The sequence below is a fragment of the Cyanistes caeruleus genome, chromosome 8, assembly GCF_971803275.1.
Source record: "Cyanistes caeruleus chromosome 8, bCyaCae1.hap1.1, whole genome shotgun sequence".
Taxonomy (NCBI): Eukaryota; Metazoa; Chordata; class Aves; order Passeriformes; family Paridae; genus Cyanistes; species Cyanistes caeruleus.
Window position 1 is genome coordinate 9,424,531 of NC_141708.1, and position 144,179 is coordinate 9,568,709.

Here is a 144,179-nt window from a genome sequence, read left to right on the forward strand (position 1 = left end):
AGATAATCAGTTCACCTAGATTAAAAATGCATATATGCACTTTTTTCCTATTTTGTGCCATTTCTCTAAATTCTTCCAGATCAGCACAAACAAAATTCCTCCCCACACTCTGCAGTTTGTTCTTTACAAGAGCTCTACTGATTTAGCCCAATGTTCATGCTTAAAGATATATCTGACCTTTTTCCCAACTGTTAGTATTGTGTAATCTTCATACCTTCAGGCATCTTGCACCTTTGATTTTTCAAAGAATAAAGAGATATCTGTTGTTAGACTATGAAGTCAAAACCAGTGTATCTAGACCTCTCTGAAAGCTGACTATATTCTGTCCTGGACTATTGTGTTCTATTGAAAACTGTAAAATTTGTTTTGATATTTTCAAGTAAGAGATTGCAAAGTAAAAGAAAGAGGACAGGAATAAAAACCTTAATGTGCATAAAAATCTGACAGGGGAGGAATAAAAGGGAAATTCATACCCAGGTGGCTCCTCCTCCTCTGTAGCCCAGGCTGAAACCACCCCTACGACTCCTTTGGCAGCTGTTCAGTGGATCACAGCTGAAGATACTCTTGTGAACCTGTGGGAATCAAACCTGCCAAGTTTCTTTTAGCTGTGCTTGATCCACTCTCATCTTTATTTAATGCTCTTTTCCCCCATCTGTGGCTTGGTGCAGCACTCCTCTGTAATTGTCATTAAGATCTGCAGGCGAGAAGCATCGTGTAGTCAGGAGAAGAGCAAAACCTCTCCACCTCCCTGTCACCCTGGTGAGATGTGAGATTTGGGCTGGCAAGGAGGCACAAACAGTCAGGAGCAGCCTGAGATACTGCTGAGAAGGGAAGGACTGCAGCAGAGGAAGCAGTTACTTCTCTATTCTAGTTTTTGCCCCAAGAGAAGGCACAATTCAATCATGGCATTGGTAAGACAGTGAGAACTATTGAGTTTCCAAATCCCAGAGAAATCCTGAGGTACCAGACAGCAACATTTCTGTCAGGGAATTGTTGAGATCAAAGGGGCCCAAAGCCATCGTCTCTTCAGACCCTGGGTCCAAGCTTTCCCCTCACCAGCCTTTCTCTCTTTGGAAAGCTTGTGCAATCTCTCATTGTAACACCAGCTTTCCACTGGAACTGGTATTCAGGCAGAATCAATATTGCATCGAGTTCTCATTAACTTTTGGGTGAAATGTGCATGCTTCTGGCTCTAGTAAGAAAATGGCTGTTACTTCCCCATTCTACAGATGTCCCTATTTTTCACTACGTTCTCAAGTGTGACCCTGGAAGTTGGACTTCATTAGAGCAACAATCCCCAGTCCAGAGGGAAATGAACTAAAAAATTTATTTCCTTTTTCAACAGCAAACAACAACAAAACACATCTTGGCAACATAATTGAAAGAAACTCATCACTTTTAATGAAAGTTAAAATGATTGTATTCTAAGCAAGTTAATTATATCGTTGTATTATTGTTGCCTGACAGATTAATTTCATTTGTAGTCAGTGGGGAGGTAACCCACACTAGAAGCCCATTGCAAAGCTTCTTATTGATTTTTAATGGGCTTTGACTTGGATCTTTGGCCAATTTTGACTTTATGCCTCTATAGTGCTGAGCTATCAAAGAAACACAGGGGTTATTCTAATGCTTGGTGCGCTCTTTTCAGGAGAAAAATGATTTGCAGTGGAGGGTATTGATACTGCAAAGTGAACTAATTCCCCTCCTGACAAGTCCAAAGTGCAATTTTAATAATAAGAGGTGTAATAATGACTTGATGAAATAAGTTTTTATAGGAAAAGGTAGTTTTTCTTCTTTCTTAGAGTACTATTGTAATACTCTCATTTGCATAAGGTAATTTTTGCACTATTTTTTTTCCACTTAAAAATCATTATGAAATCTTTGACAGAATAGTTGAGTAGGACCTGCTAAGGTAAGTGCTGTTTTTCACTTTAAAAGTAACATTTCCTCCACTGGTGTTACGTAAAAATGATGATGTTATTTTCAAAAGAAAGCATTTTATCCCTCAATTTCTCATGATTTTTCAGCTTTTTACCTGTTAGGGAATTGTTCTGCAATTAAAAAATGTAGAAAAATTTTCATTTATTCATTTTTTCCTGACAGAAAACAAACAAACAAACCCTTCTTTCTACAGAAAAGGTTAGAATGCAGATCTTTTTTTCACAAATCTTTTTTGGGAAATATTTTCTTCCATGCTGGGTACTAGATGCAAACCTTTTCATCTTCCTCATAAGGTGTTGAATCAAGTATCTTCCCAGTTGAGTGATGTGGGCAATGTGTTTGCTGGCTGTCATTTTTCATGGTCTGCTTGATGGCTGTAATCTGGGGTGTAGTCTTGAGTCAGCCAGATCCATCTGCACTTTCCTGGACATATTTTCAGTTCTTCAGTTGCTCAGCAAGACCTGAGATGTTTTCAGAGTAAATCAGTGCTGTTTAATCTACAGGGTTTTACACAATATTTGCTTTGAGTCATAGCTGGAAGCTGCACATCCAGAGACCACCTCCTATGAAAGTATGTAAAGTAGGAATGAACACCAGAGAGAGAATTATCCATCTACTGAGATGGGATTTGTAGAAGAGCTGCCCTCAGATATTCAAAACTGTAAAAGAGCATTTTAAAATCCATTGTGGGTTTCTTTCAGGCATGGGAATTTTTCTGACCATCATTCCTTTTCATAGCAAGTGTAAAAAGCAGAAAGTTTCCTGTTTGTGTTCATGTAGTTGCTGAAAGTGTAAAAAAGTAAAATTCTGCAGTTACTGTAACAATGGGCAATGGCTCATAGAACTGAACCTCTGGTGTAAATCCCTCAGAATTTTAGTCTCCAGCCTCAAAAGCATCTGACTCTTTGTGTGTTTAGAAAAAGTAATGTCAGCACACAGCTAAAATATTCACTTACTTAAGATGCACAGGCTCAATAAGGTTTAAAGTTCTCTGTGCTGATGTAAAAAGATTTGTCTTATTGTTTCTATTCTGACTTTCTATTCCACCTCTAGCCTGCTCTAGCAGGTTGCTCAGTGGGGATCACTCCCTGTCCCAGAAGTGGCTGCAACTCAGTGACAGGTATTTAAGTCCAAAATACACAGCTGCAAGGGATATCTTCTTACTGGAATTTCAATTCCATTTCAATTCCATCAATTCCACACCTTGATTTGATATTTTTATCTTATGCTGAAGAGAGTCAGAGTTGTATCCCCTTATTGTTCCAAGGTGTTAGCTCAGAGACAGGAGTATCTGCTTTCTTGTGCTGGATCTGCTGGAAGTGAATAGCTACTTCAGGAGGCTGAGAAACTCAAAGGCAGACTAGTCTGTAGAATGACACGTAACAAAACACCCTGGAGGTGTTAAGAGACATCTGAATCTGGTGCTTTGTGATGTGGTTTAGGGGTTACAGTGACAGTGTTGTTGACAATTGGACTAGATGATCTTAAAAGATCTTTTCCAAGCCTGATGATTCTCTGATTCTGTGGAGAGGTGAAAGTGATGGATTGGAAGGAATGGATTTCTTTCCATTTAAAGAAATTTTTTCCAGCTTCTGATGGGGCCAGGAAGGCTTCTGCAGGCTCTGTGGGAGGACCTGGGAGGACCTCAGTCCAAGTCAGCTCCCATAGCTGACTTGCTAAGGTCTCTGGAGAAGCAGACAAGTCACTGATGTTGACTGAGAGCCACCAGGTTGTGTCTTGCACAAGCTGTGAGCAGAGTCCTCCCCGTGGCTAAAATCATCTCCCCCCAGTTCGCATCATGATCATGATGCTGCCCATGGTTTATTCCCCCAGGCAGGCAGCCACAGGAGCTCTGAGGCAATCAGATAGCAGAAGACAGTCAGAGTGAACCATGCAGTAGTTCCTGTAGAACATATTCATATTTTTATTCATCTTGCTCATAAGACATGGCTAATTGTTCACATGGGAACAAAGAAAATGTGTTAGCTTACAACATTTATCAGGTTTTCTGGATGTGCTTCGTATTCAACACTTTTTATGTCTGTACTCCCCCTCACCTGGGTAATTTCACAGGATTTCAGTGTTTTTATGGTAGTGTAGAGTAGTTTGGTATAAAAAAGAATTATATCAGTTTGGTGCTTAGTCTGGAAATGAGATGGATGTTGGGAAGGACGTGCTGCAGGATAGAGGTCTGTTAAATCTTGTGTGGCATATGAAAGGTTTGCCTTCAGCAAAACACAGACTACGAAGTGTTTATAGCTTTTTTACAGGAAGTTGGTTTAAAACAAAGCAAAATATACTTCACACAATGCAGAGTTATGGATGCTTTGCTGCAGGATAAGCTTTAGTGGGTGTTGAAAGTTTATGACTTCAAACTGGAGAAAAGCATTGAAGAAACATCCCCCTGAGGCTATGATCTCTCCCTCCCACCCCACAAATATGCATTTAAAACTTCTGAAATTTGGAAAAGCAGTCCCCCCAAAGTTGTGGAAATACACATTTGCCCTTCTATTATACTCTTTCACTAAACCAGGTTTTGGTGGAGGAAAGTTGCCCTTAACTTGTAGGACTTTATGTTCTATATTTATCCAGCATTTCAAGCTTGAAACTTTTAGAGAAATTTACTTCTATAAATCAAGTTGTAAAACTAGGGTCTCAGCAAACACGTGGTGTTCATTGTTAGTTGTGAGGTTAATTTGCCAAAATCCAATAGCTCTCTCTCTAATGCCAACCATTATTTTCAGACAACAAATGTCATATCAGCAATTTTGATGGCCTTTTAATGTGTTTTCTTTTAAGATAATGTTAAGTGGAGAATAGCTTAATGATCCAAATTACAACAAGTTTAACTACCAAAAATGATCTTCTAGTACTTCTTAATGTATTTGATGCATTATCACTTGTCAGAACCATGGCACACAGGCAGAGAAAGCAAGATGCCATATTTCTTTACCCTTTCAACCCATGGCAAAAGAAAGCAGTATTTGAAAATCTATGATCTTACTTGTTCCTTCCAGTAACTGCTTCATTATGGACACACTTCTGTTTATTGGATCTTCTTGGAAAGTCTCTTTCCCCATTATTTTAAAATGCCCAGAAAGGAAGACTACCTTGACTTTCCATACATTTCAGTCATTCCCCTTCCTTAGCCTTGAATCAAATGGAGGAACTAGAGTTTACCCTATGCTGCAGTATTCTGAAAGAAAAAGAGTAGTTGACCAAAACCATGACAAAAAAAATGCCTCAGGTAATCTGCAGTCAAAATGGGGCATGTATTTCACTTAGACACCTAGAAGTAAGGTGATTCTCTAGCCAGCTGTCTGCAGGTTGGATATCTAGCCTAGTTTTGTCCTTGACTACCTCTATTGTCCACAGAAAGAGAAACCTCTGAAAAGCCAAGAATTGTCCTCTGGAAGTTTTTTCCATTTGATTATGACATATGTGTACAGTAACTTGCCCACCATTCCATGTTGGATTAGATGCCCAGGTTGTAGACAACCAGCAAGAAGCAAGTACCCAAAGGGAGCATTTGGAGATAAAGCACTCTAAGAATAACCAGTGAAAATTTACTGTTTGTCATTCAGGGACTTCACCTTTGTCAGCCACCATCACTTAATGCCTCGCTGTGGTGGTGGTGTTTGACAGCTAGGGCAGCACAGGGCTGATCAGGAAGGGGTTTCTGTCCCCAGTAAATATTATCAAGATCTCTGCTGTGCTGAGCAGCACTGGACCAGTGGCACACACACAGAGCCCTGGTTCAAACCAGAGCAAAGTGGAACACACTGATATCAGCACAGCTGCTACATGCTGTATTACCCAAGGTAGAACCAGTGATGGATGAAGCACCAATTGTTGAACTCAGCAATTCCTAAGAATACTTAATCCACATACTTATTTAAAAGGCTTAAACCCTTAAATTCAGCCTTTTACTATGTATTGAAAACTCTTCCTTTTTAGATTGTAAAGTCACTGCTGCATAAACTTTGCTTGATATTTATTATCCACAACTGTTTGAATATTTAGATGCCTGATGTCCAGCCCGGGGAGGCTGAGTTCCCAGGTGACCTGCTTCTAATAGTGATGCAATCAAATGAATATTTTAGCCCTGTTTGTGATCTCAAAACTTGACAGGGTGGCCTCAGCCCAAAAGAGAAATGAGCTGCTTGTTTTCAAGGCACTTTTCCTTTTGCTGCGTACACTTGGAAAATCCTGCATCACTCAAAATTGTCAGTCCCTATGGACAAGCTCTCCACAGGTATTCACACTCACTAACCTTTCCCTGCACGTGGGAATGATTCCAGCTCTGCTTTATGAGCAGTAGTTTTTCATCCTTGATCTGAGTTGTCTAAGGGGATTTCTGTCTTCATAATCTCCCTCCTTCTCTGTGTTTTTGTGGTAGAAGGGGAGGCAAGGAGGGAACAATGACTGTAGAGCAACAGGCAGAGAGGCAACTAAACCTTCAGGAGCCATTGCACAAAAGGAGAAGATACCACTCTTTATGTTCAGGAAAAGATAACAAATTTTGTTACATACTTTCTCTAGTAGTGTTTGCATTTTGAGACAGACATTTCTCTATTGCAACCCAGTACTTGACCAGTTTAAAACACAGACAGTTGTGGTCTGAAAAGAGTGGGATGTGCTTGTCTCTTTTACCACTTTCCTAAAGGCAAATTGTTCCCCTTTTCAGAATCCAACCCTAAGAAAGAGCCTGGGAAAATGAACCTGGGGTAGAAAAACAGAGCAGCTGGCTAGAAAGATATAAAACTCTTGTAAAAAGTCATTTCTAGTTAGGAAAAAGTGACTTACAAGAGCAATTTGAGAATATATCTGTCATAAGCCAGATAAGATGAGCCAAGAGTCTTAAATCAGTCCATCCCTCCTTCCTTTGGCTGTTAGTAAAGGAAAAGAAACTCTGTGCACAGCAGGGAGAATATGATGCAGTGTGCGTGCAGAGGGAGCAGCAGATGACAAGGAAGGGTTGGCAGGATCTCACCAGATTGTTTGATTAGCAATGGGATGGTTCAAAAGCTCCCCATCCTACCAGGGACTTGGCACAGGAGCTGGCACATGACTCAGTCCCCAAGTTGTTCTTCACAGAAATACTGTTTGGGAAATGGTTCTGCTTCTCTGAAAACAGGAAGGGAATTGACAAAAACAAAAACAAGGATGAGAAGGAAAGGCTACAAGGCTTTGTCTATAAAGTTAGACTCTGGCCCTTTCTTCTTGTAATACCATACAAACTTCAAATGAAATGAGATATTTGAGATGGGATAAAAATTGGATAGTTTGAAATTAAATCTAGCAAGAGTAATATGAGGGAGCACTGATGAGTGGGTTCTTTCTTTCCCCTACCATCAATATCCAGCTTATTGCTTTTCTCCATGTGTTAGTTTAGACCAAACAGCCACAGAAATGAAAAAAAAGAAAAAAAAGATAATGTGGTGTTTTTTTAAGGTTTTGGGTTGGGGTTTATTTCTGTGGAAGAAATGTTAATGACAGCAACAGCACTATTTCCTGACGAACCAAATTTGCATCTCTGCTCTGGTGCAGCCGAGAAAAAAAAAACAAAACTGATTTTAGCCATGGGATAAATGATACAGGGATGAGGATAAATTTATACCGGGATGAGGAGAAAGTCCCAAACACAAACCTACCTAGAGAACAAGCTTGAACTACAAAATAACCACCTAGATACCTCAAAAACAAAATATATATTGATCTTAACTTTATACATCTAGTACAACATGAATTTAGACATGACATGAATTTCGATATCTCTGTTAAAGTCAACAGACTAGAATAAATTTTTACCTTGTGACATCTAATCTAGGATGTACAGAAGACATATATAATAATCCTATTGGTATATGGAGAAATATTGTGATACAGCCAGAAATCTATAATGGGACTTCCTACACCAGGATACTTCCTTCCAAACTCTGCATGTAACTAAGATCAGTTTTCCAGCATGTTCAGATGCACAGAGTATTTCTCTCTAACATGTCAGTTTTCTGACTAACCTGCTGTAACAACCCATGATACCATTCTCTGACAGCTTATCACTGCTTCACATAAAATATGAGGGCTTTCCTGCAAGCACAAGCTGGATTCATACTCTGCAATAAGAGTGTGTGGGAGGTGCATGCAAGTATAGATAGAAGTGTACATATGTGTACATAGACAGACACAAATCCAAAAGTATCTGCCAGCAAATAGCTAAAATTACAAATAGAAAAAAAGTAAGCATTGCCAAGTTGGATATTTCTCCTCAGTTGTGCATCCATTGTTTTCTAACTTTGTGGAGAACTTCTTTGTAGTCCATGACCATGTAAGTCTGTGCACCACCAGTGGAGTAACAACTTATTGCTGAGAAATTAACTCCTTGCCTGAAGAAACTTTGCACTTGTCTTGGAAAGAACTGTCTCCAGTTTCAGTCACAGTCATTAATTTACTTTGTGATTTTCAGATGACTCATATTCCTTTCAGTAAAATAGGCTAAAGAACATAATATCAAATCCCCAAATAGTTTCTTTCTCCAAGTCCCTCTGGAAAGTCTGGAAACACAAGAACTGTTCAAAATATTGTCATCTTTTCACAGAAATGAGGGATCTCTGTTCTGCACCACACACTCAGACCTGTCAAATGATTGCTGAATTTTACTGATGGTAGAACTCATTTCTATCATATTTGCATAGTCTAAATTCACAAGACCATGACCTTAGCCTGCAGATACCTACTGGCAGTGATGCCTGTTCTCAGGTGTTTCCACTAGAAACATTTTCTATCTAGTTATTTCCACGAGAGGAGTGTGACTGATTTGTCAGAATGGGGAAACTCATGGTGGGGGGGGGGGGGAAGACAAATTAAAATCCAAAAGATGATTTTGAAAGTTAACTTAAAAGGAAAAGTTATCTGTTTCTTACAAAACATAGCTGTTAACTCTCCTGCTCTTGGTTTTCTCAAAGGGCTGGCAAGAAATTCAGCATAATCTAAACTACACTCTCTGGAGCTCAGCCACCTTCTCGAGCTAAGGACAGTCACAGTGATGTGGTGACTTAGTCTATTAAATGATTAATTAAACTCTCCAATATATCAATTAGCAGCAGCACAGTTACACAACACCCTCAGCTGTGAACAGAGACAGAGCCACAGAGACCGAGCCCCCAGCCCATTCCCTGGAACATGAGAAACACTTTTGCTGTCTCCCTGCAGTGTTCCACACACCCACAAGATCAAACCTTATATTTTCCATGGCTTAAACATACCAAATGCTCCCCAGAAGCCTACAGAGAGTGCAATATCTTCATTTTAGGTGCTCCTGGAATCAAAGTTACATCTTCCTGCCTGCAGAAGAAACAGACAGCACCATGCTTGCAAACAGCAGAGAAAATTTTAATGACTTGGGAGAGAGGACCACATCCCACATACAAAGAAAAACAAACATTCTGCATTTCCCATGGCCCTGTTCCTTTTGCCTTCTTACATTTCCAAATGAAAGCAGTCCCTCCTGCTCTCTGTGGGAGAAACTTTTCCTGACAGACAGATAAACCTTGAGTTGAAAGTGAAAGCAAACAGGTCCCTGAAAAGCTTTTCTGTACAACTGAGAGCATCAATGTCCCCTACTCGTGTCTTACTAGCTGAAGCTAATCTTGGGTGTTCCAGATGGAGAAAAATAGCTGAGAAACTAAGCTGTGTGTAAGATTCATGTAAAATATATTTCTGACTTTTCCATTTATTTAAGGTACCATCTCAAAATCTTTCCTGTGTTTCTGGGCATCCCCTTCAATCCTTGTAATCCCAGCGAATGCCTCTTAGGCAACCTTTCCCCTGCCCTGATCTATTTCTAATAGTGATTGCACTAAAGACTTCACTGTATGTGTGGCTGTTTAATCACTCATCACCCAGCAGCCTGGAAAATGCCACTGCTCTCTAACTCTTGCCACTACTGACTAAAGTCTGCCTGAAATAAAGAATGGGTCACTGTGAACTGGCTGAGATCCTGCATTTACATCCAATACAGAAACCTCTTTTACTTTGGGACCCATTGACATCAGTTGAGAGATCTGATCTCAGTGGGTTTTAAATCACACTCTGTAGTTGGGACTTCCAAAGCAGCCTGTGGGATTCAGACACATATCTTTCATTACAGTGTTAAAGCAAATGGAAGATACATGTCTGAAATCTCCCAGAGTGGTTTGAAAACCAAGCTACTGTGCAAGATGTACAGCTTCCTCCATAAAAATAGCTTCCAGCTCTTGCTTTGCTAAAAGTAATGGAATTGTGTGAAAAGATCCACACTGAGGCCTGGACCTCTCATCCTTCAGTAAAATAGAGAGAAATATGGCTGCAGTGCTTTGTTTACCCTGTAAAACCCTCCTCAGTTCAAAGCCATTTGGAAGAGCAATTGGTTTGATCTGGATCTGTAGGACTGTCCTGACAGATGAGGCTTCAGCCCTGCACAGATAAGGCTTCCATTCCAAGTTTATGCTTGTCCCAGGATCTTTGGGAGGTTAAATCACAGCAGTTATGTCAGGGGGAGGATGATATGGAGCAAGGAGAAGACATGACCAGATGCCATTTTCTGTCATTTAAGACTCAGCAACAAGGAGCTGTGGTTTTCTTTAAAAATAAAATAAATAAATAAAAAGACAGCTAAGACACAGGCCTTGGCAAGGATGTGGTTTTGTACTGCTCAGAAAAACTGCCTTCGTTTTCTGAGAGATGGTAAGAAACACCTTCCTACAGCCCACAACAGTGTGCTTATTAGTCAGCCAGCCTTTCCCAATTGCATTATTACCCTGTAGCTGGCTAGGACAAGGCACCATCATTAAGTGAAGTTTCTCCATTTTAGCAGCCCACTGCCTTCACACCTGATTTAGAAGGCACTGGGAGAAGAGCACGTTCATTTGCACACTACCCATGCAGCTTAGATCACCATCCACTCACACACCACAGACATTTTTTGCATTTTAGGAGTTCTGAGAACAGGTGAAGTTCTGCTCCAATGCCAAAGAGTAATTGCATTTTAATTGCTATTTAATGATGGCAGAGATAGTTCAAACCTCAGGTTGATTTCAGGTGTCAAGTATCAGAAAGCTGGAGATGGTCAGCTCAGGGTTCCCAAACTTACTGCAAGACTCCAGCTGGGAAAATGTTAAGCCAAGTCCAGGGATCTGCCATAATTACTTTTTTTAGTGCATGATAGAGCGACTCAAATGGAAAACTACTGTAAATGAAAATTTGATCAAGATGATGCCAGAGTAACCCTTGCTCTGCTGAGATGTTACAAGCTGTGCAAGGCAATTCCTGAAACAGATAGTGAGTGTTTGAAGAACAGTGATTAATCACACTTAAGATAACAACCTCAATGAGCCAGCTGTCAGCAAAGTGATGGAATCAGCTTCTATCCTATGTTTACCTGTAGAAATCTCTGCTGAGAACAAGTAGGATACTCACAGCTCTCTCCAGACAGAACACTCATGATAACAGAGGATTTGAATAGACAGAAATTGATTTTCATGGAAAGTGAACTAGTCATACTTTTTATCACATAGCTGAACAGTTTAACTCATGAGGAATGTAAATAAATTAACGTAAAATGTTAAATAAACATTTTCTGTCTTTTTATCAATTTCTTTTTCTTTTCTCTTTTTAATAAGTTTTGTTTGGGCTGAGAATATGTTCATAAAGTCCAGAAGTCACAGAGAAAACAGATACTGTAACCTTTGAACAGAAGTGCTGAAAAGGAATGCAAAGAGAGTTTGAAAACCAAAATTACCACATGAGGGATTTAAGGGACATAAGCACCTCACATGAGACTCATGTCTCCCTCCATATTTATGGTAGAGCTGGCACAGAGAAATGCATACAGACACAATGGAATTAATATTAAATCACTGGCAAAAAAATGCTCCAAGGTGACGTCTGAGTGGTCACATGCAGCAATGTAAGGCAAAATGCAAAATGAAAGCTGCATGCTCAGTGCCTGCAATGGCATGGGGAATACAACTGGGCCTGATCTACCAATCCAAAAGAAAAAGAAATTATTGCTATATTTATTATTAGTATAATTATTATTCACTATACTGCTTATATCCTTTGAATTGATAAAAGCAGCACAAATCTGCTATACAGAGATCCATTGAAGAAAAAAGAAAACTACACCCACATTTTTCCTATCTTGTACCAAGATCAAACTTAGGCCTTCACCTTTCACTAACAAGCCTAGAAACAGAATATTTTGAGATTTGGCATCAATCTCTGTTTTGAAACACCAAGATGCAGAATCCTACACAGCTGATATGGACCTGCTCAGTGGTGTCAGCTATCAGCTGCTCTCTTAAACACCCTTCCTGTATTGTCCTTCTCATGCCTTCAAAGCCTGTTCAGTGCCTCACAAGTGGATCATAGAATCATCAAATGGCCTGGGTTGGAGGGGACCTTAAAAATCATTTTATTCTGCCCCTCTGCTGTGGGCAGGAACACCTTCCACTGGACCAGGTTGCTCAGAGCCCCATCCAACTCATGGATGATGACACCTCTATCCTTCTGCTTGCACTTAAGGTTGATTATAGCACTGCTCTGCCAAATATAATCCACATTTCTTTTTCCTCTCCTCACCCAGCAGAGTCACAGTTGCAAAGACTCCCAGTGACAGCGAGAAGAAGCCAGCCCACTCCCGTCACCAGGCCATTATGCGTCACTGCCGTGCATCATCGAGTGCCACTGTCACCCACACACACGGAACAACAACGGCCCAACAGATGTGAGAGTCATTGCGTTCCTCTGTCGTGCTGTTGGAAGACGCCCTAACAACACACAGGAGCAGATCTGTAAGGAAATAATTCTGGTAAAGTTTCTTCAGAGAGTTAGATGGGTACCAAAAAGGATTGTGTGGCTTTTGTTAGTTTGATTTCATTTTGTTCGGCTTTTTAAATACCTGTTTTTATGGTTTTTAAGAGTGTTTGTGACAACATTTTTAATTTGCATTTCAGCTACTGTCAATAAATCTGTGCTGGGGTCATAAGTAATTCTAAAGACATCACAGATTTCTCATTTAACTCTTCCCCTTCTATGGAAGGCAGTGCATTTACCTCTTCCAGACAGTCCCTCTGCTTTGTTGTTATGATAGCTTTGTGCAGTGCAACTTTCTTCAGCTAAAAGAAAAACATTCCCTTCATCTTTTTCACTCACAAGAACATGTCCACAGTCAGGAGAAAATCCATGGATGCTAAAAGACAGCAGACAGACCTTGCCACTAGCTGTGACTAATAATAAGAGACATTCACCGTTGGCTTAAGGCTGTGCTTTATTCAATGCTCTCTAAAACACTTTAAGACTGCCCTGGTAACTTCTAATTAGGAGAGTAAGCCTCATAAAAAATGTTCTTTACAGCAACCTGTTCAGAAATTTTTATTTCTCAGAATATTGACATTTTGGGATGACATTTGTCTTTATAGGAGACGTTGGACATTAGAAGAGAGATTTTAATCATGAAACATGAAACTGTTTAAGCTCACAGTGACAGGGTGCCAATCCAGCCCATGATCAGCTCCAGAACTGTACCTTGAACCTATGTGATCCCAAGAAATTCACTTACTGTCTGTGCCTCAAAAATATGGAGGGAGTAGTGCTTGCCCACACAATTTGTTGTCAGGTCATAAGAAAAAGCATTTATTTTTAAGGGATGCATTCCAATCTATATTCACGTATGTTGTTACCTAAAGCTTTTGCACTTTTCTGAGCTCTGCTTTGCTTTGCCTTGACTGACTCGTGCTGCTCACTCCCACACCACACTTTTGTCTGTACCTCACATCAGGCAGCACCTAAGAGTTAACATTTGACTTAGTGATGGGGTAATAAGCCACAGGCTGGTATTTGTATGTATGTATTTATGTATGCAAGTCAGGGTATGGGTCTCCTGAACCTGTTGCAGCTCTAGGCCAGACTGCTCAAAGCTGCAGTGCAAAGCAGTGGCAGATTGAAATAAAATCCCCAACACTCCCAACACTCCTGTCTTCCAGACTACTGCTTATTCTCCTGGGCTGTATTTTAGCCAGTTAAAATTAATTCTGCAGAACACAAACAAAAATTTATTGTGAAACAAGGCGAAGGAGTATAAAGACACTCTCGGAGTTACAGCAGACTCTGTGGACCCTCTCTATTTTGGTAGTCTTTGCTGTCATAGTGACAAGAAGTTACTTGTAGCCCTTGCACAAGGTATTGGAAACACCAAACCCTTCTGTCTCCTGCATTAACAGAGACAAATTAACACTATCTCAGCTCTGCTCATGGTTCCTCTGGGTGAAACCAGTGTGCCAGCAGTAATTCATTCACCATTGCTGAAACAATCACTCACCCTGCCCATCCCAGCAGTGCTCTAAAGACTGACATGGGTGTGCAATCAAAGTGAGACACAGCTGCTGCTCCTCACCCCCATGCAACCATTACATTCCCTGGGCTCTGTGCAATGTTCTTTCTAATGAGGTGGGCTACATCAACCTTTGCTTGGGGGGGGTCTGCCTTAAAAAAAAATAGTACTTCAGGGTTAATAGGCAGAAGCCCAGCCCCTTGAGTTCAACTGATAGCACCTGTGACATCTTTGCCTGCCCTGAGAGGCAGAGCACAGATATTGCCTTCTGCAGAATTATGTGGATCCTTGTGGCCATGGCAATACGTGGGGAAAAAGTCATAAAAAGGACTGCAGGAGCAGTAAAACCAAGTTAGGGCCTTAGCAAATGGTGAGTGTTGCTAGTGTGGTTCTGCCAAGCATCTCTAGCACCTTGAGACAATCAGGAGCTGTCCACTGAAGCACAGTCCTGGTGCCTCATGAAAAATCCCAGGAGATGCTCTAGGATATTAGCAAGCCTTTATTACAAAAGGCTTGCAAGGTAGGTCATTGTGTATCACATAAAATAGTATCTCTAATAAACCCATGGCAACTTTAATTCTGTCTCCATCTTACAGAATAAGTACCAGCATCTATCAACACCTTCAGAGGAGTTTACAGGCACTCTATGAGCTGGAAACCAGCCAGCAGGGCTATTCTGAGATTGGTGATGCCAGAAGGGAAATAAGTCAGATGGGCCTTTCTGAGGAGAGTTTCAGTGTATATTGTGGCCTGGCTCAGATCCAGGGACCACAGCGCTGCACCAAGGCTGAGCAGTGAGATATTTCATCCATTTGACACTCCAGAGATGTGTGTGAGGGTGGAGAACTTCATTTATATTGTAGAGTGAACATGTTTCTCTTTCCTATCACTCAACTATGCAGCAGCAGATACTCTTTAAACTCTGTGTTAGAGAGATTACTCTAAAGTTATGCACTGATTTTGTCTGTAATAGCTTCCAACTTAAGTTCCTTGAGGGATGAAATCACTTAGACATCATGTCTTTCTCTGAGCTAATTTGATCATACAGACTTCCATGTTGCTATGACCAGACCACCACAGCCTATGTGGTACCACAGAGGTGACAGCAAGTGAATTCCTTGAAATTCAGACAGTGTGTTAGGCTCTGAAGCTGGGGATCACATTCTGTGCTGCCAGCTGCCAAGCAGATCTCTGTCTGTAGCATGTCCCATCACTGTCATGTATGGAATTTCTGCCTAGGCATGTCTGGTGTCACCTGCTCCACTGAGCCCTGAAGGTCAACTAAAAACACTGAAGAAATTCAGAATCAAGACTCTAGAGCATCCTTACCATATAATATATGTGTAAGCCCCCAAGGGATGGCATCTTCTGAGAGGAAACCACAGCCTTTTTTCATCCCTGGGGAAGAGCATTAAAGACAAAATATTGATCACATATCTCCACTTCTGTAGCACCAAAGGATTCATAAACCCTGAAGTTGCCTCTTTATCTACCAAATTCACACACATGCAGTTCTCATAAGTAGCTCTCTGCAAGATCCCATCTTGCTCCATTAGCTGCATGAAAGCTTATTACTGCTAAAATCTTCATTTAGGTTCCTCATTTCCAGGCTGATATTAGATGGTATGAATTGACTCCCTTACCATTCCTTATCACAGCAAGTGTCAGTGTCCTTTTTCAGGTTAATCAAAATACAGCCAATAGAACAATTTTCCAGTGGAAATCTTCTTTGAAAGCTCCCAGTACATAAAAAATTTAATGGAAAAAAAATATTTCCAAGAGATAATTTTATGAAAAGTGAAACAACTCTTCATAATTTAGTAAAGACAGGAAAGGTAAATTTTAAAGCTCAGGAAGGGCCCAGACTGCTTAAAGCAAGCCTGGAGAGGAATTTCTATGTGTTTTCTTCTTAGAAAAATCTAGATACAAGAACTGGTATCCTTCAAGACTGGAAGGGTTTCCACTCTGTCTGTCTGCACTTGGAGCCAAATAGAATGCTGAAAGCAGGGCAGAAAAAGAAAAAATTTATGCAATCTTTAGCAGAAAACATTACTTTCAAGAGACATATTTTTCTTTCACTACATATTTTCTTAACCCACAGTACATAGAAATCCCTTTTCACTTTGCCCAAAATTCACCAGAAATCTTCCAGTGACCTTCAGCCCACACATTTTGGACCTCACTTCCAGCCTTAACTTTCCCTGCATTTGTTCCTTGGCTTCTGAATTTTGGCTGTTAACACGTTAAAGAATGGGAATCCCTAAGTACCCAGAAAAAACCTTTTCTCTAACCTGGCTCTTCTGATCCCTTTTATAGGTCATATTATTGACAAGAGCAGGAGTCTGCCCTTCCTGGGGATGTTCCATGATCAAACTGCTTTGTTTTAACAGGAAAAATTATCCAGGGAAACTCTTTGCTGACCTGGTACCTGCTGTAGTGTCTGGGAGAGAGCAGGACAATTTTCCAAGCTCATGCCTGCTGGTCCTCTTTCGACCAGCATTGCCTCAGCGGTGTCAGTTATTACTGTTGAAATTAAAAATCTATTCCCACTCCTAATAAACTGGTATTTCTCTGGAAAACCAAGTGCTTTGGAAAGTGTACAATCATGTTACTTCTTTGCAATATTTCAGACAAGGATGAGGTTTCTTTTAGGCAGTTTTGACATCAAAATTAAATGTGTCACTGGATAAACACACACTTAAAAGTAAACATTCTGCTGTAAATATATACATTAAAAAATAGACCTATATGTATGTACATGCAAAAACCAGAGAGAGACAGATAAAAAATATGAGATTAAAACTTGCAGTTCTGTACTCTGCTCTTGTGGTTTAAGTCATATAAATTTTATGAAATTGGTTAGACCTAGAGAACACTACTTTCTAAGAGTGATTTGTTTTCAATGCTAATGCAATTATTCCTTTTCCTCTAAGCTAAGTCTCCTGCAGTATTGGAAAAAAAGTAAGATGGAACCTGCAAAATCAGTCCCAGCTGCCTAATCTAACTCATTATTGCAGTGTGTAGATTCCTGTGACAGAGGAGAAAAAAGGAGAACTCCATCAAAAGGAAGCATCTATAGGAAGGAGGGTCAACCTCCACTGACTCATTTCCAGAGTCCTTCTCTTAACAGAGGTGCTGTTTATAGATTAATAAAGTCCCCATCATTCAGCTAAATGCTGCCCCACGCAGAACCCTGCCTGTTTGTCAGCTTGGATGTTAATCAGCATTTCTTGCACTTGGAACTTGTTTTTAAACTTCACCTGTTTAAAAGATGTGCTGTGGAGTCAGCAGAAGGTGGATTCAGGTTCTTCCTCAGCTGTCAATTTACATTTTCTGTGACTCAGTTTGTCACATTTTCTCAATGGCATTTCAGATACTCATTTCAGAGTCAGAACCCACGGTTGCACGGTCCTTTTGGCTACCTCTTCACCAACAGATGGTAAAAAAAGCAACCCCCAAGCCCTCAGGGAAGTCATGAATTACTTCTTGTGAGCAGTGCCATTTGGAAAATGTCACTTTAACAGAGGATAAAGTTCTGCTCTTACATAGCTTATGCCTCTGCATGTGCTTCAGAGCCAACAGCAACATCAAATGTCTACTTCTGAAAGAGCAATTTATTTCCCTAAACACATTTTTCCATAGGCCTAGGCTTTTCATCCATTTTAGGACTAAAAAGCAATATTCAATAGATGCAAAGTCACTTTTTGTTATGCAAATGACAGTATTGTCATTGTCAGTATTAAAACCTCAGCCAAAAAAAAGGCCACGGGTCAATGCTTAAACCACAGGAAATGATCGATTTTTTTAATTACGACAGCAATGCAATTATGCACTTATCTAAGACTCTTATTACTAGATACATTCTTGTAAAGGAGACAATTGCCTGCAGGCTGAAATTCACAGCTAAACTCCAGCTACATTCCTTTCCATCAGATTTGCAAAAGTCTGATCTTCACTGAACAGAGAGTGCAGAGACCTCTTCTGAAAATTTTGCTACTAACAGATTTCTTTCGTTAAAGAAGGAATAGTGTGAGATTTTAGAAGAACTTTCTAAGAATGTTCCCTTAAACAACGTTTGGAAGCAGTAACAGGAAATACATTAAACTTGCAGCCAAAGGGCTTTAATGGAGAGCGTTGACAGATGCAGAGGGAAGATGAAAAAGGACACCTGTGAATCTTTACAGCTGATGCTGCTGAATGAAAAGCTGATTTATGTAAAGGGCAAGGCAAGAGTTGTGCTAGAACGGTAGTTGGGAATAGGAATGTGGAGGAGGATATTGTTTTTCCTCTGTTTTTTTTCCAGTGAATTAGTCACACTATGAGGATAAATTTTGAGGCAAGAACTCATTTCTGCAATTATAATAGCTATCTTCTAAAAGGGATAATTTTTTTTCTATTTTGAGCTTTTTCTCTTACTGGGAGTAAGAAGCTCAAGGGCAGGAAAGGGAAAGGGGGATTCCAAAGCAGAAGTGATGCAACTGATGCTGTCTCAGGATTTGCTGCTGCAAGAGGGAAGGGAATCCTGAAGATCCAGCAAAGGTAATGTCTATATCTGATTTGTCAGTGTTTTGGTTTTTTATTAGAAGTGAATGAATTAAGATTCTTTTTTGCATCTAAAAGAGGGGACATACTTTGGTTTGACTCTTCATTAGTAACTTTGTACCGTGACTTTCTTGAACCTCCTGCTGGCTTTTGCTAAAGCAACTCAAAAAGGAGTTGTCAGATGGTTTTTCTGAGGGTAGCTGCAAACCCTGCTGGTTCCCCCAGCTCCAAATCTCATGATTGCAACTATTTCTGAGGTGCTCAGATTCCAAACTGCAAAATTCTGTGTAGATTATGTGTAGTGTTATGCTTTCACATATGGATACCTTCCTGAGGGTTTGGCTAAAGTCCTTGATTTGGCTCTCTTGGATTGACTTTTAGGAAAGCACTGGTGCTGCTCAGGCACAGGTGGGTGCAGCAAGCACTGGGGTCAGGGTCTGGTTAGGTTGTTGGAGTGTTTGCTGTGTCTTCTGCCAGTGCACCTCCTGCAGCATCCCCTTGGTTTCTGCTGTGCTTGGTGTGATCTGTGTGGATGGCTCTGGGTGTGTCCCGCTGATGGGAGTCACAAGCAGGTCCTGGAGAGGTTTGATGCTATTATGGCTCTAAAACAGCAGGGAACCCTCCAAAACCTTGGGAAAGTTGTGAGAAAATACAGGCAGCACCCAGTTGCTAAAGGTCCCCAAACTTTACCTGCTCAGGCCAGGAAAAAGACTGTTCCAGGCTGGCCATTTTAGCCTCCAAACACAGATTTACTTCCTTATTACTTAAATTCCTTCACAAGAGTGCCACCATGGTGTTGGTTTTATCCTGATTTACACTGACCTTCTGTCCAGAGCCCCAGGAACATAGCCAAAGTGCCATGCACTTTCTAGTTGACCTCAAATCCACTGCATTGACCTGGAGATTCTTAATCTGTGGTACAAAACCTCTCCATAGTCAGGTTCACCTCCTCAAACAAGTAGTTTTCTCTTCCCCTGTCTTTGTGCCTTCCCTTGATGTATCCAATGTGTGCTACTTGAGATCTATTCGAGGCATCACATGATGTTCTCTTTTATAAAAGGCTGTTTTTCACCCAGAAGTAGACTGAGTATTTTACTGTAAGCATGAAAGGTGGCATAGCTACGAGGACACCTTTTTTTCCCAAAGTCTTTAGGACAGTGATCTCAGTTTCATGAGTCCCAGGAAAAAAAAGTGTAAAATAATCCGTCTATTTCCAGGCATGTTGCACAGTGTACAGGAGGCATTTATTATAAAGATAAGGGTGTTGATTTATTTCTTGTAGCTTTTAGAAGACATAGTGTGAACAGGACACTGGTTTGCCTATTTAAGTGGTTGCACATGTATAATTTAACACGGCACACTTGACTCCAAGATGTTCTTGGAGTTAGCATTCATTCTCTAGGATATCCTGAGCAATGCCTGGGAGTTAACTTGAGGCTACTGAAAAATTAGCATGTTTGGACAGAGACTGTTTGCTACAAGATGCTCCAAACTGCATACAGCTGGGATTTACTTTTTTTTCTTTTCTCCCCACTGCTCACCTGTCACAGTTTCTAGTAGCCTAAAAGTAAAAATGTAGAGGGTGTTATCTACATGCCACCGTTCTCATGAATTGCTAAGCTTAGCTGTAGGCCACATCTAACTCTTTGACTGGTGCCTCACTAGCTCTGGGGTTTTATTTTCATCTCAGTGTGTTTTATTTCACCTATTTATCCAAGTTGTCTTGCATGTGGTATATAAAAGTAACATTGCTAACAAGGTTACCATCCTTACTCCTCTCAATCAGGGTAGCCCCTCAAGAAGAGAGTCTTGAAACTTCTGTAGTTCACGCTCTTCCACAACAAAGTAAATGTTTCTCTTCAGTTTCTTTTTGTCTCTTTGCCTTGTGCTTATTTCTACGAAACTTTTGTACCTGTCCTTGTCTGCTGTGCTTGGCATGGGTGCTATGTTGCAAGGTTCCCAGTGTTTGAAGATTTTTAGCTAATGGTTTTCAAGGTTGAATGCCTAAGGCTTAGTTCTTGAATTCAGCAGAGGCAGGTAAATAATTGAGTTGCCTGAGGTTTTCTTGCTGTTAGTCATTGTCCTCCCTAATGGAGGTGAGAAAACCTGATTCCTCTGAACAAACCAGATTTGCCAAAGTCTTTGACTTCTTCAACATCACTTTAAATCCCAGAGAGATTTGGTGCCTGGAAACATGTCACAGCCTTCAGTGCATTCTATGCTGGGCTTCAATAGTTACATTTAGAGAGAAGAACATGCTTGTTAGAGTGTTTTCAAGTGATACAAAAGCACTCTCAAAATCAGCTGCAATCAGTCGGGGCTGCAGGTTATGCAGCACATGTGGATTTTCAGTCTGCTTGAATATTTCAGAGTGGTGGGGATCTCAAATCTTAGCTTGAGTCACTAAAAAATACAGTCTCTGGGCATCTTAAACTACTTACATGAATGAGTTTGTCAACTTCATGGGTCCCTTGTCCCTGTGATCTGGTGGGACACTGAGGGACAGGCATGATATATGTGTGTGATTTACTTGGATCTGGCTTGGATGTGCATCATGAGGTGTAAAGATAAAGTCTTGTGAGCTTGGGTAGTGCATTTGTTCTGACTACTGGAAACTGAAGCAGGAAATAGAATGTTAAAAGGGAGAAAAGAGGAGGCATAAATTTGGGCATAATGACATCACAGAAGAATTGCAAATGAGACATTATCTATGAAAATTGTTTGAGCTGACAAAGCAGAAAGCCTCTTGCCAGGCTAGTGAGGAAACATCCAAGCTAATAAAATAGGATTGTGAGAGTGTGAACATGCTACAGAAAGGCTGCTTAATATGGCTAAGAAAGGAGAACCAGCCTGGTTTTACACTCAATGAACAGAACCTCAGATGTCTCACTGGTAAACAAAGAGAGTGCAAGTGAGGTTTCAGGTCACCAGAGTCTCTTCAAAATAAATAGAACTCACCAGTTTAAGAACTCACTCTCCTAAAGCCAAATGAGAAGAGGACACTTTCACCTGAAACCACCTTCCTTGGCAGCAATCCAAACTCAAGGTCATTTTGTACCCATTTTATTGCTAGAGACTGATTTTCCTCTTTCAAAGGGAAGCATGGGTTTTTTTATTATTTATTATTTCAGCAAACACATTAGAAGGCTAGCCAAGTAAAGCACGTTCACTCTGCCTCGGAGGTAGCTCTTGTTGGCTTCTCATGTCCTGTATAACTCCTCCATAAATTCTGCAGTTTCCATAGCAATTGAGGTTCTGCAGGTGAATGACGTGTGGTGTTATTCCTGGGCTCACAGAAACACCCGGTAGCAGCCACCGGGCCTCTAACCTTGACTCCCCCAGTGGAGCTCTACAGTCACTGAAACCTTGTGTCAAAGTGTATCATAAATCCCATGCTCATTTTTTTCTCTTTGCTAATCTCATCCACCTCTCCCCTTGCTGTGTGCACAGAGCAGAGTGGTCTTTTTCCTAACCCAGATACAATACCAATCTTGGCACGGTTTATTTGCATTTAAGACTTGCAAAAAGTTGTTGAACAGCTATTAATTCACTCACTTTCGTGGTCAACCCACCTCTTTCCTCTTTTTCTGCCAAACCCAGGGTTGAACTCAGGTTGCCTTTATCCAGTGTTTTGGCATCCAGTATTACTGTATTTCATCCAGCATGGCCTTTCTTGGAAGCTCCATGTGCATGAAGGAGCCAGACCTGACCTTGCTCTGCCTGAGATATCTGATGGGATCACAGCTGGAGGTGACATAGCTATGGACATTGTAGTTACGGGAAAGTCTGGGGAGATATTTTTACCAAATAAAAATGGGAAGCTTGCAAAAGCACGACATGAGCAATGTTTTCAGTACTTTGAGTTCCCTTCTCATAAACATGTGGAAACTCTTTAGGTGTCTGGCATCAAGATCTTAGTTAACTTATTTTTCCAGACTCTTCATTCAAAGATTTGTTCTATATGAGAAGCTAAATGCTGCAGTCCAAGGTCACAGAAAGCAAAGGCAAAAAAGATTTGTGGATACACTTAAATGTTTAATTTTTAGACTTTGTTTTCTTCTTCTGTAGCCAGAATTCAGTATCAAAGAACTGGAAAGCTGATACAAGAATTGTGTTGAGTAACAAGCTTTCAGGCTTTTCTCTGTAAAACTTCTGAAATAACCATAAACATATGTTAGTATGTGGTGATCAGAAGAGGGGAGAGAAAAGCTATGGGACCATATCCAGTTGTCAGTATATTTGTCCCTTTGAAAGAATGAAGGCATCCTGCAATTTCCAGAAAAGCAGGAGACTTAGCTTGTGCTTCAGAAACCAGAACGAGTTCAGGGGTCAGTGGGCAAAATTAGAGTGTAACTATGAAGATGGCACATGGAACTTAATATCTGCTAGGAGGGAAAGCATTAAAAAAAAAAGGGACTTCAGGAACCTCCCTGCCACAGGAAATCCATGGCCAGGTGTCCCTCACACTGCAGAAAGGAACTCAGTATGCTCTAAACCACATGGAGGTTTAGGGCTTTCCACAGCAATTAAAAATGTTACATTTGCTAGTCAGAACAAGGTAGTTCTTGCAAAGCCCTCCAAGAAACCAACTTGTGCTTTGAATTAGAAGTTTACAATGCACAGACTGCCTCTAAGTGGAGTGGGGCTGAGGGGCTGTAGACTCACCCTCTCCTCAGCACTTGGCAGAGCTGCCACGTAACCCAGAGCCCAGAACTGGAACTGTACAAGACAAATTAATTCTCAAAAAAAGGAAAAAAAACTATCCAGCTTTTGAAGAAACATCAGCTGAAGTTTCCAGAACAACTTCTCAGACTGGGAAACTACAAAAAGTAATTGAGGACACAAGAACAGGGTGAACTGAAAATTGTCTTCACACACAGCTTTGGCCCTTACCATCAGCTTGCAAGGGAGAGCTCAGTCCTGGGTGTTATGTTCTGTCAAGATTTTTCTTTAATGAGAACATGATGATGAATAAAACTCTTGGGAAACAAAATTTCATTTACTAGAATTTACATATTGAAAATTGTTAAAATCAAAGATGCAGAAACATGAGGTAATTATCCCACTGGCAGTCAGTGAACGTCAATACCTTCTGTACATGCCAAAAGCATCAGAACTTCTGAGATATTTTTTCACAAAAATTTGGAGACTCACACAGTTTTGTGCAACAGTGCACACTAATTTTATTGTTCTTCTGATCGAAAGTATTTGTATTCTTTTTAGATTTTTTTCATTTTATCAGCATGTAACTGCAAATACTTTTCAGATAAAAAACATCCTCAGTCACAACCTAAGTCACAACCAGAGACCCACAAAGCATTGTCCTTTTTTTTATGTTATTCATGAGAAGGAAATAAAAATCCCAGTTTAATGTTACAAAGAAGCACAAAAAAGTGGGGTCTCTCCTGATTCTTGAAATCTTGCTATTCTGAACCACTGAATGACACTGGTAAACTTAGTAAAAACCAGTGTAGGTCAGACAGAGGCAGCCTGTGATTCAGAAAGGAGCTAGAGTTGTTTGAAATATCCTGCTTGCATGTTGTTCCTGGGTGAAGTTTAAATAGCCACCACAAATTTCCTTTATTTAGGGGTAGATTTCGGCTTCTCTTCTTAAATAAGGTAATTAGCCCATATGTCAGCTTTCAGTCTGTCATATGTTTATGGGAGCTGGCTCAGCATTCCTAGTAGAGCTGCAGTTAGTACATAATGCCTACAGATTAACAGAATGCATATTTAAATGTCCAGCTGCCTAACTAAAATCATTATCTCTGAAGGATCTGGGGAAAGCTCAACATTCACATTGAAATTATGGAGCTACATCTTGTTATTACCCATCACTTGTAAAGCCAGCTGTCTCACGGGTCCTTATTGCAAGCACGTTATCCTGTCTCAGTTTGGAGGCATCTTGTTTCCAACTGGGAAAGGAGGAAGGAAATTTGTGATTCTTCACATCTGTTGTCAGATCTTGTCTGCAACTTCATCTTTAGGTGCTCCATCCGAGAGGCCAGACTGGGAGCTGCTGATGAGGAGCATTTGGGATCAAATTCGATTCTTTTAACTCACCATTAGAATAAAGCACTAGGCAGTAAGGATTTTAGCAAAACCTAGCAATGTTTCATTTTAGTTCTGACTGTGCTTTACAAGTGAAATTAGAGCAGCTTTCCTCATAAGCTACAAAAATAAAACCAGATTTTGTGTTTTTAGGAAGCCTAGTCCTGCTGTTTCAGGAATCTTTGTGGTGTGTGGGGAGCCAGAGTGGGAGAGAAACTGTTTTTATTTGTTTATTTGTATGAACCCAGTTACCATATGGCTCATAGCATGGAAGGAGAATCTTCCTTCACTCTCAGGAGGGTTTGTTTTTGTTGGCCACAGCTCTACAGGAATGCATCTCTGGCTGCCCCAGCACTGAGCAGATAATTCCCTTCAGCACATAAATCCCTTGTAACTCTGCTCCTAACAGTGTGCTGAAAACACCCTGTCCATGTACAGCCCAGAATATTTCTAAAAACCAAGAGAACCAGTGGGTTTATCATCTATGGTGCACAAAGTCAATAGCGTTACTAAGCCTGCTTCCTCTTTTCACATTATTTGAGAATAATTTGTTTTAAGAGATTAGATGTGTTTCTTTTCTCATAAATTGTGTTTATCATTGGGAAATATCTATGGACTTGAAAGTTTCCATGTGCAACCAACCCACAGCTCAGAATTTGGTTGCTGATTACTTTATCAGCAGATGCTGATACTTTAGTGCTGCTGATCAGAAGATGCTGATTACTTTAGTGACACTGAAATTAAATATTATTCTTGCAATGGGCTGCATATTATAAGAGACAGCTCTGGATCTGTCTATTGATGCCAAGCTTGTACTTCCAGTTTTCCCTCTTGGGTACCATGGAGACATAGCATGAGAAAGAAATGGGAACAGTTGGATGCTTCTGGTAATGTTTCTTTAGCAAAATTTTGTCAGGTTATTCTTCTCTTTGGAATATCAAATCACATGTTATCAATTAACTTGGTATTCCCTGAGGCCACACAAGATTCATAGCACCTGGCTGTTGCAGACTTGTATAAAAGAGTTGTTATTTTTCTGAATGTCAGGCAGATTTTTTGACTTTTACATTCAAGAGTTGGGGCACTGGTTATTACTTTCCTGCTGAATCTCAGAAATCACTATTTCTGTGAGACCTCAAAGCAGTTGTTTTATCACTGTCACAGTCACATATTTTCACAGTTAGAGAGACCTTACCAACTTTCTCTTGTAAGAATGAACTTCAGTAGTTCTGTGTGAGACTGTTGTTGTCAGACAGACATGAAAAATAGGAGAGCTGGTCCCCAGTTTGTGATTCAAACCACCTGGGTTAGGGATTTTCAGTTTTGCCACTGATTCAAGACCTTGCCTCAGGGCAAAAATCAAAGGTTATTTTCTAGGGCTCCGTTTTATTAAGGTCCTGTCTCATGCTTAGAGAGCTCTTTTGTCTTTGCTCACATTGAGTTTGAGGCTGAAAAACCATCCCCTATGCAGGAAGGAGCTTTACTTGTGCAATAGAGATACCACAGGTTTGTTTAAACAAAGAAATGTTCCTTTGTTTGTGGTTGGGTTTGCTGGGTTTTTTTCAGCCTCATCTGTTTCCTCGGGTGGTGGCTGGTGTCTTCCCCTGTGTCTGAACACCAGCAAAGGTGTTTGGTGCTTCCAAAAGCCTGTCCCACGTGCTCATATAATTTTCCACTACCCAGAGTCATAGCCTGACCAATACAAGTACAGACAGGTATTTAACTCAAATGAAAATGCCAGTTGACAGTGACCTCTTGTCTGAATGAGACAAGACAAGGAGCCAAGAGCACCTCCAGACAGACAAGAATAAAGGGAGAGAACTTGGGTAGTTTTATCTGTGCCCTCAAATCCTAATGATTCTGTGCTTGCTGTTACATTTTGTTACCCAAAGCCATCTTGGAAAGTGTTACAATGAAGAGCTGTAATGCCATAGAGTTCATATTTTTATATCACAGGACTATGATGTGGTTCTGCCAGCAGTTCTCTTGGGAACTCTTTGGCTGCTTTCCCAATTTAGCTGTTACATGGATGATTCATTTAAAGAGACACGAGCACCATGTTCTCAGGAGTGCCTGCTGAGACATTCCCTTGAAGATGTGTCTAATGGCTTCACCACCCTGTGGGTGCATCAGATTTATTTCAGAAAATGAAAAGAATAGAGAAGCAGTGGTGTTTGATCCGCTGTGAGAACACAGAGTGCACCAGAGCTGCAGAGAAAAGGAAAATGTAAAGGATGTTTAAAGTGTTGTCAGATGTGTTTGTGGCTGAAATATCACGGCAGAAAAAGGTTGGGATAGCTTGGATTTAACCAAAGGAATAATTCTAAATAGCAAAATTTCTAAATAATCTTATCTTTCAAGGATCTTTGTGGGGGTTTTGTGGGGTTTTGTTTGGGGTCTTTTTCCCCATATGAAACCACTTGTCAGTTACAGCCACTCCCTCTCTTTAGACACACTGATATCTAACATTACTGATCTGAAATCTTTGAGAGTCTTTATTGGGCTTTTTCTTCTGTGGACCACTGTGCTCAGAAAGCATGCAGGAATTCAGGATCTTCAAACCCTCTGCATGCCTGTAAGTCAGATTTCCTTTATCAGCTAATGAGGGAACCAGAAACCTAAATCAGTTCTGCATTTAGGCTAAGCCCTCAAATAGTAACATCTGTGATTTATTATTTGCACAGTGGTCAGTCTGAACGGGGGTGATAAGCATTCTTCACTACAGACCACAGGCAAAAATCCAGGTAATGACAGAGCTGTCCTCAGGTTACATGATTAAATGCTCTTCACTCCCTTGGGAAAAGGAAAAGATAGTTATGTACGAACGGATTGTTACAGTGAGGCTTCACGCACACAAAAAGAGATGATTACCCCACTACTGACATCTGCAATTGATGAAAAACACTTTCTAAATATCTGTATGATCATTTTGTTCCCCTCAAAAGATGTTGCAAAGCCATTTTGTCAGATTATGCTCTTAAGACAGTCCAGACAGGGCAGGACTCTCTCCTGACCAAATGACCACTGCTCAGCAAGATTGTCCCAGGGAGTGTCTGCACAAAGACCTTGGCTCTCAGTGAGGGCTTCACTTGTACCCTCCAGTCTCTCATCTCAGAGGCAATCATAGCACAAGAGGAGCACGCAGCTGGTTCTGCACTGTCATCCAAGCAACATGGCTGGAAGTAGTGCTGTGCCAGTCTTGCTCAAAATCCCAAAACAGAATGCTAATGTATGTGGAGCAGCAGACTATGGAGACAGCTAGAAAATCAGCATGATGTGGGAAAAGGTGCTTTTGGTGAGAAAAAGCATGCTATGCACCTTTCTATTTTTGTTTTTACTTTCTGAGAACTCTAAAAGCCTCCCAAAATACAAGTATTTTCTTTTCTTGGCTTTTATGTGTGCATAAGCGTACCAACATTCAAGTTGCTGCACTCCTCAGTGGTGTATTCCCAGATTCCTGCTCCACAGGATCCCTGAATATTTCATGTGGACCCTCATCTATTGTTCAGAGCTAGAGTTTGGTTTTATGTTGTCATATTATGAGTGTCCAGAGGGTCCAACAGGAGACCAGAGTCACAATATCCTGGGTGTGGTGTAGATTCTGGTTTCAGAATTGAAGAAATTGTTCAGCAGGGGTTGCCTTCAACAGGAGCCATAGGCTAAAAACCAACAGTAAACACATCTCCTGTACCTATTGAAGTGATAAAAAAACAAGCAAAGAGTGTTTATGTTTAACCTTTTTTTAAATGGAGTTTGGATAGGGAGAGACAAGTTTGTAAAGTGCTAAGTGAAACCACTTCAACGGGGGACTTAACTGAGACAATGTAAGAAGCAGTCATTGAATCAGGACAAGGAGACTTTCATGCAGTAATTGTTGCCAAGATTTTTCACACTGTAGTTTTTTTAGTGTCAAGAAGCTGTTTGAAATCTACTGGCTCTCGTAGGTGTTTGTTGTCAGACATAAGTATAAAAGTGTAAACCCATTACTATTAAGTCCTGGAAGCACTTGCACTCATCTCTTTTGTAAGGAGACATTGCAAGATGCAATCTATTATGTTAGGAAAGCATTAAGGGGTTTTGATTTGTCTCAGTGCCCCCATTCTATATGAAGTGCTTATAGAGTACAGAACATTTGGAACCGAATGAGGAAAGTGTAAAACACAGAATTGTAGATAACTTATGATTCTGAAAAGGAAATTAAATTATAGAAATGACTTATTAATATCAAGTCTTTTTAATGACAGTTTAATGAAAATGGGCACGTCTTCAATGTTGCAAAGAGAGGAAAGCCCTTCAGGCTGTATCTTAATGATTTTCTTAGACTGCAAGTGTTTAAAACTTAAGGTTTCAAATCATTCTATGCCATGAACAGGATTTACTCTGATTTTGACAGCTTCCTAAATGTTCATGAAGTTGAGGCAAGATCTAAAAATACTTCAAGCTTAAACAGCATCATCAGATATTCTCTGCTGCTTATGTGTTGTGCCATGTCTGTTTCTTCTGTTGCATCCCAAGTTTTACACAACTTTACATTGCAATTTTTCATATTGAGCCAAAAAAATAAAATTTGACAATGCCAGAACTGAGGATCCTTTCTGTAGTTCATTGCCTTTGTGCAAAGAGCTCCTCTTATAGTTCTCCCTATTGAATAGGAGTTGACCTGAGTGAATGTAAACCATTTAAATTGAGAGAAATTTTCTTTTAATCCTTTTCCAGCTCTCAGCTTGACTACTTAAAATGTCCTTGTGGTTCTGCTGCAAAATTCTTTATTCTGCCCTAAAGAATTGTTTATTCTCTAACAGACAAATACTTTTAATAAAATAAAGACATTTAAGACATATTGTTCTATAGCACTAAGTCATATCAGAAAATCTTAACAATAAATGATATGTCATATTTTTTTCCCAGATACACAGATGTTTTTTCAAGCTCTGTAGCAGGAATATAAAGAAAAAAATGTTTTCCCTTTACAGTTAAAGCAGTAGTTCAATTTGGATCAGGAGAAGAAATTAGTCTAGAATCAAATATCCCTGCAGCCATCTGTCTTGTCAAAGAAAGCACAAATTTCTGCTTTCATGATCACAACAGAACAAACAGAGGCTTTTTCCTCCAAACCAAACCCATTTTCAAGTAACACTTAAGCTCTAAATTTTTGTGACATGGTTTTCACAGGTTAAAATACCAAAGTTTTTTGTACTGCAACCTTAACAATTTTCACTTTTTTCCCCAGTCTTGTGTAGCTTCAGCTGCTTCATATGCCCATGGTTGAGCACAGCCTCTCACTAATGCCAGTGGAAGAGCCCTGCAGCTCAAGGCTCAGCCATGGGAAGGGCTCCGTGTGTTAGCTGGAGACACCCCTGGTATTTTGGTTGGGAGCTTCCTTTGTTTTACCATCAAATTTCTCAATGATCTGTTTGATTCCTGTGCCCCAAAGGAAAAAAATTATATGGCTGATATGCCCTTTGTTTCAGAGGGGTTCATCCACTTCTGAACATCTCCCATCGAGCAATCTATAGCCTGTGACTGGTGCTGCCAATCTGCCTCATGCTCCATCTTATCTGTTAATCCGCTCTGAGGTTCCTCAGTTTCACTTTGCACATCTTTTCTTTAAGAAAAAGGAAAAAGATTAATATTTTTCAGGTGTACATGTACCCTATGTCCTGTTTGATACTGAGGTCATAAACAGTGAACTGAGACCTAAAAATATTCCTTCTCAACTGTGAGAGCATCAGCTGGCACTGATTTTGTCACGTTCCTTTGTCAGCATCTTTCAGTTTTACCCCCAATCTCTCAGTCCATCTGACACACAGATCACAAGGAACCAGCTTCACTGTGGCAAATGGGATCTTCTTTTGACAGATTATTTCAATAGACCAACAGGGCCCATCATCCATTAACAAGATAAAAATGTCATTTTCAGAGTTACTGTGTAAAAACCATCGGGACACGCCAACATCCATCAAATACAATTCACAAAATATTCTCCTAGAAGATTAATAAATTGCTTTGTAGCCTGTCAACAATGCCAGCTAACAAAATAACATCAAGTGAGCATTCTGTACAATAAATAAAGCTACTTACAGGCATCAGTAGCACTGCAAAAATAATAAGCCTGACTTTCTTCTTTTGCATGTCTTGGAGAGCAAGGTCTCCTGTTGGTCCCTGAATCAGTGAACATCTGGGCTATTCCCTGTACATGAAGTTCAACAACATCAACTTGCAAACTGGCAAGTCCTTTCACTACACTGCATCTACTGGTATATTTCCCTTCTGGTTTTTTTTCAGGTTTGTTTTTTTTTATATCGAACCTTTGATCACATTATCCAAGGCTATTTTATACTACATCTTATATTGTTATTTATGATAATTTAAATCAAATATAAAATGCTGTCACCCTTGATTGATTTGTTTGCTATTTGGCAAAAAAATTGATGCAGCCTTTAACATTACTGGAAATGTTTGTTCTGGGTTTCCAATGGGAAAGTTTTATATCATTTAGAATGATATCTTTTCTTGTAATATTGATCTGTCAAAACTATCAAAGAGCTTTCAAGCTGTAAACAGATCTGACCTTGAGCGTCTGTAAAAGTCTGTATATGCAACTCTAGCAGTCTCTTGAGACATGGTGAAATCTCTATTCTTAAAAATTTCAGAATTCAACATTAAAAAGCCTGAACCACCTGGTCTAACTTTGAAAACTCAAAAGCTTTCAAAGCTTTTTTTAAGCTTTGAGCAGGAGGTTGGACTAGTGATCTTCCAAGGTTTCTTCCAACCTCTATTTTTCTCTGTCATTTTAAAATACCTTGTCTTCTTCAGCCTCTCAGATCAGTTCATGTTTGTTTCTATCCCATTTGAACAGGGAGTGTCCTTTAGCAACCTAAGTCATAACTTTTTTTCCATACTCTTTCTATTTACCCCGTATGGCTATTTTCATGTCCTACTTTAATCAGTGTATTTCCCTCTGGTTTGCCAGTGTGGTGGCAATAAGAATCTTCAATTAGTTTATCTTAACTCATTCCATTTCTCTATCGGTTTCTCTTTAGTGTTGTTCAGAGCTGTTTTCCTCCATGTTAGCATCTGTTAATATCTTGTTTTCTGTATGCTGATATTCTTCTAACTGTCATTACATTTTTCACTTTTTTTCTCTAAGTTTTGAAGAAAATTCTGAAAGTTTTCTCCTCCAGAGGAAGTGAGGGGGAGCAATCTGCCAGCCTCTCCTGGACTCCAGTGGAGTCCACCTACCAGCAGTCCTTCCCCCTTGAATGTCTTCCACTGATCAGAAGTCTTAAAACTTGAGAACACAAAATATACAACTGCATACTAATTTTCGTGACCTTGCCATGCCTTTCCTAGGGACCAGAAAAACATCCAGGACCATCCTGTTAGGACTATAAGTTTGTAGTGAATCAGTATTCCTTTCTATTTGCAGGTTATACTTCCTTTTCCACCATGACTGTTCAATAGACTCTTCTGACTTCTATTCGTCTGCTGGCCCAGCATTATTTTTCATCTCTCACACTTTGTTGTTTGGGGCATTTTTTTGCCCTGATCCCTCTGTTTCTCTGTACCAATTTCTTGCCCTTTTCTGTTGTCTCTTTCACAAACTGAAAATTCTGTTCATGGCAGCAGCATTTGTTTAAATGCAGAAAAGATATTACCAGAAAAAGGAGTGGAAAAAACCAACAAAAGCCCAAAATATTAATTATTTCTGTTTTTTTAAATGAAAATCTACACAGTGGTGGTGTAGTACACCAAATACAACACAAAACTTAATCCAATTTGAAAACATCGATCTGTACTCCTGACATAACTGGAGCAGAATCTCCTCAGGGATAGCTGTATATATTGATGTTTTTACTGTCTGTGCCCTGCAAAACTCTGGATACTTTTAGTATTTGTAGTTTTCATAGTATGCCCTGACTCCTTCTGTTAGCAAATAAATCAAACTTCACTTAGGTCCTGTCAAAGCTCTGTTGCAAGAAGCAGAACCACAATTCCAGCTTTTGGGGTAGCTACAATCTTGGATAGGATTTCACATTGAAATTTGTACTCTAATTCTAGGGGGGTTGTTCTTTCCCAAACAGTTACAGGATTTATTCTCAGCAGTGAAGCCAAAGCAATCCTTTGTCAGAAAACAGTTGTTTATAAACAGTAAGGCAGGACCAGACAAGCTAGGATGGCCACAGAATGTAGCCTGGTGTGATTTCCTGAGAAGGTAAGTGACATCACAGTTTTAATTTTGATATCATGGGAAAATTCCAGATTGGGTGATGAGTGTTGTGTCTACCAAACCCCATAGCACAAAGCTTTTACTCCTCTTCCTCCACAGTGCTGCTCTCATAGCATGTCCATCACCAGCTGAATAGTCTCCATCTCCCTCCTGCACCAGAGAACACAGCTGTACTTTGATCTTCAATAAAGCAACTCATGAATTTTTAAATACATGGATTTAACATAAATAGCATTTATAACCATACACTGTGGATATGCATGTTATATATGTTATATATAACAGCCTTCCAGTACTTAAAGGGGCTGTCACTGACAGCTGGAGAGAGATATTGCACAAGGACCTGTGCAAAAGAAGAGGGGGAATGCCTTTTAGCTGATAGAAGGTAAATTGAGATTAGATATTAGGAGAAAATTCTGGTGGGGCACCAGAACATATTTTCCAGAGAAGCTGTGGATGCCCTAACCCTGGAATTGTACAAGGACAGGTTGAATGAGGCTTTGAGCAACCTGGTCTAGTGGAAGGCATCCCTGCCCCATTAAGAGGGGTAGGAACTAGATATTCTTTCATGTCCTTTCCAACCCAAAAAAGTCTAGCATTCTGGGTCATTGACAGGACATCCTCAACAGATGCTTTTGGTGGTTATAGGCAGCCTGTTGATTTCCTGAATTCTGTAACAAAAACTCTTACACAAACCTTCACCCTTTAGAAACATCTCAAACATCTTGCTGTATAACATGTTCATTTAAAGGACTATGATTTATGTTGATAGATGTACTAGCACTGCAAGAAATTGACAGGAAATCATTGAGAGTTAAACATATTCATACTGGAATTTCCCTCAGGAAATACAATGAAAATCCCCTGGCTGCTGCTTAGGGAAACTAAGACAAATGTGAGAGAGGTGGCCAAGCTGTGGTTATCAAGCCAAATGCAAAAGCTAAATGATTGAATTGCATGAGTTTTAAACTGGCTATGGGGCTGTGCTGCCATAGGAATTGCTGGCTAATTTAAGTGACTGTTTTGAGGGTGAAATAAAGCAGCAGGTAGTACTGAAGCTGACATCTCTGTGCTCCCCAGGGCCAGGCTGCCTATCCAACCTCTGCAGCTCTTGGAACAGTGGGGCAGCAGTGGAGCTGCTACTCTCCAGCTCGCTGTTTCTTGGACCTCAGTGTTTAGTTCTTGGCTCCAAGCAGCCTGCTTGCTTTAGCCTCTATGAGGTGGTCAAGGAGCCATGTCTCCCAACACATCCTGTCCAATGTATTCTGTGCTGTGGCCTCTCTGAGGCATTTCTCCCTTTCCTGAGCTGTGTGTGGCACATAATGAGTGCTGGCAGTTCAGACCAAACAAGCACTTGCAGCCCATCCATCCTCATTTAGGGGCTGACTCTTCTTGTGCAGCTTATCAGAGCAAGCTATCAAACAAAGTTGAGCTTGAGAGAGGCTGGAAGCCCATGTGTGCCTGCCAGCCACCTTCCAGCTGGCAAGAGACCTGAGCAATTCCACAGACGAAATGAGATGGGTTAGAATATATTTCCTGCTGGGGAAGTAGCTGTTCTCTTAGTCCAGTGCTGCGTGCCATTCCAGGGGTGAAGGGTGGCATAAATATCCAGTTGGAATTGTGTGGGGCTCTGCAAAGGCTTGCACATGCTGGTACAGCCATGTGCCCTCACACAAGCAACACAGTTGTGGCAAATTAAAGCCAGATAAACAACTGTATCCTAACAGTAACTTATGGTCCTAGCTGATCTCTCAGGCTTTTACCAACATATGTTGTCAATTTCTGAAGTCCCAAAAGTACGAGATCTATGATATCTGGGCTAATGGGCTCATTCACATTCCTTTCTTTCCCTCAGATTCATGCCGTCCAAAGACAATGCCAAGTGCTGCTAGGCCAGGAGTTGAATTTCAAGTGGAGCCTAGAAACTTGGCATAAATGCCTCCATCAGCATTTGCAATCTCTTTGTACATCTCAGTTTCCCATCATGCTTCCAAAAGCAGCTTAATGAAATGCAGAAGCTTTTCCTCCTGCGTTTGAAATGCTCTATATTTTGAACAGTCAAAGAATTAGAATGCTGTCCCAACTAACACCTTCAATCAGAAGCAAGAAGAACATTGTCAAGTTAATGGCTGTGACAAGCACACCACTGGAGCAGGATGAAGGTCAATTTATTTGCCCTAGGTTTTTATTTTCTCTTTTGCCTCAGGAAAATCGTGTTTTGACCAAGCAGGGAAGGCCTTCCCATATCCCAGCTTTCCCTACACTTAGAAAACTAACTAGCTTTTTTTTCCCATGTTTTGGGTATGTTCACAGTAATTAGAAGAAATGTACTAAGTCTCATCACCACAAATTTCTTTTCTTTTCCCTTCTCTCTAAAAGTCTCAGCACTCAAAATAAAAAGGATTTAATGCTATAAGTCTCAGAAAATAGCTTATTCTGCATAAACTCCACTTTTGAGAACTTGCAAATAAAAATGCGAGTTCCTGGAGTTTCAGGTCACCAACAGAGGCCAAATAGAGAATGATTCATGTCTTTCATTCCTTAATTAATTATAGGATATATTTTTTGGAAAACTCTTTAAACACAAGTTACAGGAGACCCTGGATGTTGTTCCTATGAAAAACAAGCAAGGTGGTGGAAGCATTTCTTCTGACCTTTAAAATCTGCTTATTGGCAAGAATCATTGAACATCTTTATAGCTCGCTGTCAGTGTCCTCTGAAAGGACCTTTCTTCCATAGTTTCTGTGAATTTTTCATGTGCCCTGGCCTTATGATGTAGGGTTACTAAATAAGTTGTTTTCTTGGATAAATCAATACTTTAGAAGTATCTTAAAGAGTAACTTCCCGAACAGATGGTTTTCTGGATGCTCTTTTTGCTCCTTCACCCCAGCTGCAGTCTGTATACAACATTTTGTTGGAATGCTTTTCCTGTACTGAACACAAAAAAATATCCTTCTATATAAGCATAATGGGATTCCTGTGATAATATAAGCAAAAACAATAAGCACCATTGCTGCTTTGAATTGCATGAAATCCAACCCACTCTATTTGGAATGGTGTGAAAATATAAGTGGACTTTGTTTTTTCAACAGAGTACATTGTGCATGAGAGCTGCCATGAATTAGGAAAAATATGTACTTAAACTTCAATAAACATCACGAAGTTCCCACTACAGAAGTTTCCTCTTAGGAGAACTTTCTAATACTAGGGCATCCATCCTACCATGAAGTTCGAACCCCACTCCTGTAATTGTGTGAGTCTATCTTCATTTGTGAAAACATCTTCACTTATGAAAACTGCTGCTGCAGAAAGCCCTGAAATGCTGTCGTAAAATTCACATGCTCAGCCAAAACCACAGAACATTTTTTCCTCTGTGTTGTGGGAAGCCATGCCTTACAATGGTTTTTCATATTGTCATACAGGCAGAACCCTTTCCATTTCAATCTGATGGCAATATTCTTAGAGTGTTTTTTTTTTCATTTGAATGCAACACTGAGTGTTTAAGGAACTATCAGCCATACCCACAGTTTTCAGAAAGAAACAAAAAAGATGGGTTTATTATTTCTTTCAAAATAGGACACAACTGTGATGCTGGGACTCTAATATTATGGATGCTGGACAAATATTGGCAAAGCTTGAAAAAAGAGAATTGTTAATGACTGATACCAGCAGTGTTGGAGGTGATGACAAAACCAGGAAAATGGTTAAAGGGAAGCTAAAGAAAATCTTCAAAAATTGTGTAAGACATATGAAATAGGAAATACAATCAGGGCATTACAGTGGTATGGGGTGCTGAGCTCTCCCTGAAATCTGCATGTTTTTTATACAGGTTGACTGTATTAATGTCATTGGAAGGTCTGTGGCAGGTCAGATGTCTAGTAGGCATGTGACAGAAATATTAAGTAAAAAAATATAGCCTCAGTGAAGAATGAACTTTGATAAAGTACACATTTCAGGAAATTGTTTTACTTTACAATATTGCTTAAGTCGAAAACCAAGTTAAATTTATTGCTATGGGTAATGACTCATCCTCTTCTGAAAGAATGCAAGCAGACTTGTAATGCACTCAAACATGACACTAAAAATATCCCTTTACCATCCATAGTTTGTCTTACTGAAGTATTTCTTGAGAGGTTTTCAAAACCAGGACTTACATATTCCAGTTCATCAAATAAGTAGGCCTTGACAACATTCCAAACAGCTGCATTGAGGTCTTTAGAATTAATTCTTTAAACCTTCAGCAACAAAAATTCCTGCTAATTGGATTTTAATTGTTTTCTGTGCAGCATATTTAACCTGCTGCTTTTGCTTATCTATAGAAAAAACATCATGGGGATGGAGCATATTAATTTAGATGTACAGCTGTAGAAGCAAAACATCAGTGCTTCTTGTAGTGGTAAATACCTGTATTGTAGGATTTGCACCCAAAACTATTTTGATGTAATGACATGCTTTATGTGTTTCCCTACCCCATTCTGTCTCTTCCCAGTAACTCTGGAATGATGTAGTTGTCTATGGGGTTTGAAGACTTAGAGTTTTCTCAAAGTTACAGAATTTCTACTGGATTTGTGGAAAGAACAGAAGATGAGAATAGAAAGGTTTCAACCACATGCTCACCCCTTACTAAAAGCTAAGTCCACCAAGGCAGTCCTTTGGGACACAAATCAATAAAAAGCCAGACACTCAATTCTACTGCTCACGGTGTTCTTTTAAACCATGGAAGACACAGGTTTCTTAAGGTCTTGTCTTATGAAAACCTTTTCCCTTCTGGTTTTTGTCAAAGAAATGCCCAGTTAATGAAAACTAAAACATTTTGCTAAAGCCTTCATAGCCCATCTCTCTAAATGTTAGGTGACCCATGGCATTTTCTCTTACCAAGTTGGCACACTTCTGCTGAGAAAGCCTGGATAGTTAAAATCCAGGTCTGTTCTGTTGTATGGATTGCTTTGTGTCTGAGCAGTCCAGGTCCTCTGACATTTCCTCTCTGAGCTAGGGTCACTGAAGGAGAAGTAGTCTAAAAGCCTGAACCTAAAAGGAATCAGATGGCCTAGACATTTTGGGCCTGGGTTTAAGAAATAACTCTGATCTGGATGCTGGATAACAAGATATTTGGATTGTTCTTATTTAAAAGAATGATCATTAATTGGTATTTCAGAGGATTGAAAATTTTTGTTTTACATTCCAGCATTATTTTTTCCCTTCAAAATATTCACCTTCATTGCTCTACAGGGGTTGTAATAAATCAGATCTTTCAGGGAAGTATAAAACATCATTGTGTGATCACTGCTGGGAAAAGTCTAAATGAGTCCTTAACCCAGATTCTGTTTGCACAAAAACATTAATTTCTGTTCATGGTGTCTTGCAAACAGGAAATACAGGGCCTGTTTATGGTTTTGTTGTGTATTTTAAAGTCATTATCACCATTAAAGAAGAAGCCAAAGACCTGATAAGGACCCCTTTATGCTACCATGTTTGGTCAAATGATGGTTCTATGTATACTACATGTGAATATTACAAACTTATTTTTAGATGACCAGTGAGACCTATGTAGTTTAAAAATAGCCAGGCATCAGGACTATACTGTATTTTTAAAGGAAAAAGCACAGCTGCTGCATGAGCAAACACAAACCAGAAAGACCAAATTTTATAAATATGTCATCAAGATAATAAAAACAAATGTACTTGATAAGAAACATTATTCTGATTTAAGTATGGGTGTCAACAAGTTCACTGCCTGATCTGTATTCAGATTGGTACTGCTAGGAAAAGAAAGGCATTTGGCAGCAATGTTAGCTGGTTGCAGTTTTGTTTGGCAGAGTGAGAGTGGGAAAGCAGGAATAAAGAAAGGAACAGTGGCAAGGACAGGTCCAGAACAGAGCCAAACACTTGTAAGAGAGTTGTGCAGTGCTGGAAGGGCCAGCAGAGGAGATGGGTCTGGTTCTGGGTCTCTGATGAATGCACAGCTGACAACATATTATAGAACCACAGGATCAGTTAGGCTGGAAAAGCCTTCAAGATAGAGTCCAACCTATGAGCAAACATCAATCAGACCATGGTGCTGAGTGCCATACCCAGTCTTCCCTTAAATACTTCCAAGGATAATGACTCCACTATCTTCTTGGGCAGCCCATTCCAATGTCTCATCATCCTTTCTGAAGAATTCCTTCCTAATGTCCAACCTAGACCTTCCCTGGCAAGACTTAAGACCTTTCCTCTTGTCACTGGCTGTCCAGGAGAAGAGCCTGACCCCACCTTGCTACAACCTTCTTCCAGAGAGCAGCAGAGAGCAGCAACATCACCCCTGAGCCTCCTTTTCTCCAGGCTAAACAAGCCCAGCTCCCTCAGTTGCTCCTCACAGGACTTGTGCTCCAGACTTTTCACCAGCTTCTTTGCCCTGTCTGGATCTGCTCCAGCACCATGATGTTCTTCCTAAACTAAGGGCCCCAGAACTGGACCAAAGATTTGAGACATGGCACCTGAGTCACAGAGTCATGAACTAGAGAACAAGAAATTACGTGAGTTTTAATTATCTCTTCTGGGATATGGAAAAGGCAAAAAGAAATAGGCTTTTAAAAGACATTCCACAAGAGGTCATCTTCATTCTTGCTCCTTGTGAAATGTAAAGGTTGTTAGTTGTGAGTAAGAGAATTTTTTTCTTGCTGGAAATTACTTCTTGAATTTCAGCCCTAAGATTGGTGAAGTTATTGGGAGAAGAGGAATGAAACAGGTGATAATCTGAAAAGTAGTAGAGGAAAGATGTCAGAAGTAATGATGAATAGATGATAATAATAAATAATAAAATAATAAATAATGAAAAGGATGATGAATAGAATTGAGAAAGGCAGGACTGTTTTCCTGACATAAAGTTATCACTCTCAAAGGTAATTTCTATGATAAACTTATATCCAACCAAAGGAAATCCATGCCAAAGCAGACCATAAACTGCCAGAATATTGATGCCCAAAAAAATGACTTATTTTCTCAGAAGCACTGAATGCTGAAATATTTCTATCTGCATTTTTTCTTGTATTCAAACCATGAGTGCTGGGTTTTTTGGGTTGTGAGGAGGAATGAAGAGATCTTTAAAAAAATAAGTGAACTGTTTTTCACTTCCAAACTGCAGATTCTCATGTCACTGGCATTGAACAAGTGTCTTCTGACTGATGACCACTCATAGTCAAGTCCATTGTGCTTCTCAACTACAGAAATTCCTTGTGAGATCTACAGTGTTTTAGTGAGAAAATCTAATCCAAACCAAATTGGAGGAAGGAAACCACAGGCAGGCTTGAGTTCTTTGTAAATGGTTCAGATGGAGGAGATAAGCTCATTTGTACAGCATAAGAGAGTGTGTTGCTCTTCAGGTCTAACAGGGTAGTATTTTTCATAGACTCGTTGTGGCTATGAAACAGTTTTCAATGCTAAGGGATTCTTTTGGTGTTGCCTGAGTGTCTTAGTGTCTTTTATCTGTCTCTTGGGAATAATATATTTTTAATAAACAGACTTTCCTGGAAGCAACATCAGTAGTTGCACTTCTAATGCAAAGCAAATACCAATTTTAATTAAAAGCCCAATTCCTCCATGCCTTTATTTGACAGTCCACAGTAGTAGTTGCACTTGCAGTTGTCATGTTCATTACTAATCTGCAAAATGAACACTCACAAGATAAATGAGAGTTAAATACTCATAGGGTACATGTAATTAGCACATGACTATTATAAATTGTGATGATCTCCTTGATAATTAATCTGGCTTGCATTTGATGTTTGGAGGCAGTCTGGATAGAAGATATTTCAATAAGAATAAATTCCTCTGGGGCATGGGAAAACACAATGAGAAATGGGGAAGAACAGATTCATAGGTCTGAAAGAAATGTTATTTCATAGTTGCAAACTAAGGCCCTAGCTAAGGCTAGAATTTTTTTCTAAGGGCTGGAATTTTTTATCTCAGGTTTACACAGAAAGGATAGTAATGAGCATCTTGGCTCGTTAAGGATCCAAAAGATGTGCAAAAGAGCAGTTCCGGTGGATTGATTTGCCTTCAGAGGAAACTGGTTGCACAGGGACAGGGGGCACTTGCCATGGGAAGGAAAGAAAGTGCCATACTAAGGGTTTGGGTCTTGTTTCCAAGGTCCACAGTAGGAACAGGACCTAGACCCAGGTGTGTATGGATTTAATCATGCTATAGAAAGGGGTCTCAGGGAGCCAGAGCCATGGGAGGCCTGGTATCACCTGTCTGTACACAGGCAAAAGAAAGTGTTGAGAGCAAAGCATTATTAACATACCTCCATGACCCTAAGCCTGGACTTTTATAGTAGCCCTGAGTTTCTCACAAGAAGAAAGAAATCCTCCTTTTTGTTTATTTCCCAATGCCTACCGTGTGTCACTAGCAAATATCCAAACCTTATCCAATACTGCAGTAAAGCACTCAGCATCTCTGTTTTGTGATATTCATCAGTTATTCCTATTCCATTTATTCTGTGCAATGTATTTTTAACATGTAGTTCGCAGTGCAATACTGAGATAGGAGAAGCCAGCCTACATTTTTCTTTTCCCTTGGGGAATAGATTAACATTTCTCTCTGTCATGGCTTATTTACTGTAATTGCTGTGTAAACGTGTGGCCAACAATGAGGGGCTTATCTCAGGCTCCCTTGGAGAAAAGTAGACTTCTAATGACCTATTTCTCCCCTTTTACATTCATGGAGACAAAACCTCTCTTCTTCAGTATTCACTGGTAAATTTGCAGCCTGCCTCAGTTTGTTACTTACAGTGTGTGCTAACAACACACCGCAATTTCTATAGAAGCTGCACAGAAAAATGAATGCAAGATGTTGCATATTGTTGCACTAATGAAGCTTTTACACCTGGGGAGAGAAAAATGCTCAAATTTGATTAAAATTCTATTACCTGCTATTGCCACTTCAAACTGCTAAGCACTTCAGACATATCCACAGCACATTAATTTCCCAAATCTTGGCACAGCCACATCACTGAAAAAATGCTAATGGTTTGTCTGCACCACATGTGGTGTAAGCCAGGGTGTTAGAATAACTCTGCTTATTTGAAATTTTTACTTTACCTCTTTGTAAAAAAACAGGAAGGACCTTTTGGCTTGATGTCAGACTTGAGGTCACGTCTCTGTATCTGACTGCTGCAAAAGCACCTGATGGATCTGTTTGTCAGCCAATAGATGAATTCAATAAAGCATAAATGAGCTCACCCAACAAAATATTACTGCCTCTTGTCAGAGTTGTTTGTGTGTTTAATGTACTCATATTGGAGTGAATTCTCTTCAGTACTGCTGGGGAAAAAAAAACTTTTCAGGGCAGCAGAGGTTTGGCGGCCTCTTAAGTATATACTCTTAAGTATAGTACTTAAATTATTATGCTCCAGCCCTGAGAGAATGGCTTTACACACGAATCAGCCACAGGGATCCAGGAGGATCCATTTCCCTGCTCTTCCACACAAAGCCTCTGGTTCCTTGCTTGGGAAAGTCCTTCAGCTCTCCACACTTTGAGTCATTACGTGACTGGAGTCCAGAAGCTCAGAGAGACTTGCAGAAGTATCAAATAGGGACCCCATTAACAAGAACCAGTGTTAAAAGGAATTGCTGAAATGAGCCATGAGACAGGCTTGGGGTTTCTTCTCCTGGGCTTGTACCATCAGGCTGGGAACCTGACACTTAATGGTAGAAGTATAGATTTATTTTTCTTTAAGTTTATATCAACTATTTCACTCCACAAAGAAAAATCCACTAGAACTGTTGGTGTTAGTGATGAACACAGAAAGATGAGAAGTAGATTTCACTTTTTACTAATTAGTTAGCATTTTTTTTCCTTAAAAATTACTATTTATGCTCCACCTTTGGTTGCATTTGGACATTTCAGTGTTTTGCCTTATTGGTTTCCTTGTTACTTTCCCCAGGCAGTGAAAAAGAGAATTGTAAAGAATGCATGGTTGAGAGAGAATTACTGTTCTTCGGAACAAGTTGTAATTTCAAAAATTTAAGCTAACTGAAAATCCAGGTTTCTGGTGCAAGTTAGTAGGTCTGATGTTTGAAAAAGTACAGAGGCTTTGTAAATGTACAGAGCAACAGAATGGTTAAAAACATTAAGGGGGAGAAGTGGAACAACATAAAAATAACAGGAAAATTAATTTATTCAATTTTGTCATCTAAAATAATTTTCTTCATAATATTTTAAATAAAGTGATCATTTCTTCCATCTCTTCCACTCTGACCCACTCTGTAATTTGGAGTGGAGGAAAGTAAAAAAAACACATGGCTGTTATAGAGTCTGACTGCCCCTCAGTAAGAGCCATGCCATGTTACCAGCTTCCACAAATTGGTGCTTTTCCGAGGATCTGGGTTGCACTTTTTCACACCAGTGAAATAGCTGGCATAGTAGTCACTTGTATTCTCTCTTCTGATGAGTCCACTTTTGTTTTTTAGAGTTGGTTATTGATTATGGATTGAGCTCAACATTACTTCTCAGTATTAATAACTTCCTTTTTTACAAGCTGAATATCCACAAAAAATTCCACTGCCAACATCAAGTATTGTATTGAAGAAATTGTCCTCCTTTCCTCTGGGGAGAACTGGTGGAGCTGTGCTCTCACACATTTCTCTTTACAGCTGTAAGGGACATGAAAAGCCAGATTTGATAAAGAGCTTTATTGTATACTCCATGGCAGTTCATCTTGGTAGCTGAAAAATGCCAGGACACTGTATAAATCATTTTATGGTACCAGTTGCTTTATAGTTCAAAAGGTACTCACGTCAAATTCTGTCTTGGCTTGTCTAGCACTGCAGCAAACACTTCTCCCCAGGAGAACAGACCAGGTCAAGGCAACGCTGCACACGCAGCAAAATAACATTAATTCATTATAGCACATGCAGGACATGAGCCTGTGCAGTGAGAGCTGCTGCCTCTTATAAGAACAGAAGGCTCGTGGTTCAGCTGTCAAAGTAGGACAGGAGTGGAAGTTGGGGTTAGACAGCAAGGGGATGGTGTTTCTTCATATGCTCCTCTCCTGCATCTGACCTGCTCTGGACACTGCCACCCTGTCACAGGGGCCATGGCCAACTCATGAGACTTCTCTGGGAGCCCAAATCCTCATACAACAAACTAGAAACCTTCTGCTACAAATTTGCTGTTATTACTACCAATTATCATTACCAGTTACCATAAGGTTTAGAGAATACTATATTAAGTATTAAGATAAGGCAACAAAATGGGGAAAACATTTTGGAAGACTCCTTCCTCTGGCATTTAACCTGCACTCATTCACATTTGCTTCTGTGCAATTGCTCTAAACTCTTTTGTGAAACTTATTCTCTGAATTTTGTTACATTAGGCAGACTCCTTCCTTACTGAAGTGTCCCCTTGTTAGTGATCTCTTGGGAGAAGATTTAAATTCTGAGTCAGAAATTGAATCATAGGAAAATATTTTTCTCATTCATTGCATGTGATCATCACGTTCATCAGCTTCATATTGTCACATAAAAAGTCATCATGTCTCATCTGTCTTTGTTTACTCATTTTCACTAGGCTTATAAATATGATATTTTTAATCCATAATTTCAGGTGCCTACACTCTCTGGCAAAAGTTGTTCAAATTCTCATGATTCCCAAATCATGTTTGGATATCTCAATACAGCAGGTAACTGCAAAGCCAAACACCATTTTGCCCCTTGCAAGAATATTAAAATCCTTTGCCTTCCCTACACTTCAATTCTTAGCATGGAAATTAGCTCCAGGAAAAATTCTGTAAGAAAACCCCTTTTCTTTCTAGTGCTAGGGAAGCTAGTTCACTTCAAAAAATCTCCTGCAGTATATTCTATGACCTGTCAGATTATTTTCATTACAACACTTCTCACTTAAGAAAAAAATTTTGTTTGTTCATTTCAAGTGGCAAAGCTGATCATGTCCAGTGGCTGTGGAAAACAGTCATGATGGACTAGGACAGCGTGTGAGGACTGTGTTCTGTCTTTCAGAACAAATGTTCTCTCTCCATTCCTGTCCTGCTCCTCAGCCAGCCCATTCACCACTCAGCTATCAATGGCTGCTCAAGCCAGAGATTCTCATTTACTGTAGCAAATGAGCCAATAAATCTAACATGTCATAATCCCAAAGCCAAGCAAAAAGCATGCTGCTGAATTTTCCACCAGAGTACATCTGCATAGTCAGGGCAAACCCTCTGTTCAGTTTTAATTAGGATCAACTGAGGACATGACCAGTTTATTCCAGCTTGTAACACCAAATTTGTATTGTGGAATTTCCATGGATTTAATTCATGCAAATTGATGGATTAGAAGAGTTGGTCATAAAACATATTGAAACTGGGCTCTCTTTACAATGACATCCTCTTTTCTTCTATCTGTCAATACCAGATGGGAGCCTGTGTGTCTCCTGTATTGATGCATCCTGCTCTTGGAGACAAATCTAAGGATCATTTCCAGGCCTGGGACAATCCACTCTTCAGCCTGGACCAGATTTAAGTTAACTGAGGGGGAGAGGGGAAAGAGGAGAGTATCTGTCTTGATAATTAACTTTCTTGCTTTGGGTAAGAGGGAAATATATATTTTCTTCAGATAAGGGTATATCTAACCACCATACACTTGGCCAATATATTGTCCCAGTAATTTGGAAATAGTGTCCCAAGACATTCATCACCCTCAGCTTGTATCTCTGCCTGAGGGCAAGCACCAGACATCACAGCTGGTCAAAGGACTCCACAGACTCTTTCTGCCTATTTATAATCAAACTCTAATTGATACAGCCAGGAGATTCTTGGACTGAATATGATAAAAATTGTAATACTCAGGGCAGGGGGAATAATATACTTCAAAGACTTCCTCCTCTGTTTAAGGTTGCAGAATCGTTATGCTGCCCTTCTTCCTGTGATTCAGATACTGAAAGTTTTTTCCATCCTGCAGCTACATTGTCAGCATATAGAAATATGCTGGCAATTTCTTCCCAAGACTTTGCTATAGCTGCTTCTTGCCTTCATGCCAGCTACTATATGCAATCAAGCTGCATTGAGAATGAAAGGTATTTTTAAAGATGGAGAACCTAAAAATCTATTGAAAGTCTCTTCTAATCTCCTCCGTACTTGTGCTACAGCTGTGCAATAATTTTCTGGACTCATGCTTGGGGAAGCATTTTCTGTGATAATTTCCTGGACAATGCTTGTGGAAGCATTTTGTGGCCATATTATGCAGTCCAGTAGTTACAAATCTTGAGTCGCCATTTATTTGTAAATGACAGATCATTTCCATTTCCTCAGGCCTAAGTGATTCTATTAATACCATTGCACTTTTGATGTTTCTGAAGAAAGGCTGCCTGTCACAGCATCTGCATTTTTTTTACTGATGTAATTGTTTTAACCCCATTGATTTTTAATTTTTTTTTCTAATTCCCTGAAGGGAGAATTGTGTAGAGGAGGAATGAGAGGATGAGAACTGTAGAAGGTCCAGCACCTCACTAGAGTCAGTCCAGTCAGCATCCTACAGATGGTAGCAGAAACCTAGGGAAGGAGCAGAAAGGATATCCACAGGGATACCTTTCCTCTCTTAAACTGTTTCAGCTTCTGATGGAGACTTTGAGATGTTGTTTTGGAAGATGTATTTGTCTGGTTGGGTTTGATAGCTGTAGTTAGACTGTTCTTTTTCTGAGCCTGTTCAAAGCCCTTTTGAGCCAGTCTCTCCATCATGGTGCTGATAGCTTGCTTTTTCCATATACTCTCACTCATTAGCGTTGAATTCAGCTTCTTTTTCAGACCATTTCGAAATAGGTTGACAAGCACAGATGTAGCACGACTCCCCTGATGGCCTCTCCATGAGAAGGCAGCCCATTTATTCCTTCATTTGGTTTCTTATCTTTTGACAGTTAATTCAAGAGAGGACATTCACATTCATTCCATGACAGCTTAGTTACTGTAGAAGTCCTTGGAGATGTCTCATCAAAAAGTTCTGTTAACTGAACTACACTATTTTACCTGGGTCACAATTACAGCTGTACTCATTGACTCCTCTGTGAGACTCCTCTGTGACTCTCCTCTGAGAGAAAGCTGTTTTAATCCCTTCTCATGTACCTAATTTACCCATGTCTCTATAATTCTATTATTTTTGTAAAATTTCATGCAATTTTCCTGCTACAAACAGTGAATGCCCATTTATAGCTTTCCTACAACAAAAGCACAGTTCTGGATATTTTTTTTTCTGACTTTAAAAAAATTTATTCTGACTGTATCTTGGGGTGTTTTTTTACAAATTGTCTGAGAAAATAAAAAAAAAAAGTGAAAATTATAAGTTTGAATTTTTTTTTAATATCAAAATATCTAGTTCACTAATAGTAAAGAAGTGGCACACTTGCCACAGTTGGAGAATGGACATAGGGTAGGATTTTGAAAATTAAGTGTATTGATATCTTTAAGTATGACTAACAGTGAGAACCCCACCTCTCCAGCATTCAGTTTCATCAATATTTACTGAGGTGAAAGACAAATAGCTAAGAGAAGGGAAATAAGGAAGAGAATGAAACATCAGCTCTTTGTGTTTTCCTCCTTAGGAGCTTCACTCCTAGCATATCTTCTGTACAGGAATACAGGAAATTCCCACAGCTTTAGAGAATGGGGGTGGCTACTAGAAACAGAAAAAACATATAGGGTTATAGAAAGAGAAACAGGATGTTGTGATGTCCTTGAAATGTCAAATATCCCAGACTGGAAACTTCAGAAACCATCTCTAGTGGGAAAGCAAACAGAAACTTGACTCCTTTCTGTTAATCCTGTGCTCTGAGCAAGTGGACAAGTAGAGCAGGAGGATTCCCAAGCCACACTGAGGCACTGCCCGGTGCTGTGTGCAAGATCCTTCCAGGCTGCAGCGCCGAGTCCCGAGCCTTGCACACACCAATGCTCTGCAGGGTCACTGTTCTCTGGGCCTGGGGTGGCTCCAAGGAAAACACTTCATTTTCATGATTTGTCTTGTAAACTAAAAAAGAGCAAAACAGGTTTAGGTGAGGGTAATTTGAACTTCAGTATTTCTCTGCTTCAGAACTGCTTTGATTCTTTTTTGTTCCTCTCATTCTTCTAACTGCTGCTGTTTTTTCCATCAGCCACAGCCTGAGTATCTCATTTTGACTATTCCCTGAATCTAAAATGCAAGCCATGCTCTCTTGTCCCTGTCCAACTCCCAGCCTTACTGATTTTTTATTTTTTTTTCTCAAACCCCTACAAATAATTGATGCTCCATCCATGTATTCCTTCAAGTCAATCTCAGTGCCCTTCAATCTCTCAACTCATGAATGCCACAAATGGCTCCTCTTCATTTGCTGTCTTTTTGCTGCTTTTAACCCTCAAGCACTCTCTGGTCTCTTCGTCCCTCTTACTCACTGTTGTAAATTTTCTAGTCCATCAATTACACTACTTTCAATGAATTGTTAGTTTACTATACCAGCAAACACCAACTGTTTCTTCCCTGTGTCCTTTATAAATCCTATAAAAGCCACTCAGAACAGAAACACAGTAATCCCTGAAAACTGCATAAATCATAAGGTAGGAAGCTTGGAATAGTCAATAATAGTTGAAGTTTAAAAATACTCATTAAATTATTCATTATAATGATAGAGTCAGGGGGAATGTGGGTGGGGAAAGACAAACAGTTGAGAATAAAGACAGAGACTGATTTAATAGGGTGTGAAGGAGGTAATGAATGTCAGATTTGACCTCCTTTCCCTAGCAGTCATGCTGTCAGATAACAGCTCTCTGTAATCTACCTAACTCTGGTTTGTGCTCTGTTCGTTCCCGTCCCCATATTCGCTGCAGTTCATGCAGGATGCAGACCTTGGTGATCCATGAACACAAATCCAGGGCTGGAGATACCAGGAAAACTTTTCTTGTGTTTAGAAACTATAGTTTGAAAATTCTTTGTGCAAACATATGTTGTTCAGGTTGTGTCATGGTGGCCAAAATCCCCCTAAGCTCTATTCTGTAAGCTTAATTTTTGATCAACTGAAAGTACTGTGGAGAAGAGAGAAACACAAAGCCTTGCAAGAGGTTTTCATCCACAGCTATAACCATGAGAAAGGCAATGTGGATGAAGACTGGTCCAAGAGTAATTATGTCTAATGGGCTCTGAGGCAAGCCTTCAGATGTTCACTGTGGTTCCTTTTCTTAGAGCTTAAATTGTTAAGATATTGAATCATGCTGATCATTGCTTAGGACTCCATTCAGTCATGAGAGACTTGGACCTTCAGAGACTTTAAATACAGGCAGTACAACTCCCAGAAGATTGCCACACAAAAAGAACACTCTATTAAATCTGCAAGGACTTTTTTCCTTAGAGGAGACAACAGTGATAATACAGGCAGCACAACTCCCAAAAGATTGCCACACAAAAAGAACATTCTCTTAAATCTGCAAGGACTTTTTTCCTTAGAGGAGGCAACAGTGATAAAATCAATATTAATTTTGCATTGCTCAACTCCATTCTCAGGAGAAATGTCCCAGTGCATTCCAGCATGAAGCCATTTTCATTTTATCATGTTTTAATATCTGTCAGAAAGTTGTAAAAAAACTCCTGTGTTTCTTTTCTAGTTAGGAAAAGAGAGTTAATAACTCACAGCAAGTTAACGGCAACTATTCCACCTAGCATATTAAATGAAATAAGATGAGGAATTCCAACTATCTCAATATTATCCTGGCTTTACTGCTCTCTGAGAGAAGCTGCTTAAAAAATTCCTAAAAATAGTGTCACAGGAACATTTCTGAATCTGTGTATAGAAATTTCAAACACTTGCACCCTTGATCCCACAATAAGACGAGATCTGCCCTGCCCCTCTTCTCCCTCTGAGCTCTGCAAAAAGACATTTGGTTACATGGGCCAGACAGCAGCTCTGCTCTCAAGCCATTTACCCAGTGCAGAGCAGCTCTGGTTTGAGAGTTCTCCTCTCCTCCCCAGTACTTCTCAGTGCAGAGAAAAGCATCTGCCCTGATTCTCTCTGCTGGCCATTGGCAAACACACCCTGGAGCAGTGCAGCATCTACTCTACACTTCTTCACTGTCTCACTGGGAACCGGGACTGACTCAGCAGCAAACTTTATTATTAGGATTATTATGGCTAGGGGTTACCAAGTCTGGCAAAGCCCCAGTAAAACAACACACATCTGAGCTGCTTCTGCATATCTGGTATTAAATGAAAATGAGTTGGTTTACCCCTTTTAACTGAATGCCAGCCTTCCACAGTGGATACTGCAATCACCTGTATTAACCATTTCCTCTTCTTTAAACTGGCAACAGAACTTTGAGGGATGCTGGACAGGCCAGAGCTGAATATGGTGCAGCCTGGAAATAAAATGGGTTTTTCAAGGTGATTTTTCAGAGATCACCAGATCTATTTCACTCTCACACCCTCCCATACCACATGAAGTTCCTAAAGACACTCTGAGCCAAGAAAGAGACATTATTTTATTCAAGTAAAAAAGTATCTATAGTTCCCTTCCCGCAACATTCTCCCCAGACTGAGGTACATCTGCTAATAATAAATTCTGCAAAGCAAGCATTCAGGTTTGAAAGAGAAATTACAAGAAAGGGAGCGACAGGAATGGAACCTTGGATGGTTACTTGCTCCCCGAGTGATTTGCATTTGTTTTCAGTTCGGAGAACAGTAAGTAGAACCCAGTAAAGTCACCAAATACATTGTAACCCCTGTGTCTAGTTTCCATGGAGAATATTAATGTTTAGCTTTGGGGCTTTTTCAGCTTCCTAGTACTATATGCTTTCATGGCTGTCTTCTCTTTTTGAGGCTGGATTTTTTTGTTTGTTTGTTTGTTTTTTCTAGATGACCTTTAATTTCTATGCAATTCCCACAATAACAATGATAATTATTGCAAAATCCTAGTTCCTCATTTGACAGGTAATACAAAACAAAGCAGGATATGCGCAGATCAGCACATTGACCAGCACACTGAACACTATTGAAACTTTAATCTCAGCAACTCTCAAAAGCTTTAGTTAATATACAGTTGCTATGTGACCACAGTTTTCCGACTCCCTGCAGCAAATCCACAGCCCATAGACAAGGAAACACACATCTGTTAAGCAAAATGCAGCCACCTACTTTCACATCTAAAACATGACCACAAAAAGGGATTTTAGAAGAGATAAAAACATGTATTTTAGGATAAAAATCTAGTTTGGCTGAAAGGGAATAAAGAACAAAATTTCTCTTGGGCAAGGTACTCTGTGATGTGTCAGCATCCTGCAGTTTGCATGGTTATGGTCCAGTTCTGGATGTTTTGAGGAGAAAGATTGATCCTGATGCTCTGGCTGCTCTAACCTCAGGGTAGGGAGGAAGGGAAGGAATTATTGACAGCAATGAGGGAACAGAAACCCTCCAGTTCTTGCTGCTGGGCACCTTGAAGAGAGTGGGATGAGAAGTATTCTCTGTCCCTTGTGTTCTCCAGGAACAGCCTCCTGACATTTTCCAGATCACTGCGGACTTTTCACATGTGAAAGTGGGGCAGCCTTTTTTACCTCTCCATCTGTCAAAGTCTGTTGTGGAAGCTGAAACAGAACGCTTTTCCCTTTCAGCTTCACGGAGGAATCCCCAGGGAGTCTGCCACATCCTCCCTGTCTCAGCCCTGGGCTCTGTGGCACTCAGAAGGGACTTTCACAGTCCAAGGTCACTGCTATGGTGTTTCCTCCCTCACAGCTAAACATGTTTCTACTTAAAGTCATAATATTAATGTTTCTAATCCCCAAAGCTCCTAGCATCCAGAAGAATATTCTCTGTGGGAAAGGCTCTGACTTCAGTAGGGTACAACACTATAGATTCCACCCCAGCTGTGCCATGGACCTCTGTGCCAGGGAACACCGCGGCAAACAGTACCTACACTTCAGAGGTATTTGATCCAGCCAGGCAAAACACACTGGCCAAGGGAGAGGGAGGGGAAACCAGAATATGAACACTGTCATTCTGTCTCCTCTGGCTCTTACACTTTTCTAGCCTGATCACCTTTCAGGATGTTGCATTATAAAAGCAAAATACATGGAAGCTCATAATGAAACACATCTCCTTTCTGGTGTACGTGACCACTAGCACAGCCCCAGAGCTTGCTGCTGAAATAGAAATTTTCTCTCATAGACCTCCTGGTCTGTTTTACACACTTCTTTTTTTTATTGCTAAAGAACCATACCCCCATGTTTTAGGTGTTAATTGTCCCCATAAGAACACCACTGTGTTCTGCTCCAAACTTGGTCTTTCTGCTGTCAGATTTTTAACACTCTTTAGTTTCAAATATGTTCCACTGAGCACTGTGGATGCATAATGGACTAGCAGTCTTGGGCTTCATCTAGAGATAAACAAAAATAGAAAAAAGGAATGTACTAAAGAGCAACCTTGAATTTTCTGAATTCACTACAATACCAAAAAGTCATTTTTAGGAAAGTCTATCATTCAAAGTCCAGCTGAGTTCACACACTGCAGTTCACAGAACTACAGTCATTAAGGGAAAGAATTCCTGCTCTGCTCCTCCTCTAGCATGAGGTGGCTCATTGCCATCCCTGTGAGCTCCTAAGGGACATATTGCAGGCAATCACTGGATAGCTTATTGGACTTCTGATCTGAAATAGAATGGCAGTGATAAATAATTTACAGCTATTTGGTGTTGGATTTTTTTTGTCATTGGAACAATTTCTTTGCTTGTAGCTTATACAGAATGAAATGCTGTATCTTCTTATCAAGTGCTGAGAGCAAATATGAACTATTTGAAATAGAAACTCCATTATGTGACCCCCCAAAAATACTAAATTAATATTTGTCTTCTAACTTTTACAGTTTCTGTTTAACTTAAATTTCAGGGTGTTCATTTTTAATGCATAAATCTCTCTATGTGATTAATTTAACTCCACCAAGAGTAATTGCAATTGAAGAGGACATAGACAGAGAAGGAATTCTAAAAATCTTTTCTTTTATTCTATCAAAAATACATACTTCTAAGCTGTTGGGTGGTTTTTCTTTTTGTCTTTTTTTTCTTCTTAGCATGGGATTGAGTCATGATTTTTTAAAACTCCAAATTCAAGAGGAAATTCAGGTTGGCTCTTCGAAAATGCGTGACAAGATTGAAAACAACTGCTCACTGAAGCTCACTTTGCTGCCAAAATGCTGTCTTATGATAAATGCATCGTCTTCTAAAACCATTAATCTGGCTTATATAAAAATACTCTGCAACACTCCTTTACGGGCTCAAAAATGAACTATACTGTTTTTTGCAGGGAGAACATTTAGGAACCTACAAGGAAGCCATGAAATAAGGCAATCAAGCCCAAATTTCTTGAAGTTAGAAAAATGACTAAATTGTTTTTGAGAGTTGAAAGCTTCTGAGGTAATGGAGGGAATGCAGTAAAAAATGCTCACAGGGCAAAAAGGCAAAGTACCAGAGAATAAAGGCTTCTTTGACAGCCCCTACTTACCTTCCCTCAGCCTCCTTGAAGGCTGTCACATGCGTGGAGCCAAGAGACAGATTTTTATCTGTTCCTGACACAGAGCTGAGCACAGCTGTGTTGTCCCAGAAAACCTAATTTACAATTCATGCTGTTGATGGGCCTGCGAGAGGGTGGCCATAGCTGTGTCCCCACACATCCAAAAACCACTTCAGCCAAACTGGAAACATACCGTGTGAAGAGGGTACACTGAACAGCTTGTCACTCCCTCTAACATCTCCCAGATTTTGTCAGCATTTTGTCAGCACACACTCCAGCACTTCTGTTTGGCTTCCCCCATCCAAGCAGAAAGACTTGCTTCAACTTCCCTCCCTTGCATTTCCACTCCATGTGAAGTCAGCAGCAAGTTCCTGACACACATTCCCTTCCCAAACTAGACAACAGCTTCCCCCAGTGATGTGAGCATGCTGCTTCCATGTGCAGTTACAATGCATGATGGTCTTATTCACCCTGCATCCTTTTCCTAAAAAATCTCTTAAAAATTCTAGCAAAGTTCCCATTTCCCTTCCGTATCCTCAGGAGTGGCACGTCCTTCTTTGTTCTGAGTTTATTTATGGTGAAAGCAAAGACCCCTGCTTTCCTCTGGGTTTCCTCAATAAACTCCTTCCTTTGGGATCCTGGAAGAAATTTTGCAGCCATCATGATTCCCTGGGGTAGAGCAGGATCCTAGAAAATTCTTGCAGGTGCCTCTGTGGGCTCCAGAATTGAGGTTTCTCAATTTAATAAATTACTTTCTAACATTTGAGACACTATAAGCATTCTACCTTTCCAAGGACTTTACAAGTAAGGAGTAAATCACAGTATTGAGGAGAGTTAAACTAATATATTTTACTTCATATTTGCTGTGGAAATTTCCTCCCTCAGAACTGCTAAAGACAGTAGCTCAGTCAAACCACAGGCTCAGTCACGCATTTAAGGCTGAAGTGTGGTGGGATTTGATCCTCTCAGTCCATATGAAGATGTTAAACAACACCCACTGAAAACCCACCATCAGCACCCTGGAACAGGTCCTGCACAGCATCTTGCCTCTCATGTGTGGAAGCAATCCCTCCCATCTAACACATGCTTTGAGGCACATCTGAGGTGGAACTTACTGTTTCACAGAACTACAAAATTATTAAGGTTGGAAAAGACCTCTAAGATCATTGAGTCTAACATAGCACCACCATGTTACCATTAAGCCATGTCTCCAAGGGCCAAATCCACACTTTTTTTGGACGTTTCCAGGAAGAGTGATTCCACCACTTTGCCTGTTCCTATGTCCAACAACTCTTTCACTGAAGAAATTTTTCTTAATACCCAGTCTAAGACTCCTCTGTTGAAACTTGAGGTTATTTTCTCTCGTTCTGTTAGTTGTTTCCTGAAAGACCAGACTAAACACACTCAGGCTGTGCCTCAAGGCACGTGACCATGAACTGCACCTGCCAGGTAAAACATTGGTGTTTGTTCTGCATCAGACACTCTCCTGTACATCTGTGCCAACAGGGGATTTATTCATTTCATCTTCATTTCACCATCACTGATAGCAACAGATCTCAGTAAATTATGTGTGATTTAGACAGCCAGTCCTAGAAACTGTACCTCTTCAACCCTTTCAGCTACTGAGCCTTTTGGAACAGCTCAAGCTGTAATTAAGTGTTCAATGCTTTTGCATTTTTTATGATATGTTGATGCTGGTCTTTCATGTCCTCATTAATTTGCTGATGAAACATGACACATAGAATTCATGTGTTTTGCTGAGGACAAACTGGTTAGAAGATATGTCAGGAAACTACAGATCAAAATGTTTCCCACCCGGAAAGCCTAAGAATTTAATGTAAAGAGACTATAACCTGTTGTTCTCAGAGATACTGCTGTTAAAAGAGGTTTGATTTTATTTGTACTGAAGCTAGTTAAAGGAGAAAAGTTTGATATTGTAGAATCTTATGATTAAGGGAAATTTGCATATTTGAAGAGGAAACTTTACTCTTATAAGTTCAGGTTGTTGGAGTAGGCCTTCAAGCAACAGAATACCAAATTGGTCATTTCTTCAGGTACATAAAAATCTGTCAGTATAGTGTTTTAGTTTTTTTTTAAGAGTTTTTGGTTTTGGTTTGGTTTGGTTTTTTTTTAATTTCAACCTCCATCTGCTGTTCTTTCCTTAGAATGTCACATCTCCAATCTAAGGGCTTCAAGGCACTGAATTATTTGCAAACTGCCTTATTTGCAAAGTCCATGGAGGGGTGTAACAAGCATGGCAAGAGCAGTCAAATCCACCTAGGTCTGCCCTGTATGATTTTTCTACTAGTTCGTTGTTGTTAGTCTTGTCTAAAGGTTCATCTTTTCTTTTTTATCAAATTACAAAGTCTAATACTTGCTTCAAAAACAATTGGTCGATGAAAATTTTTCTTCTTTTCCCAACACAGTAATGTTTTTGTTGAAGTAATCTTACTTTGTGGGGATTTTTCCCCAAAACAGTATTAATAATGTTACCCTGCATTCAGGCAGCTGCCATTGATTCTCCTTAGATATTTCCCAGCAGTCCCACGCCAGACCCCAAAATGGCTCAGGGCTGGAGTTAATATTCTCCCACTTGTTTGACAAAAAGCAGAGGCAAGTCATTGAATGAATATTCCAAAACAGTTGGCCTAACTGAGGAAACAAAACAACCCATTCCTCATCCCCAGAGTCAAGTGTTTTTCCCAGGAGGATTTTAATTTTGGCTTTAAAAATGTAACAAGAGATATTTTTTATTATTTTATTTTAGGGGGTTTGGGGTTTGTTTTTTTTTAGTTTTTTCAGGAAAAGGATATTCACTCCAACAAAAATAGATAAGCAATTAAAATGCTGTCTTACCTCCTTGAGAAGTCAACAATCCCAAGAAAATATGCCTTACTCAGCTCTTGGTTAACGCCAAGTGAAGCTCATAGCTCCATAACTAAGAGCTCTGGGCAGAAGCAGGAACCACCTTGCCAGGGGTGTTGTAAATGCTAGGAAAAATGCCATTTCCCCAGAGGAGGCTGCTGCATGTTTTCTGGTCATGGCAGTGGGAACAGTTCAGATCTGATTATTTATGTTTCGCTGTGACTAATTGCATTGAACACACCTTGTGGGGACCAGCCAGAAGCCCCACAGCCTGTCATCTCTCTAGCAAATCACACTAATCAAAACTGAAATGCCCTTTTCTTTCTGTTTCTTTTCTTAAATGCTCTTTTTTGAAGTAAGAACAAAATACCAAGAGAGAGAACTATAGTAAAGAAGAAATGGTCTTGAGTCACACACCCAGCCAGTTTACAGCAGCACAGGACTGCTGCACAACAAGCAGAAAATGCCAGTTTGCAAAAGAACCTGATTCTCCAAGGTCACACAGTTCAGGTGATGTTCCAGTACTGTCAAAAAGCTAATGGCTTTTGGATCAAAGTTCACATTCAAAAATGAGGTTTGGGATGGCCGTTCCAGAACTCTCCCCATTGCAATGGCTTGACTCATTGAGGTTTTAGTCTCTCTACCTTTACAAAATGCTCTCATTTTGGAAAAGATTCAGAAAGGCAATGAGTAAAAATGCAAAAGAGTAAAAAAAGGTAGCTTCTCTTTTTTTCTCAGGCTATTATTTACTTAGCCATTTTCAGCACTGTCTCAGGGCTATGGGGTTCTGTGTGTGAATGACTTTTTTGGGCTTTGTCCTAGAAGCCTCTTCTTTTCTGAAAACAAGCCAGTGGACCTTTTTCTGTTCAGCACGGGTTAGTACCCCTGGTGCTGTGTTCTTTCACCCTATGGCAGGCAAAGTCTGCCCAGGTGTGAAAGGAGGGCAATGGACAAAGAGAGAAGCACAGCAAGGGACATACAAGCTCCAAGTTCACCATTTCACTCAAGCAGAACTAGAGCAGGACACCTCCCAGAGCCACCAGTAGTAGAAGTACACAATTATTTCCTCTGATTCAGAGCCTAATACCTCTGAACCTATCTTGCAGACAACATGAATGCTCCAAGTAAGACTTGAAAAAATATTCCAGAGTACTGGGAGAGGCTTCTGTGTTATTTCTCATAGTGAAATCCAGCAGCTAGCTTTGGTGTAAAGAAAAATTGGATACTTTCTGCTTGTGAGCTGTCTCCCAGATGTTCTCACCCTTTTTTCCCTGTCTGTGGTCTTTTTCCCCCATGGGTATAAAGGGCATAATTTTTTTCCACTAAACATTAATGATTCATATCTGTAAGGGCTGAACTGGAAAATTCCCTAGATTATTCACCTGCCTCCTCTAGAAGGACTAAATGTACCAGCAGTGGGTGGACTTACTCAGGCTCCTATTAAGCAACATCTGTGGGTGGTTTTTCAGTCCAGCTGTTTACATGTGACTTATTCTGCACTTGGATCAACTATGTCAATGGAAAGAGTAGGCTACAAGCCTGCTACTGAATGGAAGGATTATAATAATTATTGTCACTATTAAATATCCTGGAAATGCCAGGGGATAGGCTTAGAGCCCCACATGTCAGCTGAATAAATAAGAGCTTGCTACTCACAAGATGACAGGTCAAATGCTGCAACGTGTTTTAGGGCAGTCATTCATGGACAGGAAATGCCTACTGAGATATCGGCCACAATCACAACCACCTCCTGGTTCTTTTATGGATTTCCACCTCTGAAAGAGACCAAGAGCTGCAACTTGTCACACCAGGAACTAGGAAAGTCAAGTTGTAGAGCTGGCAGGTGGACTCTCCTCCATAACAGGGTACAAAACATCTTTATATTTTGTCATACTAATAGAATGCACAAATTTAAAGAGTCCAGGGTTAATTTGTCCTCAAAAGAAACAGGCTAAGGGGATATAAGGCTGTACTCAATGTCCTGACAAAAGATAACAGGTTGTCAGCCCAGCCCTCTCAGAGCTGAGCTGCTGATTCAAGCACCCTGGGAGAGAAGGGACAGGTAACCTCTTACACCTTTGCACTTGGGGTGCACAGGGTACAGCTGACAGTGCCATTGTACCCACTCAAAACATACACTCCTCTCTAAAGGGAGATGAAACTGCCTAAATGTGGTCAGTAATTGCTTTAAGCTAAAATTTAGGAAGATTTGTGATTATCAGGCAAAAAAATTTATTAGCAAACTCACTAGAGACTTAAAATTTGACTACATTTTAATAAATAGAGGTTACTTCTAATTTATCAATTAATCTAATTATAGCAGTATAGGTTATATACATGTAACTAATAATCAATCAGTTTATCTTCCATTAACTTGGTTTTAGTTGCTTCCTCTTGAATTAATGGATTTTTTCTTTGTTTGCCTATGTCAGTAGTGTACTCCACAATCCAGGAGATCACTCCTTATCTCCATCCTCTGATCTCATTTTTCCTGCTCTGCTTTTCACAGACATTAAACTTGACTTCTTTCACTCCAGTTCACCAATTCCTCTTCTACTGTACCCAGCAGCCAAGGGTTTCATACCACAAGTGCTGGGAGAGCCACCACAGGAATATGATAGGTGGAACAGCAGCAGGGAGCAAATGCACTGGCTCAAGCAGAAGGGTGAAGGGCTTTCCATGTTATCCAGGAGCACAGAGCAGGGACAAGGGGGCTGCCAGGTGCTGGGATTGTCTGTGGGGTTGGGATCTCTGTCCACTCATCCCTCACCCCTCCCAATTCCAGCTGCATGGGAAGATGATCACCTTCCCTGTTGGAGCACCAAAGAGCTCCCTGGGGGAGGCCCAGAAGAGGACCACAGCAGAAGGGCTCACACCAAGAACCACCAAGAAGAGTGGCTCTGGGCCCTTTTATGGGACTTTATGGGCAAGGAGGGGAGGGAAACAGGGAGGCAGTGCTGTAAGAATCCCATTTGCTCTGCAAGCTGGGGAGACATTGGGTGGTGATGACACACCAGTCTGGATTAGTGTGCAGGTAATCAGGGTGAGATTCAGAGCAGAAGTGGAAATGCTCTTCAGAGGTGTACTCAGAGTTGATAATTCTCCCTCTCACATCTCTTACACATGGAATATATGAAGCCCAGAGACAAACCCACAAAAAGCTCTTCTTACTTCTTTGCACTCTTTTATCTCCCCTAGTGAAGATACTCTGATTCCCCTGTTGTTCAGGGTTGATGCCATATTAACTGATTTCCTTCTGCTCTGCTCACCAGTCAAAGTGCTTAACTGCTGCTTAGGAGGAAGATTCAGGTTTGGGGACATTTCTTTGTTATGCTCACTTATTTTCTAGTTTTTCAAAACAAAGTACTGCATTTGTCCAATAAATCTTTGCTCTGACTAGATATTTCCTTCACTTCCCAGCGCTCTGTGGGCTTACAGAGTGCAACAGAAAGTAGAAATTCGGTAACTCCTCACAGTTTCTGCATTTCTGATGCTGTGTTGAGTCATCTCAGCAGACATAATGATACCAGTACTTTGAACACAGAAGTGCCTTCTAAAGAGCCTTGTACTAATCATTTTTCTTGTCAGGAATACCATTTTAATCCTTTCTAACCTTACAGAGATGCCAGACTAGAAAGTCCCTTAAAAAAATAGATAATACCACAGTTTAAACATCTTATTGAAGTTAAATGAAGGGTGATGTGTATAAACAACTCATTAAGTGAAAAGACCAGCATAAAAAGTTGACAAGCTGCAAAAGGAATTGAAAAGATTAATTTGTCAGGATGCAAGTCTGGTGACAAGTCCTTGAGATGCAGCATCTTGTATTCAAGGATGCCTCAAAAAGTGGTTTGGCTCTAGGAATATTATAAGTTACTCAAACTGTGCAAGAAAGACTGACACTGTTTAAATTAACACCGTAACACTCTAAGAATCTCTATCTACCTGTTATTTCTTCTATCAATACTCATATTTCTGCATTCATTAGAGGACATTGAAATGGAGGGACAACCAGGAGAATCAATTTGAATAAATATTTTAAGCGAAGTTATTGAATTGCAATAAAATCCTGAGTGGATACTCTTGGAAGCAGAATGTCTGATCTTGGAAGCAGAATGTCTGAATTTCACTTTAGCTTTTTTTTTTTTTTAAAGTTAGGTTGTTTTGTGGGTTTGTTTTTTTTTTGAGGAGTTTGGACATTTGGTTAAGAGTTAATCAGAAGACGTCCAAAGGAAACTCCCTAAAGAGAGATCCCTACTTCTCATTGCTAACTTCTTTTTTAACAAACTTTATGATTTGGTCTCAGGTTATCTGTCAGAGTTCTGGGGTTTGTTCAGAACAAGTTCACAGAGTTCGTTATTAGTAATACACTCTTGCATAATTCAAACATCTTTTGAAACTTACCAGTTTCCAGATGGATGGTCAGCACCACCCTGCTCTGAACAAATTGTGCTATTCCATTGCAAGCACTCCTCCGCTGCATTGATTCTTGTTTGATTTGGATTGAGAATTTCCTAATGGAAACTAAACATGTAATAACACAGTCTTGCTATAGTCATTTTTCTGACAAAAATCACTCTTTCCAAAAGCCACAAAGAAAACTAAGTACCGCAACAAATGAACCATGCAAAATTATTTCTCCTCCACAGTGGTGACAGGAAGCATTTTAAACAGCTTTAAATTGTTTATTGTATGGGCATAATGGCACATAGGGCAATTACTTCAGTCTGAGATCTCCATTGAGTCTGTATTATTTATTATTATTATTTAAAGATTTGGGTAACATCTCTTTCCATAGTGGTTAGGTGCTTATTTGCTCATTAAAATTAATAAATTACATTCATTTAGAAATAACTGCCCGCGATGCTTGCAATTATAGACACAGACATTTCATCAGATTGAATAGAAAAACATATCAAGCCAGTAATCAGGCTAAACCTTAAACTCAGCATCCCATCTACAGGCTAAAGTCTTGATAGATTCAAATGTTGTCAGAAAATTTGAGAACACAGAACTCCAGTTCACTGGCTGCTGTACTCATGCTGGCTGGGATAGCAAGCTTAGAGCTGAACTAACAGGGAAATCTTAATATAAATCATACATATCTCATCATGTGTCTTAAATAACAAGTCTAGGCCCAGTCTAAAAGGATTTTTTTCTTACGTTACAACTTGGCAGGGACCCCCATTGGGTCTAATGTGGTTCTGTGCAGGAAACCAGATATTTTCCCATCTGAAGCTCTTTGCAGGTTACAGACTTCGCTTTACATAAATGGATCAAACCACAGAACACCTTTACCTTCTGCTGTCTAAAACCCTAAAGGCCATGGCAGAGATGTTGAGGCCCTTCTGAGAATCTGAACCAATGTTCCCACCCACCAAAAATGTGGATTTAACAGAAAAGGGATTCCAGATCAAGCATGGAAGCCCTGAGGCACTTCTGAAAGGCAGGTAAAGGGTCCTTTGATAACACTGTAAAGAATAAGCTAAAATCAAAGTCTTCCTCCTTGGAAATCCAATTGAGAAAACCCAGAACCAACCCAGAAAGCCATGCAGCAGACAAGTGATGGATTTGGCCTCAGGCCACACAACCACTCTTGCATGACAGGCTATGCCGAAATGTTACCTCCTCCTCTCATTTTGAGAAGGAAAGCTCTTAAAAATTCATTAAGCTATAAAGTGAGCAGAAGAGACAGGCTAGTGATCAGGAAACTCACCTGGGAGTGAAAAATCCTGGGTAGCACACTGTGCTTTAAGGTCCTTGGAAAGAAAAGTGTTTAAGAGAAATCCTTAGACAACTGCATCTAAGGCTATCCAGGGTCTTCGGGTCTATGAAAGATTTATTAATGCAAAGGCTGTCAAAACATCACGATGAAAATGAACACTAACTAAATAATTCAACACATATATTTTCCTGCTAATTAAAGATTATAATCAAAAGTGGTAATGATTTTTGCAATCATGAGTTAAGTGTGTGGAAGGAAAAAAACTCTCAAAGGGTTTTTATTAGAATCAGATCTAGGGTGTTGAAATATGGTTGAAAGAAACAGAACATAAACAAGTGTTAATTAATCAGGCATGCTGATAGCTCAGTATCTTCATTTTCATAAAATTCCAGGCATCTCTGTCACTCCCTGTGCAAAAGCTTCTTCATACACCACGTGCCCCCAGTAAATTTTGTCTTACTTTATGAGTTTCCAAAGCTGGGAAAGAATCTGATCATAAATCAAGACATTCAAAGCTAGTAATTCTTTTTAACAATTTTAACAATCCAATTTAAAATGAAAATAAATAAAATATTTCTTTGATTGTCTGAAGTGGTATTTAGCTACCAAAGAGCTCCTCTTTTGATTTAATTAGACCCTACATCACCCTACAAAACAGCCTCCTAAGAGAAGGGCAAGGTCAGAGGATGCCTGAAAAGAAAAGGTATGTATCTCCTTATCTTTGGCAGAGTCTGTATGGGGTAATTGTGTCCAGGGGCCATGAAGGAAACAATAGTGCTGTTAATAATTGCAGTGATTCAGCCTTGAATTCCTCCTAAGATATAACCTGGCAATAGCACAAAGAAGTATCTGTAGGTACCAGGTATAATCCATTATGAAATCCTGTGTGCTCCACAGAAGGAGGTAGAACATTCTCTCTCCTTTGAATTTATAACCAAAGCTATTGTGAAAGGCCCACTGCAATTCAGCTCACTTAAGAATGTGTCAATTGGATCCTGATGCACTTCTTGTGTTATGTTACTTAATGATTTTAGGCTTTAAAAAATGAGTGAAATGTATTTTATCTGTCTATATGCGTCATGTAAGGTAAAGATTTCTGTGCAGGGCAGAGAGGTAACATCAGTTCACATTTATAGGGGCAAATCAGGGCTCCCCTGAGGGATCCAAACTCATATCCCCTTGCAGTTCCTTAGTCCACCCACGTCCCCATTTGTCCTGGGGTCCTGCCTGGCAATGCACACAACTCCTTGTTTGTGGAGACCCTGTGTCACACATCCAAAGGACATCCACACCCTGCATGTAGCAAAGTTTTCCAAAACTCTTATACCTACAGCTGAGAAGGAATTGTATGTGTCCAGAGCAGTTACCCAAGTTGTCCTTGGAACATAAACCCAAACAGTGGTTTCAGCCACCTGTGCTTGCAAACATCTTCTGGCATCTCCAGACCCAAGAGCACAAGTGCCTATACTGAAGTGTCATACAGAGAAAAACAAAAAAAGAAGCTAGATAACTTGCTTTGTTATACTGCTTTCTACACTATTTTTCCCTACTGTTTACAAATAGAGACATTTAGAAAAGTACTTAAGGTTAGTTTGTATGTGAATAAAAGGTTACGAATAACTTGTACACAACAAGATATTTTTCTTTTCTGTTTATGTAAAATCCTAATGAAAGTAAATTCAAAAATTCATCTTGTCAGAAAGAATATGGGGAAAAATAACAGATATCTTCTCTGGCTTTTTGCTTGATTTGTGTTTGATTAAGAAAAGAAAAACTTTAAATGAAGGAAATGATAATTTACTCTTCGACAAAAGTATTTCCTTCTAAGTCACTCAAGATGAACTGCAATTGAAATGCTAAATAAAGTGAAAGAGGAAAGAATTAAAATGGTCAGAATGAAAAAGATGTTGAGCTACAGGAAGAATATTTTACTGTATGTTTTAAGCTTACTTATCAATTAGCAGTTTAGAACCAGAATATCAAATAGGAAGTTTTTCCTGTTAAAAGTCAGCAAAGTAGCATGCATTCTGTCAAAGTAAGATATTTTTCAGGTGTTTGAATATCTCAATGTCTAAAAGTTAAAAAAGGACCTGATCTGAATGTGTTAGATATTGACTTCCCTATTTCAGGAAGCTGGTGTACTCATCTCTACCCATGTGAAATGAATACAAATCACTGCTGAGAAAACAGATTTTCAAAATGCTTTAGCAGAAAAACTGGTCTGGGAGGGATCTCAAGATGTCACTTGGTTGTTAGGACAAGATCAACTCCACTTGAATTATGCCTTACTGATATTTGTCCTACTTAAAAATGTTCTCTTTAAAGTTTCAGTGATGGAATTAATCAATAATAATGGCAGGAGGATGGGGAAAGTTTACTAATTTTCATTATGGCTTAATTGTTTTGAAACATTAATAATTTTATTGCCTATAATCTTGATGGAAGGATGCACCCAGGGAATTTCTAGAAGATATTAATTGTGTTTTCATTGCACCATTGCACTGATTTGCAGAGGTGAAACAGTCTCTCAGTTACAATGATGAAAACCTGATTTATTTCCTGATTAGTCCTGATTCCTCTCACTGTGATATTAAAAGCACAGTGTGGTGGTTGGCAGGCCATTCCTTCCCAAGGCACAATTTCTCTTGCATCAGCCTCAAGTCAAAGGAGCAGAAAAGGACCCTGCCGACCCACAAAGGTCTGAGTCATGGAACCAGCAACAGGAACATCCCACAAATGCTATAAAGGAGAGTAAAAGCAATTCCTCCCTGCAAAGCCTGAGTTGTCTCTGCATCCCTTGTACACACTGGCAGCCCCATTCATTTGACTGGGGTGCAGAATCAACGCCACAGCAAAAAAAGGCATTTTTAAGGCATTTTGTGAGCAATACCTAACCCTTCACTCATTCCACAGGAAAAGGCAGCAAATCTTTTTCTTCATGTGATTCATTAGCAGTGTTCAAGGTGTGACATTTCCTGAGTCAGATTATTTTCTCATAATTAAGGATCGGTATTTGCAGGTTAAAAGAGGTTTACTGTCACCTAGTTAGAACAGAAGGTAGAAGGAAAAAAATCTCAGCATTGAGGCTGATTGCACTGATGCAGTTGATAGTTAGGGTGTGCTCAAGCCCACTACAGAGATATAGTCACACAATTCCATTTAATAGTCTTTAAAAATACTACTGGGGGGGCAGGGAGGGAAGCACTGATGCCTGCACAGATGTTTTTCTGCTGCTATTCACCTTGATATTGGTAAATTTATTTAAAGGTGGGGTGGTTTTTTTTGTATTTTTAATGATTGGGTGGGTTTTTTTCCCTGGGAAATAGCTTTTAGGAAGTTGAAAATTGCCCAGTTCCTTGACTGAATAGTGAATGTTTTCCCACTTCAATTCAGAGAACCATTTTCTTCCTGCTCTGCTGCTGCCATTGCAGCACTGTCGTTGACATAGTTGGGACTTATTCCCTGACACCAGCAATATTTTTTGCTTTCTCAAAAGGAAGGTGCTGATCAAATCCATTGTCAAAGACTTTCCCCAGATTATCCCTTTTCACCCTCAGTGCATCCTCACAGCTTCCCACAGATCTTTAACTCAAAGAAATCCATCTCCTTCAGGGAAGAGGGATTCTTTTTTTCTACTGTCTTACCAGATGAAAGATGAGGGCAGGTCTTTGAGGATGACATAGGAGGTTAGGTGAGAGAGGCTGGGAAGTTTGCAGCTTGCAATCAAGGAGTAAAGTTGTTGGAGAGGAGCGAGTTAAGGAAAATTCTAACACTTCCTGGATTTTTCTACATGGTCTAATAAAATACTCTCTCCTCCTTTTCAAACAGAAGCAGGCTGTGGTGGGACCTTCAGAAAGGAGGTCTCATTCCCCCATCTGGAACTGGGTCACTGTAGTGGTGCACAGAAAGATATAGAGCTGGCTTTCATGGTCTGGAAACAGTTTATCTGAAATTATCTTACTCTAATGAATAATGTTTTACTTAAAGCAGTTGTCCAGTCTTTTAATTACCTCTTTCATTACTTCCTAGGGAACAAGCTGCAAGCCAAATCACATTCATTGAATTTAAATTGCTTGGATCTGAGATGCTTTTTCTTCTGGGCTTTTCAGAGTTCTGGTACTCACTGTGGAAGTTATCTGGTAAGAACAAATTGGGTGTTTCCCAGGAACCATACCTTCAGATTGGCTCCTTTACACTTGATCATTAAATGAATGCAGCAGAATCAAATGTACAATTCAGCTTGACACTTGTGTGTAAGCAAGGTCTTCAGTACTGAGTCTGCCCATTGTAAACAGAGATTTTTTGTTGTTGTTTTTATGAAATCTCCTGTACCTTCATTCTCTCCTCAACTACAGCCTCCACTCCAAATTGCTGTTGATCTCAAATCTCATCAGTGTGCATGATTCCTCCTCCTGAATGGCAAGCGGTTGAACAGTTTATGGATGCTGAGTTTGAACTCAGTGACTGTAAAAAGTAGCGAGAGATCTCCTGTCTGACAACAGAAGTTTGGAGGGCACTGTAGTCTCTTGTTGCTGAAGTGATGGAATCTGGAGTGTCTAGAAACGCACCAGCTTTTCTACTAATCCAGGTGCCTACATGTCATGCTTGTGTTAAACACAACTGTGCAAGTGGACACCATGTTTCAGAAGGGAGGAACAGCTTCTAATTTCCATCATTCTCCTTGTTTTGCAGATTTCCTTTTTGGCTTCATGCAAGGGAGCAGAAAACAGAGCTTATATTCTGACTGAAGTATGACCAGTGTCTCTTGCTTGACTTACAGGGCAGCTCAGTCTGACCCCAGAGCTGGTCAGTTCAAGCTCTACATTCAGAGCATTATTGATAGAAAAGCATGTTTCCTATGTAGGCAGCTATTACTACCCACTGCTATTACTACAGGCAATGCTTAACCCATCAAAAGTCACAGTGAGAAGATGGTTTAAAAGGGCCAATTCCTTTGCACAGGTATAAATCTCCAGTAATCAGTGGGTATAAATTCATAAACATACACATACAGACAGTTCAAAAATAAAATCTAAAAATAGGCAAAGAGACTTCACCATTTACCTGCACAAATAGTGAAAAAGGTCCCTGGAGGAAAGGACTTGTACTCCTGTGATGTGACTGCAGAGGAGGAGCAGGAGAGTCAGAGGAGGCAGCAGGAGGTATCAACTCCTCCTCCTCACAAAAGCAAGCAAAGCTTAACTTCTCAGGAACAGTGCAAAGATTCTTGATGATCTTATAAGAAAAGTGGAAGAATAAATAAGTAAAAATACTGGTGTCTTGAAAGGTTCTCAGGCAGCAGCCCCTGCTGCTTAGCCTCATGCTATGCCATTAATATAAAAAGCTTGCAACACATCCTGTGGCACTCCACTGGCAGAAGGCAACCTCCCAGAAGCCAGCCTCGTGCAGCCAAGGATCAGCTCTGTGATTCTGGTGAGCTGACAAACATGCCCAGCCCAGCAGGAGTCCCTTTCTGAAGGAAGGGAGAGCAGCAGGGAGTCTGGGCTGCAGCAAGGCTGCCATCGGGAAGCACATGCCATCAGCTGCTGGCATGTGATGTCTGTCAGTGAGCTGGGATGCTGGCAATGGGCGTTTCTGTATCCCACAGCCAGCAAAATAAGTGGGGTTTGGAGTAGAACCGAACCTCTTTGCATGAGGCATACAGTGATTTAGGGAATTTTGTTAAATATTTTGAAGTATCCCACACACAAGTAAAAATTGTGCCCTAAATCCAGTTTGTCTCTCAGCCATATGCAGTTCTTGCAGATTTCAGGACAGCAATTCTGAGTGTTGGTGAAAAAAACTTGGTTTACAGAACAATAACACCATCACCATTCAGTGGTAAATCATTACAAGAGGCTGACATGACCCTTCACTGAGTCATTAATAAATCAGGCATTAAACGTTTCTTACTGTTCACTTGAATTAACAAAAGAAAGGGATAATGTAGAAGCTGAGGTTAACAATAGCTGAAATCATTCTTAGTTATATAGACATAGATCCACAATTATGTAGGCACTTGGTTCTGATGAGATCTCTGTGATATAAGTGTGAAGGACCAATCTGTAGAGTTATGCTGCCATGTCTGACAAATTCTTACGCCTCTCCATGTGCAAACTGAAAGCCAGGCTAGGGAAATAAAAACTTCCCCTGTGGACTATAATGTTAAAAAAGAAAAGAGATTGGCCCTGAGGCACTTGCCCCTCCAAATGATTGCTCATTTGAAGTACTGTATTGAGAGTTCTCTCATTCCCAGTGTAGAATTCTCAGGTCAGACCTTATTTTAGAAGGTGAATTGGAGGTTGTTTTAAAAGGTGAGCTCTGATATGACTTTATTTTTGGAAGCCTGAGAAAACACAGGTTTGCAAACACTGTCATAGTGCTTTCTTAAGCAGAGACAGCTCTTTTGTTTCCCAAAAGCATGATGTGCTTGGTCTCCCTGAATGCAAGTTAAAACAGAAATCTAAACCAGCTCTAAGAGAAGAAATTGCATTAGTGTAATTAGAAGTGTTCAGAGATCTTTTTCTGGTACTCTAGGTACATGAGAGGACAAAGTAGAAAACAGAAAACATAGAAAACAGAAAGCAGAAAAATTCCTGTGTGCATGATGCTGCAGACAGGAGAGTGTTCAGCTTCTGGGTAATATGCTCCATTTGTCCCTGAATAAGACAAAGGTGGAAGATGCTGTTCCTTTGCAAGGCAGCAGAGAAAAGCAGTGTCAAGAATTTCCCTCCCCCAGATATTTAACTGCACAACAGCAAGAACCAATTCAGTCAGATAGTTCTCAAAACAGTGCAACTTCAAGGACTTATCTACAGAGGGCATCTATCTCCTTAATATCACACCCTTGGAGATGGAAATTATTTGATTCTTTTTTCATTTAAATTCCTTTCAAGGGGAATGTTGCCAACTCCCATAGACCTAGTGTTTACTGAGAAATTAAAGTTGTCATTTTTAGCCTCTCAAATGTCAGTGAGAGTTAAGGAAAAGGCTGTTTTGTTTACAGACATTTTTAGCAAGATGTTGGAGAATCGCCAGCATAAAAAAGTTCATTTTTCCTACTCATTCTCACACCCCATGATGAAAATTGAAATGAAATAGATTTATCTCCAGGAAGGTATGTAAGATTTTGTCAAATGAGCACAGTATCTGGATCATTAAGATGCCCTCAATAACTGCTGGTGACAGCAAAATTTCATGAAGAATGCATGTGCTTTGAGCACATCCAGAGAGATGTGAGTCCCTCAGTTTAGTTCCTGTGCTTTACAGCCTGCTGGAGCATGAGATGCCCTTTGCAGTGTCACAGTGACAAATCCACTGCATAACCCCCAGTGGGTTATGCCAAGACATCTGAACATTGGAAATCCCAGCACAGATCATCAGCTTTCCATGACTGGCGTAAGGTAAGGCCTCTCTGGGCCACAAAGACTGGCTAAATGCAGCCCTGCAACCCAAAGAAGCACCTGCCCATCCTTCTTGAAATCTGTGTCATCTGCATTCTGGGCTCCAGCTTAGATAATTTAACTGAATAAATATTTCATCAGCCATTTCTCTTAGAGGAGGGATGACCTGTCCCAGCTCACAAGGAGGGCACTGAAAGATGACACTAATCTAAGCAATTCAATTCTCTAAAAGTTGGGGTGAGAGGGGCACTAGCGGATGGATTAAGAACCTCATTAAGTCTTTATGCAGAATTTTACTCCCTTTAAAAAAAATACCCTCAGAAGCTGCTTTGTAAGTCACTTAAAGGAAGAAACTGCAAGAGAAAAGCAATACTGAAAGTGTTGTATTACTCTGAAGGAATATTGGTTAACTTTGGTTCATGCCTTTTATTTTGAAGGATTGCTATGTCTTTAAGAGTTGAGATACAGCCTGTGCACCAGAATCCTTTCAACGCAATGCAACAGTCTGACTACAAATGAGGCTTTAGGCTTAAAAGTAAGGGACATTATTAGTGATGGAAATTCACATGTCCATGGACACAGACACAATCCCCCACATTGATGGCTCTTATAGCAATCCAAAGACACCCAGGTGTGAGACATTACTGTTCTATGCCCAGAAATTATTAAGAAACTATAGGATCCACCAGAAAAAAAGATGTTTCTTGCTGAACTGTAACAATTCAGGGTGTTTAACTTTCATCCTGAATCCTTCTTGGAGACCTGCCAGAATCTCTTGATCGCAGAGTTACTCAAAATGTTTGTGTAGAGGAAAAGATACTGGAGTATGATACACATAGTCCTTGCTTACAATACAAACAATATATGTTTTGTAAGCATGGTTTCGTCATGATGACTGAATGATTAAACTAAGAGAAGAAGCAGATACAACAGATATAAATGTTATATATTTTAGAGGCTGAGACATTCTGCATTCACCCTGCCTTGTGCAATGATGTCACTGTGATGAGATTGAAGGGTTTTCTTTTGCAAAGATCCTGATCCCAGCAATGAGGAAGCTCAAGGCTGAAGCAGAAATCATATTCAGGGGTAGTAGGTTTATAGTTGCCTGGCAGATTGCAGCATCCTTCCATCAAAGTGCACCCAAAGGGAGAGATTTTCATGCAGTGCTTTCACATTCTACCTGCATTGTCCCTGTCAGGCTTTACCAATAACTCCAGAATTAGCCATTTTTAGGGAACTCAGAGCAATTCCACTTAAAATGGGACTCTGATGCTGCCTTTGTTCCACCCTCCTGCTGTGTTTCTGAATTCTGGGATGATTTGGTCGTCTTGATACCAGTAAACAGTTCTGGATGCAACATGTTTCTCATTTTCATAGATAAGGATTTCCACAGATCTGAAAAGAGTTACCTAATCAAATTCCTTACCAGGCATACTTGCTCGCTTGAACTGTATGTTGGGTATTTAATTATATATTTTGCATAGATAGATAGATAGATAGATAGATAAAGATACCTTTGCAGTCTTGGTCCCATGATGATCCTCCCCACTTCTCCTGGTTGAGCCCATTGTGAAGGAGAGAAAAAACATGGCAGAAGGAACTCTCTGCTCTGCAGTGAGAACAGTACAGAAAAACAGAGGTTACAGCTGCATAAGCAAAACTGACTAGTAAACTTCCAGAACTTTTCACTATGGCAATTTACACAGGACTGACTCCTGGGGGTTTCTGCATGAAGCTATCTTTGCAACACACTTTTGTCATAACATGGGTACAGACAAAAACAAGCTTATCTCCTTGATCACTAGCAGAGTTTACTTTCAGCACAAAGACTAAAAGAATGCAGATCTCTTCACTGGGGACAAGGGATTTTTTTTTGATCAGTGAGTTGGTTGTATTAACAGTAACAGTTTGAAATATTTTTATAATTTATTTTATAAATTTATAATTTCATCTATTTATAACTTATTTTTATAATTTATAAGAAATAGTTATTATTTTATAATATATAATATATAATATATAGATCATATCAATAATATTTAATAATATGTATTTTAATGTATTGTACTATATATTGTTTATGGTAAGTGTTAATATAACATAATGTAACGTAATATGATATTTATCGTATTTATTATATCATGTTTATTATATTAATTATATGCAACATATTTGTTGTTGTTGTTACTATTATTAGTGGTGGTGGTGGTGGTGATTGCTTGGTTTCTTTTCTCCTTTTTAAGCAAATGCATCAAGAAAATGCATCAAGAAAAAGCAAAGGTATTGAAAGACACAAAATAAAGGCTTGGTGGATGTTCTGCTTTCTTCCACCCGCGATAAACAGGCAAGTTTACTGGGCAGGGCTTTGCTGAGGGAGAACCAACTTTGGAATCTTAGGTCATGTGTGCAGTTAAGTGTTTCATCCAGAATGTGGTGATCTCTACAGGCTCATGTTGCCTTGTCAAGTTTGGGATTTGTACTTGACACCCACAGTGTTACATCAAGACTCTTTGGCAACTCTGCCTATACGAGGAATGCAGAGCAACAGTGCCCGTCCCTGGTTCTAGATCCTCTGGGAGGACTTTGGGAACATTGTTGTTGATGTTTGTGGGAGCAGGATCATGTCCTGTGACCTTACCAAGTTTCCTATGCTGCTCATTCTCCCCTCATTTAAAAGCCACTTATGAGACTTTACTCAAACTTTCCAAATAATTTTGCTTTTAAATATAACCAAGCCTGGGAAAATTTCTTTTCATAATGGGAAATTTGGGGAAGTTTTATCTCTGCGGAAAAAATTACCAAAACAAGATGATATAATGCAAGCTGTTATAAACCTTCACTCTGGTGTTTCTGTAAGCAACTGTTGTAATGACAGAAACAAAACCAAGGAACTATTGGAAAGGGATTTTTCCAGATATGAGGGAGGACATCACAAGGAAATAATTTCTATATTTCAAGGGTTGGGATTTGTGAGGCAAGAATATACATTTGTATATTCTGATAGGGAAAGCATTTTGACTGGCTGTGACAAGATGTATGCACAGCACAAGGGTACCTCGGAACAGGAGGAACTGGAGGCAGTGACATGAGAGGTTTTTTCCCACTGCTATGCATCTTGCTTGAATGGGCAGCTGTCAGCATGCAGGGTCATTTCTAGGGCCATTGGTTGGGAACAAGGTAAAATTAAAGCCCCATTTTTGATCTCCAAACATGGAGATGTTCAGGTTCTTAGGGCACAACATTTTGACTAATATAAATAGCCTTGGAGATAACAGTGTTCCATCTCCATCTGGGGAAATTCAATGGTTATTTGAAGAGCTTTTTTTTCATTTTATTTTGTTCTACTTTCAGGAGAAGGACCTAATCCTGCTGTACCATTTATTTAATATAACTCTTTAAAAGTGACTTCTTGCAGATTTCATGTTTGTTTGATATTTTAAAATGTTGAAGAAAACAGTAGAGCCTTTTATTCTCTTTGTCAGCATGAGGAAAAAAAAAAAAATCATTACATTTAGAATTCTAAATGAGAAGATATATCAAGGAGAAAATAGGCCAGCAGTCTAAAGAAAAAAGATGTGATACTTACGCTCTTGGAAGGACTGAGGAAAAACAAAAAGCATTCCTCATACACAAACCCTTTAAGGCACTATGAATAGATCTTTAAAAATTCATCTGAATTGAATTCAGACTTTCAAATTCCAGCCTGAGGTGACTTGGATTTCTTTGTTAAGTACATTTAAACAAAACTCTTTTTGTGCTCTCCTAAACTAACAATAATGAGGAAAAAAAATTAGCAATGTGCAATTGCAAATTCTTTTGACACTAAAGGTCTTTAACTCTGTTTTTAAAGAAAATCCAGCTATTGCTCTTCTCCAAAATTGAAGATTGAGAGAATGACAGGAGTTTCAAGAACAGTGGCTTTGTATAAATGGACGACCTTTTCATCATACTTTTTTCTTGCTAACTTGGACTTTCTTTTCCTCCAGGACCAAATAGAGTGAAAGGAACTGAAGCTGTTATTCTGGCCCTGTGAGTTCTCTTTCCCTGGGTTCCCATGGTGATTGGAGGGAATTGCACACACTGGCTGCAGGCCACTGCAAAGCCCTGGGCCCCCCAGGCAGTCAGGGTACCCCTCCTGCTCCACCCAGCTGTGGTGGGATGGGAAGTGGGGTGACAATCACAAACTCCTGCTCTCTCTTTTCCAAGCTACCAGTGCAGGCACTGAGTACTGCTCCATCTGTCCCATCAAAGCTGCAAGCCTTCCCCTCTCCAAATAACCAGCAGAACACCTTGACACGCTGCAGCAATGTGTGAAAAGCAAGTCCTCCAAAGGACTCAAAGGGCCTGTTCATCATCTCAACGTGATTGCTACAGTCTAATCTCAGCCTGTCCTCTTATGTCCAGGAGGAAAGGTTTATGATGGGATTTTCTGACCAGAGAAGTTATGTCACCTAATTTTGAATGTCAAACATTGTTTTTTGCTGCAGTCCTGTACTTCATTGTAATGCCATAGCCAAAATCAAGAGCTCAGAGATAAAGAAGACACAGTGTCTGAAGAAGGTGATTTTTCTCTAATCTTGCTCTGCCTGCAATCTTTCCATTAGTTACTGGATCATACACATCTGATGGACAAACTCACAACAGACCTGATCTGGTTCAGAATTAGAAGCCAATGGTTCAGGGGTCACTACAAAGCACATTCCCAGAGGGAACTGAAAATCTAGCAGCAATTAGCCTTCAGGTTCAAATCGAGAGGGAATGGTGACTTTGATGGGATTACAGCTGGATTCAACTACATTGTTTTCTCTGTTATCTGAATCTGATGTTGTCCCTCCCTTTGCTACATACCGAAATGTCCATTGAATCCCACTAGCCCTGGGTCCTTTCTGGACAGTTTCCTCAGCTGAAGCCAAAGCCTGGCAATAGAAATGCAAGAGAATTTGTTTAATTACCTTTGCCAGTATATTGCAACACATTAACCCAAGAGACAAAAACATTTTAAAAACCTTCTTAGAATTTAAAGTGATATCTCCCAACATTTTCCCTTTGATTTCAACTAATGTATATCATTAGTTGAATTGATTGTTATTACTGTAGACCTTGCTGTTATTTGCTGAAAGTATTTGACTTGAGATCCCAGAATATTGTTTAGGGGCTTTTTATCAGTCCTTTTGCATCTTAGATCTTAAAAGCTTTCAAATAATTTTGCTTATCAGACGACCTCCAAAAAAATTCGCTTTCTCCTACTAGATGTATGAAAAAAGCTTCTTATGTAGTATTTTTTCTGTGTTTAACTGTATTATTTTTATTTTCTTAATATTAAAATTAAGAGTGTTTTTAAAATATATATTAATATGTGTCTTTAGTTGCATGGAGGTAGACCCTAAAAACCAAATAAGCCTTAGCAACCCAAAACTTATTTTTCCTGTTATTTTGTATGTGACAGTTGTAACTCTTTGATGAAAGAGCATAAGAAACTAGAAATAGAGACATTGAGAGTCCCTCTGGCATCTCATCCCCAGAGTTTGTGTTACAGCTTTCTGTGGGAATATATACCAGAGAGATGAACAAATCTGTGCTTTATTCTGCCACCATCCATTGGGAAACCTCTTCATTAATTTAAGAGCCTCAGAGAGGTTCAGAGGACTGTACGGAAATCTTTGGAGGGATTTTCTCAGATGCACAGCAAAGCTATTTTATCATAATAAGAACTTCATGCTGCCTCATATTTGATGTATTGAATATTAAATATACACACATTACAGGCATTTTGTTCATAGTGTGACAGTATGACCATACAGACACATTTTTTCCTGCTTGAGCAAAAAACTTTTTTTCTATTGAATGTGTTTGGATTACAATCAGAATTTATTTTCTCTTAATCATAAAGCACAAATTGAAGTTGAAAAGTTTCAAAAGTACTAATGAAGAAACTGAGCCAAAAAAATGAAATTAGTAATTCTTTAACTGTATATTGCCCAAAAGTTCTAAGCTAAACTTTAATGAACAAAGAATTAATTCAAAATGAAGAAAAGGCTGCTCTTAAGGTGAAAGTTAATATAATAAGGATTACTGTGATATTACTTCAATATATAATAACCAATCTATATTTATGGATGGACTAATTAAGACACTGAAAGAAGAGGTCTGCTATTAAATGGAAAATAGAAAAATAGATCAAGGAAAGAGTCTGAGGAAAGATTTCTGAATAATTAACTGATTTGAGATTGACCCAAAATCCCTCTCATTTTGTCAGTATTGTTGTCTGTTGTTGCTATATTTTTTATATAGCAACTTTTATTTTTTTTTTTTAGTGCTTTCCACTCAATTTGTGCTAAACCCACACTTCTGAGTATGGGTTATTCCCAGTCTTCTGAGAGGAAATGCTACTTGCCCATTTTAGAATGGGATGAATAAATCCATGGATCTGCCATTTTGGGGATCCTAACAGACTGGCAGTCATTTCTCCCTAAATGCTGATGGCATTTTAGGCCTCCCTCTCCTTTGTGAGCCAGCTCAGGAAGAACAGCATTCCCATCATGTGCACAAACCCTGCACACACAGGTGACTGTGAGCAAAGCAGCATCTGCCAGCTCCAAATGGTTTGCAAGTGTGAGGATGTTATTTGTCTGCTTAAGTGCAATTGAAGGAGTGCAGGTGCACTTTATTTATATTCATAAAGTACATTTACACAACACTGGGGACCCTGTCTCATTACAGTAGTGAAGTTATTACATTTGAAAACAGTTGTTGAACAAAGATGTGACCTAAGATCAGATGTACAGAAAAATGTACCCAGGTCCCCCAAGATGTATCTGAGGTGCTGCCTAACAGAGAGATTTCTCATTCCTGTTCAAAAATCTTCAGAAATGAAGCTCTGAAGCTTCCTTAAATTCTGATTCAGGGCATGTGAGCTGCTGAATACATGAGCAGAACCAGCACATTCCTGCTCAACCTAGGGGACTATCTCAGAGCAGGACTCCCATCTAGAACACCCCACCCAAGCTTTCCCATTTCTCACTGTTCTCATCAAGAATCAGGCTCAAACCCTGGCTACATTCAGAGCAGGCAGGGTGAGATGCTGCATCTGGGCCTGGGTGATTTTGTATTCCTGGACAAGGCTACGGATGAGAAGAGCTGTCCTCTTTTCTCTCATTTCACCTATGAGAAGAGATGCCATTCAGACAATTCACTCCTGTGAGCAACACATGCTAAATAGGATGTGAGCTCCTTCTTAGCCACACATCTGACATATGAACTGCTGGCCAAAAAAATTAAGTCCACACTTACCTACTCAGTGTTTCTACCAGTTGCCTAATGGGGTGTAGGTTTGTAACTCTCATTTTTTCCCTACAGATTTTACAGACAATTTGGTGCCTAATTCAGGAAACTAGAAGCACACAAATAAGGTTAAACAAATTAATTTATGGGGCGCTACTTACAGATCATTCACTGCTTTCCTAATGTTCTAAAAGCATCACAATTGCTCTGTCTACATTGATTTTAGGGCAGGAGCTCTGGAGTTCAACTACAAAACCCGCCTGTAATCACAGCACTTTGCTGTGCTCATCATGCACTCATTACTAGAGCCAAAAAGTCTGCACTTGACAAGGCCCATCAGATGGCCCTGTTAAGCCAAGATCCCTGCAGAAGACCTGTTCAGAGTGAGGTCAAGTAGTGGCCTCAGAGAGAACCACAATATTCTGAGTTCTTTAATTTCTACCCCATAAAACATCATTGTGCAAGAGAACTGCATGTCCAAGATAGGTCTCAGCCTTCTGAAGAAAGGTCTTAATGAGAAAACCATGAGTCCCTTCAGTGGAATTACATTTGAAAATGGAAGCACAGCAAGGCAATTTGCCTCAGTAACTAATTCCTGATGTCTGTAACTAGAAGCATCAATACTTTAGCAGCCACTGCTTTAGATAATTGGAAATTAGGATGATTCTTTCACAGAAACTGGTGTAAAGGCTGACTCAGCCCGGATTTCCACACTGTAGGTTCCTTTTTAGTGTCAAACTGAAAAGACTTGTGGAAGGATTTTCTACCCATGAATCAGAAGAAATAATTCATTATTGAGCTCAACCCAAAAAAAAAAATCTATTGCAAAAGCAAGAAGAGGTAGGGGACTGTGTTTAATCTGAGCAAAGGTTGCTCAAAGTTTGTTTAAAAAAGCTTAAACTCTTCTGGCCCTTTCAACATTAAAAGTTCATTAGTGTTGCCAAGGTAGCCTGAAAACTTCAGGGTGCACAGTGTCTTAATTTGGTTATGTCTGCACACTTTTGGCAAGCTATGTTATCTCTTAGCAACATGTTCTGTTATCATTTATTATCATTTCACAGTGTGGAAAACACTGCACACACTGGCCATGTGTGAAGCAGTGTGAGCTCTAGAGTGGTATTTTTCAGAGCATTTATGAACTTTTCCATCAGATTTAGTACATGGAAGTTCAAATCCTTTTGCTTCCCTAGGACTTTGATAGAGAGGCTGAGAAAGCTTGCAAACCACAGACTCTTTCTTTCTTAAAGCACAGAGAATTCCCCTTGCAGAATAAATCATTATTATTAAAATGCAGGTAATCAGCAACATAGCCTCTAAGGAAACCACAATGTCAGACAATATGTTCAAAGTGCTATAAAACTGGCACATTTACTGCTCTTACATTCCTGCCTTTCTGAAGCAGCAGAGCAGAAGCACAGACACTAGGTTGACTGCTAGGTAGCAGTTTCTCTTCTTAGAATTCAGGGCTGCAAAGGAGTACGTTTTTCTTCTTTGTTCAGCTTTATTCCTGCAATCTGTGGCTGTGACAATGGCAGCACAACTCCTGCACAGAGGGAGGCCTGGAGAAGCTGGGTCCAGAGTGTTCCCACTCACCCAAAACCAAGGCTGTGTTCCTGGGTATTTCAGTGGACACTTGGAGCAGCCTCAGCAAGGAGTGATGGGAACCATCAGTACTGTTCCCTCTGTTGTCCTTTTCTACTACTTTATTATTCACCTCTACCTTACACCATGATTTGCAGATTTGCAGCTTGGCCTGGGGGACTGTGTCTTGCTGCCTTTCAAGTTAATGAAATTTTGCACATTTTTCCTCTTTGGGCCACTGAGATCTGTAATACACAAACATGGATTTACCCAGAGGGAGGAGGCAGCCAGAGGTCAGTGCCCTCCACACTCACTCTTCTTGCAGCACCATCTGCTTAAAGTCACATCACAAGGAAGGGGCTGTGCAGATGAACAGTTGCTTTTGTCAATAATGAAGGGACCCCACTCTAGCACAGGTGTCCCCACAAGAATTGAGGAGCTAGAGCAAATCATACCCTTCCAACAGGAATCTGAATTGTCCAGTTTAGGATCAGGGGTCTTTTCTTATGATCCCAATAGCTCCCTGGATTTTGTTTTGCTGGCATTTCACAAAAGACACCTTGATCATCATTGGCATTTCAAATGTAAAACAAATAGTGTTGCAAAAACCTCAAGAATAAATCACTCTCCACATACAAGTGACATAAAACTGAACAAGTCGCAACTGAAAAACAATTTGCACTAAAAAGAATTCTCTACTCTCTTTTTATAAGCACTATCTGTATTACTGTCTGTAGATGCATACTTAAAGTAAATATTATTAAATGATTTCTCATTTCTTTATACATAATTATCTTTTCTATCTGCAACGAAGTCACTGTGCTTCCCCGTTATAATTTCCCCTTCCTCTCATGTTCAAGAGAGATCTGAGAGCATATAAGAGAATTTGCTTAATTATAGATTTAACTCCAGCAATTTTTCAATCTGTCTGCCTCCATCTTAGTATTTATAAAATGTTATAAATGTTAGGTACACTGTAGATTCAGTTCATGCATTTTTGGACCCTATGTTTTTCAAATTAAGGAATAAAATAAACAAAAATACTCCTTTAACAGTTTCTTGTTCCTATAATCCCTATGATTTTGCTAGCTGTCACAAAAGCAATACTCCCACAGAAGCTGAGGTAAGAGAAATAAGACATAAAACTCCACCAAGCATAACCCAAGGCTAGTGGATGTTACCACTGCCAAACAGAGCAGATACTCTTTGCAGAGAAATGTAGTGTCACAGATGCTTCAGGCCCATGATGTTGTGGTGATGAGAGCAGACCTTGCTGTAGTAATGCTGATAAAATATACTGAGAACATCAGGATTTTTTTTTTTTAATACAGGGTGATCTCCAGCTCACTGAGAAGCTCTGAAATCAATGACCACTGCATCAAGCTGAGGACTGGTTATTCCCAGGGCTATTGCAGAGAAATTTCAGTTCAACCTGGCTGATGGTTCCCATGTAGTTTCATGTAAGTTGTCTCCAATGGGTCCTGGCTGTTTTTGCCAGCCTGGTCTCAGGACCAGTCCTGTCTTCATGAACTGCTGCCTGCATTGTCCTCCTGAAACCCAGCTTTCTGGACTATTTTGGCAATGTTCTTTAGCATGTTATTATTTTCCCAAAACTAAGAAAGGAGATGAGCAAATCCTACAGACTTACCTAGACTACCTTAACTCTGCTAGAACTCTGTATTTTCTGGTCTTCCTCCTAAACTGTAAGAAGGAAGGATTTCTTTATGGTAAGTGTTGTAAAACCCTGGCACACGTTGCTCAGATACATGGTAAATGCCCCATCCATGGAAACATTCCAGGTCAGGATGGAGCAACATGATCTGGCTGAAAATGCTCCTGATCACTGCAGGGTGGTTGGACTGGATGGCCTTTAAAGGTCCCTTCCAACCCAAAGTATTCTATGATTCTCTGGCATGCTCCTTTGAGTGTCCCAAGGGCTACTTCCTCTGATCTAAATGAGCACACATTCCATGTGCACTGCAGCGCTACATTAATCCAGCAGGGACAGAGGACGGGCCAAGTTCCATGTGGGAGTTACAAAGTTATGCTCGAGGGAATATGGCAAGATCCAGATTTACATCAATGTTCTCAGTGTTATTCAAGCTTTGCAAAAGCAGGATTCATGATTTTATTTTCCAAGGAGATGCTTAACAAAATCAGGCTTTTAGCTGAAATTTTATATTGAAGCATCATTATTGCATCTCTAAAGAACAGTTCTCATTAAGTGAGTGAACGGACAGATGCCCTAATAATAGCTTGATTTGAAGTGCAAAGTGGGTTGAAGTACTCAGCATGCCATCTTCTAATCAGGAATGAAAGTTTTAATGCAAGGCTTCCTGACAATCACAATTTTGTAATGCTTACATAAATGGCTCTGTAGATGTGTGTATGTTTTTTTAATTTACTGCGTGGGTAAAGGAATGTATTTCCTGGTGATGCAAAATAGAGTCTGACTACAAATGCAGCAAGGGCTCTCTGCACCTGTGAAAAAATTTAGATGATCACATCACAAAGCCCCCTCATTTACAGAAATATCTTGTAGTCTGGAGCACTCCAGCACTCCAACTGCCTGCACCCTGAAATAACCTCCTTGCACCTTGAACTCTTAGGGGACAGCTCATGTAAAAGATCCCATGAATTCAAGTTACCTTTGACTTTGTGTCCAGGAGACAGTCAGAGGCACAGAAAAGAAACACAGACTAGGCAGATGTTCTTCATCTCACTTACCTTTAAACACACCTTTCTCTTCCCCGCCCCTCTCTAGATAACTGAAAGTTGTTGCCAAGACCATAGCCAAAACAAGAAATGATCTATGGTTCTTCCCTCAGCCACACTTAGCTGCACTGTCAGGCCTCTCAAACTCCTGAAAAATTAGAAAAAAAAAAATTGCTCTTCATTACATTGTGCCAGTAGAACAACAAATAACAATGGGGAAAATAGGATAGATATTGCATCCCAAAGTATTTTCAAGCTCCATTTCTTCTAGGTTGATCAAAGACCATTCCAGAAGCCCTGTCCATCTTAATTCACTAATATTCTAGAAGTCCTCTAAGGATGAAAGGAGCAAGATACATGCCAGATGGTCTCACCACTAAAGTAGCTCAAGAAAAATCTGAAGCAGCTCCACAATACTACTTCTGGTTAATGATTAGTCAGGAGGAAAAGTTTGGCTGCAGGATCTTTGATCCATGAACATATTTGTAGTAATTGGGGTCATGGCAATTCCTGTAGCTAATGCATTTTAAAAGGCCAAAGTCAGTAACCTCTGAGTAATTGGGGCTGTTACTGGGCAAATAACACACTTTGGAGCAATGACATTATATCAATTATGTGGGGTGAAACCTAGAGGTGAATGTTTGTAGGAACAAATAAGAGCTCAATCAAAACTTGGGATGAACCATTATAATTTTAGTCCAAAATCCCAGATCTGGTCAGTTTATTGCTCACCAGTAACTTAAGTTCAGGGAGGACCTTCTGGAGAAGTCATATCTGAAGTCACTCCAAGCCATGAAGTGAAGCCACAAGGCAGCAGTGGCACCTGCCATTATGAGAGGGGAAGGAGACTGCTGCTAACCCAAACCTCTCTTCAAGGGGTGAAAGGCCAGTTTTGGTGAAATCTGGAAGGAGAAGAAAAGAAGGAAGCACCACATTTGGTCCCAAACACCAGTGGTCCATTTGGTCCACCATTTGGTCCAAAGCACCAGTTCAGGATGTCTTCCTGGACACAGAGTTGCACTTCAACATCTCCAAAAGAGTAATTGCAAGAGTTACCAGGACAAGGTGTATAGCACCAATGGCTTACCTTCAACTCTGCTGAAAGAGATGCTGCACAGAAGAGCAAGGATATAATCCAAAATCCTGCCAAAGAACAATTATTTCACAAAAAAAACATGGTTCTACAAAGAAAATAATCATGCTCTCATTAAGAGATTAAATCAATCCAGCCCAGTAAAGCTCTACCAATATGAAACAGCATTCCCATAATTCCCATTTGCAGACTCTGTTTTCCTAAATATTTGCAGATAGATGAAATGGTGCCAGAGCCCCTTTCATAGATTACCAAAAAAGTCACCTTTTCTTCAAGAATTATTAACTATATTAAGGAGAAATTGCAGCAGCCAACGATTGTCTCATTCTCCCAAGTCCTATTCACTGTAAAGTTGATATTGTATGGAAATTTAACTTGTATAATTATCACCAAATGCTGTCTCAAAGGGTTCCAAAGCACTTTAGAAATAGTACAATATTGGCTCAGGTACAAGCCAAACCATGCCCCTTCTGCATCTGCACAGAAATCAGCATGGCTTTTCCTCACTGCTCAGATACAGCCCTGGCTGGAAGTGGTCTGGAGCACTGGCAAGGAGACAGGGCCATGTTTCCTGCAGAGGACCATTGCTCCAGGGCCCTGATGCACTTGGACCCTGCAGTACTCTCTGCTTGCTGTGCCACAGCAGGTGAGCACACACTTCAACAAGCCATTCCCATCTCTCACCACATGACAACTAACTAGTGCTCTGTGGGTAGCCACTCCACTGCCTAGGATTTAAGACACATGATTTAAGCAGCTCAACATTTCTTTGTTTCAGACCCTGCAGCAGCTCTCTATTTCTTCATCTCACATATTTCTCACTATTCTGGAAATTTTCAGGTAGAAGGCAGATGCCTGAGGAAATATCACTGCATGATATGCAGTAAAGTGAAGATGGGATACTATATACATAAATACTTGGAAACATAAACACATAATGTAGGAGATGTTTCATTCCTTGTGCATAGCTCATTGACTGACAATAAGTTATTGATCAATTATACTCTGAAAGCATCTTTTTACTTACATAAATTGTCCCCTTCTGACTGGGACTGAACACAACATCTATTATCTCCAGTGAATACAGACTGTGGGTTAAAGCAGAGTGGATCATCCCGGGCCCATCCCTGTCCTGCTCTTTTGCAGGGGCTGTGTTTTGCTGTGCACTTTGCCTCAGAAAACTGGTGCCCTAATGGGGTTGGTTCAGAGCAGCCCATATTTTCTCTTCCCTCCTCTTTTCTGGTAGAGTGATCTGATGACATTCACCTATGAAGGAGTCAAATAAAGACCCCTCAGGTTACAAGTGACCCCCACAACTTTCATTTCCATCTTCCCGGGTTTTGGCATCAGAGCTGAAAGAACAATGGTGAGATCCGACTTTACACACAGAAGGACAGACCAAAGTAAGGTCATTTATTCCTCATTTTCCTTAATAGAACTAGGTTGAACATAGTAAAAAAATCTCACATCTGAATATTAATATTCATAAGAAGTTTAGTCTTATTTCAACAACCTTGAATAAATGATAGAGAATGTGATAGCACTGTGGTCGCAGCTTATTCTAATGATCAAAGCACTTCATCATTGGGGAATAAATGTTCTACCTAAGAAAGAAAAAAAAAAAAAAGTTAATCCCCAAACAAATTTATTACTTAGAAGAAAAATTCACTTAAAATTGTCCCATTAACTCTGTATAAAGAAAATAGGTGGTTTATATTGTGCCATAGATTTTCAAATTATCCTGCAGTATATTTGGCTGAAACAGCTTGAGTGAAAACTGGGAATAAACATTAGTTTCTGCAGTTTGAATATCATTGTGGAATTTTCCCAGCTGTACAGTGCAGTACACAGTACACCCTGTTCACAGTAGTTTGCAAGCTTCTTCCCTCTGAAATGACACATAAGCTGGGAAAAGAACTGACCTTCGGTTTCATTTACGACTCAGATTGATCTGTCTTCTCCATGTCAAAACCTTTGGTTTTTTGACCTACCAACACAAACAGATCCTTTTTACGTTACTCAGCCCTGATATCTGCAGCTCCCAAGTCACTACTCCTCTACCTGAAGACAGCATGCTTGGCAGATTTTTCACATCCTGGCAGGTCTTTTAGGCTCTATTCCCACCTTAACAAGTATTTTAAAGCTACAGAGAATCCCCTTGCCAGTGAATCACGAGCAATGTTGAAAAAGCATGCACTGTTCTCAGCCTTCCAAGATCTTCAAATCTCCTCCTAGGAGCATGCATCTTACAGGGTTCCAGTCACAGAGCCTTGGAGATTAGATTTGCTTTTCTACTTCTGTTTATACAGGGGTGGCATTTCCAAAGGAGATGCCCCCATTCCTCTATTTATGAACACGCCTGCAGCACCTGGCTCTGGGGGGGGGTTTCCCTCATATCTCACCTGGATTTCTGTTTTCCATAGCGAGACAGTACACTGGATTTTTATTTTTAATTTAATAGATCATTTTTTGTGAAGGGGAAAGCTTTGTTACTGGAAAAGAATGGCAGGAGGATAATGCCTGAGATGACTAGTGAAAATTCCTAATCACTTGCAAAATCTAAAAGTAAAGGTATAATTCTGAATTTTAATCCCCCTTATGTATTGGGACTAAATTGATCCCATTTTTTATATAAAATGAAAAAAAAAAGAAAACAACCCTACAGATAAGAAATTATTACAACTCTATGAATGTAGTTCTAGCCAGGATATTTTAATTAACAAGAGGATGGATGCATGGATTTTACTTGAGATTTTTGCTGCAGGAAAGATGGAATAGAAAGCTATCAAGGCAGGACTTTCATTCTTGGTACACAGAGCACATATAACATGACCAAGAACTCGATAGCAATATAATATGCTAGTGAAACATTTTGGAATTGAGGACAAAATGAAATTATTCGCTGTTGAGATGTACAGAATTTCCATAGTGCAGAAGACACAATGCACAGTTCTTTACCACTCTTTTTCTAATCTAACCAAGCAGCTGCCATACTATTAATTTGAACTTACATCATATATTCCAGTTGATTTTATTGTGTGTGTTGTTACTGATGATGATCTTACCTCCACTGTGTTTCTCTAGGATGAAAATAAGGAAAGAGAGGAGCTGATACCCATGAGAAAAAAGATAAATTAGTGGAAATAAATTATCCTGTTTCATGTATCAAATTTTATTAGAAATAAAAGGAAGAACATTTATCAAAAGGTCTGGAGGACATGTGATCACTGACTGTCAGCCTGTATTCATTTACAGAAGATTTATCATTCTCAGGGGCTTAATACATTTTTACAGTCACTTGACTAGATAGTCATTAATCATTTTTCATTTTCAAGATCCTAACTAAACTACAAATTCAAAAAGTAATAATTAAAATCTTCTAAATTGTGTCCTTATGAGTCTCGATTCATAGGTATACTTGGGGACATGCCATAGTTGTTAACAGGTTTGCTTATCTACTTGATTTGAGTTAATTATCTTTCTGAAAATCATCTGTACCTTTCAATTTCATTACATAAAAGCAAGCTCGATCAAAAGACTGAATGAATTCACAACTTCCTTTTCACTGATTTTAATTGACTCTCTGGTGCTTTCAGTAAGAGCAAGTAGTGTGACCACCCAACTCACAGACTGAGAAGCAGCCCTAGAGAATTAACAGCAAAAGGGGATGATTTCTGTACACAGAGAAAGTGAACAACTTGAGCTCTTTCTAACTTGGAAAAGAAATAAGAATATATCTAGAGCTGCACCACACTTTATGGGCACTGTTGTTAAAATGCTTCCCAAGCATCCTTCCCTGGCTGTGATCAGAGATAAGATACAGAGCTCTGGGGACCTTGTTTGTCTGTCTGTAACCATCAGTTCTGTTTCTGTACTGACCCAGGAATTAATCAAGAAATGTTCTTCTCCACAGTAAGCTTCTTAATTGATTTGTAATAAATTTACATATTTATTTACAATAAATAAACACAGGAGCTCAGAAATTAACAAGACACACCGTGTAATGGTACTTAGAGGCCAAAATATTTGCAAAAGGTTTTTCTGGGAAGAAAGGATTGGTGCATTCCTGAATTTTGTGTTAGGATGCCAGCTAAAAACCAATCTATCTGTTCTTTTTCACTCTTACTGGTACCTGAGGAGAACAGCATAGGCTTCACTAGAGTCCTCTCTGTTGGAAGATGCATCTAAGGACCTGGGCACCCAAAAATAACTAAACCTGAAGCAAACTTTAGGCTTTCCAGAAGCAAATGTTTCATGTCAAAGACAATCCTGGATGAATCAGCTTCTAGCTCTCAAATGTTCATTGGAAATTCATGCCTGTGCTTGTTAGGCCAAGGCAAATTAGAAGCACTTCAAGCAATTTGGAAAAGCCACTTTCCAGAAAAATTCTGATTGCCCTATTTGCCACACCACACCTGGAAGAGACGCACTCCTGAGCCAAAGGGCAACAATATGAAAGGGATTCCTTTCCTTTTGAGAGTTTTTAATTACCTAAGCCCCATGGACAGAATTCTCTGCACCCAAACTGTTCTGGACCCTGTTAGAAGGAACATAGAGCACAAACTCAAAGGATTTCGACTTTGTACGTGTAGTTTCCCTATTTTCCAGTTTCATTGCTCTGCTTGATTGCAATTACAACACAAACACCACATGCCTTTCTGGCATTACAAAGAGCCAACTTTTGGACTGATTTTTTGATTAATCACATTTGTATGCTGAAGCCTAAAATTAGTTAAAGATTTTCAAAAACGTATCTTTCTGTCAGAAAATGTGCCAGATTAAATTTCTTTCATGGGAACACATTGATTTCAGTAAAACTGAGATTCAAAAATGGAAACAGAGCATGGGACTTCTTGTACAATAATAACTCAAATTATGCAAATATAAATTCAGAGATAATATTGGAAAATATGAGATACAAAGTAATGGATTTTCAAAAATGCTATTCTTGGTGATTTAAGGTTAAAAGTGTCTTTTTTTTTCTGGTTTTCTCAGGAAAGTAGACATATAGTCCCTTTCATCTCTCTTCAATGAAGTTTATCAACACTCAATGACATTAAAGTTCCTACATTCATTACCATTCTCACACTGCCTGGAATTGTTTGGAAAGCAAAGCAAACTACAAATAACACACTGGTACCCTAGAGTGAGACATAAATGCACCAGACTCTTAGAAATCATTTAGCCTCAAGTCAGAAAAAAAGGGAATAGCTCAAATACCTTGAAAGATCTCACCAATATCTCTCCAGTTATCCCTCCTTTGGTCCATTTTGAAACGTATATCCATGTTTAATAAATATTCAATTATGTACTTTGCTTTGTGCACAAGTAATTGTGTGGAAATCTACCCATGGAGTCAGAATGATGTGTAAAATTATACCTTAGGCATTGAGAAATTTATTCTAGAAGATCTTAACAAAGACAGTGTTTAGAAATGTATTTCTAAAAATCTGATGCGTCCAAGTCCCCGCCTCAATGGAAGGAAGAAGGAACTACAGGTGACAAATACATTCTGCTTTAAAAATGTTGCTTTAAACCTGCAATTTGTGAGGATGCAGATGGTAATTTCTGTGCTTTCCTTTCAGATTCTGTATTTGTCACTGACCTTGGGTTCAACAAGAATTATTCCTGTAGAATCTCTCTATGCTAAGCTGTTGACAGATACAAGGACCAAAAAAACTCAGATTTGCAAAAGTCAATTATTTTAAATTCTTTAGATTCTCTTTTGCATAACCCTGCTGCACTGCTGTCAGTTTCTTACCAGCCCTTACTATATTTTCCTTCAAAGAAAATGTAATTTTCAAGGAACACATCCAGCTGACAAATGTGGAAAATGAAACACACTGTCCAAAGAACAAGGTTAGCAGTGTTATGAGCTTCATATATTTTGTTTCAAATAGCAAAGCACCACCAGCCACCATGACCTCTGGGCTCTCAAGGAACCCTAGGAGCTCTTCCATTCCTGAAACATTTTTCACTTGTGTTGGGTCCTTTTGTCATCTGGGCAGAATTTTCCTCACAATTAACCAGAGCAAAGATTCTCACAGAACATTCATCAGACAGGCAGTGATATCTGGTGGTCTAATCCTTCTAGACTGAACTGAGAAGGATTTTTGCCACTAAAGGCAGTCTCTGGAGAGACCACTCAGTATCTTTTACAATCCATTCATACCATTGCATGACTGCACTGGAACTGAATTCACATGATACTAGGACCACTCAACATATTTGGCAATTCTCCCCAGCAGGAACCTTAACAACCAGGCTGTGATGGTGCTTAATCACTCTGCTGTGAATCTAGTTTGGCCACAAAGCATCTCTGCTTCCAGCTCAGAAAGGAAATTTAAAAAGTAATTTTAAAAAGTGTTTGTACTTGAGGAGAAACAAAACTGTAACTATGTTGCTGCCTTTCCTGTTTAGTTCATAATGAGAGGTATGGAGCTTAAACAGAATGAAATTTGAGAACTCAAATAGTTTGCCAAGATCTCTCTGCAAACACATTCTTCCTCATAGCAATGACAATACAGCACACAAACACCTTGAGGAAATGCAGGAGCATCAGCTGTCACAATGCATAGAATCACAGAATTATTTTAGGTTGGAAAAAACTTTAAAGACCATTAAGTCCAACTGTTTATCCAGCACTACCAAGTCCAACACTAAGCTATGTCCCTCAGTGCCACATTTACACACCTTATAGGTACCTCCAGGGATGGTCACACCACTACCACTTCCCTGGGCAGCCTCTTCCAGGGATTGACAACCCTTTTAAAGAAATTCTTCCTAATAGCCAGTCTAAAGAGCCCCTGATGCATCTTGGGGCCATTTCCTTTTTTTCTACCACTTGTTATATGGGAGAAATGAACAATCCCCATCTCACTGCAACCTCCTTTCAGGGCAGTACATGAGACACCACAAGAAAATTAGTTATCAAAAAATTCAGGAGAAGAAAATATTCCTGCCAACACAGCAGAGAAACAGTTAAGGTGCAAGAAGGTTCCTTTGCAGGTGGAGCCCTGGACACAAACTAAAATTCACATTATCTCTTGGCCTTGCCAGTATCCTTCTTGTGTTATCAGAATCTTTGTGGACCAGACCATTCTGTGTAGAAAAATTTGGACATTACATCAAATATTCCAATATTACATCTAATAGGGAAAATGTCATTCTGTGCCCTCTCTACTGAACCTGTTCAATCATTTACACACAACAGCCCCGGTTCCAAAGCAGGATCTGAGACAATGCTTAGCCACCAGAGACAGGATTTTTTTTTTTATTCTCAGTTTATTTTGGCCACAGTTTATGTGTGCTTTTTTGCATTGTAAATTACAATCCTTGGACATGCCATTTCACCAAATACATTAAGGATCTGACCCATCCCTTACTGAATGGTGGCAGAACTCCCACTGACACCATGAAAACAGGATTAAGCACTAATCTTTTATGCTAACCATGAATGCCTTTTTTTTCAGCTCCTAAACTGCAAACACCACTGAGATCACTGCATTTTTCAACTGTATCTTGTTTAAAATGTGTGTACTGTTTGGTTTGCTGTAGCTTTTATTAGGGGAGGAGATGGAAGTGCAGCATTGATGGCTTTTTTCATTCTGAGAAAAATTGTAAGTTCATCCTGACGCTAATAGCAATTACTGCAGAAGTTATGACCAGAGATTGCAGACAAAACCCCATTTTTTGCAAAGAAATTTTGAGACCAGCATAAGGAGTGTAATGGAAAATAAAGCAGGGTAGTATAGCGCTGAAAGGAAAATTGGGCTGGGTTGTACCTAAAGGAAATAAGCCCAAGTTCATTTTACATAAGTGAATTTAATGCACTTTACCTTCAGCCCATCTACTAATTGCTCAATTTATGAGTAGCAAGGAGATTTGAACATTTTATCTTTAAGTGTTGTTTACAAAAAATACTGGCTGGATTTTGAAAGTCCATGATAATTTGAATTCATACCTATCTTATCCAAACTGCAGGTAATTTAGCATAAATACTAAATTCTGCCTGGAAAAGGAAGAAAAGGGATTAAAAGATTTAAATCTCTTTCTAAAGTCTCTTGAAATGATAGATACACTTTAAAAGGAAATAGGACTTGAGGTAAGACTGTGAACTCAGCTATAAATCTGGAATGACTTTTGTGAAATTATTACAAATGTTCAGCTTGATGTCTTTCCCTGGACTTTCCAATGCATTAAAAGCAAAGGTGAATTTTTCTGTTTTCTGCAATTGTGAAAACTTGAGAAATTGAGACTGATAGCAGAGATGAAAGAAGCTGATTTTTCATTTTTAAAGTAGTCTATTTAATTACAGCTGATGTTCAAGTTATTAATCGAGTAGTGTTCTATTTCATTTGCTAAAATTTATTTTGGATTTTTACTTTATTTAATAAAGCATCAACTGACTTTTCCTGGCAAAAGACAGGAACCCTCATAGCATATAAGCAACCCATCCCAGCTGCCTGGGAGCACTATCTGCTGTACAGCATATGGGCACACCCTACAGCAGCCTTCTCATATTTATAACGTTGGAGATGGTGAGAAACACCCAAGGAAGCAGAATTTGCCAAGTGGTGTGATGATACTTAGAAGAGCAAAATAGTCAAAAATAGGAAAATGTTGTGTTGCACTAAGAAAATACCTGCCAGATGTCTGAGGCTGACAGTGTCCTGAGATTGCCTTACTATGACTTACACCAGACTTCTGTATCCCTGCACAGAGCAGGAGCTTGATTCCCTTTGACAGTCAGGTTATGGGGTTTTATTCCTGTCCTCTGATAGATTTTCCTATCTCCATCCCACTCTGCCTCATGGTTCCGATTTGCAGCTGAGTGACCTCGGATACCACAGTTACATCCATGGCTCTCTGAGGAAGGATGGAAGGCACTGAGTACCATGTCAAAAGTACTCATGTCAAAAGGCACTGAGTACCTCTGTGCAACTGCTCCTACGTTCTCAAAAGACCCAGAAATGGACACAGGGTAAGTGCTATGGTACTGCTACCCTTCTCATCTTTCCCAATAACCTCAGAGAAGTCATCACACCAGAATGTTTCCTTGGCATAAAGGAAAAATGAAGTCACTTGCTCGTGACATTTCTCTTTCACTGTAATTTTTTGAGAAGTCAAGGCCCTTCTGGAGCTTTTGAAAAGCCTTTTTCTGGGCCTTTAATTAAGCACCTGGGTCTTTCAAAAAAAAAATCATAAAAACAGTTCTTGAGCACTTTTCATGCCTATGAGTGTTCTTTCATAACTTTTTGCATTTAGACAGAATGGAGCTTCCCTGGACAGGCTATAAATGCACAGTGAAACTCAGAGCATGTTTATGTAAAGTCAGGTCACCAATGTTAGCACTTTGTCAACTCATTTCTGAAAAGAAAGAGAAAAGACCAAACCAGTCCTAATATTTTCAGCATTAACCCCTGATTCTGGTATGAAACCAGGAAATTCACTGGTATTCCCTTGAACAGAATCAGCAGGGAGAAGGAAAAAGCCTGCAGTGTGGTTTGAAAAAGGAAAGCACAGCTTTGTTTTTGTTTGAGCCAGTACAGTAATGAATCCCAGCTCAGAAAACACCCCACACCCTTATTTAGACAAAAACAGAGAAGGTCCAACCTGTGTAGGAACTGCATTTGTTCAGCTGTGGACACAGCAGACTGGGAGGCCCTCATCCACCTGGGCAAGACCAAGAGCAAGCACACTGGCTCTCCTCCTCCTGGTGAGTCCCTGAAATGTCACAGGAGCATGGATCTTCCTGCTGGCCCCAGTGTTTCCTCTAAGGATGAAGGCAACAGAAGCACGTGGCACATGACCTTGGCAACGTTGTTTGCCTTATGCATCCTGTTTCTAAAGGCTTGGATTCAGTGCTGAGATCCAATGTCCTTAGGGTATTTTCTTACTGGAAGGGAAAGTTTATACATATTTTAGGAAAATATGTTTTTTAGTGGTTTGCTTGTTGCTCCTCTTTCAGGGTCTGTTTTTTCCAAGTGTAAGAAAAATATGATGCTAGATTTCAAAGGTTCCTACAACTGCACCAAACATGATCCAGATATCAGAGAGAAGAAAAAAGTGTATCCTCAGCAGCCTTCCCCATACTACATAGCTCACTATGTCCTCTGCAGGAGGTGAATAAAAAGCCTGTGGGAAATGACTTGCTGATAAGGCAATAGCATTTCTTTTCCTTCCAAAATGTGCTTGCCAACACAGGAAGACACTTTGACCACTTCACTCAGGTTGACAAAACAAAACAGGAAGGAGTGGAAACCTTTAAGGAAAAGAGACACAGTTGAGCAGGGAGCACCCCAAGCTGAAGCAGTTGTAACCACGGAGTGAATTCCAAGAGCCATTACCCTGGGAGCTGCCTGGCACACTTCTGAGGGCCCTGCTCCAATGTTCCTCTGCACAGAATTAAAGAGAGGCAAGTGGGAATTAATAGCTTTGACCGCCCTTAGACACAGCCACGTGCAGCATGTGACAAACAGAATGCTTGGGAAAGAGGGAGACGGAGCCACATCCGTGTGCCAGGCCGCTCAGAAGCTGCTTCTGTATTCTTCATCTGAAAAAGTCCCAAGGTTGTTTCATTTCATCCCAAACTCCTGAAAGCCTGGAGTCCTGATATCATGCACCCTGATCACTTTACAGTGTTGGATGAGAAGTGAAGTTCACTGTGTACAACTTTCCCTGCCTGGCTCTGCAGCTCTCCAGCTGCAAGCTCAGCAACACTAAGTATTCAAGCACAGCAAAGCACTTTGCTGCAGCTGTGCCCAGCAACATAGGAAAGCACTTCCACTAACTTTTCCTGTCAGTCTCAGCACTTGTGCCGCTGTTGCTCACCTCCCCAGGAGAGCAGAGCTCCCACTCAACTTCCAAGAGCCACCTGCTCCCTCCTCTGCAAGCCTCCCATCCTCTATCATGCATCTTCCTTATAGGCAAGGTTTGGTCCCCCAGCCCCTGCTCACCCAGGTCGGTTTGCATTGTTGGAATAATGAGCCCCATTTCAGGAGGATTGTTCCTCCAGATGGATCCAAAGCAAACTATTACCTAAGCAAGCCAAACTCTGCAGAGGAAGCTCTCCTTAGAACTGCACAACAAATCTCTTTTGGATGTTAGAAAGCAGATGTCTTACCACCAGCCCAGCACAAATAATGAGAGTTATTTGTAAGGAAACTCAGCCTGGGAAGGAACTATATGAATGTATCAGAGGTATTAGGTCAGATAATGGATGTTTTCCTCTAAAGAGGCACCAGAGAAGGAAGGCTGATTTTTTTCCTTCACTGCTCCCAGGGAGGGGCTGCACCAGATCCTCACTGAGCTCCTGGAGACGCATGTCCAGATTCCTGCCTCCATGTTCTGAAGCAGACTAGTCAATGGGGAATAAATTTTTTAAAGTTTAAAAGGTTTAAAGGTTTTTCTTGCTTTTCAATTTTTAATGTTCCTTATGGACTGACTGCCTTTTCCCCAGAGGTTAAAGCCTGGTTCCTAACAGCCCCTAGAGATTTTACAATGGTGATGGGGGTCAAATCCCCCAAATTCTTCATAAGATTTTTGAGACTGCTAGAAGTGCTAGTGCCGGAAGAAAGAAATTATCAGCAGAAAAAATAAATCCCTGCAGATGTAAAATCCCCTCTCTCTGTTGGCTTTGTCATGGCATGTGAGCTATACAAGCAAAGGATGTCTCCTCAGAGTCTCTTCTGGCTCACTCTTTGACTTTGCTGGTGATGAATAAGTGCTTACCTCATGTAACCACCAGACAAAGCATGCCTGCATGCTCATCTGCAACCAAGAAAGCCACAGAATCCACCAGGTGGGAAAAATTGACACCATGGGCCAAAAATTACACCCACCCCTCACATAGCTGTACCTCCCAGTGCTCAATATGGGTCTCTCACACTGGAGATGTCCCTCTTAAATATCAAATGTCAGGAAGAAAGCAAGAGTAAGGCAGAGTAGAGAGATTAGCTACCATTATAACCCTGGCCCAAATTTGTCCCTGCCCCAGAAACCTAGTGTGAAGGTAGGTCAGGAGGTATGGGATGGCCACCAGAGGCCGGACATGGAGACAACCAAGGATATTTTATCTGTGCCATGAAGACAAGGACAAGTGGAGGTTGCTGCAATATCCCTGTCAGGGAGGAGTTATAGAAGTAGCTGTGCCAAACTGAGACAAGACTCCTTTTATGCTAGGATGGGGCTTTACTAATCATGCTTGCATCTGATTGTGTTCCACTTCACATCTTCGAGGCACACTAAAAAGCTGTGACTAAATAGGTAACTTCAATGTGGAAATTTCCATTTTAAACTAGCATCCTTCCAAAACAGAAAAAAAATTTGGAATATAGACAGCTGACCAAAGGCTATCTTATTTGCATAATGAGTGCTCCCCATCAAATAGAAAAATTAAAGCCCTTTGAGTTCAGATTTAACGTTAGGTACATTCTTGAAAATTGCCCCAGGGTGCAGAAATATGCATAAGTGTTTCTACTCTGGTTCCAGAAGTGATTGTACCTTCAGGAAATGCTTTTCAAACCAGTTACTGAGTCTCACTCAAACTGCTTAAATACTTTCTTGCAGTTTGCATGCTGAGTTTTGTTACAGATTCCATTATAAATGCTGAATCCCAAACACCTCTCAAACTACTCCCTTTTGAAAAGCACAGGAAATCACATAGGGATAAGGGATACTCATTTCCAATAGGGTTTGCCACAAACCATAGGCTCCTGCCTATATGTGATAGCTTTCTGAAGTCCTCTCCTTCATGTAATAACAGCATTGATCTGCAAAACTCGTTGATCCCTGGGAGGTTTGAAGAATGGTTAGAAGTGTTGTTTGGGAAGTTTTCTAAAGTTTCCCATTTTTCCACTGTTAAGGTTTGTATAAATGCAAGGTAAGAAAATTGTTCTTCATGTTTCATTATTGAGAAAGCAGCCACCACTGAGAAGCCACAATGAGACTCTCTCTCTCTCTTCAGGCAACAGCCCACTAGACAAATTGAAGTCTGTTATTTCTGCAGAGTTCCCATTCATTTGGAATATTTTGAAATGGTCTCATAAGCAGCAAATTTTAGAACACAACATTACAAAATATGGGAAAAAAAGAAAAATGTGACTCCAGTCTAATTTCCCTGCAGCATTGAATTTGGTTGTAAAGAAAAGGAAACTGAACACAGACAATGACATAGCTCTGTTTTTGCAAGGATGAAAAACAAAACATAAAAACTTGTCATTTGACTTGCTATTTACCCAGAAATTTTTAATTCTTTGTATAAATTCAAAGCATATCAAGTAAGAAGAAAAATAGACAAAGTTTTCCTATTAAACTTTTTGATGAAAAGCACATAATATTCTTCATTTTACATTGTAGCTCTTTCTGAAATGCCACAGAGAAGTCTCAACACACAGTGATTACCTTTTTCATTGTTAGCTACAAGAAAATCCAGCCAGAAAGAGGGCTTTGATTAGAAATACTTCTCATTTTCCTAAAAAATATCTGATGATGTAGAAACCAGCATCTTTTCCCTGGTAGAAAGGAGGGGGTTGCTTTTTACAGGCTACAAATATGGATCAGACGTTGTTGTGTTTTCTAGTGGTTCTCCATTGACTCACTACACAATTATGTAACAATAAGGGTGACCTGGGATAAGGACCATCAGAAAAGGGAAACATCGGGATCTCTGCCTCTTGGTGTCTGCTGGTTAAGACAGGAGCAGCACTAGAAGCTCTGCTTTGATGAAGACAGGACCTGCTGGACTCCAGACAGGAGCAATCAGAGCAAATTCTGTGTTTAATGTTATAAATACCTCAAAGATCCATTTTGATTTTAAAATCTCAGTTGACACCCTATGTGTTACTTGCAGCTTGAACTCATGTTCAAGCTCAAGCCTGTGGTCTGAAACAGACCAAGTGTCTCAGCCAAAACTCACAGCAGCAGATGAAAAGAATTGGTTTGAACTGATTTTGACCCATAACCAGGGTACACGGACAGTAAAGCAAAATTGGGCATAATCTTGAAGATCATAGCTTAAGAAACACAACAGAGAGGAGTTCAGTTTACAAAGAATCTCAGTGTCTGCACTTCATGATCAGCTCTACTAACTAAACAGATCAGCTCTGAATAAATGCTAGTGCTAATTGCTACACCTTATCTCCATATTAAACATTTCTTTCACTTGATTGAGGAGCAGACTTGCTGTCCTGTGGACAAGCCACTAATAACAGGAGTAACACCTGAGAAATGGCACAATATAAGATGTAATAATATAAGCCAGTGTTCCTCATATATTTCTACATTAATGGATAATTACATGCAGTGGATAGACTTGGAAAATAATCCTAGCCTTGGCATACAGAATTTCTGTACAGACATAGCATTTACAAAGTATATTATTACTGACACCTAATTTAGTCTGTCAGAGCAACACTATGAGGGACTAATTAAAGTCAAAGTAGAACAAATGCTTGCACTCAAGAAAAACACCAGGGAAAACACAGACAGATTTTACCAATCTGCACACAGCTCATGCCTGTCAGCGTGAGGTGTGTCTGAGGTGGTACATTTTATACATTTTACCTGATTCAAAGCAGAGTCTGTTCCACTAAGATAGCTCTCCATTTCAAAAGAGCAGATCACTGGCATTCACTATTTGCCCAGACTTGCTTACTTAACCAAGCTTAAGATTTTGAATTTTGAGCCCCCAATAACACTCTTAAAGTTTTCTCTAGCTTTTCATGGCCCCAGGAATCTATATCCCAAATATGATAAATCTCCCATGCCAAGAAAGAAAAACAAAAGAAAGCAAGCAAACAAAAAATGACAGGCAGGAGGAAGAGAAGGAGGAGGCAAAGAGATAGCATGGTATTTCCAGAACAACTGTTGGACCAATTCACTGTTAGTTGCTTGTATGAAGCAAGACACTACAGCTACCAGGGCATTAAATTCATTCAATGTAAGTCTGGGGCAAAGAGAGAAAGGGTCCTGAGGCTGTTATATGTCAAGCTTTGATTATTTCAGCAAATTAGGATCTTTCTTGCCAGAGGCCAGTATTTTGAAGATCCCCTGGAAAGCCCTGTTTTAAAATTCACTGAAGCAACAGGACTTCAAGTCAACTAGTCCAAGAGCCAGATACTCCCGACCAGCTGTTTACTGTTAGCCATACATATGCAGAGAATGAGAATTTGCAATTATTCATTCTCAGCACCTGAAATTACCTCAGTTTTGCTATCAGCATTTGGGACATGGAACCTACAAAGAGTCAAAGAAGACTACATGTTTCTGCTCAGGCTTCTGAGGTTCAGCAAGCCTGGGAGACAGGACCCAAAGCTGTGCATCCCAAAATCCACCACTTTGCCATATCAATCAGTTGTGTGACATTCAGTGGCTGTTCCAGGCATGGGTTTTGGCCACAGAACAGTGCAACACTGGGGATAGTTCCAGGTGAGACTAAGCTCCATCCTTTCCTGTGGGCAGAGCAGTTGAATGGCAAAAAATGGGCACTGTGTGATGGCTCAGGGTATAATAGTGACAAAGAGGTTTCATGTTTGGACAGGAAGGCTTTCAGAACTGAGCTATGAAAGACATTTCAACACATCAGGTCAGCCCAATGAAGGCTTTCTTAGCTTGGCTGCAGAGTATTTTTCAAAGTCCAATCCTTTCAAATTATTCCTGCAGGCCCACGTGTACCCTCCATCAAGGCAAAGCTGGTCTCTATTGCTTCATTCACAGAGTAGTTCAGAGTTGTTATTCCCTGTACAGCCACTGGATCCCATTCCTCTGCCCTGCTCTGTGCTAGAGATGCTTCTTACAGCCTACACAATGTATACATCAAGGCAGAAGGCTTTTGCTTTGTACATCCCCAGCCCATCCTAAAGGGACAGTGGCTGAGTTTAGAGCAGCTCCTGACTTCATTCTTGAGATGGTTTTCCGAAGGACAGGAGCCAAGCTTTCCTAGAAGAACAATCAGAGGCTAACATATAATTACACTGTATTACCTTCAGTCAGATAAATCACTTTTGGGAAAAGAGGTTTATAACAACTCCAGACATGCCTAATGGTTCCACTGTGAGTCTCTGGGTAAAGCCAGGGACTGGAAACAAAATGAAATCATTACATGAAATTATTTGTACTACTGTAATGTTTGAGAGCCCCAGCTAAAATGAGACCTTACTTTAGCAGGTGCTGTGCAGAGCCAGACAGAGGCAGTTTGTGCCTGAATTATTTTGCCGTCTCAACACAAAGGAGAAAGGCAGGGTGCACTTGTTCCCTCTCTTCCCACAGGCATAGGCACAGAGGAGGCCTGGGGCCAGCCAAGGCTTGTGTGAATGACAGCCAAGAGCAGAGGTTTTGCAACACCACATAACCCAGGTAGCCTTATTTTTATTGTTCTTGTTATTAAATACATTATCAGAGCCTCCTCAAGCAGTGTAAACCAAGATGATTTCCTCAAGCTACGCTCCAAGAGGCATATTACACCCCCCACCAAACTTATTGAATTAAGTGAAGTGTGCATATTATCTTTGCTTACGGCTTTCAAGGCTCATGAATGCTGCTGTTATTGTTTCATAACACAGATCAATAAGTAGAGCCCAAATATGCCCTGCCTACCCCAGGGGAAAGGCATTAAGAGTAGCTGGGTTACAGCTTTTTCAAGAGATCTTTCTGCCCACCAAAGGGAAGTCACTGTAAACTCTCACTTCTCAGGAAAATATCTAATTTTCAAGTCAGTCTATGCATTGCTTTTTAAACAGAAGATGGCAAGAGCTTTCATTTGGAATTAAGGAATCAACTTAACTTACTAGGGTTACCTTAATAAATCCTAAATCTTAAAGCATTATAAATTAATCCACATTGTAAGGGCCTCCCTTCACCCCACATCAGCATTGTGAGGTTTCATGCGTCACTTGGATGCAAACAGAAATCTGCTAGATATGCCAAAAAGATCACATTGGTGAAGTTTTTGTTTACCTGAGGACAACAGGAAACACAGAAAATACCAAAGGACAATAAAATAAATGAAAAAGAAATCCTCATTTCTTGCTATGCTGAAGAAATTTTGAGTGTGTTTGTCATGTGCTCCAAGAGGAAATATGCCTTGCTATTTATGCAGCATGTTAGCATATTTCTGAAGACATAAATAAAAATATCAAGGTGGAACACTGAGGAGTTTATTAGCTTAGTTATTAAGAGCTCTTTACACTTAACCACCTAAAGCATACACAGAGAAATTTGCAATCAACACTTTTTAAGCTCTGAATAATCCAATCCTTAAGTAAGCTTTCCTGCTTCCTTGAAAACATCTTTCATGTCTTCAAACTTTCAAAGAGGAAAGCCAAATTCATTAAAGTAACTTCTTAGCTATGCTTCCCTCTCTCCCCCTTATTCCATCACATCTCCTGTTCTCAAGTGAGCTAATTACTCTGCAATTGGAGCTACAGAGCCTCCTGCCAGGGCGGGACTCAGCCCAGTGAGAACATCTCTCGTGGATGGGATCCCGCTGTATAAGGGATCACTGCAACACAGGGATGTGACAATTGGCAGAGCTGCTGGCCTGGGACACTTGGTCCCCTTTCTTGGTTACAGCTTTTTCCCTAATCAGAGATCCCCTCCAGATCCCCTCCTTCCACTGCCATCTCCTTTCCCATCCAGACTGCATTACCCCACTGCTCCATTCCTCCCTCATACACAAACTCCCATCTTCTCCCATCTCCTTCGGCTCTTCCAATCCCTGCAGCACCTGAATATTTCCTCTCTCTTCACTCATCAGTTTTTTCTTTCATCTTTCTTCTCTCTTTTCGCCTTCTCATTGGATTTGTCTCTTTTCAACACAATCTACACTGGAAAAAATATTTCTGCTGCTAAATAGAATTTGTGAGATGTGCTGTGCTTATTCAAGCCTTGCACTCACAGCATCCAGGTTAGCTTAATATATTCTCTTAATTATCTTGCTGGCTGTCTGCAATACATCATCTTTAAACCAAGCTAGCAATATGTAGTGCACTTAAAGACAGCTCATGGAGTGTAAATGAACCTTGCAATGGTCCTTGCAATGATCATGCAAGTGAGACACCTTCTGGCAAGGGTAACATGAGACAGACACAGATCGTTTGTAAATAAGACCCATTTTTTTTTTAAGTAATCCATGAAAACATACCAAATACCAAGAGATGAATGGGAATAGGGAAGAAAACTTCATGTTTCAAATATAAATCTTGAAATTCTGGCCTTTTTGCAGACTTTCTTAGAGCTGAGAATCACAGCACTACAGCTTCATTCCCTGACTGTTTAAATGACACTTCTTTCTCTCTCTGGACTGTAAGCCTTTAAGGATCATCTCATAGCAGTTCCTTAAATTTTCCTCAAATTCAAAAGAAGAATCTAAGTTTCTGCAGCACCCACCTGGTAGCTTTCAGGACAGCTACAACACCATGTGGCACAAGATGCTTTGTGACCTCTCCTATGGGCTTTGCATACCCTTGCTCTTTGTGTTGCTGCCATTAATCTGAAATAAATATTATTAGACAGAGAGCATATGGTGAATCTAAGAACCTAATACAGGCAGTCAATTCAATTAGAGCTGATAGGAGAAGAGGTGGCTTTGCAAGAAGACAATGAGAAAAGGAATCAGTAAACAAATGACATAATAACTTTCTTTATCATGGGCCAGGTCAAGGATCCCACTAAAAAAATTACTAAAGCTATAGCAGAACACTCTGGGCTGCACCTCATTTGTCTTGACACAACAACAAAAAGTCATGCTGTAATACTCAGCTCTTTCGATTCTTTTTCACAGCTGTGTACTTCTTAGTCTTGTATGAGCATATTTTTCTGAGGACATGAAAAAAGAGACCCAGGAGCTTTGTTTTGAAATAATGCAGTATTTCCCAAATCTGCAATGAGTAAAAATATTTTCATAAACTAACTTAATTAAATTTTGAAGACAAAATATTTTAAAAAAAACAATCCAAATATTTTGGTAAGGTGATAATACAACAACTCAGGTGAAAATTAATGTAAGCTAATCAATGTAAACTAAAGGGAGCACTAAAACAGATCCTCATTCTTACATTTCTGTTGCCAGCACTGAATTTAATTTTAATTCATGCTGGCAGCAATATAAAGAAAAATAACTTTTTATCCAAAAATTAATCCTAGGCAGCCAAAATGCAGGATACATTATTGAAACAGAAGCTGACACATACAGAGCATCATCATTGTGATAATTTAATTTAATGTGACAGCATCTTGAATTATTAGAAAAACTATTTCAGTTGGTAGGAAATTCCAAAATACACATCAGCTTCCTGGACTCTCACCACCTGTTTATAAACTCATGAACATTTCAGACATATACAAAAAGAGTCTATTTGACTGATTGTAAATAAGAAAAGAACAGATTCTGACACACAGCTCTGCTTGCCATTTGTGAATGTAATTGAAAACAAGACCTCCCTTGCACTGTATTTGGTTGATTGAGTTGCACAGTCCTTGTTTGTATTATCAAGGGATTGGAGACCATTGGATCTGAATGCAGGAAATCATTTTCTCCCTGTTCAGATTCACTGTAGTTTAGTGCCAACAGACAACTTTCTGCAGCATGATAAAATGTTTTCACAATCACTTTCCACCCCTTTTTTCTTCCTTACACAGTAGTTTTAAAACATTCTTACCTTTGATGATATCATTTTTCCTTGCTGGTGGTGCCTGCTGGTGATTAATTTCTAGGTAATAGCAGATATTACACAAAACTATCAGTAGGCAAATTAAAACGATCTAGTAGTCCTTTCTGGCTTTATACTTTCTGAAACCATTAGAGAGGCAAGCATACCTGTGCCATTACAAGGCAAAAGGTATGTTTAATCTGCTTGTGATTTCTGGGAACCTGTCCAATGACGTATGACTGCCAGGGGAAGATGGTAACGTGTCCCTGGGGACTCCACTGGATCAGGGCTTCACGTACCTCATTAGCCTCCACTGCACAAAGTGCCGGTGCCTGAGGTGGCTTCCCTCAAAGGGAGACAGCACTGAAGGGAGATGGGTCCAAAGGAAGGTTGCCTGAAATTTAAGTTTCAGAGATTTGACGGTTCACTTTTTTTCAGGTTTTACTTTAAAGAAAAAAAAAACCCTATTTTCCACATTAAAAAAAAATTACCAGGTTTGTGGGGTTTGTTTTTTTTGTTGTTGTTGTTGGGGTTTTTTGGGTTTTTTTTTTGTTAGAGAAACATTTTTCACAGATTTCTTTCAGCTGAAACAATAACTTCTTGGAGCTTGGGTTTCTGCAATAAGCCATAATATTGTCTTAAAAATCAATCAATTAATAATAATTAGCACATGGAACAGCTCCAGAGTAAATTCTTCCTCCTGGTGTATGGCTATTTAGAAGCTGTACAGAATACATCTCCTTTTCCTACCGACAGGGCATCATTTCTCTCCTCCCATTCTTGCCTTCCACAAGCTGAAACTCCCACAAGCTGAAAACTTCTAAACAGGGAAAAATAAACCTTAGACGCCAATTTTTACCTTGCTTGGTCTCCTGAAAGGAACCGGCTGCTCTTCTGGCTGGTCTGCAACCCAGCAGACAACACAAGAGGGCTCTGTGGCTGCACAGAGCCGGCCCCACCACTTGACTCTCCTCGATGGGCTGCTCCTCACCTGGTCCTCCTGAGCCTCTGGCTGCTGGCACCCCTTTCCCAGGGCTGCAGGGTGAGCAGGACAGCTCCCTCCCCTGCCCTCGGGGGCAGCTCCTCGCCCGGCCGGGCCGCGGCACCGGGCCGTGTGTGCACAGCTCTGTGAGGGAGCGGCAGCAGGGCCGGGAGCGGCCCGTGAGGCGATGGGCGCTGCACGCAGCCCTTGCTGGAAGTGCCGGTCCCCCGCTTCAATCTTTTCTACAGAAGCTCAGAGCAGGCAAAGCTCTTGGTTTCATTTCAGCTCTTTCTCTTCTGAGATCATTAAGGCTTCTGCTGCAGGCAGAGCTGGCCACGTGGATGGTGTCTGCAGTGCGTGACCAGAACAGATCCCTCTTGGGCCTGATGCTGTTCCCATCTCATCCCCATCTCCATCCTTTCCAGTTTTCTCCCTGCACCTGCAGTCACCACTTTTGCTGCAATCTGAGCTATGATTTGGTTTTTCATTTTTACCATTTTGCCACCACAGCTCAGCTGGTTTTTCTCAGGAGAACTTTCTGGAAAATTTCTCTGCTTCTCAATCTGTGGGGTTTGTTACAGTGAGAAAAACCTCCCCTTCTCACTGACAAGCTCTGACATTTGCTGAGGGCCCCACTCAGCCCCAGGAACATCAGGGAGCTGCTGGCCCCATCACAGCTATGGCACAGATGGGTCCCTCCCTGTTCCTGCAAAAGTGCCACAGACAGCTGCAAATGCCCTCCTCAGAAAACTCCCCTGGACCACAGAGCCATGGCTCTTGCCCTGTTAACTGCTCTTGCTTTTTCCAGCCAACAGAAGTCATAGATGGCATTTTTTCAAATTTTCTCTTTTACTCTTTTGAAACTGACACCAAAGAAAATCTCAACCTATTGATGGAAAAAAAAAAAAAACCACCAAAATTAAACCAGGTAGAAACCCAAAGTCCACAATCTCTTCAGAGTGTGGAGAGTGCTATTACAGTAACTGTCACAGTTTATTAAATCAATTAAATCATCCCTGGGCTGCCCCATGTCAAGACAAACTTGAGCACATGTAACACCACCTCAGCTTAGACCATGCAGGGGCATCCACCCATAGAGGCAAGGGCAGCAGGAGCCTGCACTAAGGAATCTTACAGCATTAACCAGCATTTGTTCAAAGGATAGACAGGCTGTAACCACAAGAGTGCAGAGTACTGACCCTTACCTGGGGCTCCTCTGAGTGTGTGGCTGTCAAAACTCCATCTCCATCTGGTCTCACCTGCACAACATGCCCAAAGGAAGACATAAACACCTCTTCTGCAACAGGTTCTCTAAGGATGAAAACAACAAAGCATTTAATTAATGTCATCCTTCTTCCCCAGACAAGGGGCAGTACAGCCCACATGGGCATCTCCAGCTGGGTGTCTGTAGCACCAAATGGCAGAGTCAAAGGAGGGCAGGGAATCAGAGCTGGACTGAGCCCTGCCTGCCCACCATCCCCTCCCACGCATATACAAACCTTTTTCCTGGTCTGCTCCAATGAACACACTTGAATCTCCTCATTGCAGGTTTTACAAGAGGATCCCTGGAGCCTGCTGCAGTGCTAGGAGTTGTGTATCTTCTTCCCAACCCATAACATCTGCTAACAGTATTCAGCAGGCCCCAAAGGAGTGAGGAAAGGGGTAAGTTTACCCCCTGCCAGCAGGGTGACAGCAGAGAAGCACAGGTCTGCCCTGCCTGCAGACACATTTCCTGTCAGCCAAGTCTCCAGGTGGCAGATCAGAGGAGCCAGCTGCTCTGATGGAAACAAACCTGTTTTCTCCCTCTTGCACACAAATAGAAGCCACAGATAAAAGAAGTCATGCTGGAAGCTGCTATTTATGAGGAGCAGTTTAACACAGATGACTTAGAGAGCAAGTGGGAGCTAAGGCTCAGGCTGAGATCCCAGATAAGAGAGGCAGGGAGGAACAGGTCATTTCTAGATGTAGATATCAATGCACAACGATGAGAAAAATGTTGAGGCCAGCTCAGGGCTCTCAGGAGCAGAGGCAGTATTGAAGGATCTCCCCTCACAGCTTGAGAGCCTGCTGTGGAAACCACAAGGAAAGGACTGCAGTGGAACATGGGGAGAGACAAGGAGGGAGGGAGAGGGGGACCCTGTGGTAAACCTGCCACCAAAAATCCATTTCTCCTGTGCCCAAGTTCCAGCCTTCCCAAGATCCTCACAAATATTTCTAGACTACAGAAATACCAACATCTTTAAACTTGATGGAAAAAGCCTTGGGAGGGGTGATATTTGTTCAGTACCAGAGAGGTAAAGGGAGGTCATCTTCATAGAACAAGTCACTGCTCTGTGCCTGTGCCCAGTCCCTGCCACCCCCAGACCCAGCAGGGTCCCTTCCAGGAAAAAGCATGATTGAAGCTACTTTTCTTTGAATGTGCTTGGAGAAGTGCAATGACATTTCCTTTCCAGAGTGACAGGAAGTAGAACATTCTAGCTCAGAGCCCCCACAACCTGCCCTCCACAATGACACAACCTCCTCCTCTCCCTCTCCTCTCATTCATGCTCCTGTGTCCGTGACTGAGCTCTGCCTGCAAGAGACAATTCCATTTCAGTGCAACAGATTCAAACTCTAATTGAGTTTTCCCATTTAAATCCAGGCAGGAACAGCTCTGCCAGCCTGCAATCATGAGAGCTATTTTTGAAGAGAATTTTCAAACTAGCCAGGAAGTCAAATATAACATTTTTAAAACATTTTTAAGTGTGTGTGTGCACACGTGAGTGCATTTCCTTCTGCAAGCAAAGGAACAATTGCTCTCTGTGCATGAGAGGAACCAGGTTGCTTTAATTGCGTGGCTGCTGATATGAATTCTTTGTGGCAGTTGAAAACAAAAAAATCTTCAGTTTACGTGTGTATTCCTGCTTTAAGTGACTCACTGTAATGGAAAAAACATAATGCTGCTTCTCTTCTTTTAGCCCTGTCTCGTCCCAGACACCATCTATCTTCATGCCACGATATGGCTGCTTGCACAGTGGTGTCCCCTCCCTTATGCTCCTTAATTCAAGTGCACAGTCTGGGGATTATTTGAAATATCTTATCCCTGTCCCTGTACAGCACAAGGAAGGACTGTTTTATGCTGAAGATATCAGATTAGGATTCACACCCAGATTTTGAATTTAATACCAATTCAAACTTCTCATGGAACTCAGTTTTTCATCTTCTATTTTCCAAAAGTGCAAAAAAACTTTGTCTTTCATGCTATTCTTTTCCAAGGCAAAGTCCAAGCCATTTTCTCTTTGGCAAGATTTAGCACACTGAACCCCTATTAAGCTTCCATCACTAATTACATTGTAAAACTGTATTTTCTATCACTTTCCTTATATTATCTTCTAAATACTGTATGTTGTGATCTTAAAGAGCTAAGTGAACTCTTTGATAGATGTTTTGATCTCTAACTTAATACATAACAATACACCTTTACAGCTTAAATCATTGTTAGGAATAAAAGTCAATACTTGCATACTGAGATAGTTCCAATTTCATTGATCATTTAATAAGGACAAGAGTGCTTTGCAGGGTTTACCATCTTACAGATAAATTGACTGGAATGTTCTGAAGGTTCAAACACTTTAACAAAGATGCCTTTCCTAGGATGAAAATGTTTGCATAAAAGCATACATTTTTCTGTAGAATAATTAACAATCAAATGATGATAAGCCCATCATCATTGCTATAAACACAAACTCTCAGCTACAGTGAAGCCTTGCCTTGGTTTCTCTCTAAGCAAAGACAGTTTCACCCCATGTCATTTCCATTTATTTTTTTTCCTACTTTATCAGCTTGTTTCTGAGGACCTAATGAAAAACAGTGTTGAAAGTCACTCCCTAAAATTAAGGTAACTGACATCCACCCCTCTTCTCTTATTCACTAAGCCAGTCACCTCACTGGTGAGGTTATCATCACCCCTCTGTGCAGTGAGGAAGAAGGTCTGAGAGCCAAGATTGTGGCATGGACAGGCCAGTTTTATTTTCCCACTGCTTGCCATTGTTTACTCCTGGGATGAGACAATTCCGTCATGAAGAAGGTAGATGAGATTTCTTCATTTCTGTTTTACGTTAGTAGATCTTGTTTAACCTCGATCTCAGATATTTAAATGCATTGCAATATTCTGGGCTTAAAATTGTGCTGTGACCTTTAGAAAAGGATCCTGAGGCTAAAACATCAGTTGTGCCATTCCAAGGACAGCTCATTTCCCCATAGAGAGCTTTTTGTATTGCTGACAAGGAGCCTGGTCTTTATGTTGTTCTTCACAAAAACAGAAGCTCAGCCTTGGCATCATCTCTCCTTGAAGTAACTGAGAAGTGAAATTGGACCATGTTTTATGACAAATGTAGTTGAAAGCTTAGTTGAAAATTGGATTTTCTTTAGAATAGAAAGCAAGGAGAACAAACGTCAATGGAAATATTCTTTTTGGCATCCCTGTGCCTTGGAGCAGCTCTCTGAAGATGGGTTTTCTGTGGGAGAGAAACTATGATGAACTAGGCCCTGAAATTACTTCCATAGTCTAAACTTTTAAATATGTTACTACCACATTAAAGAGGAAGACTCTCCCTGCCATCCTTAGTCCTTCAAAGCCAGTTCTCTGCAGAGATGTGAAGGAGCAGACAACAGATATTACCAACGATATTTGGAGATCAGGAAATGAAGTATATAGGTGTCTGGATGTGGTCAACACTGCTCAGAGCTCAGACACACCTGGTGTGTCACTTGAGCTGCAGTAAAAGTCTCCACTCACTGCTCTGTGTGTGGCACACACAAGAAGTGCCACGTTTGCTGACATCCTGGGGAGGGCCCAGCTGAAGGACATCAGGCTGGGGCTGGAGCACAGGATGTGTGACCAGAGGGGGAAAGCACAGGATGCTCAGTCTGGCAGTGAGAAACTTCAGGAGGAACTTGTTGCTGTCTTCTACTACCTGGAAGGATTTTATAAAAAACGAGCCAGGCTCCTCTTGTAGAATCACAAGGATAGGATGAGGGACAAAGACCACAAGGACACAAAGAAATAAATTTTCTCTGTGGACAACAATAACAGCTGAAGCACAGGGCCGGTGAGTTTGTGGACTCTCCAAAGCCCTGAGCAACCTGACCCGCCTTTGGAGTTGTCCTTGTTCTGGGATGGAGATTTGGCTGGACAATCTCCAGTTGTCTAAGATCTCCAGGAGTCTGTTCCAGCCTGAACCACTCCTTAAACCAGTGACTTACAGGGGATGTAATACAACTTAATTATCTCAGGCTAAGGCAGGGTATCCGAACACTTACTGAGATTTAGAGATGCACAAGAACAGCAGGAGTCCTGTCTACTTCAAAAAAAGATACTGAAAACTTTGGTTAAGAATTCTTTCAGCAGGTAGTGAAGTTTCAGTAAGTCCAGAGCTGTTACTAATATACCTAACCGTTGAGATTACATAAACATTTTAAATGAGCAGAAAATTTCAAAATTATATGTCTAGTCTTCACTTAGTTTCTCTGATAGCAGAGCTGTTCTTCCTAAATATGCAGGAATTTCTTCACAGAAGCATAATCTAGATACACTGGTATATTTTTCTCTTGGGAGACATTTTTCTCAGATATTCATTATGGACATAATTTGAGAGAAAATACTAAATTTTTGTCAGCAATCTGTGGTATCACATGAAACATCAAATTCTAGGAAAGTGTTCTGATAACTGAATATGAAAATTATATACATATATGTGTGTGTGTATATATATTTACATATATATATATATAAAATATGGGATATTTCAAAGATATCTGTTTTTAAAGTCTGTGTTAGATACAGACTACTCTTCCTTTGCATCTGCTGCTTTCTCAATAATTTATCTGTAATTAATTATTGAGATACCATTTTTTAAAATAAAAGTAAAATCTTCACAGCACAAAACACAGAATCATGAATTCAGCATTGAACTGCTCAAGCAGAGACAGAGTAGAAAGGAAAAGAATTGTTATTAGCATACAAATAGATGAGATAATGGAAAAGGGGATATACTGCTCAGGAAGGAGTTCTACAAATGTTGTTTTTCAAGTGTTCTACAGGATGGAAGTCCCCATTTAATAACAGCATTTAAAAGTTGTCATTAAAGGCTTAATCCTTTAATGTGCCACATGTGGGTGGCTGCTGTCCAGATGCCAAGTGAGGCTGGGGAAGAGGTGAGCTTCATGAGAAGGGGGAGTTCTTCAGATAAGCATCACATTGTCCTGCAGGCTTACAGATCCTCCCTGCACCATCCCCCAGAGTCCTCTAAGATTTTCAGCAAAGTACAACAAAATAAAATAAAATAAAATAAAATAAAATAAAATAAAATAAAATAAAATAAAATAAAATAAAATAAAATAAAATAAAATAAAATAAAATAAAATAAAATAAAATAAAATAAAATAAAATATATTCCTTTCAGCAACAAACTCAGATTTCTAAGGTTTCTCTATCACTCATTAGCAAAGGTATAGTCACAGGTCCCAGAAATCAACATTTTTAATATTAATGTACATTGATACTAATCCATATTTAAAGAATTTACCTATCTTTAGCTGAACCACAGAAATGGAAAGCTACTGGTCTTCCAGCAATCTGCAATGCAATATAAAATGGATTATCTTAAACAACCTTTTCTGGAAATGGTTGGCACAAAGGTATTCAGAAAATTGCATCCTCTCACCTGAGAGATGACAATTTCATTGCTTTCAACTCTCTGACCATAATTTTAAGGAATTCTTTCTGGACCTCAAAAGGAACCTTGCATTGCACTTTTATGCCAAGGCAGTGGATACAATCTGAACAAAAAAAATCCTACTTAAAATAGTCTTTAAAAAAATAGCTGCATATTCCACCTAACATCCTGTATTCTTGGCCCAGTCTAATCAGTGTGGCCAATATCTGAATCTCAGGAAATTGTTTAGATATCAATGGGTGAATGTCACATTGGCAAGCACATAGAAGAGCTAATCACTTTGCAGAATATTATACTATTTTTGTCTCCACATACAAGCCATTGAAGCCGTTGTAATGGAGTTCAGCAAGATGTGTTTCAGACACAGAATAGTTAAATTATAGCTACTGCTCTCAACATTAGGAAAAAAAGCATAAAAGGATACCTCAAGGACCTAAGCTCTTTATAACCTTTGAAGCAGCAAATCTCTGACAATACTTCATAGAGTAAGTACTGGAAGATAAACAGCTGCGCCAGTACACATTATTATCAGTTAAATTATCAGATTCCAGCTGGCACAAAAGTCAAGTCAAACAAATAATTAAAACTTCCAAGAGGAGCTATGTGCCTGTGGGGTTCATCCTGAAAGTCACTGGAATGATTCACTCACAGAAGTCTTGATGCCTAAATATCTAAAAGAAGATATTTTTAACTAGGGTATTCATTGCTCAGATTTTTGGCCAGAAGATTAAAAAGAAAATTTGGGCTAAGAGAAAACTCAGCAAAATAAATACCACGTGTCACTGACCTGAATATTTGCAGCTGCTCCATATCTTTGATCTAGTGGGTGAAGCACAAAATGTCGCAGGACTCCTTGATCCCACCTCTAATGTTGATATTAACATCTTCATTACAACTACCCAGGCACTGTAACCTAGACATGTGCTTACCAACAGTTAAAATAACTGTTGCTATTTTATATGCCAAAGCTTCTTTCCAGTTGGTGTCATTATAAGAAATTAAACTTAGTGTAAATAGACCGAGCTGGATGAAAAGTTACAGAAAAGGAAGCTGGGAAGCTGCTGAGAACCTGAGAGAGTAGAAATTTTCCTGTGTTGCTGGATGACATGGCAGTATTCAAAGGAATCTCCCTTTGAGATAGATCACTGCCAATCCTGTTCCATTTCTCACCTTTTTTGTTGAAATATTTCTTGAGCTTGAATCCCTTCCCAAATATGGGAAGGGGGATTGAGGAGAATTTGAAAATTGGGGATTTTAATCTTCTGCACTCTCTCTGTTGTCACTGGAGAGACATCCTTAGTACTTTTCCCCATGGCAACCTGAAGGTAAACTGGCAACACAATATTGAAATAATCCCTTTTTCCACAAATTTTCACCTACATCTGAGATGACAGGGACTGTGTAGTGGACAGATTTGGAAGCTGTAATTAATGAAGGCCCCAGGTGCAAAGCCCTAATGCCCCACAAAACAACAGTTCAGAAGGATGTCCACCAAAACCATCTGAAACTTGTGCTGAAAAGGATTAGATGGAAGAAAGTAAGAAGGGTGGCAGAAGAAAAAGGAAAGGGGAGAAAAATCCAGAACAAAAGGAATGGTGAGAAAGAAGAGGAGCTCAACAGAGGAACATCTGAGTCACTCTTTTATTAAAACTTTCTGTAAAGTTCAAAAACCCTACTGCATTTTATCTATGAGCTTGAAAAGATGAAAGGAGCACGGAGCAGAAGGTTGTAACTTTCATGTTTACACACAAATGCTTAGAAGGAACCTACCTTTGCCTTACAACCTCATTCAGTACTTGGAAGTGCAAACACAAATTAAGCAACAGCTTTGAAGTCCTCAGCTATGTAGAAGACCCAGCAGAGCAAGGAATTCTGAGCTGAGGCAGAAAGGTGCCTGCAGTGTTGGAGGAACATGAATGAAGGGAGGCAGAGACAGAAGGATATGTCTTTTAATCCTCTGAGTTTTGCTTGTGCCAAGACTCTCATTGAATCCATAGGGAGAATTTGTCTCGCAATGCCAGGAAAGTTGCTGGCCCAGCCTGTCAGCATTGTCCGAAGCCTCTCTGTCAGCCGGCTCTGTTGACCTCAGGTACACTTGGTGAGCACATACTTGCCAGGGCTGGAAGGCTGGGAGTGAATGCAGCAGGAAGGGAGAGATCAAGCAAAAGAGGCTCATCCCCAGGGCTGCTGTGCACAGGAGGAAATGCTGCTGCAACCAAAACACCTGAACTGTCAGTGACAGTACCAGACACCTCCTCATCAGCTCCTTCTGGGCAAGGTATCATTGGCTGAGAAATCCTCCACAGCCACAGGGCACCAAAAGTACCTCAAGAAAGTCCTCCAAGCAAAAAAGCTCAAAATACATGGTATTCAATGCACTCTCTCCAGGCTAGACTGTCTCCATGGGCCATCTCTACCCCTTCCCTCCGACTATATTGTTCTGTCTTTGACTTGATAGCTCTACTCAGCAGATACACTCCAGCACTGCTCTGGTCATGCCTCATCCAGATTTTATCCAGAGAGGTCCACTGAGTTTTCAGTGACTGTTAGCACAACTAGGGAATTAGAGAGATGAGAAATAACCAACATCAGCAGGGATACGCCATAAGAATCCAAGTTGGTAGGGAACTTGGATAATGTCATCTGGAGCATATGAACAATTTAGCAGCATGTTTATCCAGTTCCTAAGGTCCCAGAAGTTTTTATTTGTATTTCTTTGTTTTTCCTTTTGAGACCTGCTGTGAAAAGTTCATTGTTTTACTGTTAGCAGTTCAATGTGCTCCAGGCTAGAACACTGAGCCCAATGACAAAAGTTAAATATCCCTACATTCAACAACTCCATGGAAGATTTTAATCTCTAAAGTAAAATGCTTCTAACTGCTTTGCCCAGAAGGACAGATTCTGCAAACATAAATTTTACAAAAAGGTTTTTCTCCCACTCAGTGGTGAGCTTTACTTCCTTATAGCTGTCTCTAGGATAAAATTAGATGGAAGAGAAAACTTTTCTAAGCTTGTCATGAGAAATGTTGTATCCCAAGTTACTGAGAAATATTAATGAGTGTACTAATGGATAGAATTACGAGCTTTAATGACTTACATTCAGATGCCCAGAGCCTTACAATCTATGAAAGACTGAAGGAAGGCTCCCAGAGGGTCTCATGATGTGCTGATTCTCGAATCAATCCTTGGATCTGTTTCCTGGGAGTGCTCACAGACTTAGCAGTTTCAGGCACCAATTCAAGAAAATTGTCTTATTCACTATCTGCCATTGCAGATACTCCAGAGTATCAGCACCCAGTAACTAAAGCAGGGAAATCTCCTCATTACTAACAATTTTGAAATGTGCATAAACACATGCATAGGTTTTAATGCCTTGGATTAGGCCATATTCCTAACAGCTTTCCATAGTTTGACTATTTTTGGCAGTAGGTTACACAGTTCTAAATCTGGTATATTATGCCCCATAACCAAGCAAATTCCAGATTCTTGCTGTTCCAGATAGGAAGAGATTTTATGTTGATTTGGGAGTTTTATTGCACAAACTGTATTTTGTGTCTACTTGAAGACAATTTCAGTTTTAGTTGTTTTGTAGGCCTCAAATAAGATAAATCATTGTCACTATTTGCTATTGACTTTTTTCTTAATTTTATTGCCCTCTGGCAGTAAATGCATTTTTCTTAACCACAACAAAGCCCTAGAGACTCTGCTGCAAGATCCCTGAAACCTCCAGCAAAGAGGAATGGCCCATCTTCTTTACCTCTAGAGGAGGGTCCAGCGTTACAGTGCAGAAGAAAAAGTGTCACTTTGCATTTTTAGGAGATCTTCATGTTTCATTTTAGCTGTTTGAAACCCCATTGTTCTCTGCCACAACAAAAGAATGTTTTGAGTTCCTACAGAAATAGAGACCTGATAGGATACTTGAAGGGATAAAACCGAGTAGGCCAAAGTGTGGTCTTGCAGTGAACGTAAAGAAAGAAATCCCACAGCTGAGAGGCAAGCGAGGTGATCTTTTTGTGGTTGAAAGGATAAGTCTGGCGCCGACTGCCAGAGAATAGTACAATCAATGGCACCACCAGCCAATGGAAATGGAGAAATTATTTTCATAATGCTGCTTAATTATAAAAGACTGGCTGGATTTGCTGCTTGTGGTTTCTTATCCTGAGGAACATAAGAAATATCTCGACATTTTCAGCACTCCAGACAGAAGTCCAGGTTGTGGCAGACAACAATTGAGCTAATTATGAGGAAGGTGTAGGGGAAAACAAAAAGGCTCGTCCCAGCTTGTCACAGCTTTTCTCACTCAAGAGTTCTTGTGACATGAAGAAGGTGGAAGAAGCAAATTTTTCTCCCTCAAGTCATGTCCCTTTTTGTCCCTTGGACAACCTGAGCTGGCAGTCCTGTTCGAGGTCTATGGTACCCCTCAGCCACACTCCACATCTTTGCTAAAGCACTTTTTGCAGCAAAATAAAGACATAATTCACTATGGGAAGCTGTCAGCATGCAGCCATTACTGCAGGATTGCTTACTGATTCCTAAAGACCAGAGTTTCACAGCCTCTAGGAGTGTCATCAGAAAGCTCAGCCCTAACATTTGCTCTATTCCTGCTCCATATCTACAGAGATACCGGATTACTTCCCTGCAGCTTCACTCCAAGTCCAGCCATGCTGGAGAAGGTGCTCTCAGTTGAGTTTTTAATCAGCAGTTCAAATCTCTGTATCTTTCTCCAAGCCTTGAGATATCTGCTGCTATATACCATGAAAATCAAAAAGAACCAACTCTGAAGGCTTGTACTGAGATGAAAATCTCTCTGAATTAATCTCTCTTGCCCAAGATGAGGCATTTAATATTTTTTTTCTTCCCAGAAGCAGTAAAGATGAGGGAACATTGACATGTAAATTGGAAACAAAAATACAGGGGATGTATCTCCATGAAGTGTCATCCACTTGGGTTTTTTCAGATGTTCACACTGAACAAACTATACAGAAACAAGACTGGTGGGATCATCAACAACCACTGAGCTCCTGCACGCACAGTCTGTACAAATAATGGTGGCTGCACAAAGGCTGGAGGTGCTCACTGACCCACACATCTCCCTGACTGCTATTTAAGGACTAAAGATACAGCTGACCACAGTGGGGCTTTGCTGCATTTCATTTCAGTGCTGCATGGTGCAAAGCCCAGGTGCAAAGACCTGGTACAGTTTTCTCTAGCTGTACTCAGTTTCTGATGTTACAGAGATGTCTCCAGTGGAGACCACATTCCCCCTTTACTCCATTTCTGTGGTATTTTATGAGGCAGAATGTAGGCAAGGTAGAAAAGCTGTGATTGAAATCATCTTGCAAGTAACACAGCTCTGCCATTGGGGTGACTTTGGCTCATACCAGAGAGCTACCACAGCTCTATGCCTACAGTATATCAGTTTAAAAGAGAGTCCTGTGGGCTTCTCATTTATTTTGAAACTACCCTCAAGACATGTACAACCAAAGAATAAATACAATTTCTCAGAGTGCTTAGTTTTCACTTTGGCACAATCTGTAGATGCTATGTTCCAAAAACCTCATGGGAATTGAATTATCCCAAATCCTACTGTCCTGTGCCCCTTCATCTAAATTAGCTGAAATGGGCTAATATACTTAGAAGTATAAGACATAAATACAAACACAGAGGATGAAACTGTGCAAACTATACTGAAACAAGCAGCTGTTGTCCTTCTGGGGTTCCTTTTAGTGACTAAGATTGTCATTTTCAAGAGTCAATTAAAAACGCTAAGGAAGACTCTTCTAGGAAATCAGCATCTCCCTCAGTGCTCCCTGAGTGATGCTGAGGGCTTGCCACAACCACCCCATCTGTGAAACATCCTGACACCTTGATCTATGTGAGAAATGGATAAGTAGGTCCTTTGGATCAAGACGCAGTATAGGACAAATGTGTTTAATCCAGCTCTTAATGCTATTATTGTTAGAGTCTATTTGCACAAATCAAGTTCATCTCTCTCAATCCTTGCCAAAGGGTGACCTTCCACTGGAAGGCCCCTGTATTATCCCTGTAGGAACCACCGGGAGACATAAAGTATGAAAGCAACATGATAAAAAGAACCCTAAAAAAAAAACCCAAAAAACAAAAAAACAAAAATCTTCTGAAAACTTCTGGTAAAACCAAAACTGTTTGGGGGTTGTGGATCCACACTGGAAAAAAACCTCTCCTAATAACTCTCAGTTCCACCTATCTAGGCAGTCTTTTTCCATGGGTTTTCCCACCTTTGGTAATCATCTGTATACTATAAAATAGAATTACCAGCATTATAAATACCAGCACCTTAGTTCAAATGTCACCTTAGTCTTTTAGTTCTTTTAAGAACTTGTAAATATAAACTTGTTTCATACTTCATACATACATTCAATTAGTTTAATTCCACCATGGAACTAGAAAACAAATTGAATTTAATTTTTAATATCTTTGCAGTTGCCAAAAAGAGGGCAAGACAAAGAAAACACAATTTCATAAAGCAAAACTTTATGAGCTTCCATGTCCAGTAAGCAGTTTTCATAGGAGCTAATGGAAAAAAAAAATTGTTTGCTCTTCCATAATTGCATAGAATTTACCTAGATTACCATAAAGCCTGAACTCTAGAGGAAACAACTTCTGACAAGGCAATCCAGATTTTAGCCCAAATAAAATGTACCTGGAAGTACTCTTTGGACACCACTTAAACACTGTTGCCAGTCTTCATGAACTGAAGGATAAAAGGCACTAAGTTGATTTCTAACAGTTCTGAAATCTTGGGGAAGTGTGGGAGTTTAAATGACTCTAACCAAAACCAGATGTTTTTGGTTAGAAATACATCATCATCATTCATTTCATCAGCTGCAGGAAAAATGAAAATTTCATAGAAACCTAACAGAGATGATAGTTTAATGGTCTAGTAGGATGTGTATTACAAGGCACTGAAAACACAAGGATTATTTAAACATGGAATGATGAATATGACCTTATCTTACTCATGAAGAGTCAGAGCAGCTGCTTCCTGATGCCAAATGTAAACAAAAGCAAGGCGAGATGTGCAGTGAATAATCTGGATTTGCTTCTCTATTCAGCAGTGGAAAGCACAGCAGAGAGATCTCAGTTTCCCACCTCTCCTCTATCTATACATAAATATAAAAGAGCACAACCAACGTGTGTTTAAACAGGGACTCAAAAATGTTTGAACTTCAGGGAAGCTTAAGAGATGTCCTAGAGATTCTCTCAGGGAAAGAAAACTTCAGAGCTCATTTATGCTAAATTGTACAAAATGCCCAGTTTTATAGCTTCCTTCAAAGATTTTTCATCCACAGGAGGGTATAACTTGTGAGGGAGATCCACAAATTTCAGAAACACTATGATTTTCAAGTGATCTCTCTATGAGCATTCCTCAGTATATCCAATAATCTGACTGAGTAACACATCTACACTTTTTTTTTTTTTTTTCCTAGGAAGGACTCTAATTTTGGAAGTAGAAGAATGACAAGAGGATCTCCACTGATTGGACAGCTCTTCTACATGGAAAAATATATGTTGACTCTCTAGAGTTCTTTATGAAAGAATGAACTGAAAGTCAGGAAAGACAGTGAGTGCTAAATAAATTTCACAGCATTTTAAATATCATAAAGGCAACAAGAATGTGAGCCTTTTTAGGAAGGAAGAAAGCAGAAGGAGGTAACTTAGATTAATCTGAACATTCTAAGAAATCATAAAGTGAGAAGAAAACAAAAATCAGAGATTTCACCAAGGAATATGCTCAGGTATCAAGGGACAAATAATTTTGAAGGGGGAGCTGAGGGTCTAATATCCAGACACCAGCTCAGCAGGGCTTTGAGAGATCTCTGAATAAGACAGGAGACATAATCATTGTCATTTGAGAGACAATTCTCTAAAGAATTGAAGAGAAGAGATACTGACAGGAAATGCAGACAGAAATCCTGCCATGAGCAACCTCTCCAAAGCAGGGATATTTCCTCATCAAAATATTCAGAATAGTGCCATAAGCTGTGTAAGGGAACAGATTGACAGGCAGCACAGAGTCAAGATTAATGATGAGTCTCTAACCATATAATTGCAGCTGAATATCTGAGTGCAGCAAATCACACCAAATATAGTGAATATAATCAAATGCACTTCCCGTGCAGGGAAAATATCTCTCTGGTGCTCCTGCACATGCCTGGTTCCCAGATGAATCTGTCAAATTCTTGTTTCAAGCTTTCAAAACCCAGTCAGAGACACTGTCTGTATGAGGGTGGTTACCCATAGAACAGCAAAGCCCATTTCCTGGGGTTGCTGGGCTCCTGCTGCCATGGCTGATCCGCGGCTGCAGTGTTATGCAGGATCAGAAGCCCCAAAGTGGGGCTTTTCTGTTTTCTACAGCAATCTGGTCACCACCATGAATCCTCCTCTTCCTCTGTGCCACCAAAACACAAGATATAGTCCAGGAAATGACCCACAAATAACCTGAAACTAACTCTATAAATGCTGCCCCTTACTCTGGAGGAGTGAATAGTGAATGGCAGCACTGACATTGCTCTGGGGAGAGACAAAGCTCACACATTCTGACTGCTGATTCCTACTCTATGTAGCAAATTAAACTTGACATGCACTCCTATAAATCCAACCTGGCAGTGGAAGAGCTGGATCCAAAGCTTATAATATATATATATAATATTTATATTATAATCCAGAGATTATAATATAAAATAAATAATATAAAAACCTGAAGATCTGGTAGCCCTCCTGCAGAAGGTGGATGGGATGGGACAGGACCACTGCTACCATCTTCCCCCAAAAAGGGGAAAGAAACTTTCCTATTGCACGATTCAAGGAGTATCAAAATGGTTACAGGCAGCTTTATCTCCAGGGTAGCCCTTGGCTTTGGGAACAAAACTGCCAAGAAACCATAATTTTATTGCCACAGTTTGCAACACAGTGGTGAATGCTAAATGATGCCTGTTCACATTCAACTGCCAAGAGAGTGCTTTAGGTACATAACCTGACTATCCTTTTCCAGGGAGCTAAGGTAAATAGATGTATTGGCAGTCACTTCTTTTTGTGCAAATATTCTCACTTATGTTTCCCTGATATTCAAAGCATTTTAGAGCCATGCAATGGTTAGATTTATGCAAGAGATGTTCTGTCTACACAGCATACACTCCTAAGGAGCTTCAACACTCTCTTGAACTCAGATCTTCAACAAGACTTACCACAACCCTGGATTATCAAGGGAATATTTTATTCAGTTTTTAATGCACATCTAAAAATATTGTTGGCAATAATTTTTGCTTTGACCCACGTGCAGCTCCAAGGTAGCCCTAATTATTGAAGAACCATAGCTCCTCTCTTATACAAAGTAAGAAACACTGAATTCTTTTCAGTTCCTCCTTAACTCACATTTTTCAGTGTTATAGAACACTCTCAGAAAAATTATTGCAACACAAATATACACAGATGCAGTGATTTTACTTGCTACTGCACTATTTTATGAGCATGTACCACAGAGCCTAACTTCAAGGCAAGAAGATTTATGATGTAATTACTTTAGTATATTGTTGTACAATTTGCAACTAATGGAAAAGAAATTTACTGTCGACACTTCAGCTGTCAAAAAGTCTGTCTGCAGAATAAGAGTGGAGGGAATAAGTGCTTCTCCCCATGAGAGGAAATGTTAAATGACAGGCATCACTTAACCTGATCAAACATTTTAGACCTGATCAGCTATCTATATCACAATAAATAAATTTTCTTGCAAAGAAAATTTATTCTTCTTCATAAGGAAACAGAAGCATGTGATGTCAAGAAGCAAATAAAAAACTACCCAGCACACCCACTCCCAGGAGAGTCAAGAGCAGTCAATCAACTTTCTAGCCAAGTGTAAAAATTAAGAATTCCATGTCCTTTTTTAATTGCTTTAATTGGTGGTGTTTCCCAGTGGACTTTCATGTTTCATTTAGTCTTTTTTCCTCCAAGTTGAAAAAAATGCATCTGATTAATAATCATGTAATTGGATTTCCAGTTCAATGTTTAATATCTAACATCCCGTAATTAGGAAGAGCAAAAGCAGAGACTTGTCTTCACTTTTGACATAAGATCTTTTTGATGGAGAAAAAATCATTCATATAAAATGTTTTTCAATTTACATTGCTCAGCAGCTTGCCAAATCTGTTCGAGTGAGATGCCTGGTAGCAAACATCCCTTTCATTAGAAACACAGAAATTGGAGGCATGAAATTGAATGGAGGAGGAGGATGGAAGAGCTCAGTTGCACTTTTTACTAGCCCTAATACTCAGCTTAATTTAGAAAGAACCCAAACTCAAGTCCCTTGGAAATAAAATCAAAGTTTCCTGTTGCAGCAGAGATGAAAAAGCTGATGCAATCTGATGGGTATCTAAGCCTAAGTGAATTTAGCCTATGTCAAATTGCAGTTAATGTGAAGATTTTTGTTTGGTCTTTATATTTGGGACACTTGCATGCTCTGTGAAGCAGAGGCAGCTGTGGCTCTATCTGTTCTTTTCCCCATTTTCTACCCTTTGCTCACTACAACTACCATTGTTTGGAGAATTCTGATTAATAGTTCTGGACTCCTGTTAGAAAGATAGTAATATAAAATAAGTAATAGTCGTCATCATAAAACCTCCCCTTACACAATTAGAATTAGAGCCATTAAAACAAAAACCAACAAAACACACATTAAAATATACAAATACCTTTGTTCCTTATCAAAAATGCAATGAAACCAAGGAAAACTGGAAATGAAAATAAATCAAGCTGCCATCCAGGATCATGCATGGTGGGCAGGTCTTCATATCCTCAACTTCAGCCTATTTCCTGGCCAATTTAATGTAATTATAAGACTATTAAACAAATCTTGAAATAAGGCAGGCTATAAAGCTCCATAACCATGTCCATATCAGAAGGAAACCATGCCAAAGTTTCTAGTCCCAAATACCTCAAAAAAGCCTTTCGAGTCCCTTTAAACAGTCAGCTATCATCTTATCACAGGTTCAGCTAATGGGAGCTGAAAACACCGAGGTGCTGCCATATTTTGAAGTATAATGGTGATGATCTGCTCTTGATAAAGTCCTCACCCTACACACCAGTTTTCAGTTAGGACCCTTCAAAAGGCAGTGAAGCGTTTACCTTGACTTCTTATTTCTTGTTCATCGCCCTCCCAGTTTCTGATCTCTTCCCTCATTTGAACTATCCAACAGCAATCCTCTGACCGTGCCCTGAGCTGATGGACACACCTACACAGGAACACAGGCACACCAAAAGGACTCACTGAGGAACTCAGTCAAGAATTCATAGGTTAAATGAACTAATACCTGGTAATAACCATAACAATAAAAATTATAATAACCCAAAAGAAGTTTTTATTGTCTATGGGCACATATCCTATATTCACTTAGAACATCCTGAAGGCACATTTAATTGAAATACTGTAGAGGTGACTGTACTTCTCCAACTTCTTGCCTCCTCCCAGTGTGAATTCAGTTTCAAGGTATATTTCTGGAGCAGGATTATAGCTCATACAAAAGAAATTGAGGCAGTACAAAGGTACTTTACCCTGCAGTATGAGAACTGTGGATATTTAAGCATCTTTTAGTGTGCACAGCACATTGCAGACACAGGCAGCCTGTGACCTGAGACAGTCCAAAGCCCAAAGGACAGACTGTTCTCTCATGCTTGGTCCTTTTCCTCTGTTCCTGTGGGACTCCAGGGTGCCCAGAACACTGGCCTCCAAGGTCACATCTGCCAGCATATCCCTCTCATCACTACTGTAACACAAACCAAAATAAGTAATTTAACCTCTTCCTTGACTGATTTTTCCTTTTGCATAAAAAAACCCAAACAGTGGTATTGATGTCTCTTCCAGAATAATGCAAAAACTCCCACTCATATATTTATGCAACAAAAAGGAAATATTTTTGTAGTAAAATGGAATCTATTCTGTAGAAAAGGAACTCCTATTATGTAATTAAAAGGCAACCAAAAATTATAGGACCCTTGTGGAAAAGACATGCAACAGAAAAGCCAAATAATTTCTTACCAATAACAGTCTTAAAAATGGCTTAAGAATTTATGAACTAATTATAAGTCTCCATAGCTCCATGAACCAAACTGAGATAAGCATTGACTAACATATTAATTTGGTAGGGTTTGGATGGTTAATGTGGACATCAAGATATGGCCACATCATTCAGCAGCCAGGCCTGGGAGACTGTTGTGTGCTGCTTTTCCCTGAGTTAGATTCCACCTGTGTGCTTGGTTGGGTTTGGGAGAGGAACTGTTTCTTTTTCATGCTCCACTGAGCTGGAGACAAAGAAATTACAAATTAAGTTAGACTCTCCCATAGGGTTACTTTTTGAAAAACTGCAGATTGGCCATGAGGCAGCCTTTTATATGTGCAGTCTTCCCTGCTTCCTATGAATTGAAATATGGCTTTTAAAAATAATGTGAGTTTGGGGATGAGTAGTTCTAATAATCTTGCCCTGATGAAAATATTTACATGACATTAGTCCATTCCTGAGCATTATACTAACAAGCAGTGTGCAAAAACAGGGAATATCTATGTATGACATATTGACCTGAATGCCAAACACCTGAGATTTCTACATTAACAGGCTGATGGGTACTATTACAGCAATTATTTCAAATAAACCAAAGCTGACTTTGAAGGTCTGCCTACAAAATGAGAGCCAAGAACATAATCATTGATGAGTCTGCAGCTGAGCTGAAGCTTACTCTGTATTAAACACCTCATATATTTTTATTTTGTTATGGCTTCTAGGATATCTCCAATACCAAAAAGTTTTGCTTCTCCCATGATTCAGAGCACTCTGGCTGGCAAAAATGGGAAGGCAAGCAAGGAGGAAACTCTTTCCTTGGCTGTTTTCTTCATGCTGGTGTAGCTTCTGAGACAGATCTCAGGGGTACACCTTGATGATCCTATTTGCCCACACCTCCATTTACAAGTTTCTACATCTATATGGTGTAGAGGTCCACAGAACTTTTTCTAATTTGCTGCCTCCTGGATTGACCTGGGCTGTAAGACTCAGAGAGGACATTTTCCACCTCAGGAGAGGAAACAGCTTCCCTGGCTCCTTCTCAAGAGCAGACTGCCTGGGGAGCCAGTGCAGCCCTTGCACAAACTCCGTGAGACGAACCCAGGGGAGATGAAGAGTTAATAAATCTCCTGACCAGAACAGCTACATCTCTTTAATGTAGCTGTACCCACCAGATAACATTGTGCTCCAGGAGGAGCAGCTTTTTTCTGCCCCATATCTGATCCAAGCTGACTTACCAGAATTGGTCTGACTCACACGTACCCACCAGCCTGCTCTCCTGCAGGAGTGAGGGATGAAGACAAAGCTTCCCTCAGAAGTGTGTTGGTGGGATTGGAGCCATTTTAAAAAAATTGGGGTGCCAGAGACCGACCATGTACTTTATCATCTTACATGCAGTTGTATTTTCATTTTCTGTCAATTATTCAATCCAGTAACCACAGGGCAGCATAGAGACTCCATGAAATCCAGGTTCCCCATTAGATTACTGTAGCTTTACAAACAAAATCTGTCAACTAAAAATTATCACTTTAATCCCTTTTTTATTATTATTTGGCTTTCCAGGTTGCAATACTGAAGGCCATGCTGTTGCCTTTCTGTTTTATCTGTCCAGAGTGAGTCTGAAGTTAGCAAATGTGATGCCTGTCTATAAGGGCTGGAAGGAGGATTCCAGGAACTACAGACCTGTCAGTCTGACCTCAGTCCCAGGGAAGGCTATGGAACAGATTATCTTGTCTGTTTAGACTGGATATTAAGAAAACTGCTTCACCAAAGGGTTGTCAGGCATTCAAACAGGCTGCCCAGGGAAGTGGTGGAGTCACCATCCCTGGAGGTATTTAGGAGAAGTGTAGATGTGGCACTAAAGGACCTGTTTTAGTCCTTTACTTCTGTATATCACGTTCTAGATTCACTTTGTGCTATTCTGCTGTTGTCCAAGTGACATGAAGCCCACATTGTTTTCTACATTAGCTGTACCCAGGAGAATCTGATACACAGAAATGTAATTTGAAATCAGGCAAGAGGAATTCTTGATTGATATTCATCCCTCCTCTTTTGTATGTACATTGCTTCAATTGCAAGCCTGGACATTGCCCAGTGTTACCAGGATCCCTGCAGATTTTCTTTACACATTTAATTGACAGAGACCAGATTATAACAGAAGAAACAGCAGTATGCCATTTGTCACTCCACAGAGGACTTTGGGAAAGCAAAAGATGTGAACTATATTCCCCAATAATTTATCAAGACTGCACAATCTGTAACTTCTCGCTCCGTTTCCAACTCACTTCCTCTCATAAATCTATCAACATCCATAAAGAGCTTTGTGATACTTTATATAACAGGGAATACCATACAAAGGGGTCAGTTGCATGTAGTTAGTTTATATCTCCAATTATTTTTTTTTCTGTTTTTTTTAAAAAAAAACAACACTGGCCATCTCTCCCTTTTTCCCACTGCTACAACTGGTCAACATTAATACTACTGATGGTCAGTGAACCCAGAATGATCTGAATTGGTAATCTCATTGACATACAACAGCAAAACCACTGTCAGCCACCAGCCCATCTTTCCACAGCATCCCCAAATCATTCCAGTCCCTCAAAACCCAAGCAGAAATTACATTTCCTAATGAAGTGAAGACTATGACTTGTTTCTGACAAGGGAAAAAATGCCCATGAGTCGCCATCTGTTGCACATCACTTCTCCCCACGTCTCACTAAATCATTCCTTCACATAGTTTGAGAAATCTGTCCCAGGTCAAAAGTATCACAAAGCTGGAAGAGAAGTATTAAACTGATTTTCCATGACAAGTTAGGTGAAGTTCTGCTGTGGCATGTTTACACAGCCTTTTGTGTAGCAGAACCACAACCTATTTTAATACCAGATATATTGTGATCAAAAAGACAGGTACAAAGACACAAAATGTTTCTTGGACTCCTTAAGTTTTCCAGTCTGGAAATACTACAGGAAACCCCTTTTCCTTCTGTTGGTTCTGTTGGTACATCATATCTATAATTATGGTATCAGTAACTGACATCATACAAATTCATGAGAAAATGAGAAAGAGGATTTGCCCAATGTCTCTTGGCTCCAACCTTGTTCAGATGCTATTGCTCTCTCTGATTTCTTCTTTATCTTCATATAATACATCCCAATTGATATTAAATTGCAGTTTCTCCAAGAAAGAAAGAAAAATTTGTGGGTTTATTTCTTTACTAGCTACTCAGTACTACTGCTTTCCTCCTGTTCAAAACAGCTCCAAGAAAAGAACCTCCTTCATGTTGCCCTGCCATTAGTCCCTATCAGTCAAAGCCCTGTCTGCACTGACTGAGTGACCAGCACTGAATGCCTCAGAAAAGGTTACAAAACTTCCATAATTGGGTAATAATTCACCTTAGGGAAGTTTGTTCCTAGTGACAGGATGCTAGTGGGCAGCTTAAGCACTCATACGCAGAGCTAATGGAATTAGAGGCTATCTGCAGTGTTTGGGAGGCAGCAGGCGATACAGAGAAGAAGGAAACAATGACATGATTGAAAAGGATCTTGGACCGCAGACTCACATTTTCTTGTTTTTAAGCAGTCATTTTGTTCCTTACAATAATTCCTGCCAAGGTGATCAGAGTCCTCAGAATTTGTATATCCAGAGATGAGGAGAGATGTAACATGTACAATCTGAGCACCACAGACCAAGGACATATATTTTATGTCCCCATAAAAAGTCTTGTTTTCCCCTTCCTGAAGCTGCCATTTGCTGCCATCATGTGAGCTGACAGCCAAACTGTTTTGGAGGAATAGTCCATCTAATACAACAGGCCATCACCAACAGCCTTGAAATCTCCCCAACACACCTTCACAGCCTCTGGAAGCTTTGTCCTGAATGCATGTACAGTTCCAGACCCAACAACACCTTACAGCAACCAGCCTAACAGCAAAACTCCTCTGAACTTCATCACCTTTGCTTCAGGTGATGATAAGCAACTAAGCTAAGGCTTTTAAAGGAAATTCAAAAGGATCAAATTACTCACAAATTATAAAATGAGTAATATGTAGTTATGCCTCTTAATAGAACTGCCAATGGTCAATTTGTTGCACTTTAGACCCCAGGTTTCACAGGCAGTTGAATAAAAGTGCACTTCCCTGGAGTGTAAAAACAGCAAAAGAGGACTGACCAGGGATGAATCCTTTTCATCTGAGTCGCTCAGTAACATGCAACTACTCTGTAAACATAACAGTAGGTGTTGCTTCATCAGTTCCTTCCAAGCTTATCTGCTGTAGAAAAGGTCAAGCATATTGACCAGGTGTTACCTTTTGTGATATGTTTATTTTATTAGTGCATGTCCTTGAACTAACGCTGCATTTCATGTACCTGCCAGATAAGTGACTGAAGGAACTTGGCATCTGGGACTGAGAACCCAGGGGAGGGAGGATGGGAGGGAGACTGGTGCATTTCAGTACACTTTTCAGATAAGGAGCTCCAATTCTCATGCTTATGCAAATGGCAGTGACAGAAGTGGCTCACCTTGTAGAGGACAGATTTGCAAACATTTTACTCTTCAAAACTGATCTTGGAGTATCAGGAATCAGGTCCCATTTCAAAATCCCCCTGTTTTTCCCCTGATAATGCTATAATCTACTTCAGCCTGTGAGGCTATCTCTCTTAGGTGAGATATTTTGGGATAAAAAGACATACTGAGCAATCTCCCAAAGGCTTATCCATAGCCAAAGACAGACTGGCAGGTAAACCTGAGGAATTCCTTTCTGTGAACTGTCACTGATGGCACTAATTCAGGCTGGTGGATCAGCCCTGATGGCTGAAGGGTGCCATGGTCACTTCCTAGTGTAGACTGGTTTGCAGTCTGCACACACCACCTTCCATGGATTCATTGCTTCCAGAGGAGCCTTGGGCTGACCTGGGCTCAGGCATGTGCCCAGCCAAGCTTAGAGACAAAAACTATCACAGTAAAGGCTTAATTAAGTTCTCAGCTGCCAAGTTGAAGACTTAAAAAAGAGAATCAGAGACACTGAAAAGCAAGTGCTTGGCACTGACCTCCCTGTCCTGTGGTCCCACTTTGACCTCCAAGGCACTGCTGCAAAAGGACCTCAGCATCCTCCACTAGCTGACGAGTCTTCGGGTTCAACCTGGCAGTCAAGGACCAGGTGGGTCCAGCCCCACACCAAGGGGTCTCTGCAAAACAGCTCTTTATCCTCTTGCTCAAGACACACTGCTTCTCTTTCACTCTTGACTTCTGCACCTTTCTTCCTTCAGGAATGCAGCTTCAGCAGCCCCATACAGCACAGCAATGATAACTGCAGCTCCCCAGTCCTTTTTTTCCTTTTTTTGTGTCTGTGTTGCATATGGAAGCATAGCAAGGGAAACCTCTTCTCATAGGTGCCTCTGAACTCTAATTGCTTTGTTTCAGAACTAGCAAATGCCTTTTATTTTAAGTAGCCTTTTTGTCAGATACATATTTTAGATGCCACTACAAAACTTTGTGGTTTTAAATTATTTCGTTTGCACATGCCCAGTTAGCCACCAGAGTGATTTTCTCCTTCCTATCCCTCCAGTTGCCTGCAGCTACTGGCCTCACATAGATTTACTCTCACTTTACTCTTGGTTTCACAACTCTCCAGCAGAAATTAAAACAGAGATTGAGCAGATCAGCTGGAAATTTCAGGATTTCTGGTTTTTCAACAATTCACTTCTGTTAGAAGGTGGAGACAGAGACCACTACCTAATCTCCTATCTGTCACTAAATGTGTCAGTAGGAAAACAACATTCCCTAACAAGTGCTATGGAATCTATGGAATGTGTTCTCAGCTCATCTGAATGCAGATGCTGAGGTTTGATGCTTATTATAAACCGAGCACAGTTAGCACACAGGCATCAGGTCTGTGTCAATAGCTTCACAGTTTCTCTCTGGTGTTCCTCTCCCTTTTCTTCCTCTGCCTCCACACCATTTTGTTTTCCTTACACTTTCTCAAGCCTTAAAAGGCCTCCTGTTTTTAGTATTTCTGTCTACTTTGGTTTTCTTTATCAGGGATTTGCCCTCCTTCTCTCAGTTCTCTTGGCGACTCTCCATTTTCCTTGTGTGAACCAAGAAATCCTGACAGCTGCGCTTCCCATCTTGTGTTTTGCCATCGTGTTCATTTTGTTTGTGTGCATGTACAGAGAACATGAGAGGAACCCATCCAGCCAGTGACACGGTTTGAATCCTACAATAACTGCAGGTGGAGCCAAACACTCCATCCATCCTTCCAGCAGCTGCTTCCCTGGAGGACGGCAGCCACAGCTCGGTTACAAAGACCAAGCTCAGAGCCCCAGGAGCACCTGGGAGAGCCCAGAGCTCCGTGCCTTGACATGCACATTTACCACCAGATTTGTTGAAGCCCTACAGCTGCACTTCCCCTTGCACGGTTCTGCTGTTATTCTGTGCTGGCTTTTTGCTTTTACAGCAGACAGCTGTGCTCCATGAAGAGCCTGGGCAGGATTTAATCGATAAATGTTAGAAAACTGACCGGTCTTTCCCTTATTCACTCTCCAGACTCTCAGCACAGCTTTTCCCCCTTCATGCACTGGCTGGTTTTTCAGTCTATCTCTCTCCTGCCCTAAGACCTTCACCAGCTGGTGTTGTTGCTGTGACAGGGTCAGATGCTCCCCAACATTGACCAGAAATTATAACTAACAGTGATCCTGGACAAGCAAGAATCATTGATGATATAGATCGATGATTTTGAATAAAGATAAATATTGAATCCTACAAACTCTATCCATAATCCATTACCTCTGAAACGTCTCTTTCTTTATGACTCAGCATCTGGTAGTCAGCTGAATCCAAACTTTTATAGTATTGCATTAAAGCCATCTTCAGAATGATTTCTTTGTGTTCCTAGAACTGTACAAAACCACAGGAGCAGTCAAGTAAAATATGCAATAATTCATAGTTATCACAGCAACAATGTGACAAAATATGTGCTTCCTGCTTATTCTTTTTTGATTAAGAAGATTATTCACATGGCATCAGATGTTTGGAAAGAAATCCATCTTGTGGTTTGTTAATCAGAACAATAGACTATTGAGAGAGAACTTTCAGGGATGAAAGGCTCTGGCAGTTGTTTCCTATAGGAAGATGATAAGACTCTGCATGCATTTGTTAGCCCAAAATTTGATGCTGCCTACCTGTGAACAGTTCCAACCTAAAAGCACTTAAACATATAATTAATTTTAAGCATATAAGGAGTGACAAAAAATTCCAGCTGAGCACTTATCACCTGGAACACAAACTGGATGGTTTGCTGAAAACCCTCAACAAAGCAGTGGCCAACACATCTCAGAGATTTGGTTGGGAACTTTTATATAGATTACTTTTTTTCTCATCCTCTAATATTACTCAAGTATTTTGTCTTTATCATTAGCACATGCACATGACATCCCCAAGCACTACAGTGTCTCTCTTGAGGAATGGCTGAATTTCAGCTGTCTCTGCATAGCTTATCAATTTTGATGTTTCTCTGAGGCTCCTGGTAAAGCTGTTCCATAATGGTCTGATCTTGTAAATAATCCATTATAAATAATTCTTCATCTGCACACAAGCAAGCAAATGTCTCACACCTTGCTGATGTTGTTAGCTGAGGTGAAAAATCACCAGCTGGCTGTTGGTTTTAGCAGAACAATCAGCACAAAGTACCAAAAGGTGGCTATGTCCCTGCCCTACCGTGTGTTGTGATCAGCTTGAGGCTGATGCATTTTTTAGGTATGTCCTTTGTTTAGCAGAACGAGACAGCTGAGGACAGGATGCAGTCCTAGAGGCATGGTGAGCAGATCACATCTATCTTGTTCATCCATTTTGAGAGATCCACTGGAACACAGTATCACCAGAAAGATACATGTTTTATAAATAAGCAATGACAGGCAAAAAGAAATTGAATTAGATCCCCAAAGTTTTACTAAGACAGATCACCCTTGAAAGTACAGCTAGGGTATTAAACATAGTGAAAGTATAATTCTTAATTTCTAGGCATCTGTGAGAATAATTACCATTCTTTTGGGAGCATTGTAGTGACTGTAGCTGGTAGATGTCTAAATGAGACAATATTTCCTTTTGATATTGCATCATTAAGATAGCTGATTCCTATACCCAGACAAATGTTTCATATAACTCTTTCCTTCTTTTTCTTAATGTGTGCAATTGTGAAAGAGGAGCACTGTGGGGATTTAGTGGCTGTATCTCTTTATGAGTCTGAACTGTGACATGGAGAACTTGGTGAGTTTATTGATTTTAATTTCTTATATTTGGGATTTATCTGCTCAGCTTTTACTTAACAGCTGAGAATACTCACAGTGTTGATACAGAAGGCTGACTACCCAAGGGCAAATTTCAGATCCTCATTTCTCCACCTGTGTACTTATTTTTCTGCTCCTGGATGGATACCAGCTGCCAGGCTTTGATCCAGACTTTGATCAAGAGTGGCTGACGGGTACACTCTGTGAGAGAGCGTTCCTCTCTCTCAGCCTCCATAACCAGAGCTGAGAGTAGCGGGGGCAGGGGGACCTTAAGTGGATTTCCATCAGCGTCAGAGTGAAAGATCAGGCATTCCCTTTGAAGATCCTTTGTTATTGAAATCTTGATTATGATCTCAGATTTGGCTTGAAAACCCTTAACTATAAGGCACACAGTCCTTCTAGGGGGTAAAAAGGTCTGAAAGGCAGGGGTTGATAGCTGTAGGTGCCAAGATAATTATTTTTCCCAGGAAGGCAGCCAGAATGGTCCTGAAAGCAAAGACAGAGAAAATCTGGTGAGAAATCCCCTTTCCACACTGTTGTGTAAGTAATGCTTACCATCCTGCTTTGCAGTAGTGAGGAAAGGTTTTGAGTTTTTGGTTTAAACCAGACTCAGCAATTCTCAGGCCGTTTCAGTATAGGAAGGAGTGTTCAGTTAGGTGGATTTCCTTACTGGACCATTTAAAGACCAAGCTAATAAGGGGATTTATGATTGAGAAATCATGTGACAGCATAGGAAAAATAAAGAGATACGAAACAATAGATGGAGCATGTCTGTCATCCTCCAAAGAGGTGTTTCTTCCTGTGGATCACTGAACTTTGGAGCCAGAAGAAGCAATACTTGTCAATGATTTGTGGTTCCCCTTGTTCACCTAACTGTTCTTTTCCCCATGGCACCATTTTTATCTCCTTCAACTTCCTTGGCATCTATGAGCCCTATTGTGTCTCTGCATTCCTGCACTCAGAGCCACAGCCTGGAAGTTCCTCCAACCTTAGGTATTGCTGCCAGAGAGAATTAATGGCCATAGGTTGCCGAGGGTAATGAACTCTAATGACTTCTCACTTGAGATTGTCTTGGTTCAGTAACGAGGGATTGATGTAAGATTTTCTTTTAAGGGTATTTTACTTACACGATTCCTTGCCTTCTTTGGTCGCTCCACAATCCCTTCCTTTCCCTTCTCTCTGCCAGTACTGCCAAACCTGGCAGACCATTACTGCTTTCTCCATCCTCTATTCTGAGATGGGATCAACACCAACCAGCCACAGGGCAGGGCTCTGCCCAAAGCCTTTTCCAGTTCTCCCGCATGCAAAGGGCCAGCACACATTTATGCCCATTATGGTGCTACAGTGGACTCATTCATGGACTCACTTCTTCCTGCTGTGAGATTGCCTTGCCCCAGTGCTGTTTTCCTTGGCACAATCCATGAGACAAGAAGGAATTTTTACATCGAAGTCACTCCATCTCTGGGAAACATTTCCCCATGCGCACATCCTAGCAAGAGATCTACTGCATCCGTAATTGCACTCAGCACTTGGAATGTGGTGACGTCTCCACATTTCATGACCAAACATAGTCTTTGCCTTTGCCCAAGGGTGGAATAGGCTCTACCAGCATTACCCTAAGGTCCTTTATCTCCTGCTTTCGTCATGCTCATTTTTATGTGTTTGGAGGAAAGTTGTGTTGTTTGCTGCTATGATGCCCTGCTGCCTGGCAAAGGAGACTTGCTGCATTTGTGGTCTTCTGCTCTTCTTTCGGCTTTTTAGGCAGCAGCAGTGTTCTGCTTTGTGGTTCTCTCCTTCCCAACACTTCTGGTCTCATGAAAGACTTTTCTAAATTTCATGAATGCTCATTGCAAGCTAACCCATAAGAGGCTCAGTGCTCCAGCTTTCCTTTCTCTGGGATGATTTAAGGACAAGCCACTGTTTTACCTGGTGAGAGGGTAAAGCACAGGGGTGCAGTTCTACCACACAGTACTCAAGCCTGGATGCCACACCAACTGAGACCAGTGTCACAGTAAGTCTATTGTCAGAGGTGCCAGAATGCACTCTTTGTACAGTAGCTTCAGATTAATCCTGGTATTAGTGAGTCCTGAAAGCAACCACAGCAGGCTTCAATCAACCAAAGGACAATCAGTTCTCACCTGGGATGGGAGGGGAAGTGCTAAGGGTGATTTCATCCCTTCATGTCTAAAGCAGACTATGGCAGATGGGGGAACCATAGAGCATACTAATAAAATGGGATAGGAAGGAGAGCCTTCACGGTGGGAACACCTGACTGCTGAGTTATCCTTCATCCCAGGTTCCTCTTGGGTGTTTGAACAGGAGTTACTTCATTTGCAGTCATGAGCACACACAGTTCCTCCCACAAACTGGTCATGCCCTGAACTCCTGTCCAGCTCAGTGCCTCACACACACAGTGCCTTCCCTTGGGTAAAGCTACGTCAAGTGTCCCCACAACTAAAAGAGAGATTCCTATTTCCAGCATCAGGCTGGACATGCTCACTGCCAATAGCTCTCTTACACCTCTGTGCCTACAGAAAATAAACCCTGCTGATTAACACAAATGCAAACTATTCTTTTAGTACTGTGATTAGTAAAATCAGAATTAAGAAACCAGAGTTTTCACAATTTTCCTTTTTTCCCTACTCCATGAATAAAATCTATGGATATAAAATATGAATAAATCTATGGAAGGTGTTTGGTAAAATATTAATGAATCTATGGAATTATGGATTTATTCATGAGGGTTTTTTGGTTTCTTCTGTAAAGTGTAGCTCAGCTTGAGTTTTGGATTAACATATTCATTGCACCTACCGGATTAAGATTTGTCCCTGCTGATCTTCTAAAGGGGTAAATGAGCCCTTTAGCAGCTCCAAGGCAGCCTGGATAAACTGCTTATTGTGCTAACTAAATTAGTTATGGTTAGTTTGATAATTCTCCACTACATTGTGCAGTATAGATAGAGACAATGGAGCAGTACTACCCTTTAATAACTGCATTTGAATCAGATTGTAGGTGAGTTCATGAGCTGCAGTCCAGGAGAAGATGTTTGCTCCAGGCATCTCTGCAGAGAGATGGAGGTTGAATATGAGAATAGAAGCAAATAATTCTGAAAGAGTTTTCACTAGGGCTTCAGACAGAAGGAAGAGAAAGGTTTGGTAGCAGAGAAGATGTACAGGTGAGAGCTGAAAAAAGAGAAAGCAACCACTGTCAGGAATATTTCCACAGCCCAGCAGTCAGCATCAAACCCCAATCTCTTTTTCTATGCTCACAAGAAATTCCTAAAAAAGCAGCAGGAGCTGTGCACTAACAGAGATGTTTCACTGCCTGGGTCCTGCTTGGGCACAGGGACTAAACCCTGCAACAAGGCTGCCCAAAGGTTAGAGTAGAGGAAATGTCCTACAGGGAAGGCTTTTCCCTGCATCACTAGATCAGACCAGCACTCATGCAGGAGGCATAATTAAAACACAGTGCATTGACAGATAGCTGCTTAATGAAAAAATTAACGAACCAGCCCTGGAAGATACAAATCTAAGGAAAAACAAACAACACACTTGTGCCCAGCCTGACAGGCTATCACAAAAAATTGCTTTCATTATTTAACCACTGTTTTGTCCTTCCCAACACTTACTGTGCTGTGCATTTTTTCCATTTTTCAAGTATTTTGCACCCTTGAAGCCCAGTTCCATATGGTTCTGGGGAGAAAATGTTCAATCCAGGCTCCACCTGCAGTAACAAAAAAAATGTTTCCAGGCAGAGGGTGGAAAAAGGTATACATTCCACTTTTAAGGTTACTTATCTGCATCAGAAGAAAATCTAGAAGAGAATGGTGCAGGAGATGAGCTAAAATTGGAGATGAGAATTAGCACCTTCTCACTGGGGAAGGATTTCCAGCTTTCCAGCCTATGCAAACAAAGCCAAGGGTGAGTTCAACTCATTAACTCAGCATAAACCATCTCCCTCTTTCTGTTGTACTATTTTTTCTGCCAGATTAGTGAGCTAAATCAGCACAGAGAGGGTCCTACAGGTGTCAGAGCTTGGATAAATGGCAGGATCTTAAATGTTGGACTAGAGAGAAAAGAAGTTTAGTGAGCAGTAGGCATCAAGAAAAAGATCTTACCCCATCTGAGGGTACTGTTAGTAAAATTGGTGAGACAGGGATTGTACTTTAGCACTTCTGTGCACTTTTTGATCTGTACTTACATCTGTGGAAGACAGAATTTATAATACAACCAGAATAAAGTATAAGCCATATATTTTATTTGTATTTATATAAATTTTATATTAATTTTATATATAAAATTATATTTTAAAATTATTTATTTATATAAATAAATTTTCTATATATATTTATATAAATAAAATATACTTTATTTAAGAATAAAGTATAAGCTATGATGAATACAGGAGTATAATATAAACCATACGATATATTTGGTAGGTTGGTGTGAAAAGTGGTGCTCAAGGTTATGTACAGGAGCTGCTGTTCCTGCAGGACCAGTGATTTTTGTGAATTGTGCTTGGATTCTCCCAGAAATCTGTTTAACATCTGGTGGGTTGGCTCCAGTTGAACTACAAGCCATTGCCATTTTCTGTTCCTTTGTTTATGGCCAAGTGTACTGGACAGAGATCTCCTCCAGCCTTCCCAGAGGACACCTGGCCTCCCTAGGACCAGCTTAGCTAATCCTGATCTCCTGCCTGCCAAGGGCAATGGCAGAGTCCCCTGCAAGCACCCTCCCCTACTTACTGGACCTACTGGCATTGGGAGAGAGATGCCTCAAAGGTGCACAAAGGAGAACAGGCTGGCTCTTCAACACCGGCTCGACACTCTCACACTGCCAAGCTGCCCTCCAGTCTGGCCTGGGGTAGGTGCCACTGCCACTTGCATCATGAAACCAAGCAGCCTCCTTGGTGCCACTCAGCCCTGGTCATTCAGGAATGAGTCACTGCCGTGTCCATGGCTTTCCCTGCTCCAGAGAGTCCTGACAGACGCATTTGTCACGTGCTGACCATATGCTCAGAGGTTCTCTCTTTTTCCTGGTTGGTGTTTTTTTCTTTTTTTTACAAGATAGTGAAGCTTAGGGTGTATCTGATTAGCTAACATCTTCCTGGTGCCTGTAGGCATTACTATATCCAATGCTTTTAGAGAAGGTATTTGTACCACTTTTACCTGCCACTCTCCATATCGATCAATTGCTGCTTTCAGGAATTTATTTCCACCGTATTACAAAGATCACCTTACTTCAAATCCACTCTGTCTCCTGGATGCATGTTAGCAGGAGAAGTATGGCTTGTGTTGCATTTTCTTGGACTATTATTCTATATTAAAAGAAGATTAATTATAATGACTTGGCTTAAAATGTCATGGTGCAGTGAGATGACTTTCAGTTCCCCTAAATTAAAGTATTTAAGGCTATTCCTCCTGTTGTGTCCTGTGTTTGCATTATTTATATTTTTTTCTTCAGTAGTTTTTCCTTCTGATGAAGTCTGCTGGGTAACAGCCCTGGAGCCTGCAGGCTCACATCTGCAAACAGCTCTCCCTCACCAGTAGTCTGAGCGTCCCCTGGGAAGGGCCACTGCCAAAGGAGCAGCCTCTAGGAGGAAAGTGAGGTGCTTTCTCCAGGTCCAGGACTGGCCCCAACCCCTGCCAGGCTTGGGCAACTCAAAACAGGGAGAGAAATTCAAAATGAACCCTCTGTCAGGCAAAAAGTTATAAAGAACAAATAATAAACAGTCTGCTCTCAAATATACGAGAGTGAAGAATGCTTATTCATAATCTTGTCTGGTACTGAAACAATATAATATATAGTGTTATACTGCATGATATATAGGATATTTCAATGGGGTTTCAGTGTCTGGAAACAAAGCTTCAAAAGAAGAACTGTTTTCCAGCACTTTATGATGGGGTACATTTCTTGCCTTACAAGGTCCCCACACCTAAAATACAAATACTGGATCAAAAAGTATGGTGACTTTAATTCAAACCTTCTGCTTCTCAATGCATTCTCACACTGAAATTTATAAGCTTCTGCTCATCCTTTTTTTACAAAATAATAAAAATTTGAAAGTCACCTAAGCACAGTCATTATTGCTTGGCTGCTTGCCATTTTAGGCAGAAATCTGTTCAGAAGGGAAGACTTGAGCATTGCAGTCACACTAACAGGAGATATTTGTCTATGGTGAAGACCTCCCTGAAGACAACAGTAATACATCATTGGTAAATTTAATCCATTGCATCACTAGTTTGACACTCCCAGCAGCCTTCTGCAGAGAGTTCCCAGGGACTTGGCTCTGACCCAACGTGTCTCCTGCCTATATCCATGGTAGCGTGCCAATCAGGGATGAAGTAGGAAGGAAAGCTTTGGAAAATACCACCACATAAATGGAAAAAATGAAAAATTCATATCTTAGGTTAATTTCAGAAATTGTCCAAGAATCAACTTGATGTTTAAGTGGGAAAAAAAAAAAAAAAATCCCTAGATGATGGAAATATATATATATATATATATATATATATATATATATATAAAAATTCACAGAGATATAGTAGCTTCCAAGTCAGTTACTGCCAATAACATGAATGCTGTTGACTGCAGAGTATCCAGGATATGTTATTTGTTTATATTAATGAAGAAAAAAAACCTAAATCCAACAAATTGGGAGCATGGTGCAGAGAGAAACTTCCTGGGTCATAAAGTCCAGACTGTGAGTATCCCAGGCACCACATAATTGATTCCTTTTCATCTGAGTTATCTCTGGTCTCCTAGATTGATGTGGAAAGAATGTAAAACAGGAGATATTAACCATAAGTAAGAAATGTATCATAAACAAAGCCACACCAGCTCTGAGAGCAGCCACAAACATAGCAATGTGTAAGGCTCAGACAGGTAAGGTAAAGACTAAAGTGTAATGAAAATTCCAATAGATTTTTTGAAGAAGTGTGCTGTGGTCTCAATACACCTGTACCACACGAGGGCTCTGGGGCAGGGGATGGGGGCTGTTTGGTGCCTCACTCCCTCTGTGCTCTGGAGTTTCTTCCACTCCTACCTGATTGTGGGTGAACACTCTCAACTGCAGAGCTTCAGCCCACAGTGATGAAATGCCCAGCTCAATATAACCAGGGGTTGACAGGGATTGGAACACAGCTGTGTCCTGCAGGGATAAACCACATCTCTGGCAAAAGATGTTCAGAGCTGCTGATTCACTGCTTTCACCAAATGCTTTACCATCACTGTAGCAGGCACCAGCATCCATCCTCTCTTCCTTGTCCTGCAGTGTCCTCTAAGCTGCAGGGTTGTGTTTCCATTCAGTCTTCTTGCCTCCATCACCTTTAATCACCTCTAATTCACCTCTATGAAAACTGATATTTGGAGCTCAGTTCTCCTTGGGTAGAGGTGGAAATCAAAGTCTTTATCTTTTGTCAAATTAAAGCCTCATGTCTTTTACAGGAAGGGAAGGAAAGGGGAAAACAATAGCAAACTACATGAGGCAGAGGGAATTGATTGCAACCAGCCATACGTAATTGCATTGTAGAGGACATTTAATATTTCAACTTGATCTTTGCTGTATCAGGAGAGCAAAGAAAATCAACATATGAGGAAGAGAGAGTCTGCAATGTCTCTTGATTTGAATTGTAAATGCCCACAAGCAAAACCATGAGGTACTTTCAGACAATCTGTACTGCTGTTGACTGAATGTATGTGACCCAGACTGCAGGGAGAACCAGAAAGCCACTGCACTTGCTTGGAGACAACAGTGGCCCTAAACCATCATGGCAGGTCCCCAGCACAGCAGGTATTTAATCCAATTCTAGTAATGAGTTTCTCTCTCCACTCCTGGGTAGCCACAAACACACTGGCAAAGGGCTCTCAGATCCCTGCAAGGAAGAAAGAGCTTTGCATCCTACAGCCTAAAATGGCCCTACCCTCAAAGCCAGACCTTGTAGCTCTGACTGCACCAATTTGTCTGTAGCACTTTGCCCACCTACAACAGAAATGCAGCTCCCTGAGGTGGATCAGAGCTGGCTGGAGCTACAGTCTACATCGCAGAGGGAATAATTGCCCCAAGAGCTCCATATGCTCGTCCTTTCCGACTGCCTAAAGCAGCCAAACACCTCTCTGTTTGCCTTGATCACTTCCACGCTCACTCAGCCAACTGCAATCCAGCTGTACATATTAATAATTGCAAAAGAGGGGGAGACTTACTCATTGCTCCAGATGATTAATCAGCTAGTCAGGCATAACACCACCCATGCTATTGTAATTGCAGTCAAATAATAATGTTATATGTACTGCAATCATAGCCATCATCAAACACCGGAGGAGCCTGGTAATATAAGCAATGTCACTGTTCACAGTCTCTACAACCTGAAATTATCTAGAATCTGGAATAAATTCTTAAAGGCAACTCATGAGATCAAGGTCTCAGTGCAGAGAAAGACTGGAAACAGATCAGAGAGAAGGTTTTTGGACAGCGTGTGGGTAAAGGATGCAAATCCCTTTCAGTTTTGGTTTTCCTGACCAGGTGGTACACATGTGCAGACAGGAGCAGGTCAAGAGGTCAGTGCTCTACAAAATGCTGTTGCAAACACTGCCCCACTCCCTGCTGCTGGGACACAGCCCTGAGCATGCTGCTCATCCCAGGGTGTGAGCGTGGAAACCAGCCCTCACCACCTAGTGGAGAAGAGATGGGCAGGGCCAACCTCACCAGCATTCCATGCATCCAAAATCTCTCGAGAGCGACCACCACAAAGGTGATCTGGAAAGAGAAGACAGATTTCTTGGCTGATTACTCCCTTAAAATAAACAGCAGTCTTCCTTTTGTTATCCATTCTGGTTTTGAAGCAGTCTGTGAATAGTCAAGACAAGGAATTTGTTTAACAGAATTTACCAGCTTTGCATCCTTATTTGTAGCTCTTCCTGGTTGGCTGAGTAAGTACCCCAGCTGTTAGGTTACCTTCTCAGTAATTCTCTATGCACAATTGATCCTCTCATCTCACTGACCTTGTCACTGAACTTACTGCAGTGAAATGTCTCTGCTAAGTTTCTCTTCATTCAGATCTCAAACCAAAACCATAAAAATATGACTATTTAGCCCCCAATCCTGTTGCTCAGCAGCCATAATGTGCATTTTTTCTCTGCATTCTCCATTTCACATGGGATCAATACCTCCTCTGACTTTCTAAATTAGCAAACTTCTAAGAAGGGATCGTAGTCTTGCATCCTGAAACTGGGCTGCAGCAAGGAGCAATTTTCACTGCCTATATATTCATATGAGTAGCCAAAATATGTGTTTACTAGGGAATTCAGGTGAGGATACCCCCCAGTCCATACCCTCCATAAACACAGTGACCAACAGTGTAGTCCCCAAAGCTACACACACTCACACACACAGAGTAGGCAAGGGCACTATCTACCCAACTGTCTCAACCCCTCTCAGATTCCAAAGCTGCTTTAAAATACATTGTGTGCTTACATAAATGTCTTGAACTTGTCATAAGTTTGGGCCAAGCCCCTGACTTCTATCTCACCACTCAAAATAGGCTCAACAAAGAATATTTGGCTATCTGTCAGCCCTGTAGCACTACATCTTGCATCTTAGCACTGACATGAAAAGATTTGATCATGTAGCCAGAGCCTAGAAGAAAGGATATAATGAAGAAGCAGCATGAGAACTTACAGTCATCACAGCAGGTGTAAAAAAGTGTCTTCTGTGCTGTTACTTGTTTTTCCAGTGCGTATTTTGCCCAAGGCTGGTGGTATTCACTTGTTGAGCAGCTCTTTGGTGGTCTGCGGGAAGCTGATCGGTCTTCTCAGTGGGGCAGTTTTAGTTTGGAACAGATAAATTAAGACAAAGGCTATCAGCCTGTTGTCTGCCTGACAAACAGTGGCTGAGCCTGCTCAAGGCCTGCCTTCCAGTGGAACTGATGCAGGGATCTTTTCTCGGCTAAATAATGAGCTGTATTGATTTTCCTCAAAAAGAAAATTGGACTTTTACAAACAACGCAACAAGCTGCTTGAGCCAGGATGTTGCTGAAGGGATCTTGTGACCACCACAGTCTCTTGTACTTATCATGAAAGAGAGAAAAGAAACACCTCAGCAGGTTTTCTCTGCAAGGGCGGGTTACACAGTCAAAAGCATATCTCCCCCTTAATACCTTGAACAGGTACCAGACTAACATACCCTACACAGAGGCAATTGTCATTCACTCATTTGAAAAGCATCTGCATCAACAACTTTGTGCTTGCTCTTGTGAATCAAGGTCCAAAGACTGTGCCAGGAGACCACATCTCCCTCCAGCCTTTTCCCAGTCCCTTCACAGTTTCGTGGAAATGCACCCACTGCTGGCTGGACACCTCAGCAGCAATGAGCACATAGGCCACCTGGTAGGTCACTGCTCTTCATCTGGGAAAAATAACTCCAAGGGATGACCCCTGGCAACATCTGTCTGCTCTTCCCTGAGTTGTTGAGCATTTTGGACCCTCTGATAAAGTCTCATCACATGGTAGAACACATGGAATTGTCCTCTTCATTTACACCAGACTATTCAGGTCTGGCCAGAAAAGGTTTAGTTCTTACCTCCTAAAGCTTAACATTATTAGCTGTAATCTCCATTCCAATCTCCAAACCTACAGCATATTCCTGAAGCTGATCTGTGAGCAGAACATTCAGACAACTTCTAAATGGTCAGTAGACTATGACTCCTACCCCAGTACCTCTCCAAATGTTCTGGTGGCCCGGTACAGAGCACAGAGCTGTGTGCCCAGGACCTGGCTGTGTGCACCAGCTCACTCAGGCTCACCTGGACACCTCTGGCCTCGCTCTGCTTCCCACTTGCCAGGACAGAACAGCCATCTCTTGCAGAGGGTGTCACTCCCTGTGCACCCTTCCAGCCAAGTCTGGGCATCCTGATGTGCAAGGATGCAAAGGCAAATCCCCTTCCTCTACTAAATGGATCATTGCAGAGCATCTGAAAGAATAAACCTAACCACGATGTGACAAACTGGTCTAATGAGGCCAGGCTGCCCCCAGGAACCAAACCCCAGCAGGGTTCACACTGTGCCCCAGCCCCTTGGGGCTGCCACCTCTTCACATCAACACCAGAGCTGCCTCCAGTCCCCAGCCACGTGCTTGCAGTCCCCCAAGAGGCACCACCAGCACCAAGGCAGGCAGGAAGGCAGTGAGAGTATTCCCTGGACATCCCAATCCCGAGGCTTTGCCAATTCCAGCCTCAGGCATCCACTGCTTCCAATGGCCCCAGAAGGCAACAAGACACCCACGCAAAGCAGGAGGCAGCTTCAGCCCTGCTCTCATCTGTGATATGGCAGGATATGATATATACCACAAGAGCCTGCTAGGTGCCATGGCATCCAGTTGTTCTTTGCAGTTTGGCTCAGAGATCACATGAACTCCTAGCTCTGTCTTAAATTATATGTCTATGGACTCTGAAATTAAGCACTTATGGGTAATAATCTCTCTGAACAGGCACGGACACCTCTAGAAACCTCCAGAGGAAAAAAATAAACCTCTAATCAAAGTTTGCAAAATTAGAAAATTAAAGAAAAAATCAATAGCTGTAAGCTCAGCAGGGACAAGAAGTGTTAATTTTGTGTTGGTAAATGAGAATTACAAGAAAATGGGAAAATACATAAAATGTAAATTCAAAGTGACAAAAAAACACAATTAAAAGAAATAGCTGACACACTTACCTGGGCCAGAAAGGAATGCAATTAAAACCACAAGATAGGCTTTTCCATATCAGTAATCATATTTTCCATATCAGTAATTTTTGTGTATTATTTGGTGCATTATGAAATCTGGAGAAATATTAAAATCTCTCCAGTACACCAATATCTTATTATTTTATTTTAATGCATGAGGGGAAGAAAGTTTTACAAGACCTCTGGCTTACAAAACAAGATGTTTTCCTTCCTAATGGGATAAATACAGACCATGGCAGTAAGCAAACTAGAAGTAGCCATATCTGACCTAACTTGAAACACAAGAGCTTTGGTGATGTTTCTAAAGAAGATGAGCACCATGATGTAGTGATGTGCTCAGGTCCCAGCTGTCTGCCTGACGCAGCCATTTTCCAAAGATTCCCCATTTACAATCCCTCTTCCCTTTAATACAGACTGTGTTGTTTTAATGATGAATGAGCTTCTTTTGACCTGGTTTTGTGAAATAACAGATCTCCAAAGCTCAGGCTAGAAATGCCTTTTGCAGAAAATCAACAAACAAAAAAGCCAAACAAACCCCCACCCAAAAAAAACCAACCAATGACAAATTTTGCTCCCTGCCTTAATTTGGGATGCTGATGTCACCTAACCAGATTCACACAACACCTGCCCTCCTTCCTAAAAATATATTAAAAGCAAAAAAAAATCTCCTCTCCTCTTGTTATCATCCCTTCAATAATTCTGCAGAATTAGGCTGAATGCACTGATTATTTTCCATGTGCATTAATCATGGCTAAATCATGCTAGGGAAGAAAAACATACAGCCTGCTGTTCCTTCTCAGCATCCTCCTCTCACCCTGCTCTCAGAACAGTCTCAGCCTGGAGGGAATCCTGCCAGTGTGATTAACAGTGTGAAGTGGGGAAGGGAAAGAGATGGGAGGATGAAGGAAAAAGACCTTTCCTTAAAATTTAGACATTGCTTTTGACTTATGAGAGCAGCAAACTCTTGAGAGTATCATATACCTGCACCCATGAGCTTCCTCAGCCCGTGAAATCCAGATATGATGGACTGCTGTCACCTTCTGTAGTCTCCTTCCAGTCCCTGTCCAGAGCCCCACTCCAAGCTTACATCTCCTAACATCAGACTCATCAGAAATGCCCACCAAGCTTTTCTCTTTTTCTTCCATGGCTGTGCTTATTAAAATATTCAGTAAAGGTTTAATAAATTATGAAGAGCCGTGAATGGTCAGCCTATTGCAGCAGAGTTGGATGGAACCCAAAAGGACAAAAGGTAGAAGGAAAGCACATTTTTCCCTCCTTGACCAGATTTCTCTCTCTGGTGCTGCAGCTCCAGAGTAAGCGTTTTCCCAGAGCTGGCCAGGAGGTTCCCTTCACCATGGACCAAGAGAAAGTGAGTGCTCAGGGTGACTCAGCTTACCTTAATGCAGACATTTAAACAGGCTGAACCTATTAAGTCCTGGACTGACTGGTCACTGCACTAAGGAAGTTCCTAGACTACCTTTTGGCAAGCATTGGAAGACACATTCACCTGCTTGGGCTGTCAAAGTGAAGCTTCATATATCTAATTAGAGCTGTGAATGTCACATTTCAAGCTTGATTTGGCTACCACCTCTCCCTGCAGGGAGGCAGTTTGTGCTACCAAGCAGGGAGACAAGCACAAGCTCTGATCCTCAGCCTGTAAACTCCTCCAAAGAGGATCCCTGCTGCTGGCTCTCCTCCACTGCAGCTGCTGCTGTGTCAGAAGAATGGGACCTGCCAGGAAGATTTTTCCATTTTGCTTTTCTTTTGCCAAAATCCTTGAGGGCACTGTCACTTAAAAAAAAAAAAATGCATCCAAAAGAAAGCAGATCTGAAGTGGAGACGACCTGGCAGAAGGAATGGACGGCAAGGCCAGGAAGTGAGCAGTTAGTGCTGGGCTCTTTCCAGAGGCACTGCGGTCATGCCACACATTAATAAGCTGTGACAGGAGTAAAGATGGGCAAATGTCTGCCTACAAAGCCAGCTTCTTCATCCACAGATACAGTCACTGGGAAGCTCAGGAGAAGGTTTAGTCCTTGTCTTTGCAGAGCAAGGCTAGAGAATGGGAATCCAGAATAGGGGAAACACAGAGTTCAATTATAAAGCCTCCAAAGATGATGCAGCTGGGGATGGAGAAACGCACTCAAGTTTCATGTACCATGGCAAAAGGATTAAGGTGCGTGTCAGAGCACTTAGTGCACAGTGCCTGAGTTTTTCCCAGGCAGTTGCAAAGGTCTCCCCTCCTACAGTGTCTCAGAGAGACAAAAGCAGGGCCTTGCAGAAGGGCTTTTGCTGCAGGACGTTCTTCTTCCTCTGGCCTGGAAATCCAAGTCCTCTAAGTCTTTGCACATGAGAGTCACATTCTACATTACAGCTGTTTCACGCTTACAGCATAATGTTTTGGGTTGCATCCAAAACACGCTGAAAATTTTGTACTGTGAGGTGGATCAGATAGCAGAAAGCATGGAACAC

At 40.4% G+C, this 144,179-nt stretch overlaps 1 protein-coding gene across 1 annotated transcript; it reads right to left on the reverse strand.

The window, feature by feature from the left end:
- Nucleotides 1-47,344: 47,344 nt before the first annotated feature.
- Nucleotides 47,345-103,027, reverse strand: LOC147651861 (uncharacterized). The gene is made up of 14 exons (XM_086900487.1): nt 102,920-103,027; nt 102,228-102,322; nt 100,667-100,769; nt 83,793-83,883; nt 82,274-82,329; nt 81,919-82,088; nt 81,199-81,334; nt 74,458-74,525; nt 71,124-71,218; nt 63,535-63,670; nt 62,195-62,237; nt 60,883-61,002; nt 50,347-50,475; nt 47,345-48,124 (listed from the first exon to the last, which is right to left on the reverse strand). The coding sequence occupies exons 8-14, from the start codon at nt 74,467-74,469 to the stop codon at nt 47,916-47,918; spliced, it is 744 nt and encodes a 247-aa protein (XP_086756613.1). The 5' UTR covers nt 74,470-74,525; nt 81,199-81,334; nt 81,919-82,088; nt 82,274-82,329; nt 83,793-83,883; nt 100,667-100,769; nt 102,228-102,322; nt 102,920-103,027; the 3' UTR covers nt 47,345-47,915.
- Nucleotides 103,028-144,179: the final 41,152 nt, after the last annotated feature.

Bases quoted from the DNA above. Each gene is read 5' to 3' on its own strand.
- LOC147651861 (XM_086900487.1), bottom strand. The intron at 61,003-62,194 runs GTGAGTTTCCTG...TTACATGTTTAG, and splicing joins CCAGGATTTTTCACTCCCAG to TTTCCATTAGGAAATTCTCA. The intron at 48,125-50,346 runs GTAAACCAACTC...GCTCTTTTTTAG, and splicing joins CTGGCATTCAGTTAAAAGGG to TTTACAAGACAAATCATGAA.